Below are 138814 nucleotides of genomic sequence, written 5' to 3'. Positions count from 1 at the left end.
TTGGAGCAGGATGCAGCAGTTGCGGCTGCCTGGCACTGCCCTGGGGCTGGGGGCCACCTCTGTGGCACAGGGGCCATGCAGGGTGACAGCGCTTCCTTCCTCCCTACACTGCCAGCTCCTCCCTGGGGATGGCTGATGTCTTTCTTCCCCTTTGGTTGGGTTTGAAATGACCAGTGTGGCTGATCTTGGAAGGCACGAGTTCCTCTCAGAGCTCCTCATTGCTTGTCATGTCTGGGGCAGGGCCAAGCATTGCTGCTGTCCTGGCATCGGTGAGGCTGCGGTGACCACAGCACAGGGGTCGTGTGTGCCCCTTGGGATGCTCCAGAGCTGGAACAGGGCATCAGGTCACCAGATCTTCCTTGCCCTCTGTATTTGCCCACAGGGCAGTCCCCTGGGGGACGCCTGCAGTCCCTCAGTGTTTTAATGTTGGACCAAAGTCTGACATGGGAGGAAGTTTTCGTATTGGTGCAAACAGAAGCTTGGCTCTGCAAGCTCTGGTCACGGGACCCGTGGTGGCATTGGGTCTGGGGTCAGCAGGACATCCCTGCCCTGAGTGCTCACAGGTGAAGCGTGAATCTGCTTGATGCCAGACCCAAAAAGGCATCAAAGGGCTGGCAGCATGCGGGCAACGGGGCTCAGTGCCGCCCAGGTGAATAAACTGGTGGGCAAATATCCCCTGGGTGCAGTGTTTGGGGGTGGTCCCCCTCGTTCCCAGCCACCGTGCAGTGTGGCCCCACCTTGGCTGGTCTCACCACTGATTGAGCCAGCTGCCAGGCTCAGCCCTGCCCTGACCACATCAGTGCTGTGCTTTGGGCAGGGACCGTGGCTGGAGAGCAGGGCTGGACCTGTCCTCGGCATGGCCAGACCCGCCTCCTGCCTGTCCGTGCCGGCGCAGACTCCCAAACCTCTTCCCTGTGCCCAGCCAGTGTTCCCATGCTGGCACAAGTCTCCGGATGCAGGCGGTGGGGTTTGGTCTTGTGCCGGGGCTGGGGAGAATATTGCCCTTTGGCTGTTTTCAGGGAGCACTTGGAGCTGAGGTAAGTGACCCCTTTGATCCAGGGGTTTCCCTATGATGCAGGAGCCCTCCTTTTCATCCCAATCCAAGGTTGTTTCTCTGTTTGGTTCCTCATTTCCTGAGAAAGGGCAATTCCTCATCTTCTTATCCTTGGTCCTCCTAGTATCCCTAGCCCCTAGATTGCCACTAATTCCCTATCCTCTGCCCTGTGGTCCCTTGGGGGACACAGTACCGCCTGGGATGGCAATGAGAGGGTCCTGGGCTGGCAGCACTTTATAGACGAGGAGAACCCCACCACCCACCCGACTCAGCTCTCATCCTGGCTACGCAAGTGCCATATCCCTCCCTTTCCTCTTCCCTTCCATCCTGTCATCTGCTGGGCTCCGTCCATGTGGTTTAGACCCATGCTGAGTATTGATTACTATGGCCTTTCTTCTCCTCTCACATGGATCATTACCAAATTCTTGACAGGATTCTGCCTTAACGACGCCGTGATACCTCTACTAATAGAAACATAATTGTCAGGGCTTGCCTTATTAAATCATTCAGCTGATTGTTGCGGGTGCTATTTTTACACGGTGAAATAATTAACTCTGTCTCAGTGCAGGAGCCAGGGCCAGAGGGGTGGGTACCAACAGTGCTGCGCCCATGGTGCCACCCAGCAGCCCGTGGTGGCCGTCCTGGCCGTGGTGGCCACGCTGGGACAGAGCTGCAGGTCCGCTTGCCTTTTTCTAGTAGGTGCTGGAGAGGTTCATGTGGTGCTTTTGGGAGGGCTTGTGGTGGGATTTCTGTTTGGCGCAGAAAGATGGCCTGGATATATGCAAGGAGAGGGGCAGGGAGCAGAGGAGGTGGCCAGTCCAGACGAGGACCCTGGCATCGTCCTCATCCCAGCAGCAGAGGTGCCCATGGGGCTGTCAGCCCTCGCAGCACAAAGGACCAGGGAGGTGTTGGAACACGCAGCTTCTTCTGGTTCTCATCACCAAGACCTGCCTTTCCAGTCTCAGGGGATGGCAGAAAAATCACTGCCAGGCAGAGGAGCTCCCCAAAGGCATCCGCTCGCTGCCACTGCCTCCTCCTCCGCCACGTGCACGGGCACATCTGCCAGTGTTATCAGCAACACGTGCTCAGCGGGGAGGTGACCGGGGCACAGCCACCTGAGCATCCCTCATCCCAGCAGGACGGGGGGAGCCCAACTGGCTGGTGCCCAGGATCCCTGGCATCTCCGTGCCGGTGGCATTGGGGTCAACCCTGCCCCATCCCTGCAGAGTGATGGGGCTCCAGCCTCACCTCTGTACTCTTCTAATAGATTGCTAAAGGCTGGGGAAAGACGGGTCTAAAAATAGCTCCTAAAGTTTCTTGCGCTGCTGGCAGGTGGCTGGGATGGGCGGCAGCTGTGGGGCTTGGCAGCAGTGCCTGCCCACAGGGTAACCCCAGCAGAGGGGTCCCGGGGGTGCTGGCCCCCACTGCCCACTGGGGCTGCCTGGGGGGCTGGGTGCCCTCTGGCAGCCAAATTGGGCAGAGGTTGGAGGTGCTGGGTTCCTCTTGGGAGAAAGGCAGGGAGGAGGTCGGAATCAGCAAGCTTGGCTCAACCCCTTATTAGACACTGGAGAATCCAGCAGTGGCATGTGGCTGGGAATGCTGAGCTCTGCTCACACTGAGCCATTACGGCAGGTCCTGCCGGGCGTTTTGCAGCTCCTCTGAGGTGCAGACCGAGTTTGGATCCGGATTGAGGCATTGCAGGCGTGCGGCGGGGGCTGAGCTGGACCAGGAGTGGGGTCACCACTGGCACCTTGGAGGCTTTGTGCGTCACCCCTATCAGAGCGATCCTGGCGAGTTCAGTGATGAGCAGCAAAGCTATTCCTGGTTTAACCCATACACTATGAAGGGAAGGTCCCTCCTGGGGCAGGGAGCTCGCACCGTGACTGGAGGTGGCAGAGTAAAATATCCTGAGTGCCCATGGGTGCCCCAAAGCCAGCGAGGCAGGGATGCTGAGAGCTCCTCGTGGGAGTGCAGCCACATCCCAGCAGCTTCCGGCTCTTGGAGCTGGCCCTGCCCAGCAGTGGCGAAGGGAATCCTGGAAAATCATCAGGAAAATAAATGAGATTCAAGTGACCAGGGAAACAGAGCCCGGCTGAGCCTCGCAAAGTGCCTGTGAGGCAGCGACGAGGGGGTGGGCAGTGGCAGGCAAAGGGGCTGCCGGAGCGGAGGGTGACAGCTGGGTGATGGGGGGCTTCCCTCCTGATGAGGTGGAGTTGGGGATGGCGGCAGCGTGACTGTGTTGGATTTTGGGTGCCGGGATGCACGGTGTTGGGAATAGAGGAGAAAACAGCTCGGCATCCTCTGGGAAGGCAAGGGAAGTGGGGGCGCTGGGCTGATAACAGGCACATACTGTGGCCGGGCACCCAGCCCGCGGCCCCAGGGGAGCATGTAGGGGGTGCCAGCATCCTCCCCTCCATCTTCATCCCCTTTTCCACCTGTGCCAATTCCACATGAGTGGCAGAGACCACAAACCGGTTTCGGTCACTGGAGCAGTGTCAGAGCCGTAGTCCCCTCAACCCACAGCCATGCTGAGGGCAAATTTAATCAGGGAAACGGAGGTTGGGTGTCTGATTTCTCTCTTTATCTTCTTTCTTCTTTTTTTAACCTGAAGAGGGGAAAAAAACTCAAACAACTTTGTTTGTGAGTCACTCTTGGCCGAGGGAGCTGGGCTTCGCTCCGGCTGGCACATCCCCGCGTCGCAGGGACGATGCTGCAGGGAGGCTTGGGCTCAGCCACCCTTGGGCACCGGCCCCTTCTCTCACTGCCCACCTCACTGCCGGTACCCTCGCCCCGTGGGCAGCGCTGGAGCCCTGGGCACAGCTTGGCAGAAACTGCTTCCGCTTAGCAGCGCTCTCTGCTGGGTGCTGGGGACCAACCCGTGCCCATCCTGGGGATGTATCCTGCCTGTCCCTCCTTGGGGCAGCTGTGCTGGCTGCTTCCTTGGCCATGGGGCTGTTCCAACGCCAGCGTGGCCAGTCAGTCTCCAGCATGCTGGTGCCATCGTCAGTGCCCATAGCTTGGGCACTAGCTTGGCTCCTTTTGCTCCTGCTCTGGTCGCTGGATCCAACCGAGGGGTGGGAAGCAGGAGGACCACCCAGCTTTGCCAGCAGGGAGGCTCACTGTGCCCCACTCCTGCCCCACCGGGGTGGGCAGCCACATGGCAGAGCGGCAAGGAGAGCAGCCGGGCCCTGCCGGGGCTTTCCCAAAAAAGGTCTGAACTCTTTGGTTGAGTTTGCCACTTCCCTTACCACTCCCTTTCCTGTGAGAGGATGTGTTCGTCCGCTTTTCTTTTCTCTTTCTCTCTTCTTTTCTCTCCCATCTTCCTGCCCTCAGACGCGGTGGTCCTGGCGATGCCACACACCCCCTGAGCTGGCCAGGGTCACCCTGGCCGGCACCCGCCGCTGCCGCCACGCCATGGCCAGGCTGCAGGTACGGATGCGCCACCCTGCACCCTCGGGTCTTCTCGCCAGCCGTGGCACAGGGTCGGGTGGGCACTGGGAGCTTGGCACAGGCTGTGCCGGGGATGCCCCTGCACTGGGATGGACACTGGTTTGAGCCCCACTTTGCAGGGGTGGCCGGAGCAGGATGCCTCGCTGCTCAGGGCATCGTCCCCAGCTGCGGCACTCGGGGAGCATGGAGGGGGGTATTGCCATGGCCAATGTCTGCTGTGATCTTGGGTTTGCCCATATGGGCACCCTGATGCCACAGCCCCCACTGCAGCTGGCAGAGGGTAATTTCAGCAACTGCTTTCCACGGGGTTAGCAGTGCACAGGGCCCTTTGTGCGTGGCTGCAAGGGATGGGGCTGACCCGGTGCCCCGACAAGGAGCAGCCCAATGGAAGGGGATGTTTCCCTTCAAAAGCCATTTGGGGAGCACTCATTTTGTCTGGTTACGTATGTGAAGGGGGTCTCTTTCCATCTGGGGAAAGTACGGAGCGGTGCCAGGCTCAGTGGGGACGTCACAGGCACGTGAGCTGCCATGGCCCAGGGACACCCGGCACACGGGGACTCCCAGGACAGCACTGTGGCCACTGGGCAGTGATAGCAAAGGCTCATGGGGAGCTCAGGGAGCTCACAGGGTTCGGGCAAGGACGGCTTTTGGGGCGTCTCTTCTCTCTGCTGGGGAAACGTCCCCTTTTTGTCAGCCTTCCTCTTTTTGCAGCCTCACATGCGCACCCTCGCTTTCCCTCCAGTGCTCGTAGGCTCTGCTCTCCGCCGAGTCTTCCTTATCCGCTGCTCCCAGCAGCCCCGCAGTGTTGCCCAGCCCTGAACTGGCCCCACGGCGTGTAGCCTTGGCCAGCGTAGCGAAATAGGGTGCACGGGATGGGCAAACCAGCCCTGCAAATCCGGAACACACCAGCATTGCCTTTCGGTGCCAATCCAGAGCACAAGTATTGCCTTTCAAGGTCAATCCGGAGTGCACCAGCATTGCCTTTTGGTGCAAATCCAGAGCGCAGCAGTGTTTCTTTTGATGCCATGGGCTCGGGGGGTGTTTGCAGCTCCACAGCCCCCTTCTCCTTGTCCCCCTCACCGCAGCCCATGAAGCTGAGATGGCCCTGGATGGGTGCCTGAGGTCCTGGGATGGGCAGCGAGCCGATCCTGCCTCCTGGCCGGGTGCTGAGGGCTCCGTGCGTTCATGGCAATGAGATGCTTCTTGCTGAGCAATGCCACTCCATTCCGCTGTCTCTCCGGGGTGCTTCGGCTCAGCCTCTTGCAGCTCTGCTCTGGCTGAGGTCGAGCACCAGCTGTGGAATTGAAGCGCCTGGGAGACCCCCCTGGAGCCGTGCTATGTCCCCATGTCCCCATCCCTTGGCCGCCCCTCATCCACCTACTCCGCATCCCGGATCCATGGCAGAGCCAGGGTTACCATTGCTTTGGCTGGGAGGGAAAAGGGTTTTCCCAGCCTTCAGGTTTTCCTCCTGCTAGCCCCGTTCCCACAACCTCGTTACCGCTTGCTGTAATTAGTGCTGCAGCCCTGCTGGGAGCCGTGCCCAGAGCCCGGCTCCCCTCGCACCGCTGTGGGGCTGCAGCCCCCCAGCACAGCAGTGTGGCCACGGCGCCGTGGGGCGAGTGGGATTGGTGGTGGGATGGCACCAGGGGTGGACGGGGAGGGAGTGGAGCCCGCTGCTGAGCTGGGTGACAAGGTCACAGCCATCCTGCCAGCACTTGGGGCTATAAATAGGGACAATTGGGAGTGAAATGTGGACTCTCTCTCCTTTTTCGTTCTTGCGGGACTGAGGGGAGCCTGCGGGAGGATTTGTGAAGGCCCAGGCAGGGAATTCACTGGAAGCGCTGCTGCGTGGTGGTCATGGTGGGAACGGAGGGCATGTTCATGAGTTCATGGGGGCAGATGTGGGCTCAGGGGGAACAGCCCTATCCCCAGCTGGGACCCACACCCCAGCTCCATCACCCTGATTCAGCCTGTGCGGGACTTAGACTCAAGATGATGAGACCTGGTGCGGCTTGAGACAGGGATGCTGGGGCTGAGGCAGTCGGGGCTCTCCCTGCCTGCTGCCTCCTGCTCCTTCTGGCAGAGGAACGGCCCTGACTGCTGCCCACCACCCTCAGCAGGGCAAAAGGAGGCAGAGCTGGCCATGATAGTGATAGGACAAGGGGGAATGGCTTTAAATTGGAGGGGGAAGATTTAGATTAGACATCAGGAAGAGGACGGGGAGGCCCTGGCCCAGGTTGCCCAGAGCAGTGGTGGCTGCCCCATCCCTGGAGGTGTTCAAGGTCGAGTCGGATGGGGCTTTGAGCAACTGGAGGTGTCCCTGCCCATGGCAGGGGTTGGAGCTGAATGGGCTTTGAGGTCCCTTCCAACCCAAATCATTCTGTGATGTGGGTGCTGAGCCTCGGTACTGCTCCTGTCCAGCAGCGTCCCTGCTCCGGGCTGGGCTGGTGGTGCAGGGGGGCAGGCAGCGGTGGTGCAGAGTGCTGGACTCGGCCAACGCTTGGCACAGGGCGAGTTTAGGTTTAGCACTCGGAGCTGTAAAAACTCCCCCACTACCCTGTTTCCTTCCACTCACATGATGCCATGCAGCAGCTCCGACTTCCCCATCCCAGGCCCAAACAGTCCAGGCAGTGTCCAGCTGTGCTTCCCCCCAGCACAGGGTGCAGCCGGGGTGCACGATGCCGATGCTCAGCCCCACACCCTGCCCGTCCCCACTGCTGCCTGGGAGGCTCAGCAGCACTCCCGAAGCATGCGAGGGGTCCCAGGTGAAGTGTGGGGCTGGCAGAGCATCTGCTGCTGTGTCTCCCCTCCTCCTTTCCTTCTCACTTCCTTTTCTTGCACCCATTCTGTTTGCCTGCGGGCTTTCCCCAGCGTGGAGCTGCACCCCTGGGAGCTGCTCAGTGTCCCTCTGTGGAAGTAACGTGGTGCCATTCCTCTCCCTCCCCTCAGGCTCCATCCAGGAGGCGGCAGGGACGTTAGCCGGGGGGTCTCGGCAGCACGGCTCACCCGCGGGCTGGGGGGAGCGGAGAGCAGCAGAAGAGCCCCTAAAGCACGACCCAACGCCGTCCACCGTGTATGAGGCTGGGACGCAGGTGAGGTGGTGACCATCTCAGGGCTGGCAAGTGGGAACAAAGACTGAATCACAGCAAGTCACTGCATGGGGAGTCCCTCATTTGCCTCCGGGTGCTTGGATATGGGGGGAGGATAATCGTTGGGAGCTCACTTATCCGCTCCCTGCCTTCCAGTACGCAGGACCCGCGTCCACAGAGACACCCCTTCCGATGTCCCGGCATGAGACTTCTCCGACAACGGTGCAACCCACTAGCAACCACCGCCCCAACGCCTGCTGCTTCTGCTGGTGCTGCTGCTGCAGTTGCTCATGGTACGTCCCATCGCCCGGCCTGGCCCGAGGCTCCCGTGGGGCTGGTGAGCATCACCCACCTGCCTTATCCGATACCGAAGGGTCCCATAAGCAGAGGAGATGTGAGGGTTGCCCACGCTGCATCCCTAGCACCGATGTCAGCCCCGTGCAAACCCTGAATGCCTCCCCAGCACCGATGTCAGCCCCATGCCAAACCACGCCACATCCCTAGCGCCGATGTCAGCCCTGTGCAAACCCGTGTTGCGTCCCAGCACCCGTCTTGCCTGATTCCATCTCATTTCCTCATATTTAAAGGCAGCAAAAGGGGGTAAGCAAACCTCTTCCTTCCAGACGCTGCCCTGAGCTTGGTGGCGTTTGGCAATAGGCAGGGTCCCCTTTCCCTGTCTCCCTCCTCTGCCTCAAGAGCCCGTGAGCAGAGACAGGGCAGTAATCCCCCCTGTACCCGCTCCCGGAGAGAGTGGTGAGCAGTTTTCCAGCCGTCCTGGGGCTCAGTGGCATTGGGCAGGGAGCCTCGTGAGTGGTGTGGGCAGGGATGTGCCTGCAGCTTTGCCTACCCCAGCCGCCCACCCCACCGGGGGAGAAGTTTGCACAGTTAATCTTGTGTGAGCGGAGTAGGACCGTGTCGCAAGCAGGAAGCACTGCGGTCAGTGCCGGGCGCCGAAATTCAGGGGCTGAAGGGAACTTGGCTCGAGGCTGCTCCCCCCTTGCACCTCCAGCACCCGCAGGGGTGAGGGACAGGGAAACTGGGGACACCAGCATCACCAGTCCCGGTGCCGCCATCCCACATGGCATCCAGGCTGGAGCAGTGCAGGGGTCATAGAATTGTGGAAGGGACCCTCAAAGTCCATCTACTCCAACCCCCCTGCCATGGGCAGAGACACCTCCCACTGAATCAGGGGGCTCAGAGCCCCATCCAACCTGGCCTGGAACACCTCCAGGGATGGGACAGCCACCACTGCTCTGGGCAGCCTGGGCCAGGGCCTCCCCACCCTCACAGGAAAACATTTCTTCCTAAGATCTCATTTCAACCTCCCCTCCTTCAGCTGAAAACCGTTCCCCTTCATCCTATTCCTGCTCTCCCTGATCAAGAGCCCCTCCCCAGCTTTCCTGGAGCCCCTTTCAGGTACTGGAAGCTGCTCTAAGGTCTCCCCAGAGCCTTCTCTTCTCCAGGCTGAACAACCTCAGCTCTCTCAGCCTGGCCTCCTATGGGAGGTGCTCCAGCGCTCTGTGCATCATGGATGGGGTTCCTGGTCCCTGCAGAGGGAGATTCATTGGCTGAGGCAGTTGGAAGGTCAAGCTGGGGGTCTGCGTGCATCCCCGATGCCCCTGACTACCTTTCCGTCTCCCTGTTAGGAACGAGGACCGGGAGCGAGCATGGAGGGCGTCCCGGGAGACCAAACTGGAGACCATCCCAAACTGTGAAGCATGGTGAGCGCAGGGGCAGCGCTGTAGGGGTGAATGAAGGGAACCGGCTCGGCACAGCACCCACCATCTCCCTTCACAGAACCCAGACCCACATCCTGCCTGCTGGTGCACGTGAGGAGCAAGACCAGGGTGCCAGGACTCAGGAGTCCCTGGTGCTGTTCCCAGTAACACATCCCTGGTTTACACTGAGAAATGGGAAGCCCTGAGCCTCGGGCTGCAGCCCTCTGTGTTTCTAGTCCTTGGACCCTTTGCAAAGGGAAACTAAGGTACAGAAGGACCTCAGCAGCTTCCAGGCAATGTCCCAAGGGCAAAGGCTCATCCTGTAGGCACCCTGCTCCAGGGATGCTCTGCACGGAGCCCACACTCCCTGGGGGACAGGGATGCATGCAGTGCCTGGTGCTCTAGGGTTAAGGGTCAGGTGTGCTAATTAGCTGCTGATAATTACTGATCCTGCCCTGCTTTAGCAGGTAAGGAGTATTTGCTGGGAAGCAGCCCCCCCCTCCCCCAGCTGTGGAGGATGATGGATCCATGGCCATGTCTCTCTGGCCAGGGCTCAGCAAGGGCAGGGCTTTTGTTTCCTTCTGTGTTTGTGCAAAACCAGCACCAAAACACATCTCAGCTTAGGAAATTCAGCTGAAACAAAGCTCATGCTCCAGCCTGGCTGAGTGGAGCTGGGACGGATGCTGTGAGCAAGCTCTGAAAGCCTCTGTAATAACTGGAGCCTGAGCAGGAACAGCCTTTGCGTGAGTGTGGGGGATGCGTTTGGACACCAGGATGTGCCCAACCTGGTGGGATCTTCAGGAGCCTTCCCCGGCTGCCCATAATGCTGTCCTTTTGCCTTCCTTACCGGGCTCTGGCAGTGCCAAACCCACGCCGGAGGAGGTGCGGGGCTGGGCCCAGTCCTTTGACAAGCTGATGAAGAGCCCGGCGGGTCGCAACGTCTTCCGGGAGTTCTTGCGGACTGAATACAGCGAGGAGAACATGCTCTTCTGGCTAGCATGCGAGGAGCTCAAAAACGAGTGCAACACCCACACCATTGACGAGAAGGCCAGGATGATCTACGAGGACTACATCTCCATCCTCTCGCCCAAGGAGGTACAAGCAGAGTCCCTCTCCTGGGGCTCTTAGGGGGTGGCTCAAGCTAAGATGAGGTCGAGGGATTGCAATGAGCACCCTGATCCAGTGGGAGGTGTCCCTGCCCATGGCAGAGAGTTTGGAACTGGATGGACTTTGATGTCCTTTCCAACCCAAACCATTCCATGCTTCTATATCTTGGCAGAGGCAGGACCCTAGGTTTTTTACCACTTACCCACAGCATCTCTGTCTCCAAACTCCTGGAGCATCAGTACAATCTGTCCACTAGTGGATGAACAAATCTTATCTATTGGAACTGGATGAGCTTTAAGGTCCCTTGCAGCCCAAACCATTCCATGATTCTGTGATGCTTTAGGAAAGGGCAGTTTGGGCATGGGTGGTTGGGGATGGGTTTTGGATGGTAACAGGCTTGCTTCATGCTTGTCCATGGCAGCGGGGAGGGCATCCCCAGCTCCCTAAAACCCCCGGGATGCAGCAGAGAGCAGATCCAGAGGCCAGGTTGTGCTGCAGAGCCGAAACCACAGAGGGGCACCAGGCGGGCTGAGGAGAAGCTGCAGCCCAGCTTGCAGCACCCAGAGTGGGAGCACCCCATCCCACCGCCTCTGCCCAGCAAGAGAACACAGGGAGGACTGGAGACCTTCCAGCTCCTCCTTACAACTCCCTCTGATGCAAATATACTCCACTCTGGATCTCACCATGGTTGCCACATGCCGTGTCGATGCCCAGTTGCTCTGCGAAAGCTTGCACAGGATGTGGGGGTGGACGATGGGGATGAGGGCACAGCGCTGAGGGTCCCTCAACCCCCTCATTTCTCTCCCTGCTGCCCAGGTGAGCCTGGACTCGCGGGTGCGGGAGGTCATCAACCGGAAGATGCAGGAGCCGTCCTCGCACACCTTCGACGACGCGCAGCTCCAGATCTACACGCTCATGCACAGAGACTCCTACCCTCGCTTCCTGAACTCTGCCATATACAAATCGCTGCTCCAGAGCGTCTCCCGCTCCTCCTCGGAGTCCTAAGGGTGCCCGCCGGCCGCGGGGATGCTGGTAGGGATGCGGTGGCCGGGGGCGGCTCAGTGCCTCTTCTCCTTGGTCGCCCTCCCTGCCAGGCCCCAGGTTTTTAGCTTTTTACCTATGAACCATCACCACAAGTCCTGGACCACCCTCCAGGACTGTCCCTGGGGCTGGTGCCGCTGCGGCAGCGCGGCTTGGGCCGGCTCATACTACTGAACCCCTGCCCCATCCCTGCCGCCGGCCGAGGAGCTGCGGAAGCTCGTGGGAGCGCCCAGTTCCCAGCTCCCCGTCCCTGGTTCCACCTGCCCCCCTGTTTTGAAGAGGTCACTTTATCCCCTCTCCACCACACCTGGGGACAACAGCACGTCCCCGTTTCCCACCTGAGACCCAGTTGGGCACTGGGTTGGGGTTTTTTGGGGGGAGAGGTCAGATGTTGTTGGTTGTTTTTTTTTTTTTAACTTTTTATTTGAAATGCTTTTTTTGTTGGCTTTTACTGGGGACTCGAGGGGCGGGAGGGGGGTTTGACAAGCGTCTCTGTATATAAAAAAACTTGTCAGGTTTACATCGCTCTGCCTGTTTGAAGCAGCCCACGGGGTGGGAAAGGCAGCGCTCCAGCTCCATTTGTGTTCCTGGAGGTTCCAGGGCTGGATGGAGCAGTGGGCAGCAGCAGCCCCAGGGCTCTTGGTCCCTCCGTCTCCAAAGCTGGATCTCCAGAGGGGTCAGAAGGGACTGTGGGGTCTGGGGGGTGGGCAGGGTGCTTCCTCCACCACTCCCCATCGCAGGTGGAAGCACTGGTCCAGCTCCGGGACATCACACACTTGGTACCGCAAACCCAGAGCATCCTGCATCCTCAGTTCATGGAGCTGGCCGAAGGGGGAAACACACGTGCAGGTCATGCAGTGCAGGAAAGACACTGGGGAGCTGGAGCGTGTCCAGGGGGCAATGAAGCTGGTGAAGGATCTGCACAAGTCTTATGAGGAGCAGCTGGAGGCCTGGGGCTGTTTAGTCTGGAGGAGGATGACGGGAGACCTCATCGCTCTCTGCACCTCCCAGAAAGGACGTTTTAGTGAGGCAGGTGTTGGTCTCTTTTCCCAAGTAACAAGTGATAGGATGACAGGAAATGGCCTCAAGTTGCACCAGGGAAGGATTAAGTTGGATATTAGGAAAAATTTCGCTACTGAAGGAGCGGTGAAGCCCTGGCAGAGGCTGCCCAGGGCAGTGGTGGAGTCTCCGTCCCTGGAGGGGTTAAAATACCATATAGACATGGCACTTTGTGACATCCTTTAGGAGGCACAGAGGGCTTGGGCTGATGGCTGAACTGGATGAGTTTAGAGGTCTTTTCCAACCTCAATGGTTCTATTTGTCCTCCTTCAGACACCCACAGGCATGGGACCCTGAGAGCAAAGGCTGTCACAAACGGGGAGAAGGCCAGGGCTCTGCCCTCAGGCCCAGCTCAGCACTGAGCAGCAGGCAAGGCTCCATGTCGGATGGGAAATGGCCCAGAACATATACAATATCTGAACTTTCGTACAGCAGGAGGAATGGGTTCCTGGAGCCCTGGCACCCCAAATTAAAACATTTCTGCCAGCAGCCCCTGCCTTCTGTGCCAAAACGAAGCCAATGCCGGGGTCCTGCTGCAGAAAACCAACACTGCTCTTTGCTTCTCTTTACCCAGAACAGCCTGTGGTTTCCTATTTATCTCCCCCTTTCCCTCCTTCTCTTTCCATCTCTTTCCAAGGAAAAAGGAGTGCTGGTTCTTTTTATTGAAGATATTTTTTAAACAAACAAAAACAATTCTCTTAGCTTTTTTTGTTTGTTTTCTTCCTCGTGGCACAACCATGTGGAAATTCATGTCAGGAGCTTGAGTTTTGGTTGCCAAGCTGGAAATACAGTTCAAGAAAATGTATTTTTGAGAGAAACCAGAGGTAGTTTGTTTGCTCTGGAATGTTGGTATTATTATTTGGTTGTTCCTGGCAGGTTTTCCCCTATAAGCACTGAGTCTGTGCCACTGCAGCCCCGCAGCGTCCACACCCAGTACTGGGGAGTTTTGAGCTCTGGGTGCTCCATTTGTTCTGGGAGTATAGGAGAGCTTGGCAAAATGGGGCCTCAGTTTGGAGGTTGAGTTTAGAATCATGGAATGATCTAGGTCGGAAGGGACCTCAAAGCCCATCCAGTTCCAACCCCCTGCTACGGTCAGGAACACCTCCCACTGGATCACAGTGCTCAAAGCCCAATCCAACCTGGCCTTGAACACTTCCAGGGATGAGGCTTCCACGACTTCTCTGAAGCCGCTGAAGAGCACAGCAGGGGAGTGGAGCATCCTCCCATGCTATGGATTTCTCAGCCTATCTAGTCTGTCTTTTGTACCATGGCTGAGCCAAGCCAGGTTGCTGGTGGCCTTCTTGGCCACCTGGGCCACTGGTGGCTCATGTTCAGCCACTGCTGACCAACACCCCCAGGTCCTTTTCTGCCAGACAGCTTTCCAGCCACTCTTCCCCAAACCTGGAGCACTGCACAGAGTTGTTGTGACCCAAGTGCAAGATGCGTCACTTGGCCCTGTTAAACCTCATACAGCCAGGCGAGGGCGACCTGTACTGCCCACCCAGCCTCCTCGGAAGTTGGTGCAGCATTTTCTTTCCCCGAGTTGACTAGGAACAAGCCTCGATGCACTCAAGGTGTACCTACAGAAAGCTTCTTGCTTTCTGGTGGTCCAGGCAGTGTTCAGTCCCCATCACCGGGACAATGACCCTCTGTCCCACTCCCCAGCAGTTCCATGCCACAAAAGCAGAAGCACTGCACACACATGGCTCAAATAAAAGTCAGAAACTGACAAAAATGTTTAATATTAGTTTTGAAGAAAAAGTTACCATACTTGAAGATGAGAAAATAACAACGAAGTATGTGCGGTGAGCTCTCCTGCCAACCTGTCAGCCCACAACCGTGGCTCTCCACCCAATTCCCAAGCGGAGAGGCAGACCTCCCCACCGCTGCTCTCTTCAGCGCGTGATGATGCGAACTGACGTGGGACACAATACACAATTGCCGTGGGAGCTGGCAGATGGCGGCTGCACTCTGATCTGTGTTGGGATGCTGCTCTCGAGCCATGGCACGTATCAGCAGAACTGCAAGAGAAGGGAGTGTAAACTTCGATTAGAAAAATTCACTGCCAAGGGGAGCTGCAGGGCATACATGGGCTGCCTAGAAGATAGGGATACAGGTGCTGATCTTGTTTCTGAAGCTGGCAGGGACTTGGGGATTCCACAGAGGCAGGGCTCAGCCCCTGGAGCAGGGGCTGAACAGAGCTCCCCTTTGAATCTCTCAGCTGTGGCCCTTTTGCACTCAGGAGTGATGCAATTTCTGCTCGCCACTGACTGGAAGAATCATAGAATCATGGAATGGTTTTGGTTGGAAGGGACCTCAAAGCCCATCCAATTCCCACACCCTGCCATGGGCAGAGACACCTCCCACTGGATCAGGGGGCTCAGAGCCCCATCCAACCTGGCCTTGAACACCTCCAGGGATGGGGCAACCACCACTGCTCTGGGCAACCTGGGCCAGGGCCTCCCCACCCTCACAGGAAAACATTTCTCCCTAAGAACTCATCTCAATCTTCCCTCTGTCAGCTGAAAACCGTTCCCCCTCACCCCATCCCTGCACTCCCTGATGAAGATTTCTGTTCATCCCAAGCTCTCCGCACAACATAAAAGAGCAGTTTTAAAATCATGAACGTCATCCGTAGGTGCAGCTACCCCACCCCTCAGTGCCAGGGATAGCCTTGGTGCACTACCTTCCAGCGATTCCCACACTCGTTGCACACGACGAAGGTGGTCATGGGCTCATCAGAGCTGCGGGTCTGCACCTGTGGAAGGATACGAGAGATATGAGAGCCAAGCATCACGCGTGGCCCCGTGGTCCCTGTCCCTCCGGCAACCAGGGATTCGTGCTGGGGTTATGCTGTGAGAAATCAATGACAGATCGAGGCCTGGGAGGAGGGTAAAAGGAGCTTCCTTATAAAATGAGTCTGGTTTTTGTTTCACGCACAGCCATACAGCCCCTATATGCACCTCCTGATCCCTCTGGCAGCCTGACATGACCTGGAGTGATGTGTTTTGGGGCAACAGGTTTCCCTCCTCTTCCCTCTCTGCTGCCCATTCCCTGCAGGTGGCTCCGGAGTGGGCGTACTCATAGCCAACCATCCCAAGGCTGGGATGCAGCCAGAGGTGAGACTACAAACCCCTCAGCCCATCAAACACGAGCTCCGCAGTGACACATAAAAAAGCACTCAAGCCATTCTCTTTTACAGACCAGTCCCATCTCCTGGCCTCACAGGAACACACTCTGGGTTACCAGGTTCTGTATATTTCCAATCTGGTTTCTATTTGAGCCATTAAGGAGCTCTGATATTTAACCCAGATGTGACTGCTGCCTCTGACTGGCTCCTGCCAGAAACACATACTTTGCTAAAAATCAGATTTTCAAGGCATTTGAATACAAGGCAGTTCTGCACTGAAAATACCAGCACTCCCTGTGCAAGTCAGACAGCAGAACTATGTCAAGGAGCAATTATAGTGATCTACATGCGTAATTACTCAATACGCAAGAGTCACATTATTTGCATGATGCAAATTAAGCGTGTTTTGCAAGCATGCTGGATAGCTAAATTCTGTCATTCTCACCCGACGGTACTGCCTGGTTTCAAACGGTTTCATAAATGCCAGTTCATCTACTTGGCACTTATAACATCTCAGTCACCGAATAGTGATTTCACTGGAAAACTAATAAAAACACAGAAAACTTTCTGATATTTCCGTTTAGGAGACGCTGTCGTCACCTGCCCCATTCCAGGCAGCCAGGCTCCAGCCCACTTACAGGTGGAGACAGAGCCCCTCGAGCTGCCGAGGCACGCAGACGGCTCAGGCAGTGTTTACAGCTGGATGCGCCAGCCGGCGGGATGCAAGGCTGCTGCTGAGCCAAAGGAAAACCCCTGCTCAGCCGCCTGGCTCTCATCTGCGTTTGCACGTCACGTCCAAGCATACAGAGGAGTTTCACTCAGCATTTGCACACGCAGTTTGTGCGCAGCCACTCAGTAGCAATCGCGTGGTTGCTGGTGCATTTTTGGGTCTCTGCACATTCTGAACCACTGACTCACAGCAAAGGCACATTTATCTCCAGATGCCTGGCGCGACCATGGGAACTAAAAAGCACTGGTAACGCACACAGCTTCCAGCAGCTGTCCATTGTGGAGAAAACGCCCTCCATCTGCTCATATCACTGCTTTATTCATTCTTTATGTTTCACCTGTCTGATGTTGTTTGATTTTAAGCAAATTGGGATTCATCCAGCTTACCTACACTCTTAATTTGCATTTTTAATACCATCAACGTGCCTGTCTTGGTTTCTGAAGTCTCTCTCCTACACTTCCCACTCCTTTCTGGTCCGAATGCCACATTCCCAGCACCTGCATTCAACATGCAGCTCTCCCGAGCTGCGCAGCCAGCAGTGCCGCTGTACTTTTGAAAGCTTCCTTGCTGCTGCACAACCCCTGCTCTTGCAAAAAAGAGCCAAAAAAGCTTACACAAGCTGCAAGGAAAGATGTGGGCAACATCATTGTGCAAAAGCAGTGCATTTTAGAGAGCCTCAAGCACACAAAAAAGGTTCTCTCCATCAGTGGCAAAATTTGTGCTGCACTGCAGGGCCTGTCACAAAACACTAAGAACTCATGATCACAATGGATCGTGTCCTGTGAGAAGGCTGGAGGAGCAGGAAGACTCACCTGGGTGTAGGTGCAGTTCTTCTTCTTGCACTTTCCACAGGTGAAGAGGTCAGTCTGCGTCCCTCCTGTCTTGGCCATCTGATGCTCCCGGATTGCTTCTTTCGTCATCGCTTTTCTGATCTCTTTCAGCTCATTACTGGCCATTTCCTTGCGAAGAAAAACAGCAATAAAATCACATCTTTCCAGTTTTACCACCACACCCACTGCAGTGGAAAGAGTCAACAGGACAGGGTGGTCTAACAGATGGGTATTAAGGCAGAAAGTCCTTTCACTCCTGGTTTCTGGTTCATACCTAGGCCCCTGTGATGGTTTGAAGCCCCAACAGACCGCTCTCCACATTGCAAACGCCACTGCCAGCTCGCTCCCCATGCACTCTGGCAGCAGCAGCTGAGAAACCTGCAACTCTTGCAGCAACTCAGCCATTTGCTTCAAGCTAAAGCGCAAGACACATCTCCAGTACGAAGCAAACCTTGCCCCTCAGGCTTCCTCACCTCCGAGGTCATCACCGCAATCTGTTCAGGAGTGATCACCCCACACAGCACATTCTTTTTCAGCTCAGGATTTTTGGAGTCCTTCAGATTGGAGATGCGGCTCCTCACTCGGTTTTTGTATTTCATGTCGGTGTTCTTGACATCCTGGTATATGCGTACAAGGGCAGTCAAGGAGCCTGCAGTCAATCCAGAGGCCTCCAAGCATTTCCTACACCACTCATGAATAGCAGGGAGTGTTGCTCACTGCCAGGACACTGGGAAGCTGCATGTATTTGGAAGCAGAATTGAGAAGAGAAGGCTCTGGGGAGACCTTAAAGCAGCTTCCAGTATTGAAAGGGGCTCCAGAAACGCTGGAATGGGGCTTTTGATCAGGGAGGGCAGAGATAAGACAAGAGGGAATGGTTTTAGGCTGAAAGAGGGAGATTGAGATGAGATCTTAAGGAGAAATGTCTCCCTGTGAGGGTGGGGAGGCCCTGGCCCAGGTTGCCCAGAGCAGTGGTGGCTGCCCCATCCCTGGAGGTGTTCAAGGCCAGGTTGGATGGGGCTTGGAACAACCTGATGCAGTGGGAGGTGTCCCTGCCCATGGCAGGGTGTGGGACTGGATGGGCTTTGAGGTCCCTTCCAACCCAAACCATTCTATGAAATAGCATTTTGATGGGAAGGACAAACTGGGGATTCCAGTCCACTATGGTGTGAGCAGGAAGGAAATAATCGTGCCCATCACACCAGCACTGGGTATGCCCTGTGCTCTCAGCGCCACTCGGGAGGTTCATTAGTGATCCAGGACTCAGCCAAGCACAGCTGGAAGTAGAGCCAGAGCCCTGATAAGCAGAGCTGCAGCAGGACATTTATGCAAAAAAATACTGTCCCATTTTACTTCTGAGCACCTTAATTTCATGGTCTGAAAGCATGTAGACCCTTGAGGAAGCCCCATACAGAAGGATATATTCTTCAATCTGGGCTGCTATGTGCTCACAGTCAGCGCCGATGGCAACGTAGTCATCTGTAAGACAAAAGAAACATGAGGTCAGCCACTTCCAACCACGCAAGGCGTTCCCAGGCTCAATACTTCCAATACACAAATCTATGATCTATGTGCTTTGTCCATCAAACGGCATTTTGGCCAGCGCTTACCATCCGCCTGAAGAGCTGCTGTCAGCATTTCTCTGCATTTGTTGCGGACAGCATCGCATGTGATGGGCGCTGGAGGGAAGGTGGTGATTTTGGGGGTTGTCGGAGTCTTCGGAGGCTCCTGCCTTTTGTTGGAGCTAAAAGAGAAACTTTATCAGTCAGAACGTCTCAGTTGGGGTCACTGAGAGCAGAGAAGGGATCAGCAGGTCTGTGGCCAAGCATCCTGTTTACCATGAGACAAAACCAGTCAGAGGAACACAGTGCAAAGACAGATGCCTTGAACCAGCATACAGTGCAGCGACCAATACTGTCACCCTGACATGAGTTCTCCTGCATAAATGGAGGGTTTAATCCACAAGGCAGGCCTGCCAACCAACTTACTGAACACCTACCACAACTGCTGCACCACCAGGCAGGGACCCTGTAAAAACATCACAAAGTATTGGACACCATCAAGAACTCAGAGATACTCAAGGCTTCCCAAGACCATCAGCGCTCTCTCTGTCTGGTAGCACAGAGACCATGCACTGTACTTTATTCCTCTGTTATGGACACAGAGACCATAACTGTTCTCAGCAGAGAGGAAGCAGAAAGCACCACTAAGGTTGATCTCAGCGGGCACTCATCTTGTTTCTCATCTCATATCCTTTACTACCAAGATAGCAGCAGCAGGAAAAAGGACAGCTTAACAAAAGCATGCTCCAGCTCTCTGTAGCTGACAAGGAGCACAGCACACTGCCTTCTTGGGCAGAAAGGAAAGAAGCCTACAGCGGCCCCTTCAGAAGGAGCTGCTGTGCCAAGGAAAAGCAAGAAAATGGCTCCTTCAGCTCAGATATTTAAAAAAGCAGCAAAGAGTAACACATAAAAGGATCTTCCTTTTTCCTGTAATCTGGACAAGACTCTGATTACTCATCTCAGAGTAATCACACAACCACACACAGCTTGCACAGCTGCCAGGACTAATAAATACAGCTTCACTCACACAAATAACTTCATTTCCACCTGCAAGCAATCACAGGCACCAGCAAAGGGATGCCAACTCCAGCCTGCAGTGGCTGACTCAGCCAGGTCACTTCTTGGGGCAGCCGAAGGCACAGAATCACTGCCTGATGTGGGCAGACTGAATCACCACACAGGCTGGGCTTGCACACAACTGCAAGGTTTCTACACCGGAGAGATAGCTTCCCCAACACCCAGGGTGTTGAGACGTCTTGTTCATAAAGCCTAACATCTGTACGGAGAGTTAGTTAGCCCTGCAAATGCTGCTGGGAAAAGATTCAGGCTGTTATGATTCCCAGATGATTTTATAGAGCTTCCCCCACCACCACTTTAAACCTAGGCAGCAGAACAGCATTTTTTTCAGCAGAGATTGCTCTGACTTTGGTGTTTGGGCCATAAAATGGACTGTATTTATAGCCAATGCCTGCTAACATGACTGCAGTAAGAGACAGAGGGAAAAAAAAGAACAGAAACCCTGATATTTCACTCTTGCCATCCTTGAAGATCCAAGTAGCTCAACAATTGCTGTTCCGGTGGGTCAATCCTGCCAGTTCTTTGCTATCAAAAATAGATCTGTTCTGAACAGGCACTTCCACTGTGCTGTCCTGGAAGGGATCAGTCAGCTTACAGGAAAACAGCGCTAAGCTGGAAACCTGAATCTACTGCAGTATAAATGGAGCCAGGCAACCTCAGGGACTTATCCTGGGAGACCCTGATGCTGCTGCCGAGTTCGGATCCAGTCTGGCTCTGCAGTGGCTCAAAGCCCATAGGTCATCATTAGAGCTACTGGATTTCTGCAGTTCCAGACCTCACCAGGATCTTTCAGAAGCATCCACCAGTGCACCTTCAGCATATTGTTCAGGCCCAACCATAGCCGGAAGATTAATTTCTTGCTCAGATGCAATAGGTGCACTCTATGAGGGAGGTTAGATTATGAGCTCAGTGTTTCTCTTTGAGCTGTAGCTGAACAAAACCACCTTTACCACCTAGTTTTACTGGTCAGCACTGCAGGAGGCTATTAAGAAACAGAACAGATGATCCTAGGACTGGAGCACCACCCATATAAGAACAGGCTGTGACAGTTGGGGTTGTTGAGCCTGGAGAAGAGAAGACTCCAGAGAGACCTTAGAGCAGCTTCCAGTACTGAAAGGGGCTGCAGGAAAACTGGAGAGGGGCTCTTGATCAGGGAGGGCAGGGATAGGACAAGAGGAATGGTTTTAGGCTGAAAGAGGGAGATTGAGATGAGAACTTAAGGAGAAATGTCTCCCTGTGAGGGTGAGGAGGCCCTGGCCCAGGTTGCCCAGAGCAGTGGTGGCTGTCTCATCCCTGGAGGTGTTCAAGGCCAGGTTGGATGGGGCTTGGAACAACCTGACGCAGTGGGAGGTGTCCCTGCCCATGGCAGGGGTTGGGCCTGGATGGGCTTTGAGGTTCCTTCCAGCCCAAACCATTCCACAACTCTATGATATTTGTGTCGTAATGGCTGAAAATTTACACTGCACATATTACAAGGAGAAGAGACAGCTTAACTTGTAAATAAACAATTGGATGATGATCCTTCTCCTACCTGGGATGTACAAATTGCCATTAGATGCTTTTGTGCAGAAGCTGTGCGCACACCCCAGGCAGCAGACACGGGGTGTGCAGAGCAAAGCACACAGCTCAGGAATAACTCATCTAAAAATCACAGCTGATCATGTTGCATAAAGAAGTTTGGAAAAATGAGAACTCCAAAAGAACAAAGGCAACAAGCCTAGAAAACATAACCACAGTAAAAGGAAAGGCTGAAGGAATCGTAGCAGTTTGAAGAGGGGAAGACTTAGAGGAGACAAGGCCTGAAATACTGGAAAACTTGTTATAAAGGAGGCCAGGAGGAAAAATTATCCATAATTGCTAAGAGAAATGATCTTAGCAAGACAGGCTTCAATTGAGAGCAAGTTTCAAAGTGTAAAGGTGAGCTATGAATTAGAAGAGGCTGCCAAGGACAGCTGTGGAAATGTCTTACCCTGCAGGGTTTTAGGGCTGTCAGAGAAGGGTTTGGAGAAAGGCCTGTCAGGGGCAGCCTGGGCAGAGGTCATGCTCCCCTGGCAAGGGGTGGCTGGAGAAGCTTTCCCAAGAGCTTTTCTAGCTTTAGCTTTTGTCTTGCTTTGCAAGCAGCAGCAACACTAAGGTCTCCCAGAGCAACACACTGCATGTGAACCCTCAACACCAACCTTCACCACGTTCAGTACTTAAAGTCAGGTCTTTAAACTAATATTTGCACAGGTAATACTTGTTTTTTGGGAAGATTCCACCTACAAATGCTACTGACTTAAGTATTTGGATATTTATTTCCTGCAGGTGTAAGAAAAGCTAGACAAGATGTAGTTATCCCACTTCTGTTAGCTCATGAGTAAAGACACCTTCGCCTACATAAACGTACACGTCATACGTGCCCTGAGGTCACAAACAATCACCCACAAATTAGAGGAAAGAGACTTCTCAGCCATTCCAGGACTGCACAGAAAGTTATTTATTAAGATTTAGAAGTTAGTTTATAATTAGAATAATTGGGAAATAGACCCTCAAACACATCTAGAAGACTTATTTCAGGAAAACAAGTCTTATTTCAGGAAAATAACTGTTCCTGTTAAACGGGAGGAAGAGCTGGTAAATCTATCCAGGAACAAAAGTTCATGGATAAAAAAGGTTACACTGGAACAAAAAAGACTACAAGCAGAACTCAGCACTGCAGTGGAAGAAAGGCACACGGAAGAGCTGAATTCAGGCCCTGGATCCAAAACCTTCTCATAAAGACAGTTTGGAGAATCCTGGAAAAGAAAAAAACTCAGGCTGCCAGAGCCAGAGCCAGAGCCAGAGCCAGAGAAATATTAGAAGCAGCCCATTAAAATGTACTACACTTGTGGTCTAAAACACCCCAGTCCAACAGAACACGCTCTGGATTCCGGCGCTGCAGCGGGACCTGCCCAGGCGTCAGCTGCACGCCTTTGGCTCAGAGCCCACAGGTCTCAGCACAAGCTCTCCAGCCACTGCAGAGGGGCTTCTGCAGCTGCGTTCCAGAAAGCAAGACGAGTTTCAGGCCAAGAGCTATTCAAGTGTTGCTCCCTGACAGAAGAGGAAGGCCCAGCCAAAACCTATCAGAGTCAGTGGTTGAAATCTCTGAACACGAGCTGGTCTCCCTGGTGTCTCAACAGCTGCATCTGAACCAGCTATCACACACTGAGCAGCCATCAGCCTCCCCTCATCACAGCCTGGACTTCAAAGAACAAAAGATTTTCCCTGCTAATAATTTCCTCTTTGCCAAGGCTGATTAGTAGTTTATTTCACAGCACTGGAGAATAAGAATTCCTGTCTCTGTAAAGACAGCCTGGCTCTACAGACTGACACAGGAGCCAGACACTGAGAATCACAGAATCGTTAAGGTTAAAAAAGACCTCTAAGCTCATCCAGTCCAACTGTCAGTGCCTGCTAAACCATGTCCTCAATTGCCACAGCTACACGGTTTTTTAACCCCTCCAGGGAAGGAGACTCACCAGAAAACATTTCTTCCTAGTGTCTCATCTCAATCTCTCCTCTTTCAGCTTAAAACCATTCCCCCTTTTCTTATCCCTGCACTCCCTGATAAAGATTATCTTCATTCTAAGGAGTTCAAAGTTAGAAATAAGCAAATATAGAAAAACGCAACAGAAAAAAGAACAGAGGAATGTTTTACTAACAGAAAAGCCAACATAACCAAGAGTAGAAAAACATGAAATAAGAGGTGAATAAAACAAAAAAAACTCACTAAAGCCACTGTGTTTTGTAGATGTTTATTCCTGTGTTACAGTTTATTAAAAACACCACACAGATCAGCTCAGAAGAAATCTACATTGACTACGCAAAATGCCCAACACTGACACTTAAAAATAAAAATTAACATAAGGTGCCACGAGAAAATTCAAATTCTGTACAGGACCACCTTTGGTTAAAGGGAAGCATTACCTTTGGTCTCGTGAGTTACCAGTCTCCTTTGAGGATGATGTTGGCAAGGACTGGCTTTTCTTTTTCTCCTCGTTTTTTTCCTCTGAAGCATCTGTATTCGAAAGAAGAGAAATGGACGCTGGAAGGTTCAGAACTGGTCTTTATGCCACAACCCTGCATACACTTATCATTAACAAAGCCTCAACACTACAGAGCTGTTCGCCTAAGAAAAGTTACTATTCTCCAACAAGAATCGGGACATACAATCCCTTTTAGCCTTCCACGCTTTCCAACAAAGCTTGTAGTTGTCTCTAAGTAGAACCTAATTCAAACAAAAGCTTTCCTCACCAAACCAAAGAGCAATCACCCCCCTTGCCTAGGAGATAAGCTTCCTCATAAGACAAGCCTCATCACTGAAGTTTCTTTAAGAGACACCCTGGCTGCTGAGTCCAGATGAGATCAAGTTCTCTAAAGCACCGCTAAAAGCAGCATTTCCAGCCAACTCCACCTGAAGGGCCAGTACGGGCCAGTCCTTCCGGCAATACAGATTCTCCTGTTTCCCCAAGTGCTGCAGAAAGCCAGCAGCACAACCCTGGAGAGGACTGACATTACCCTGTAGAATAAGTTTGACCCAGTGGTTACCTGTCTCAGCCTAGCCCATACACACCAGCCCTAAGAAGGAAAGGACATCCCAGGCAGGACAGACCATTTGGGCCACTGCTGGCTCATATTCAGCCAGCTACCAACCAACATCCCCAGGTCCATCTCTGCCAGGCAGCTTTCCAGCCACTCATCCCCCAGACTTTGACAGGACAGTCTGTCCTGTATCAACATTAAGATTTCTTAGACAGAATTACAAGCTCCTGCTTATCAGCATCCATCACCATGCAAGCATCCCCAGCAGGAAACAAGTGAATTGATCTACAAGGTTTTAAATCAAGGCCCTCCTATAACTCATCCCTCAAAACGCATTCCCGCGTTTCTCTTTCCAAGTCATTGCACAAGGCTGACAGCACACGCTGTATTAATGCCACAGAGCACACAAGTCGGGATGGGAGCTTCAGAGGACAGATACTGCTTCTACAAATAATGTTGCTAATTATTACATGGAGAGGTACACATTAGGAAGATTCCTTTCAATGCTCTTTTAAGGAGGAGCTAGCTAAACAGGAGCTAGAAGTAGGGGAATGCATGATAGAAGACAAAACTTGAAAGATGGAGGGTGCATCTGTAAAGGCTGATTTGCTAGAATGTTCTGTTCAGATCAACAGACAAGCTCTGCTCAGAAACTCAGCCTTCCACTGAAGGCAGCTCCTCCACAAGTTCAGTCTGACAGGAATACGCTGATTTTCTTACCTAGAAGCTTTTTCCAGGACTTGATGAGGGATTTGGCAAGCGATATCACTTCTTCATCTGTGCTCTGCTTTCTCAGTGCATTTACTGACATCCCAATGCGGGTGGACTGCAAGTGAACACACAAATTAATCAGTCAGGAACAGATTTGCTATCTGTTAGTAACTGAAATCAGAATTAAGCACGACAAGGACAAAGCAATGACCACAATATGAAGTATCCAAGGAGTTGCAGCATGATTATCTCCTTATACAACTTTGGAAGAGCAAGATGACACTCTACAGCTTCTCAAATCAACCAGAGGGTAGACCCACTCAGGCAGCCACCCCCAAATACCTTCCATACACACTCTGCCACCCCCAAACACCTCCTCTACACAACTGTAAGTGACCTTCAATTTTAGAGTGAAAACATCCCAGACCTGCATCTTAATCTCTGAACTGTAATCCTGTTCACACTTCCCCAGCGTCCTGAACATTACCATTACCAAGACTTAAAGAACCTCTTTGCCCTGCTTTAATCTGCTTTTTCCACTTTTTGAAGCCTAAGAAAGGGTTTAAGCAGTTCCCCAGTTACCTGCGTTACCACCCCTGCCCAGGTTTCAGGCAGCACATGGTGGTCCAGAGCTATTGAACTGCCAGTCCAAAACATGGGTTCTGTACTATTTTCTGGATGTAATGTTTATTTCAATGCTCTGAGTTAGGCAAGAAGTGAGAGGAAATCTATTAAGTTTACTTAAACAACATTTTGAACTTACCCAGATGTAGACTTCAATTTTTCACCCTAGCTGTGTGACTCACCTGCAGTAAATCCAAAGTCATAGGCATACTTTTCAGTTCTTTCAGTAAATCCATTGCTCCGTCCTGGAGAGAAGAGAAACGGGATGAGTGCCTCAGCTTTTATTAAATAAAATGCAACAGTTCAGGAATAAATATAGAAAGTTGAGTTCTAAGGGCAAAACACCAACAAGCCTTCAGTAAAACATCAGCAAGATTGATGCTGGGATTGCTGGTCCGGAGAGACAGTTGATCCTACGAAATAGAGGCACCTGAGATATTGGAATGGGTGAAACAGAAGAGCACTGGAGTGCTATGGATCTTTGCTGGTGTTTGGTACAACTGCTGCATTAGCTTGTTATCCTTACCTGGCAAGCTTAACCTTCTTAACACCTGACAAATACACTCAGAATCACAACTGTCCCCTCAGCACTCTGCTGGGTTGCAGATGATCTTATCAAAGTCACTATTTTGGGGGCCCTATCACAGAATTGTTAAGGGTGGAAAAGACCTCAAAGATCATCAAGTCCAACCATCAGCCCAACCCCTCCGTGCCTACTAAATCATGTCACGAAGTGCCACATCTCCATAGTTTTTTAACCCCTCCAGGGATAGAGATTCCACCAGTGCCCTGGGCAGCCTCTGCCAGTGCTTTACCACTCTGTCAGTAAAGAAGCTTTTCCTGATATCCAATCTGAACATCCCGTGGTGCAACTTCAGGCCATTTCCTCTCATCCTGTTACTTGGTTGAAGCGACCAACACCCACCACACTACAACCTCCTTTTAGGTAGTTGTAGGAAGCAATAATATGATATTAGCTCACAAGAACAATTTACCATAGATAGCTTCAAGAACTTCAGTCATCCACCTAAAGCTCAGAATCAGAGCCAGAGCTAGGGGTGTCCTCGTTCTACATCACTAAACTTAACATAGCTGTTTCCCAGTTTTCTGTGCAAAACAAGAGCTGACACCAGGAGCAAAACCATCAAAGCAGCAAAGCTGATGAGCTGGTACCTTGAAACTCATTATATGAGCCAAGACCCAGGAAAAACATCTGATGAGGCAACCTGTAGCCACCTAAAACTGGCAGCCACTCAGACGAACAGCAGGGATAGAAGCACCAGGCTCCCTTCAGCAGCACTCAGCAGACCACAGCCTAGAGTACGCCTGCCTCCACCGTGCTGGCTCTTTCCTCCCATCCCCCTTCCACCAAACAAGGCCTTTCAGTGTGCACATTTACAGCTCATTTAAAACACCAACCACTCCAAGCCCATCTGCAGCATGAGACCTACAGATCCTCCAGCTGTAGAGAAGGGAAGCAGCCTGCACTGACAAACCCTTTCCTCAGATCCCTCCTCCTTATGCAGAAGGGCTGTTTCCCATTCATTGCAGGAAGCAATCCAGCTGCAAGTGCCACCCTAGAGATGCTAAGAAGCCAAATTAAAGCAGAGTCAAAGCTTTCAGCGTGCACACAAGCAGCACACACCAGCACAAACTACACACTACCATACCCAGAACAAACGACTTCTCGCTCAGGCAGCTTCACACCTCTCCGTTCCTCCCACAGCCAAAGGACTCCGTTAAATCCAGCCCTTAACATACGAAATGACCAGGTGATTCCTGTCTCCGTTATCAGAAATGGTGCAATGGCAGCAAGTGAGGATCCACGCAAAAACTAGAGCACCAACCAGGTACTCCAGGCAACCATCCTGCAGGAAGAGTTCGCAAATTAGCTGAAAACAATAAAATTTGCTTGGAAGCAAATTCTGCAAAGTTGCTCCTTTCTTATTTCAAAAATGGCACAGAAAACCTGCTATCAACAGAAATTGACACCACAACCTGAGGTTTACTCAAGCACACCTCCCTAGGTTGTTATAACAGCTACACAGCTACTTCAGGGAGCAACCCCATGAGCCAGCAATGTGCGCTCACAGCCCAGAAGGCCAACAGTGTCCTGGGCTGCATCCAAAGAAACGTGGCCAGCAGGGCAAGGGCCAGCAGCCCCTCTATTCCACTCTCGTGAGACCCCCACCTGGAGTCCTGTGTCCAGTTCTGGAATCCCCAATACAAGAAGGATATGGAACTGTTGGAAAGGGTCCAGAGGAGGCCATGAAGATGATCTGAGGGCTGGAGCAGCTCCCATACGAGAACAGGATGAGAGAGTTGGGGTTATTCAGCCTGGGGAAGAGAAGGCTCCGGGGAGAACTTAAGGCAGCTTCCAGTACTGAAAGGGGCTACAGGAAAGCTGGGGAGGGGCTTTCTTACAAGGGTATGGAGTGATAGGATGAGGGGGAACAGCTTTAAATTGGAAGGGTGAAAATTTAGATTAGACATTGGAAGAAATTCTTCACGATGAGGGTGGGGAGGCCCTGGCCCGGGGTGCCCAGAGCAGTGGTGGCTGCCCCATCCCTGGAGATGTTCACGGCCAGGCTGGACGGGGCTTGGAGGAACCGGATCCAGTGGGAGGTGTCCGTGCCCATGGCAGGGGGTGGAACTGGGTGGGCTTTAAGGTTCCTTCCAACCCAAACCATTCCATGATCCTACGACTCTGCTCCACCACGGGAAGGCAAGGGAAGGGGCTGGGGAAGGGGGAGGCCCCTCACAACGGGCATGGAGGGAGAAGCGAGAGGGCCGAGGAGGGGCGCCTCCTCCCCGAACCCACCGGGGCTGCGGAGCCGCCACTCACCGCGCTCTTCTTGGCCACCATCTTGTCCAGCCGCCTGGCGATGCGCACGATCTCCTCCTCCCCGCCCATCGCGCGCTCCCCACGGCTGCTAGTCCCGGGGGAGCGGGGAAGGATGGGGAGGAAGAGGGGGCGATGCTGGTAGCGGCTGCCCGGGACCCACCGCCACAGCCCCCGGTACCGCAGCCCGGGCGGGTGGTGCCGTGCCGGGTACGATGGGAGTTGTAGTCCTGCAGGCGCGGCACCACCCGCCTCTACGCAGAGTGGTGCCGTGCGGCAGGACTACAACTCCCAGAGTGCATCGCGCTCGCAGCCGCCCCCGCCGCGGTGCACTGTGGGGGGTGTAGTCCTTCCCCTAGGGAGCCGCAGGCCTGAAATAATGGCTAAACGGGGCTAAACCTCGATAAACGGGGCTAAACCTGGGTAAACCACGACAAACGTGGCTAAACCTGGTTAGACGTGGCTGAATGTGGCTAAGCCTGGTTAAACCTGGCTAAGCCCGGCTGAACCTGTCTAAACATGGCTAAATGTGGCCAAACCTGGCTAAATCTGACTAAACCTGGCTAAATGTGGCCAAACCTGGCCAAAACTGGCTAAATATGGCTGAACCTGCCTAACCTGGCCAAACCTGGCTAAACCTAGCGAAACCTGGTTAAACCTGGCCAGCCCAGGTTAAACCTAGTTAAACCTGGCCAAACCTAGTTAAACCTGGCCAAACCTAGTTAAACCTAGCCAAACCTGGCCAACCTAGCTCAGCCTGGCTAAACCTGGTTAAACCTGGCTAAACCTGCCAAACCTGGCTAAACGTGGCTGAACCTGGCCGAACCTGGCTGAAGCAGACCAAACCTGGCTAAACCTACCTAAACCTGGCCAAACGTGGCAAAATGTGGCCAAACCTGGGTAAACGTCATGAGAACTGGTTAAATGTGGCTAAACATGATTAAAATGGGCTAATCGTCGCTAAACCTGGCTAAATTTCACTAAATGTGGCTAAACATGGCTAAGTGTGCCTAAACCCGACTAAACCTGGCTAAACTTCCAGCACAGCTTTAGGGACGTGAGAGTAATTAAAAGGACCGTGGGGACGGGAGGTTTGGGGGTGTCCGGGGCGTGGAGCCCCCCTGTAGGTGGCACTCGTAGCCTGTGCGAGGCGACACGGCCTCAGGAGCTGCCATGTCTGCTCCCACTGCTGGATGTCATTGCTCCCTCCAGCTGGTTCTTGGCAGCGGGAGAACTTCGAAGCCTCTTCTTGCACAGCTGGCTTCGCAATCCTCGCCAAGCGCGGATGTTTTGGAGAGGGCCCTGACTGTGCTGGTAAAGAGCGGCCGTGTCCTGCCCCGGCAAGGCTACAGATCAAGCATGAAGATGTGCTACATGTGGCCTCGGGCTGCAGAATTTGGTGTTGGGAACCAGAGATCCCTGAGCCCAGCTCCAACCCTGCTCTGTCCTGTGGCAACTGAGTCACTGAGGGCAGAGTTTAGCCTTACCAGCACACAAAGGTGGGGGGAATTGAACAGATCTGCTAGGTTAAGGGTTGGACTCTATGATCATAGACGTCTTTTCCAGCCTAAATGATTTTATGATTGTATAAACCTCTGCCGTTCTCCAAAATTGTTCATCAGGTACCTAAAGCTGCCAGCTTGCTACTTTTCATAGAATCATAGAATCACAGAATGCTTTGGATTGGAAGAAGCCTTTATAGATTATCCACCCCCCCCGCCCCCGCAGGAGCAGGGACATCTTTAACTCGATCAGGTTGCTCAGAGCCCCATCCAAACTGACCTTGGATGTTTCCAGGGATGGGGCATCTGCCACCTTTCTGAACAGCCTGTGCCAGTGCCTCCCCACCTTTGGCTTAAATAATTTCTTCCTTATACCCAGTCTAAATTTGCCCTCCCTTGATTTAAAACCATTACTCCTTGTCCTGTCATAACAGGCCTTGCTTCATGGCAGTTCTCATGGAGTTGGACAGACCTCTGGGAACCCCTCAAGCAAGAGCTGCTCCCCAGATGCGTGAGACACATTTTGATCCATCCCTACAACAGCAGAAGCTGCCCTAGACCACACCTGAGCTCCAGACCCTCTTCTCCATGGCATGTTGCTTGGAGCTACCTTGAAAATTCTTGGCTTGGCCCCATGTTTGCAAGCTTGTGTTCCCTCCAACCCACTATCCAGAGCCTCTGCAGTATCTGGAAAGCCTCCATCCCTTGGCAGGGTCTGGCCATGAAATGAGAGGGTGCCGTTTCTGAGAGGCCCACCTCTGCAAGGGAGCAGGAGGCAAATCCCAGCAAGGGGACCTTCTGGAGGTCCTCGGAAGCAGGCAGCTGCCTGTCCCGTGTGTGGGGTCGGGTCACACCGGTCCTTGGCGTCAGAGACGCGCTCGAGCGGCACTGCTGCCACTGTGAATGTGGTTTGGATCACTGCAACGCAAAGATGGTTCCTGACCACAAGTATGGCCGGGGACATGTCTCAGATTCCAGAGCGCACAGTCAGCAATGCTGAGCGCTGTTACCCCCGTCGCTCCCTGCCTCCAAGCGAGAAACCCGGCACCCCACCAACGCCGGCCTCCCGCCGCGGCACACCGTCCTCGCCCAGGCCCCGCGACTGCCTGGTTGGCAGCAGGACCTGAGGAACATAACGGCATGGAAACCTCACGCCTGCAGCCCCATCCTGCTGGGTGGGAGAGGAAAATGCCCCCTGGCCCTGGATGCCTGCAGGGCACAGGCCAGCTCTGCAGCCTAACCCTGCCAGCCCACTGCTCCGCTCTTCCCAAGGGTTAACGGGACAGGCGTTTGCGGAGCTAAGAGGTTTTCTGGCTGACCTTGGCTGGGAAGCAGCATTGGCGTCGCTCAGCCCAGCCCCCCTGAGCGTGGAGCTGGTGGCCAGAGTGCTCCCCAAGCCTGGGTGGAGGTAGATCCAGAGGAAACTCCACCTCCGCGGGAGCCAACCTGCTATTGCAGGAATTCCCAGCGAAATTCCCGCTTGGGCTGATCTGTCAACGGATCCATGAACTTTGTTTTACCTCTTGTGAAAGCAGCTACTTGAATGTGCTAAAAACAGAGCAGGGGCGAGGCTGTTGCTGGAGCTGAGCTGGGGGGAGTTTGGGAGGGGGCTTTAGCTGATTCTCACACACCGAGAAGCACAGTGAAAGTCTGTGGACGTGGTTCCTTGCTGGCAGCTCCTTGGCAGAGCTAGTGGAGTGAGGAAAAGAGTTTGCTTCAAAATAAACCCCCTACAAAATCTCACCTGGTTTTCCCACTGGGCTATGGTGTTTCCCAAGTGACTCTCAGCTGATTTGGATCCAGTGGATGGGCTGGATCAAGTCAAATGAGCTTCCCTTGCTTCCAGTATCCCCAGGAGATTCCGGTCACCATTTATTTGGAAATCAGTCGCCAAACCCCGTCCTTTCTCTTGCTCCCAGCTACTGGAGTCTCAATCTGGTCTGCTTTTGGAGAAGGCAGAGATGAGAGGCCCACCTGGGCCCAGCCTTGCCCACCTCCCCACCATCACAAGACCCCAGTGAAACTCTGTCCTGAGATCCTCCCTAACTTCAGGTGTGCCCAGGTCTCCAGATTCTCAGCGTCAGGGTCCTGGCTTGCAGTGACAGGAAGGTTGGCTGTCCCTGGGTGACATGAGGGGCTCAGAGCTGGTAGCAAGAGATCACATCCAGGGGATGGTGGACAGCAAGTAGCTGGTAGACCCCGAGCCCTCATCCAGTACTGTGAACACCAGTCAGGAGGTGGGTGCAGCTGCCATAGGCAGAGCACTGATTTTAGGAAGGGATTTTGATGCATCTCCCCTCATTTTCACCCTCCTGAGCCTACCTTGGTAGCAGCAGAGGGCTTCTGGCTCTGCTGGGTGGTTTGCTTTTGGCTCTTAGTTGTCTCCACCTGGCTTGGCAGCCGCTGCAGCCAGGCTCCTGCTGCCTACACACATCGCTTACGAGGATGCCCACAGCCAGCCACCCTCCTGCACTGATGGTGAAGTTTTTCCCTGCACTGACCTCCCTGGGCATGGTTGTTCCGCTCCCTGAGCCCAGGGCAGCTCAAATGTGGGAGAGGAGGAAGAGGGAGACAGTGATCCCTTAGGTGTGAGCTGGTGCCAGCCCCAGAACAGAGGCAAGGATCTGCCTTTTGTCCCCCTCCTTGCTGCAACTGCCTGATGTCCTTAGTCCCCTACCGTGGCATCAGAGACATTTGACCCTGGAGGCCCAAATCCTCCATCCAAACTCTTAAAAACCTGGAGAATTTGGTGCAAATGATGATATGCATTTCAGTCTTGCATGTCCTGTTTTCTCCTCTGAGGAGCCAAGGGACTTCTCCACATTTGTCTTGAGGAACAGGCTTTCCTAACGCAGCAGAAACCAACAGAGCCCAGGAGATATAACAGGCTCCATCCATACTGCTCTAGCAGAACAGCCCACAGAGGCTCTGTGTCTTCTGCTCCCCACAAACTTACACTACATCAGTCCCAGAGCTGCTGGTGCACAGCCCATGCCTAGGGACACTGCCATCTGAACCTCCTGGGACAAGTCCTGCACCAGGAAGGGCTGCAGGATTCAGCTGCAGCAGGCAGCAACTGTGGAGGGGAATGTGGCCAGGACCACCTTGAGTGGTAGCCCAGCCTCTGCCACCCTGTGAAATGGGGAGCATGGAAGGGAGGATGCAGAGAAGGCGCCATGCTCCCTGGGTCCTGCTCATTGCAAGCACAAGGGTGGAGTTTGGACCTCCAGCTTTGCAGATGCTCTTCCGAGTCCCTTTGGATGTTCTTTAAACCCCCTCCTTCTAATGATTTTAATTATACTGGCTGCTGTTCAAAATAATAATGATGAGGAGAGGAAGAAGTGCTAAGCAGGAGCCTGTCACGCTTTGTGGTTGTTCTTCGGGGCCACTGGGCCAGAGGAGCAACTAGCCCAGAGCCATGCCAGCCAAGTGGGTGCAGGCTGCCATGCCGCACCGGCCACCAACAGGCTCTGGGGTCTGGACTGATCCCTGCATGCGTGAGAGTGTGTACAAGCCCTCAGGTCTCCTTTCTCTCCCCCTGTCTGTCGCCTTTTAACCCCCCCCTCGTCTCCTTCATAAAACATAGGAAGTTCAAGCCATTCGTTTTGCTATTTGTGTCTCCCTCCCCACGCCCCGGTCCCCTCCCTTGCCCCCTGCAGCCTCTCAGCTCACTGCTTGCCCAGCATCCTTGACCCTGAGCAGTCTGGTGTGTATGCACTTCCCTTTTGGCCCATGGAAAGCGCCACTCTGAACTGGTGCCTTGATAAGTCTGCTGTGGGAAGGCAGGGGCTCCTGGGCTCTCACACAGGGCTTTCTCATGTAGCATTTCCTATGCTGTCCCTGCTCACCAGCGCGATCTCCAGACCAGGGCGATGGGGAAGCTCTCCGGATGGCAGTGTCCCCTCTGTGGCAACAGATCTGTCCACCTCAGGCTCTCGTGACTTGCTCTGTGTCAAAAGCCATGGTGTGTGAAGGGAAGCATCCTCCCAAGGAGGACAGGAGGATGGTGAGCTTCTCATGGGCTTACATGGCACCTCTCAGTTCCCCCCCCCAGCAAAGGATTGCAAAGGGCTTTGACCCCACCTCTGTTGAGAACAAAGTTTTGATATTGTCTCCCACAGAGTTTGAGATCGACGGGACCGAGCAAGCACAAGGCAGGGCAACCAGGGCTGGGACCGAGACCTCAGAGGGCCTGGAGACAGGGATTTGCTAGCAGAGATGGAGAAAGGAGAGGCTCAGCCAGGAGGGCTGGAGTAGCACAGACGGTATTTCTCAGGAATACCTTCCCTGAGCTGCCCTGCAAAAGCACAATGGCCTCAGTGTTCCAGCTGTGCGCTGGGGACTGCAGCGGTCCCTCAATCTCCACCACCACGGGGACATAAGGTAGATGCCCGTGCAGTGGCTGTATGGACACACACCTCCTGCTTCCCAACAGTGAGGCAGAGGGTGAAATCCAGGCAGCAAACAGACAGTGATTGTCCTCCTCCATCCATGGCTGGAGCGAAAGCTGCTTAGGCACAACTGCAGGAAGCCCTACAGGGCAGGTTCTCCCCACTCAAGGGCACCCATGAACTAAAAGCTTTTGGCTTCCCAAACCTGGGCTGGATTCATGTGTCTGAGAGGCTGCTGGGTGAACTGGGAAGAAGAGTCTGCATGGCCGAAGTCAGCAGGACGGGTGGCTGCACCGCTGGAGAGTGAAGGCAGCATGTTCCCTGCCTTGCTGCCTTCATCACTCCCTGTGAAATCCTCTGGATGCCCCCTTGCCCCAGCAAGGCTGAGCTGAGCCAGGTCACTGAGGTTTTGCCATGCCCTCTGCTCTCCAGCTCGTGCCTCAGTGATGGGACCACAGATAACAGCCTTCTCCCCCTTATCTCCCCATCAGCGGCGCTGCAGACGGTTCAGCTGCCCCACCACTGAGCACCGAGCCCTGATCTCATCAGCGCGCCGCACACTTGCAGCTCGAACAATAACCTCCTTCCCTGTTCGACACAATTCCCAGAAATGCACAGCCTCCTGCTAAAGCCTCCCTGGGGGAAAACATGCCAGCCAGCTTGTCGGCACCAGCACGGACATCGCTGCCAGCCCCTGGAAAACGCAGCCTGCTGCGTCCCCAGCACGGAGGCACCTCTGCGAAAACAAGGGTGTGCTGGGTGGGGTGGAGGGAGAGGCCGAGCTGGAGTCCTTGGGGCCATCCTTTAGTTGGTTGTGTTCAGGAAGTCCTTCTCTCTCTGGGCATTTGTGCCCAGGCGCCTTGCCCTGTCCCAGCTGCCCTGTTCGCTGCTGTCACCCTGCTTGGCTGCTGTCACCCTGCCTGCTCCGAATGCCTGGTGATGGGGCCAGGAGGCAAAACCAAGATCCAGCTGCATGGAGTGGGAAGTGGAGACAGGGCTTGTGGCTCCCCTCACCCTGGGAGAACCCAAATTTGAAGAGGCTCTTATGCATCTCTCAGCATCACTGAGCATCTCAGTCTGCTGGAGCTTTCCCTCACAACATTTGAGTGATCACCATTGCCATTTCCAGATGGAATGTCTGGACACCCAGACAGGCATGGCTTGAGCTGAGCTGGGGGTGGGAGAGGGTCAGGACACCAGCTGGCATGGCCATCCTTTCTCCACGGACCACTTTTGGGGCTTGCCAGCCTGTCTGCCCCACACACACATCCTGCAAAGGACAGATGTGCCACCCAGGGAGGTGCGGTGGCACGGGCACAGCAGCACAGCCATGCCGGAGAGATGCCGGCTGTGGCCAATGCACAGTGGGGTTTTCCTCTCTCCAGACCTTACAGAGATGCAGCAGTCGGGCCAAATCCCCACACAAAAGGTGAAATGCCAGCACCATCCTGCAGCCCATATAGATGGGGAGCAACACCAGCTTGAGCAGTGGCTGGGAAGACTAATGTGCCTGCAAGGCAGTCACAGAGGGCTGCTGGCGGCATGGGAGAGCCAGCCTTGTGATGTCCCCAACACGGAAGGGTCAGCCTCACAACATCCCTGACATGGGAGGACCAATCTCATGATGTCCCTGACATAGAATATTCAGCCTTGCAATGTCCCCGACATAGGGAGGCCAGCCTTATGATGTCCCCAGCACAGGAGGACAGTCTTGTGATGTCCTCAACATGGCAGGACCAGCTTCGTGATGTCCCCAACACAGGAGGACCAGCATCACAATGTCCCCGACACCAAGAAAGTCAGCTTCGCAATGTCCCTGGCACAGGAGGACCAACCTCACAAAGTCCCCAACATGGCAGGACTAGCCTATGATGTCCCTAACATGGGATGACCAGCCTCATGATGTCCTCAACACAGGAGGACCAGCCTCACGATGTCCTCGACACACGAGGCGTCCCTGCTGCAGGGTGCATTGTTCATGAAAACACATAGGGAATCTGGCCATGTAGGACAGACTCCCTGGCTGCGTTGGGCTTCCTGCCTCCTGGCCACGATCGCTGCGTGACATCATTGCTCCTGGTGAGAATGGCCACCCCAGCCCCACTCAGACCCTGACAGCAGCCAATGAGTTCCTGCCCTCCTGCCTGGCTTTCCAGCTTCCCCCAGCCCTCCATGGTGCAGGAGCATTTGTGCCCCTGTCCTCCTGCCACAACAGCTGGCAAATCTGCATCCTCTTCCTCACCATCATGGGCACGTCCCTCTGTCCCGATGCCCTGACTGCTTTTTCCCTGCCCTCTGTGAGCTGGGTGGCTGGAGACTCTCCATCTTCTTGTGCTTGGAGGTGTTCAAGACCAGGCTGGATGGGGCTTTGAGCAACTTGATCCAGTGGGAGATGTCCCTGCCCATGGCAGGGGGTGGAACTGGATGGGCTATAAGGTCCCTTCCAACCCAAACCATTACATGATTCTATATTGGTTTTCCCCTCTGTGAGACTCATGGCTGTGACATGGCCCTGCACATCAGCCGTGGCACCAACCTTCTCCCCACCACCCCTGTATGTGCCCAAACAAGAGCAGAGGGTGTGTGCAGAGTGTGCTGAATCGCTCATCCACACCGCACACACCACTCCGGGCTTTACTAAATATAAAGCCTTCATGGTGAGAGGATGTTGAGGGATCCTGCAAGCTTTGAGTGGTCACTGCGGTGCCCCCCTTGCCCTGCAGCCCCCTCAGCCATGCACAGCCACCAGTTTTTATCCTGGGCGACTTCTCATGAGCCAGCAAAGCAAAGCTTCCTCCTTCCCTTGCCCAACCTCGCTGCTCTCAGCATTTCACTGCAGCTGCTTCCAGCGCTGCTTTAAGAGCTTTTCATTGCAGCCTAAACCCCCCTGCCTGGCTCCAGCCTCCTGGCTCCAGCCCACTGGGGATGGAAGGTTTCTCCTTCCCGAATACAAATAGAACTGTAATCTGCTAAACCCTGCTGTTGATCCCAACTGCATCCTCCTGTCCTCCTACAGCGCGCCTTTTACACCGGTAATAGCACCAGGCTCCTTCTCCCATCATTGTTGACTCGACAATGCAAATTGTTTGTATTATTGTGTCCCCGAAGCTTTGCCAATAGCACATGTGTCTCGAGCTGATAGCAACAGGCTTTGGCAAGGCTGCGGCTCCATCAGATAAGAGCCTTTAACCTTATTTCTCCATGCCACAAAGGGCTGATCCGTCGTGAGCCCTTTGCTTATCCTTCCCGAGCACTTTCAGATCAGAGCAAGGTTGAAGGGGCCAAGCGAGAGGGGCCATTTAGGAGGGCAGAGGTGGAGGTGTTTGGGCCGAGCAGCCTGGGAAAGAGAGAAGAACACTGGAGAGAGATGGAAAGATAGAACCGCTTTCCCAAGCAATTTAAGGGCTAAATCCGTGGCCGTCCCCTGCCTTCCTCAGGGACCTGCTCCACCCCGCCGTGCTCCACCTTGGCCCAGCTCCCACGCACAGCAGGAGTGAAGTGGAGGAGAGATGCTGGAACCCAGAGCCCTAGCACGCTCCCGGCTGGCCTGTGAACAAAGCCTTTCCTTTGGAGCCCTTCCCCACCGCCTGCCTCTGGCTCGCTGTGCCCCGCCAGCCATAGGGATCCCCAGCATTGGTGCAGCCTTCGTCCCTGGGGATCCACACCATCCTCCCCCTCCCACCCTGCATCCCTGCACCAAACTCATTCACGGCCACTTGCAGCAATCCTGAGCCCCAGCTCAGGGGATGCTGGGGATTTCAGAGCCATCCCCACTGCCATTTGCCCTGAGATGCTGCAAGAAGGATGCTCAGCAATCAGAAAGCAATGAAAAAGATGCTACCTATGGCAAGCTTTTAAATCTTATTTTTAGGCCAGTTTCTGGGGCAGAGGTTGTCACAATTCTTGGGATTTGGAGCTGCCAGTGTAGCATGTTCATGCTCTAATTTCACTTCCCCAAGCAGCACCTACCAGAGAAAGCTGTTCCTCAGCTTGCAAGAAGAGAAAGCGCTCAGGCCCTTTTCTTTATCCTTAGTTTTGTTATCATCATAATAATTCTTATTATTGTTCTCTCTCAGGAAAGAAGCACTCTGTCAAAATTACCTGTCAAAATTACATTGATGCATCCTGCCCTTTGCTGGGGAGATGCTGTCTCTACAGGGCCTGAGGACAGGCTGGGGCGGCCCGTGCTCTGCATAGCATATGGGGAAACTGAGGCACGGAATCACAGCAGCATCTACCCCCTTTGAGCCAAAATTCCTCTGTTCCACTTGGTTTTGGCACTGAGAGCTTCCCTGTCAATGTGAAGATGAGGTTGCTCTCAGCCACATCTTCATCCTTTCTGCTAGGCGGTGAAAGCCCTGGTGGAGCAGAGAGGTGGCCACAAGACCCTGTGTGAAGGGAGATGGGCTGCAAGCTTCAGTGAAAGTTGTCACTTCCAGAGATGCTGCAAAGGGCTCCTCTTCCTCCAGGGAAGATGCTAAGGACTCCTCTTCCTCCAGGGATGCTGTAAAGGGCTCCCCTTCCTCCAGGTGTGTTGCAAAGTGTTCCCCTTCCTCCAAGGATGATGCTCCCCTTCCTCCAGATCTATCTAGTGTGATGCTCAGAAACCTGGCAATTGCCTCCCCAGGATCCTGTTAGCAAACCAGCCAGCACATGGAAAAGCCAAGCGGAAAGCACTGGGCTCAGAGGCTGCAGATGAAGCAGGGAGAGGGGTGAGGGGAGAGAGGAGCGCGGCGCAGGCAGCAGCCATCTGCAGCGGGACGGTGAGGTAATGCCTCACGCTAAGTTAAACCATGTCGGGAGTCACAGCAAACCTTTCCCAGATGGAGACGTCCCGCACTGCTGCACCAGCCCTCCTGATGAGGAAGACGATGGGTGATTCTGCTGCTGCCAGCCGTGGGGCTCAGTCGGTGCAGGGATGCAGCCAGATCCCAGATCCCTGCCTGCCTGATGCTGGAGTTTCATTTTTGGGAGCAGAGAGGCAATAACTGGCTCAGCCCTTGCTGACAAGCTCCTGAGGAGTGAGAGATAAAGCAGTGAAGGTGTGATTGTTGTATTGCCTTCCTTAATTCCTCTCCCCCCTGCTTGAAAGTAGCGTCCACATCCATGATGCAGCACAAGCCTATTTATTCGTGGTACTTTCAGTCAAATGATGCTCAAAGAGCAAGGGATGAGCAAACACCCAGCAGGGTGCAGATGTCAGGAACATGGAAAGCAGAACCCTGGTGAGAAAGGTTTCTCTAAAAGGGGAGCTGCACTTTTCCTGAGGGAACATCATCTCCTGGTAGTCCCCAAAGTGGCAGAGCCACTGCTTTGGAGGAAAGCACAGGACGTGGTCACTGAGGCCAAAACAACTCCCCAAAAACACCAGGCTCAAAAATCCTCCTAACTGCAGTTTTCTTTTCTTTCCCCAGCACCCAGGAGGAGGTCAGACAGCCCAGAGCAGCAAGCCGGGGCACTTAGAAAGCGCAGGATCATGGTTCTTGGCTGCAACTCCTGCACAGACACCAGCATGCAGCATTTTCTGCCAAGTTGAGTGATGGAAGCAGCGAATAACCTGGTGTGCCCAGGCTCTATGCAGCCCAACTGTCGGCCAGCTGCCTGTTCCTGCGAGGACACAGTGCCACAGGCAGAGCACATTTTCTTCCTATAATCAAGAAAAGAAGTTATGCCGATCGGAGCAGCTGAACGGCAGCCAAATCTGCTTCTCAGCGGCTTTTCTACACTCTGTATTCATGTATTTGGCATGAGTAGCTCTGCATTGAGGTAATTCATTAATGCTCAACCAAAAATGTGTTTATGGGAGTCTTGAAATAGTTGGTAGAAGTGTAAGACTTTCCTTCCTAAAAGCCTGGGCTTTCTCTGTGATGGGAACCGAGTATTAAAGCAGCAACTGCTGCCGCAATCAGCTGCTGGGGAAGCGGCTCCAGCCAGCATGCACACGCATGCCTCGAGCACACCCACCGTGCACGCCCCGGCACACCCAGCCCTCCTTGTGCACCGCACACGGTGCTGAAATCCTTCCTCGATGTTAGCCCAGCCTTAAGTACCGCAGGTTGGATTTGCAGCAACTTCACTTGCACTGGGAGTATGGAGGATGCACCTCTGGGTTTCAGGGCCAGGGAGCGAATGTGGGGTGCTGCACTTCCAGTTGCATCAAACTGGTAAGACCACCACTGGAGAGCTGGAGATGTACAAGGAGAGGCCGTGGCATGGAAAAACCAGGGCAAGGGGAAGTAGGATGGCTCCGGTGAGGACCAAGGGCTCTGGCTGCCACACAGGAGGCTGCGGCGGCTGCAGCTGCACCGAGCAGCAGCTTTTTCGGGTTAGCTGTGGGTTTCGCTGCTCGCACCACGGGTTTTGCTGTTGTCGTTCCAGTTATAATCCTGTATAAACAAGGCTGACCTCTGGTTATTGAAAAGAGCTGAAAAAGGAAGATGACTTGCTCTGCTTCCTCGGATGCGGTGCCTGGTTGATGGGCTTGGCTGGCATGGTTCACATCGTGCTGCCAGCTCAGCGCCGGAGCCTCGGGGACCTGCTGGCATGGGTGACAGTAGGGCAAGGTGGCAGCGAGCAAGCAGGCTGGCAGGCTCTGGGGCAGAGAGCCACTGCAACTCGGGGCACCTTTCCACTGTCCCTGGTGCCCTTCTCTTGTCAGATGGAGCTCCAAGTGAAGAAAAAGAGCAAATGAGCAGAAAACAACTGAGCTGACCGTTCCTAGGGCTGGGGCTGACTGTAATTCTCCACCCACTACCGTGACTCAGGTGGGAAAGGGTCTGACATGGAATATGAAACACCGTGTCATGGGACGTACAGCTGCTGCCGGGATGCTGCTTACACAGATTCTGCGCTGCGTCTGCCGGCGCCCAGCTGCCTGTGACCGGCTTGCTCAGCGCTTGCCAGCTCTGCCTGACCCACTGAACTATTTGTTCAGGAGGAAACTGGGTGCTGAGCTGGGCCTTGAAAAAAGGGAGGCTCCAGCAAAACGTGGAGCATTTCCCAGCAGATGACTTCAGCCTCCCGGCAGGGCTCACATATCCTTTGCTCTCCAGGAAGCGCCTTTCTTAAGAAAGCCTTTGTTCCAGCAAGGATGCTGCAGACCCAGCTCTGAGGGACCCCGTGGGACCTGTTGGTGTGGGGGCACCTCTTGGGGTGTTGGGCAGCCACCAGCCTGGGCAGCCCTGCACGGGTCCCCCCATCACGTGAGGAATGTCCTCGCTCCCATCTGTCAACCCTGGTAAAGGACACCTCCTTCAGGAAGTAGAAGTGGATGTGGATGCAGGTCACATCCATCCCACCACTGTGGGTACCTGTGCACTGTGGCCTAAAGATAATTATTAGCTGTAATGAATAAGAAATCTTTTCCTCCGAAAAATCTTATTCATTCAACTAGACACACCACGCCACCAGTAATTGCATAGTGATTAATTCATTACCGGCATGAACACATCTAGAAGTGATACTGGTCCATGTGAGTAAGTGAAGGAAGCTCTGGCTGCTGCAGGAGGGTGCAGAGCCCGCACCCACGCCCAAGGATGGATCCTGTTCCTGCCCCTTTGACTCCCCTTGTCCCTTGCACACTCAGCAAAATGAGAATAAAAAGCTGTTTTCCAATACAGTGTGAGGCTTTGCTGCTGTGCCCCAGGGACTCTGCCAGCATCCACTGCCACCTCTGGAACCTGGATAAAAATTTAGAGGTTAAATCCTTTGGATTTGGTTGCACAGCCCAGCCTGGGGCTCCTGCACTCACCCAAAGCCAGCAGCAGCAGAAACAACCATCAGGCTGAGCCAGCAACCCTCACTCTTCTCACCATCCTCACAACCTCTACGTGAGCCCCCAAATCCCCATGACCCCTTGGGATAGTCAGGTGGTGCCACTTCTATTTTTAGGCACATGAGAGATCGGCGTCAGACCTGTCTGGGAGGAAAAACCGACAGCGAGAGGCACAGGCTGGGAGCAGGGAGGGAAAATGCCTTTGTGCTGGGGAGGGGAGGCTGCCATCCCCACCACGCTTCCTCTGCTAGGTGTGGTGCTGGGCTGCGTGGGATGCTAGGAAGGGAAACAAGAGGCCAAGAGGCCGGGGTGGGGGCAGCAAGCTGCCAGCTCAATAAAACTGGGGGGTGAGGGGAAGAAAAAATATAAAAAAAAGAATATATACAACTCCCAAGGCTGTGTGCCAGGCTGGGGTCCAGCTCACCCAACACCAGGCCCAGCAAGGAGGATGCGGGGAGAGGTCACGAAGCTGGTGCGTGCACTGATCTGATCTCTGCCCAGCAATGTCCAATGCTTCCTCCCTGCACACCGGGACTGGGGGTCACCAGCACCCCATGCTGCACCCCCATGCTTCCAAGGAGGGGATTTGCTGTGCGATTTTGTGTCCCCACTCCAAGAAAGCTGAGCCAGGCATAGAGCCCGTGGACTTCACCCTGCACCCCAGCTGGGTGAGGGTGATTTCCCTCTCCAGGACAGATATTGGCTGTGGGGAGGAGGAGTGAGGCAGTATGGCATTGCCTTCACATCTCCCTCCTGGGATGGTGCAGGCATTTTTGGGTGATTTGCACTTAGTCATTTTTGCACCCAGACATATTTGGATGCTTTGCACCCAGATGTATTTGGATAGTTTGCACTCAGGCATTTTTGGATGATTTGCATGCTGCTCCATCCCCCTTTGTGGCTCTCCTTCCCCTCTCTCCCTGCTTCAGAGCTCTCATCTCTCCTCCTCCAGCAGCCATGCCTTTCTTTTCCCCCTCTGCCACCCTCCCCAGCTCTTTGCCCAATCCCTGCACCAGGATGTGGCACCAAAAGCAAATGCACTGCAAAGCAGAGTTTGCAAACACACTGCAAGGCAGGGCTTGCACCTCATGCACGCTCTGGGGTAGAAGTGCTTGGCTTTTCTCCGTCGGCAGAGGAGATCCCAAACTGCCCCGGTGCAACAAGGACAGCACCACCACTCTGATCCCTTGCCCCGTGCTGTCCATACATAAGGAAAGCATCGCGAGCCCCCTGCCATTCCATACAGAGAAGGCCTCAGCTCGGAGCAAGTGTGGCAGCCACAAGTCTCTGCCTCCCCTGGGAGCATTTGCCCTGTTTCTTAGCATTATTTCCAGGGCTGGAAAAATCTAAGCTGCCCCCACTCCCACGCCTCTGCAGCTCATCTCCAGCACGTCCCAGATGCCAGCTGGTGCCTCCAGGGCAGCTCTGAGCCCACCCGGAGGCCACGGGGTGTATGCAGTGTGGTGGACTGAAGCCTGGGAGAAAGACCAGGATCCACAGTGAGGGGATGCATCTGGGATGTCCCCGGCAGCTGCCCAGACTGACTGCCCCAAAGGCTGCTCCCAGGTCCCCACAGCACCCACCTTGCTGCTCCCAGGACAGGGGCAAAGAGCCAAAGCCTCCAGCAGCAACTCCTCCAGTTGGTGATGCTCCAGTTTCCTCCTCAGCTATATGGCCGGGGCAGGACAGGGGAGAGCAGGAAGGAGGCTCCTTGCAGTTATATGGGCTCTCTTGTGGACTGGTGTGGATTTACTCTTGCAAAATATTAATAAGAAGCTCCAGGAACGTGAAAGAAATCTAGCCTGAAACCTCCGCAGCTCCTGGCTAGCAAGGTCTTTGTTTTGTTTAGGGTTAACAGCAGACTGGCTTTTTCAAATCACTTCCAGACACACAGAACCCATGGCATGCAATACCCCACCGCTGTGAGGAGGCTGGGAGCTGGGCTCTTGCGCAAGCTGATGCCCCAAGTCTTCCTAAAACTGAGATTCGAGTTTCAGGCTGGGATCCTGGGGATGTTCACAGCTGGAGTGGGCTCAGAGACAGGTACCCAGAGCCGGAGCATCTGTCACACATCAACTCCATAGCCTTGGGAGTGTAGGGACGCAGGGACAGCATGCAAACAGATCTCCTTGCTTGCAAACAGATCCCAGAGTTCATAACTCCTCCATGCCAAGGGCAGGAAGGACCTTCAGACCACCTAGCCTGATGCTTGGCACTGCAAATCTCAGCTGGATGGCGGCCAAGCGAGCGGAACAGTGACCTGGCAGCAGGGGGATGCGCTGCTGCTCCATGGCAGGCGATGGCAGCGCGCTGTGGGTGCGCTGCCGTGCCCACGGCGCGTGCGGCAGTGCCAGCCCCAGCAGCACAGGTTTTAGCCACCATCACCCAGCTCCCACTGAATCCATCATTCCATAGGCTTGACAGGCTGCAAACATGTTTCTTTTAACAGCAAGGAGACATTTCTCCCCCAAGAACTGAAATTCCCACTAGAAGATTGCCAGGGCAAGAGGGCTTGCCCTTGCCTTCACCCCAAGGCTGCTCCCGATCCGGGATGGGGAACGCTGGCCAAAACACACACACAAAGTAAGTCATAAGGAAAATAAACGCAAAGCCCCAAGCATCCTCGTGCGCCTGCAATCAGGCAGCAGGGCAGGCAAATCTAAACACTTCCCTGCCTCAGCTCGGCACCGGCAGATTGCAAGTAGCCAGAAAAGGGGCTTGCAAAGAAAGAGAGAAAGAAAAGATAAAGAGAGAAAGCAGGGAGAAAGAGAGAGAGAAGGAGAGAGAGAGAGGAGAGAGAGAGAAGGAGAAAGAGAAAGAGAGAAAGAAAGATAAGGAAAGAAGTAAAGAAAGAAAGAAAAGAAAATAAGAAGGAAAGAAAAAAAGGAAAAGAAGGCAGAGAAAAAACTAATAACCCTCCTCCTTGGAAGGAAGAGATCTGGGCAGCAGCATCGACCCCGGTCCCAGTCCCGGGTGGCTCTTCCTGCTGGTGCCTGGGGACGCCCCCTTTCCTCCTCCTCCTCCCCCTCATCCCCTCCTCCTTCTCCACCTCCCCGTCACCTCCTCCTCTCCCTCTCCTCCTCCTCCTCCTCCCTGATTGGTCCATCCCGGCTATATTTTCTCCCTTCCAGTCCAGCATCATCCCAAAAGTTTTTTTTGGGGGGGAAAGGGGGGAAAAAAAAATAAAAGAGGACCAAAAAAAAAAAAAAAAGGAAAGAAAAGAACCCAAAACACACCAAGCCGAGCCCAAATCCCCCCGAAAGGAAGGCGAGAGCGGCGGGGCTGCTGCTCGGCGGCTGCTGGACCCGGTGGGACGCGGCGGGACCCGTGTTTTTTCTCTCTCCGGCACCCGGTCGGGTCGGACACAAAGTGCTGTCCAGCTGGAATGAATATATCTGAGTCTAGCTACTGCCGAGAGGAGATATCGCAACCCCGGGGCGACTGTTCATGGGGCACGGGCGCCGCTGAGCCCGGGCTCGCCTTCCCTCGCCCCCCGGGCGCCGCCTCCCCCGCCAGCCGCTCGCCCAGCCCCGAGCCCGGCTTCGCCTTCGGCCCCGCCGGAGCCGCCCCCGCCGCGGCCCCCGGCGCGGCCCCCAGCCGCTCGCCCAGCCCCGAGCCCGGCTATGGATACAGCCCCCCGGCGGGCCGAGCCGAGGGCAAGGCTGGCGAGGACTCGCGGATCCGCCGGCCCATGAACGCCTTCATGGTCTGGGCGAAGGATGAGCGCAAGAGGCTGGCGCAGCAGAACCCCGACCTGCACAACGCCGTGCTCAGCAAGATGCTGGGTGAGCGGGGAGGGGGTACGGGGCTGGGGGAGCGGGGACTGGGGACTGCGGGGCTGGGGGTACAGGGGTACGGGGCTGGGGATGTGGGGGTACAGGGTACGGGGCTGGGGATATAGGGATACAGGGGTACGGGGCTGGGGATGTAGGGGTACAGGGGTACGGGTCTGGGGATGTAGAGATACAGGGTTACGGGGCTGAGGATGTAGGAGTACAAGGTACGGGGCTGGGGATGTAGGGATTTAGGAGAACAGAGCTGGGGATGTGGGGATTTGGGAGTACAGAGCTGGGGATGTAGAGATACAGGGTTACGGGGCTGAGAATGTAGGGATTTGGGAGTACAGAGCTGGAGATGTAGAGATACAGCTGAGGCTGTGGGGTTGCGTCACTGGGGATACAGGGGTACAGGGTTGGGGATGCAGAGATGCAGGAGTGGGGATGCAGGGATGCGAGGTTATGGGGTGGGGATGTAGAGATACAGGGGTACAGGGCTGGGGATGCAGGAATTTGGCTTACGGGGCTAAGGATACAGGGTACAGGGATATGGGGCTGGGGATGCAGGAGTGCAGGAGTGGAGATGCAGGGATTTGGGGTTACGGGGCTGATGGTATAGAGGTACAGGGGTGTGGGGCTGGGGATGCAGGGATTTGGCAGTAGGGGTTGGGGCTGCAGGAGTGCAGGGCTGGAGATGCGAGATGCAAGAGTACAGGGCTGAGGGATTCAGGGATATAGAGCTGAGGAGGCAGGGATATGAGGTGCAGAGCTGGGGATGCAGGGATGTGGGGCTATGGGGCTGGGGATGTGAGGCTACAGGGCTTGGGGATGCCTGAGTACAGAGTTGGGGATGTGAGCTACAGCAGTATAGGGCTGCGGGATGCATGGAGCTGAGGATGCAGGGATGCCAGGTTGCAGAGCTGAGGATGCAGGGGTAGGAGACTGAGAATGCTGGGGTACAGAGCTGGGTATGCGGGCTGCAAGATACAGCGATATGGAGCTATGGGTGCTGGCTGCGGGAGTCCAGGGCAGTAGGATACAGGGGTACAGGTCTGAGGATGTGGGTTTCAGGGATGTGGGACAACAAGATGCAGGGTTACAGGGCTGGAGATGTGGGCTGCGAAGGGTACAGGGCTGGCAATGTGAGTTGCAGGAATACAGGGCAGCAGAATGCTGGGATATGGTGCTGGGGATAGGGATTGTGGGAGCGTGGGGTGTTGGGATGCAGAGATACAGGACTGGGAGTGTGGGGTGAAGGTGTACAGCATATTGGGATGTGCACTGCAAGGACGCGGGACTGTGGTAGCCAGGCTGCAAAGGTACAGGACTGAGGGAAGCAGGCTGCAAATGTGCAGGGCTGCAGGAGGCAGAGTGTGAGGATACGGGGCTGAAGGAGCTGGTTTACAAAGATGGGGCACTGCAGGATGCAGGGTGGCAGTGGCAGGGTGCTGCGGGATGTGAGCTGTAGGGATGCGGGATGAAGGGATGCAGGCTGCAAGGATGCAGGGCCATGGGATCAGAGGCTGTGAGGTGCAGCACTAGAAAGGTGTGGGATATAGTGTTAGGGGATGTGGGAATGTGGGGATGTGGGTTGTGGGATGTGAGGAAACAGAGCTGCATGTTTGCAAGATGCAGGGAAGCAGGGCTGTGAGGTGCAGAGATCCAGGGCCACGGGCTACACAGCTGCAGGGCTGCAGGATATGGGAATACAGGGCTGCAGGATGCGGGATACATGACTGTAGGATGCGGGATGTGGGAACACGGGAAGCAGGATATGGGTAGTTGGAGCTGCAGGATGCGGGACTACGGGAAGCAGGATATGGCCGGACAAGCAGCAGGATGCGGAGACATGGAGCTGTGGGGTGCGGGGACGTGGGATTCAGGATACGGGGCTGCAGGGTGCAGGGTTTGAGGATGGGTAAATGGGACTGCAGAAGAGCAGGCAGTGGATGTGGGAGGCAGGGATTCAGTCACCCCAGGGACCAGGCTGTGCTGAAGGGCAGCAGGAGACAGAATCCCCTGTCCTGGAAGAGAGGTTCCTGCAGCCTCCCGCAAGGCTTTGCATGCCCACTCTCCCAAAGTGCTGGGCACAGCCTGAGCCTGGCACTGGCACAGCCCTGCTTGGGCTCCCATTTCCCAGCCTGTCTGTGCACCAGCACGACTCTGCTCAGGTGCCAAACCACCGAGAGAGTCCTTCCCACCCGAAGGGTTGCCTCTCCCTGGGTGTCCCCACTCCCCGGCCAGCACCAGGTGGCCAAACCGGTGTCACAGAGCTTTGTTTTTCTCTTCCAGGTCAGTCATGGAAAGCACTGAGCGCTAGCGACAAGCGTCCCTTTGTGGAAGAGGCAGAGCGGCTGCGAATCCAGCATCTCCAGGATCACCCCAACTACAAGTACCGCCCAAGGAGAAAGAAGCAAGCCAAGAAAATCAAGAGGATGGAACCCAATATCCTCCTGCATAACCTTTCCCAGCCTTGCAGTGACAACTTCAGCATGAGTCACCATGGCGGCAGCCAGCCGGGCCACCCCCAGCCTCCCCCACTTAACCACTTCAGAGAACTCCACTCCATGGGGTCGGATATTGAAAACTATGGCTTGCCAACTCCTGAGATGTCTCCCTTGGATGTCTTGGAACAGACCGAGCCGGCATTTTTCCCTCCACACATGCAGGATGACTGCAACATGATGCCCTTTCGTGGCTACCACCACCATCACCAGATGGAGTTTCCCCAGGAGAAGTGCATGGGGCGGGACGTGGCGGTGCCCTACGCGCAGACCCCCTCGCACTTGGCCGATGCTATGAGGACTCCCCATCCTTCCAGCATATACTACAACCAGATGTGCTCAGGAACTCAGAATGGGCTTTCCGCCCACCTGGGCCAGCTCTCGCCCCCACCTGAAGCCCACCACATGGAGAGTATGGATCACTTGAACCAAACCGAGCTGTGGACAGACGTTGACCGCAATGAGTTTGACCAGTATTTGAACATGAGCAGGACTCGTCCCGAAGCCTCGGGACTCCCTTACCATGTTTCCCTGTCCAAAGTGACTCCTAGAAGCATCTCCTGCGAGGAGAGCAGCTTGATATCTGCCTTGTCCGATGCCAGCAGCGCTGTCTACTATAGCCCCTGCATCACCGGTTAGGTTGGCCCCATCATTCGATGCTCTCAGCGGGAGAGCCCCAGCTCTCTGTTAGAAACAAAAAAAGCCATCCTCCTTTAACCACGAGCTCCATAATATTTAGAATATCTCATTAAATGCATTGCTTTCTTTTATTTGTTTCTTTTTTTTGGGTTTTTTTTTTAGAGCAAAAAACCATGCTGAACTCACTGATATACCATATCACTATATAACACAGATAGACGCCTTTCCCAAGCGCTAGCCTGCCTGCCGCGCTCCCCGCTCCAGCCCTCGGCAGGGCGTAGCTGTAGCTCCCATCAGCTCAGAGAGGGCATTTTTTTAAGCCAACTCCAGTAAATCCTGCCCAAAACAACCACCACCAGGATGAGCCGAAACGACCTGCCCTCAGTATTTAATCCAGGAGAATTTGAGAGCTGGGGGGAAGCTTTTAGGAAGACTTTGTTGGGGCCATTAAAGAGTCGGCACCTCTCTGGGGTGGCCTTTAGGGCAGGTTTTACTGTATTCTCAGCAATATATTTTAATTGGGCAACAAAACTATATTTTTACTAAGCATTTTTATATATAAAATGGTATTTAATGTCTTTGGGGTGTTTTGGGTTTTTTTTATTAGACTTTTTTAAAAGAAATCGAGGGGTATCCATGAGATCTAAAGCATTTATGTAGCAAAGCTGGATTTGGGGGAAAAAAGGGGGGGAGGGGGAATAAGGAGATATTTTGTGAAAAGGGAATGACAATGTAAATATTGTGGAACAATTGACTGGAATTTTGTACAAAAGAAAAATACGACTGCAAACACTTTTATTGTCTAGAACTGTATGGAGAGCAAACTGTTTTATACTGGTTAATTATTAAAACATCTTCATATAATTGTTCCCATCTTGTGTGCTTGTTGTGTGAACACATTTTTTCCGCAAATACATGTTGTCCCAACCGTTTCCAGATTTTCAGATCCGTTGATTAATGTTTTGACAACCTGGCAAATGTATTAATTTCCAGGCTGCCGCCTGCCCGCCCCATCAGCCGCCTTGGGCTCCATAAGCAAGGCTCGTCTCGGGACAGGACGGCGGCTCCGGCAGTGGGATGGGATGCTGGTGGCCACCCCACAATGTGATCTGCAGGAAAAGCAGCTGTTCGATTAAAGCATAATAAACCATGAGATAACCTTCTCGGAAACCAGCCTTGGTGTGGTTATTCTGCCAGCGCATCGGTGCGCGGTCCCCACGGCTCACCCCGTTTTCCTGTGAAACCCTCCAAAAATACAGCCCAGGTGCTCCAATGCCTTCGCTCCAGTGCTCAGAGCTGGAAGAACCCCCTCCCTATGCCGGACCCCTTTCACCTCCTGGCCCTCATGGGCTCTTTCCCAGCTCCGGCAGCCGGCAGGTCTTGCCGAGCCATCACCATGCCTGGAGCCGCCGGTGTTTTGCCAGAGCTTCATCCCCTTCCCCATGAATCACATTATGATTTACAGTCTTTTTTTTTGCTCAATTTATAAGGAGAAGCGACAATCTGTTGCATAAAACCCCGGTGGCATCCGTTCCTTGAGCGCCGAGTGATTTAAACCAGGCTGATATCGCCAAAAAAGGCTATTTAAATAAAAAATAATTGAACAGAGGAAGAGTTTTTTTGTTGTTGTTGTTGGCAAAGAATTGCCTTTTAGGGGAAATGGAGATTTAACAAATGACATTAATTTTCAAGCTTCTCCCAAATTAAATTCACATTAGTGTTAACAGGACTAAATCTTGACTCACTTTTTATTTGTTGTTTAATGTGGAGCGCTAATAAACGGGAACACTTTGGGGGCTGGCGACGTGTTCCCATTCGGTGCCAAAAAGGCGCTTCATTGTCTTTCCATATACAGTATGTAAAAAGGGGGAATACATGGAAAAATGACCTCACTACCTACACGGGAGGGCTGGCGGGCGCCCGGTGGGTGCCAGAACCCGCGCCGCAGCAAACAAACACAACACCAAATGAGAAGCATCCTGTGCCGCCGATGACTATGAAAGGAAGCAGCCGACTGTAGGCTCCATCCCGCTCCCCAAAGCGGCCTGGGAGGAAGGAGACGAGGCGAGGGGGAAGAAAGTCCTGACTTCTTTTCCAGCCCCCAGCTTCCAGGTACCTTCCAGGCAAGGATGCGATCACATCCTGCGCTTCAAAGGAGCGATGCGCATGCCGGCCCTCGCCCAGCTGCCCTGCAGTGCCGGGGGAAGCCGGCAGCACAGCACATCACGGAGGAAGCGTTAAGTCATTTTTTTTGCAGCAGAAATTCCCTTCTTTCCCTGCGGCTCAGGCTGTGCCAGCTCGCCTCTGATCTCAGAGGACGGCTAGAAATCCTTGGGGGGGTTCTTGGCTGCGGTTCCTTACTCTGGAGCAATTTGGGTCCGGCGTGCCCCAGTGCTCGCCGGCACCGGCAGCATCCTGGGAACAGCGGGAGCTTGCACAAAACTGTTGAAAATGTAGCTTTGCTGTGGGGAGTGAGGGGTCTCTTTGCTTCGTACCCAAGGATGCTGCCATGGGGCAGGAACGGGTACCACACTGCAAACCGCAGGGTGATGGATGGTCGCTCCCATCCATGAATGCATCAGAGATGCTTCATCATGTTGAAACCATGGCTGATGCATCGCTGAGAAAGCGCCGAGTGGGGCCAGGGTGATTTTCAGGGTCCTGCTGTGCCCACCCAGCCCTGGGACCAGATCACTGAGACCTGGGGCCAGATTTCAGCTGCCTGGATCTGCATCAACACCACCAGTAAAGCCCTGGCTTGCTTCGACACAAAAGCAGGCAGGGCCCTGCCAACCCTCCTGCCTAACTCAGCCCAGGGTGTTTTTATTAATAATAAAGCCTAATTGCAATCGAGGCCGTGAACAATGCACGGCTGCCTCGTCTCACTGGCCAGCCCTACCCCAGGTCATGGGGAAATGGGAAAGAAGGAAAAGGAGAGAGGAAGAAAACAGGACTGTGAGTTTGTGTCAGATAACGGGAGGCAGGACTCACGCCAGACCTTGGGATCTGGCCAAGCCCTGCGGGTTGCTGCCTCCTCCCATCGCTCAGCGTTGTGCACAACCTTTTTCACCTAAACTCCCTGTTTTGATGTTAAATGAATCAAGAAGTGTCCCAAACCAGGGCTTGTCCTCCAGGTTCTCCTCCGGGCAGGCAGTGTGGGGATGGTACCCAGCCGGCAGCGGTTTGGGCAGGCGCCTTTCCATGGCATTGCAGCTGCAGAGCCACATTTAGCCCCGACCAGGGAGGGTTTGGACCTCCCCAAAGCCAGGGTTTGGCTGGGCTGGCCGGCACCGGGGCTGGTCCAGCTCCATCGGGAGAGCAGAGGGCTAGGCAGACCCTGGGAGGGGTGCTGGCTCCTTGACGAGCTTTAACCACCCTGCTAATGAGCTGCATTCAATTTGATGCTAAATCTGCTGTCTCCCAGTTTCACTTGGCCTTGGCTGTTTGTCTGTGTGGGTTTGCTCCGCTCGAGGTCAGTGAATGCAAACCACAGGTCAGAAAAGCCAGCTGGGGATGGGATGGGATGGGATGGGATGGGATGGGATGGGATGGGATGGGATGGGATGGGATGGGATTGGATGGATGGGCTGGGATGGAATGGAATGGGATGGGATGAGATGGGATGGGACAGGATTGGGTGGATGGGATGGCTGCTCCAGGCATGCTCACTGGAGCTCAGCGGTCCCTCCACCCAGCTGGGACACATCCTGCTCCACTTGGACACTGGGGCCAGGCAAAGACATTCAGCCCTTTGTACTGGGAGAGCCTTTATATTTGTAACACTCCCTCCCTTCCCTGCCCCCAGCTCCGTATGGCCGAGCTGGGGCCAGGAAATCATCCACCAGCATTTTATTTCACTGCCTGCCGGTGGCTCAGGTGTGACGTGGGAATGGAAATGGACGGGGCTGAAATAGTTTGCGGATGATTTCACCGCTGTTATGGCTCAGGCCGGGGCTGTTACCATACAGCCCCTTCCGATTTTATGACTTAATCTCTCCAAAGCTCGAGGCCTGATGGTTTTGGACGGGGGAGGAGGAGCGAGGGGCTCTTAGCAGGTCGTTACAGCAGAAATATGGAAAAGGTATTTGACAGGTATATGTAAAATTTGACAGCCCCATCCTGCCGGCTTTCCTGGGATGGCTGGGGGGCATGGAGAGGGGGAGGCACCACTAGATCCACTGGGGCTTTATGGGCAGGTGCTCTGTGTTCCCCTGGGATGTGGGGCAGTCGATTCCCCCAGGTTCCCTCTGCTGTGACACGTGTGAGTGCCACCTGGGCAGTGTGTGCACCGTGCACACCTGCTCTGTCCTTCCTGCACCGAGGCTTTCACTGCGCTGCACACTGGGGAGAGGGTCAGGCTGGCATGAAAATACGTGTGTGTGCATCCATGCCTGTGTGCACATCTGTGTGTGCATGCATTTGTGTGTATGCATCTGCGAGCATGCGTGTATCCATGCGTCTTATCCATCACTGTGTATATCCATGCATTTCTCTGTGTGTGTGTGTGTGTTCCTGGGTATCCGTGTGCATGCATCTGAGTGTGTGTGCGTGCGTGGAGCCACGTGTGGGCATCTCTGCATGAGTCTGCCTGTGCGTGTGTCCCTTTTTATGTATCTGCATGTGCACGAGTCTGCTTGTGTATCCATGTGTGCATCCATGAGCATCCACATGTGCATATACACATGCATCCATGTCTGTGTGTATGCACCCATGGGGGTGCACGTGTGTGCATCCATGCACATGTGCAGCTATATCCGTGCACGCGTGCGCATATTCATGCATGTTCATTGCTCAGGGTTTAGTGGTGGACAGGTATGGTTGGACTTGATGATCTCTAAGATCTTTTCCAACCTAGGGATTCTATGGTTCTCTAGGTGTGTGCATGTCCATGAGCACGTACGTGCGCATGTATCCGTGTCTGTGTTTATCCGTGTGTATCCATGTGCTCACCCCTGCGTGTGTGTGTTCTTCTGGAGGTTCACTGGCCAGGTTTATAGGCGTTCTGGTTTCTTTACGGCGTTATGGAGCACTCAATGACATCACCCAAAGATTAAAACAGCATGTGCCAGCCCGGCCCTGCTGTACGCAGCTCCCGAGGCCAAAGCTGCAGCAGAGCCAGGGGCGAGCAGGACACACCAGCGACAGCTCCAGGACAGCCTGAGCCGTCCTCACCCGGAGCTCACCGGAGCAGAGGGAACATCGCCACGTGCCCGAGAACACACAGCCTCGATGAAGTCATCTCCGCTGGGATGTTAAGTGGGAATTAGAGCTTCTCGGTTGGTGTATTTTGGGTGCTCACCACCATATATCCCTGCGGTGGGAAGATCGGTGGGAATGGGAAGATGCTACCAGTGCTGGCAGCACCCACAGCACCAGGCAGCTGCTCTTCAGGTTTTTTTTCCTCCCCTTCCACCAAAAAAATATAATGCAGATTTATCAAAACCAAACCTGTTGGTGGGAAACGGCTCCAAAACATTTCCTGACTCGAGAAAAAGAGCACTGAGAGAAAAAAAAGTTTCCAGTTTTTTTTAGATGGGAGGCAAACCCTTTTGAGATGTGGCTGCATTATGTGTTGTAGAGGTTAACCAAAGGGAAAAGGTTGAAATGCAAAGCTGTGTTCCCAGAACAACCTTTCCTGACTGAGCTGAAGAAAAGTTCCCAAACTTTCCCCAACTTTCTGTTTTCCAGACCAGTTTGGGAAAGGAAATATGTGAAAATCTCAACGCTCCTTGCAGGACAGGAAAGGCACCATTTCCTCCATGGCCGTGCCCGGAGCAGCCAGCCGGGCAGCGGAGGAGCGCAGGGTGATGATGGATGTTCTCCCAGCTCTGCTCCCGAGCTGTTTCCCAGCAGCAGAGCGGTGGGGCTGCCAGGGCTGAAAGGCAAAGCCAAGCAGAGGAGGGCAGCTGCCTGCAGGGAGCTGGGGCCAGGCGGGGTATCGTAAACATTACAGGTTTTGCAAAAGAAAGAGAAAATAAGCCAGCGAGGAGCCCTTAATATGCCCTAGAAAGTCTGCGCAGCCTGAAACTCTCTTTTCTTTTGTATTTCCCTTGTTGCAAAGTTCAGAGGAGCTCTGGCTGTGGTTCCCAGCTCCCAGCATCGCCCCACGAGCCATGACATCCCTTCCTCTGCCCTGGGGCCACCACCAGCCCCTGGCCCCACAGCCCCTAGCCCCTTGCCATCCATCCACTCATGCAACACCATGCCAGGGTTCCGTCTGGACCATAAGGGGGACAGGTTTTGTCCTCGTTGCGTGGATCATGAAGGGCTTTTGGGGGCTTGGTCTCCCTGCTGGCTCTCAGTTGAGCTGAGCCTCACAGACATCCATCAGAGCCACTTTGTTCTCCTCTTCTGACTGAGCCAGCAATGCTGCACTGCACCCAGAGGATAAAGGATCATGGAAGGATTGGGAGTACTCTTCAGAGGTCACCTAACCCAACCCAACCCAAACCAATTCAATTCAACACAATCCAATGCAACCAACACAACAAATAGAATGCAATTTAGCCAAGCCCAGTACAACCCAATAAAACCCAACCCAGTCAAAGGCAACCCAACCCCACCGAAGGCAATCCAACCGAGCCTAACCAACCCAACCCAACTCATACTTACCTAACACAACCCAACCAAACCATCCCAAACCTAACCCAGCACAGCACAACTAACTCAACCTAGCATACTCAACCCAAACCCAACCCAACCAACCTAGCCCAACCTTTTGTGCAAAGCAAGTCTTCCCATCACCTCACATACAGCCAAGCAGCCCTTCTGGGACATCATAGGGGTCCCAGCGGAAAACTCTCCCTCCTCCTGTGCTCAGTAGCCCCAAGGGGATGATCCCAGTAGGGAGTTGAATTACATTCCCCTCCACCAGTGCAGGAGCGTCATAGACTGTCTGATGCTCGTCAGGAGAGCCAGGCCAGGCCGCGCGGGGCCATTCTGGGAAGCTGTCCAGCCATCCGCTGGAGAGAGGAGTCTGCCTAAAAATGACTCTCCTGGCTCCTCTCCACGCTCCGACCATCCCATATGGAACAAATGTACATTTTCCATCAATTGTTTGTATTTTTCATTTAAAGAAAGAAGTGGGGAGGGGGGGAACCAGACAGAAAGCAAGAGGGCTATACATATACGCGAAGTGTCGGTGACAGCAGATAGGCCCCATTGCGGAGAGAGAGAAACACTGGCCGGCGTTCAAGAGACTCAAATGTATGGTATGAAACAATAAATTTTAAGTGTGTTTTGACATATTTGGTGGTCTCTGCCTCACGCTTAATGAGTGTTGGTCCACGTTACGGGGGAACCGCACAGCTTGGGGTGGTTGGCAGGCTGTGCTGGGAGTGGGGTCGATGGCCAGCGAGGCTGGAGGTAGACGTCGAGGTGGTCCCACCATGTGTGCCCTGAGGGGATGGACCATAGGGAGGTGGCATGGGGAGCTTCACCAGCACGCTCAGAGGAAGGGATAGTGTGGACACCTCAGGGAAGAAACTGCGACAGCAGCGGTGCCAACTTGCAGGAAGAAGCATCAGGAGGGGGAGTTGAGTTGAAGTCATTGTGGGGGGAACACGATGTGGTGGTGATGTCCCAGGGTAGCATCCCTCACCACTGCAGGGCTTGGGCAACCTCTGCTCACATCTCCAGGCTAGGTCCCAGCCAGGCTGTGCCGCTTTGGTTGCAGGATGGGCTCCCACATCCCCATCACCATGGGGAGAAGCAGCAGGAGAAGTGAGCACAGCCCTTCTGCATCCCCCGCGTCCCCCGTCACTGTGCCAGGCTGCCCAGCTCCCCCTGTCTGACAGGGTTTGATCAGAAAGATGGACATGAAAGTGGAGCTTGGCTCTGGTTTCTCTCTCATTCAGAACATTCAAAAACTATTAACTGTGGTGGGGGTAAGCAAGCAGCTGGTTTTAATATCATGCTCTTCCAATTGTGTTGGGTTTTTTTTCTTCCCCCTGCTTTTCGCGAGCACTTTAAGTGACATGGTTACATGTATTTGATTAAAAAGCTGTAATTCAACGAGTGCGTTTTCTTGTACTGTACAAAATGGCTTAAAGACACAGGATTTATTTACGGTGGTCTCCTGCTTTTCCAGCTCTGCCGAAAGACAAGATGACAGGGAAATCGCAGAAGGGGGGCATGGATAGTGGCAGAGGGGGGGATGCGCTGGTTTCACAGTTCAGAGACCATGACCCGAGCCTTTCCGCTGCTATAACACTCAGCCTGCTGCCACCAGCCTGGTCCTTGGGGCCATCCACCAGTCTCAAAGGCACAAGCTCCTTTTTGGTGTCCTCAAGGTCCGGTTTCAGCTCATGGGAGCTGGTGGAAAAGGGACAGTGAGGAGAGGATGCCTAGGTTTGTCCAAACTGGTCCCCATCTCGCCCACAGCGTGAATGCTGCAGGACCTGGCAAGCAGGCTAGATGTTTTCTGCCCATGCCCACCCCCTGCCCGCGCAAGGATGCTGCCAGCACCGAGGAGCCTGTCCCAAGACAGCAGCTCCTCTTCCTAAGGAGGAAAAAGCCTTTACGAGATCCCAGCAAGGAGCCATGGCCCAATGCCACTGAGAGCCCTAGATCATCTCCTGTTAACCCCAGCATCTCCTGCAGCATGGCCACAGCTTGCAGCCACACACCCACACAGCCCATTGGCTCAACTGTTTCAAAAGTGATGCACTTCACCCCAAAATGCAGAGTAGCTGCAGAGAAGGTAATGAGAAAGCTGGGAGGCTGGTCTGCACGCCCTCAAGCACCCCGATAACCCCATCTCTCCACTCAGCTGGTTCCAAGGAGCTGTAGCACGGCTGCAGCATGGACTCCACACCCCATCCCTAGCCAGGCTGCATTCCTGTGTGTTCCCCTGGCCTGGGAGGCAGAAGTCAGAGGTGTGCGTGTGTGTGTGCGTGCAGCTCCAGCCCTGCCATAGAAAGCAGCTTCGCCCAGCACAACTTCCCCCCTCTCACACAGATTTGCTTATATATAATAAAAAAATACATATAATAGAAGATACCAAGCAATGCCTCCACCTCACCTTCTCCAAAGCCCCTGATGTGCAACCCTGGGGACAAGAACACCAACCCCAGCATCACCCAAACCACCCCAACGCATCCTCACTGTGCCCTCCAATCCCTGCCCGCGGGGCTGAGATCTGCCCGGCTGCCGGCCGTGCCGAGCAGTGTCTTTTCCTCAGCTCGCTCCTGCCCAGGGATCACCTGCAGTTCAGTTGATTTATGAACGGAGAATTTTTCGAGCTCCGTTTCCTTTTCATTGTTGTTTCAGTTGCTGCGCTCGCTTCCGCCCGCCTTTGAATAACTCCTGCCACGCTGCGAGCGGTGAGAAAGGCAGCGAGTAAACACTCACACTCAGCCTGGGAGCTGGGGAGCAAGAGCCTTCTCCCCTCCCCATAACCAGGGGGATGCAGAGCTGCCCACCAGCTGGTTCCACCTGTGGTAGGAGGATGCTGGGCTCTGTCAACAAAGCCCGAAAACAGATCCCTCTTCTGCTGCGGCTGCAGTTTGGGATGGGGGAGCAGCATCCCAGCCCCCCGCCCCGTGGCACGGATCCTGGGAGGTGGCAGCGCCGTGGGGATGCTGCTCTCCCACGCTGCAACTGGGGGGGTTGTGGTGGGTGGTTTTACTGGAGGGACCCTAAAATGTGCCTCTGGTTGGGGGTTCATCTCTCCAGGGAGAGCAGGGTCCCCCCCCCCACTCAGGGTTTTGCTCTGCTGCATCTGGGCTGAGCACTGGTACCCAGCTCCATCCCTGTTCTCATGCCAGGATGATTCCCAGATGGAGGGGGCTGCTCCTCCAGCCCGTGTCACCCACCGTGCTGCAGAAAGGATGCTCCGGAGGGAGCTTGGATTGATTTACAACAAAACCCTCAAAGAAATAACAAAAGGAAAGGAAAGAAACCCCATCCACAATCTCAGCTCAGCCCAGGACCCGCATCCTCACCGCTGCCACCTGCCAGCCCTGCTGCCACCATCCCACCCCCATCCTCCCGGCCCCATCTCACGCCACCGAGGAAACCCACCACCACCACAGCCCCCATCCTGGGGGGCAGGCAGCCTGTCCCTGCCTGCGCCCATTGTCCTGCCCTTCCTCCCCGCACCCCGCAGCCCCCCACCGCCGCCCCAGGACTAAGGGGGAAAACAGGAACTCTCCCCAGCACGCTGCTGCGGAAATGAGACAAGCGGGCTGGAGCGGCGGCGAGGACGGCGGGAGGAAGCGGACGGGATATTTGGAACCGACGGCAAATTCTTGGGCTTATCTCTGTGCCGCAGAGGGCCAGGAGTCCTTACAAAACAGCGTCCAGCTGGAGCGAGGCCCACGGCCTAGGACGCGTCCTCGTCCCCAACCACCGCCCCTGGTACCCGGCACGATGGTGGGATGCTGGTGGCAGGGAGGGGACAGCTGCCAGGCGCCGTGGGTGGCACCTGCATCCCTTTGGTGGTCACAAGAAGGGATGGGGATCGGCAACCCCTCGGCTGGGTAATCTCGAAGTTGCACATCCCATCCTTCATCACTGACTTGGGGACCAAGGCACCCCCCAGCATCCCTAAAACTGGGCAAAAATCCCATTGGTTCATAAGTCCCCAGGTCACGAGTCCCTCCCTTGCCCACAGGGAATCATTCCCCATCCTGCCCAGTCTGCCCCAGTCCTGCCCATAGTCTGTGCTGGGATGCCTCAAGCCCACCACCTCCTCTTTCACACCTACAGGCAGAGCTGGGATGCAGGATGCTGGTCTCCTGCCTTCTCCACTTGCCCCACAGCCCCACTCGGCACACGCCTGCCCACAAAGGGTTACAGCCAGCCCGGCTCCCTCTGCTTCAGCCCTTCCAGCTGCTGCTTGCCTTTTTGTTGGCTTTTAATTATTTTTCATAACAATGCCATGTTACTTTATATCCAGAACATTGGGCCTGGTTGGGGAATAGAAAGCAGGTCCTGGCTGGAAGCGCCCAACCCGAAGGCGAAGGTTTCTGCAGCGCTTCCTAAAAGCTGGGCTGGGATGGTGGCATCATCCCTGGGGAGCTGGGGCTGCCACCAGTGCCCGGGGATCCGCAGCTGGTGGGGTCAGCCCCTCGTTTGTTAATTAGTCGTGAAAATTAGGCAGGAGCCCTGGAGCGGGAAGCAGAAGCAGCCAAGGCACCCTGGGATCAGCACCTGGAGCTGCTTGAGATGGGCATCACCTTCATGGAGCGTCTCCTAACCTAGTAGGGACCTCCCAGCTGAGGGCACCCAATGTGGTGGCAGCAAGGGGGCACCTTTGGAGCCGGAGAGTGCTTGCAGTGCGGGCAATGCCCACGGCCAGGACCAGCCAGAGAGGGCTGCTGCGGCCAGCGGAGCCAAATTTGGTGGCTGGGGGGGGCCCAGGGTGTGACGGGTCACCCTGGCAGAGGTTGAGACTCCTCCTCTGCGGGGAGGAGGACAAAGGATGGAAGCGGCTGCCCCGTTGCAACACATCCCCGGCGAGCACAATGGAAATGCCATCCTCCGTCTTGTGAAACAGGAACCTCATATGATCTCGCTGAAGGCTGGGGACACTCTTGTAGGTCTGAGCGTGACGCTCCCCAGGCTCCTTTCTCCATCCGTGGAGGGACAGGGACAGCAAGGACTCCCCCAGTCCTGCCTCGGTGAGGGCTGAGCTGCCACCAGGAGGAGCGGACGAGGGGTGACCTTGAGCCCCCTGATCCAGTGGGAGACGTCCCTGCCTATGGCAGGGGGTGGAACTCGATGGGTTTTGAGGTCCCTTCCAACCCAAACCATTCTGTGATTCTATGATAATGGGAGGAAAGCAAACCCTGCAACCCACTCTGGGGCTGAAATACATCCAGGTCCCCCCCAGCCCTGCTGAAACATAATCCTATGGATTATGCACCCGCAGCCCCTTTGAGCATCCATCTTCCATCCCTCCAGCCCCATTCAAGGCCTCCTAAATAAACTTCATTCTCCCTTTATGCTCTTGACCCCAGATTTAATTAGACCCCAGCTTCCTGCCTGTATGAAAAATCACTTCCCCGAGCAGGTGGCTGCGATACCGCCCGGGCTGTTGTTGTTTTCTTCAGAGTGGGGGGAAGGTGGTAAATGGGGGGGAGGGGGGAAAGAGTTTGTTGTTTATTTTTATATTTACAAAGTGCAGCTTTTTCCTGGTGCCGGGCATCGGAAGAGTGGCAGGATGTGACCTTCATCCATCTCCTCCTCGCTCACACAATACGGCCGCGAGCGCTGCGGGCCATCACGGCATTGTCCCCCCACGGCCGACGGGCACCTCCCGCGCCGTCCCGCCGGCACCTGGCGCCTGCCGGCACCCAGCATCGCCGCCGCTGCCCCCCAGCTGGGCCCGCTGCTCCACACAGGCACAGGGAATGAAAAAGCAAAAAGAAATATGAGAAAAAATAGAGCAAGGTTGCTGGTTTCCTCTCTAGAAAACAAGAGATTGGGGCAGTAGTGTGGGAAGGAGGGACTGGAGTCCCATGGGAGTCTCCCCATCTTAAGGGGTGGCCAGAATACGCTGCCCCGTCCTTCGCCCAATGCATGGGGCAAACGAGCCCTTTCCTCCCAGTGAATGGGACAAATGAGCCCTTCCACCTTGTGCGTGGGGCAAACAAGTCCTTTTCCGCTGCACATGGGCCCAGTGAGCCCTTTTCCCACCGTGTGCAAATGAGCCTTTTTCTCCTATGTGTGGCACAAACAAGCCCTTTTAATGTGTGTATGGAGTAAAGGAGCTCTTTTCCCCCACGCATGGGGCCAAATGAGTTCTTTCATCCTATGTGTGGGGCAAATGAGTCCTTTCTCCCAAAGTATGGGGCAAATGAGCCCTTTTCCCCCGTGCATGGGCCAGAATGAATCCTTTCACTTCATGTGTGGGGCAAATGAGCCCTTTTTGCCTATTCATGGACCAAATGAGCCCTTTTCCCACCATACATGGAGCAAACATGTCCTTTCCCCCTATGCATGGAGCAAACGGGCCATTTTTCCCCATGCGTGGGCCAAATGACTTCTTTCACCTCATGTGTCGGGCAAACAAGTCCTTTTCCCCCCATGCACAGGGCAAACATCACAGCAGGTGGGGAAAGGGGTGCAGACGACATCTGTTCCCCCATCGCACCACGCTGGGGAGCACTCAGCAGGCAAGAGCCAACCCAAAGCCCAGCAGAGACTTGCAGAGCGAGCGCTGCTCCTCATTCCCATCCCATGCAGCCCCTCCAGCTCTCCAGAGCATCCCAGCCTGAGTTTTCCTGCTCTGGCTGCTCAGCAGAGCTGGTCCCAGCGTTGCTGGCGCTGCCTGGCCTCCCCGCACCCAGTGTGGGGCGGGTGAAGACGCAGTGAAGCGAAATCTGCTTTCTTTCATTCTTCTCAGGGAGCGCTGCGCTACAGAGGGCTGCACAGTCGCCTAGTCCTGGGATAAACGCGCTCCAACACCAACTCCACTTGTTTTTGCAAATTAGCATCCACAGCGATGAAGCTGGGGGGGTCAACATCAGATATGAACACACACACCACCACTAAATCAGCGCCAGCACTTACAGGCTACTTGCTGGTGGCATCACTGCCCCACAGAAAAAGGACATTACTACAGTATTTTATGGGGATACAGGGTCCTTGAGCATCTTCCCCAACTGGTCCCCATCTCAGCCAAGCTCTGCTCCAAAGCAGCCTGAGGTCCAGCCCTGCCCAGGGGGCTCACAAAGGGGTTGGCATGGCTGGTGAGAGCCCCTGGTACTCTCTGGCACCACAATGTGCCACGGCCCAGAGCCCAGCTGTGTGAGCTGGCACAGGGCTGGCACATCCCGGTGTCCTGCTCAAAACATGGCCCCGCGGCAGCGAAACACGGCTGCTTCTGGAGCAGAGAGTGGTGGCAGCATGGGCACAGCATGGGCATGGCATAGCAGGGCGCAGCATGGCATGGCTCTGCATGGTAAAGCATGGCATGGCTCTGCATGATATGGCACAGCATGGCACGGCATGACATGGCACGGCATGGCACCATGCCGAATGGCACCACACAGCACGGCACAGCATGGCACGGCACAACGCAGTCTGGCACCACACAGAATGACTTGGCACAGCACCAGGGCGAGCCTTGCGCTTGCGGCAATGCCACTCAGCAATGCTTCATGACCACTTTGGTCTCAAGCCAGCTGAAATCAGATCAGGGTGCTTTATTCCTTATTTATTCCTTATCTCACCAGCATCCCCCCACACTTTGTGACCCCGCTGGGCCCCATCCTGCTCAGGAGCATGGGTGGGAGCAGGTGCAGCCCTACCAGGACACAGCACCCCTGCTCCACAGGACCCCCCCATGGTTCCGTCGGGCTGTGGGTGCCCACCTGTGCTCAGGGCAGGCTTTGAGGCTCATGCCCGCACTGCTCAGCACAGTTGGTTATCGTTCCATTTGGCATCAGTCGCTTCCATTGGGCTCAATAGGGGAGGGAGAGAGAAAAAGGAAAACTCAGCTCAGGGTGATTTAATAAGTTCAGTGTTATGAGCTGGGGAAAAGCTGTGGAACACACAAGTGGTAACGCAGGATTAATCTTTCCTTTAGTCTTGGGAATTATGTTTTCATTAATCCTAATTTTTCCAGATGTTTCACTCCTTATACCATGCTCTTCAAAGCCTCTGTGGCTGCATATTCTAATGAAGCCATGAGAACATTTTAAAGAGAAAGATTCAAAGCTTAAATTGCTTCCTTTTTTTTTTTTTTTCTTTCTCTTTTTCTTCTTCTTTCTCCCCCCTCTCCTTCTTTTCCCCCTGGTTGGGCTGTCGGGGAGTGCATGCGTGTGCGGTCTCAGCGCCTCCACATGTTGTGTTACACAATGTGCTAACAAGATGGAGAAGGCCACTCGGACCGCGTGATGCTGGGGTGACATCTGTTGGGCTTTGTCGTCCCCCTCCCTCTCAGGACCTGGTTGCAAGGGGCTGGGGTTGGGGTTGGCCCCCCCCGTCTGCCACCTCACAGCCCCTGGTCCGGGGTCGGAACAGGACCGGGGCTTTCAAAACACTCGTGGTCCTCTTTCCCGGCTCACTTAGACACCATCCAGGTGTTTGTGTTGGACCTACAGAGGCAGGATCTTCAGGGAATGGGGATTTTTGAGGTGCTCTGGTCTCAGAAGAGCAGCTGGAAGGGGTGGTGGGCAGAAGAGCGATGCGAGGTGTCATCTGCAGTCCCTCTGCACAGAGCCTTGGCTGGGCATCCACTTGGAGCTCTGTAGGGATGAAACCAGAGCTCCTGCTCCCTCCTGCAATGCAGCGGGTGCCCAGTGCCCATCCCTGGGTGCCAGCACATCGCCATGGGGTGGGGGTACCAAACCTTCTCCATCCGACCCCAACCCAGCATGGCCACAAGATCCATCCCCGGCTGGGCTGAGCATCCCCTCCTCTCCAGAAGCGCTCGGCTGACACAGGAAGGTCAAAGAAGACGATCAGAACAATCCTCCCGGTCTCCAGCGCCTGGGATTCAGATCCATGTACTTATATGGCCTGCAAAACACGGTGGGAGCACGACCAACGTCTGGAAATCCAGATATGACTAGATCTCTTCATTAGTAATTTCTTCTACATGACTTTCTAGACCATAGGGATTTGTTAAATTTGCAGGAGTGTTTTCTCACAGTGCCACGGACTGGCTGTTGCCAGCGTATATTGGCTTGGATCTGTCAGATCCTGTTGCCTTATATGACCCTCGGTTAATTCAGCTTTTCTTTGTATCCAGCCCTCAGCAGGGAACTCCTCGAGCAGTCTCAGCGAGGATCATGCTAAAATGGTTCCCCAGCCCTTCTGTCATAAAACAACTGCCCACACAGTGAAAGGGGGACGTGGGGGGTGGAATTCAATGGTCCCCTCCCCATCACTCGAGCTCTCACCAGATGCTTCCTCCATCCCAGCTCTTTCACTGCCGAAAGAAAATTCTCCATGCTTGGAAAACCTTCTTGAAGGGGTTGAATCTCCACCCCAACACCAGGTCTCCATTGCCAGGATGGACCCCGCATCCCACCAACGCACCCTGCACCATGAGGTTAATCATTCGTTGCTCCAGGGGTGCTCCAGGGCTGGGGGACTTTCACCTTCCTGGAGACCTCTTTAAACTTCAGCCTTCATTTATGGGTGCCATAAAGGTTATTTTTTAATCCACGCCCCGACAGGGCTCCCCCCTCTCTGCACCAGGGTTTTTAGCATGGGGAGCACTTGGACATCACTGATCTTTGCACCTCTTCCGGTTTGGGAAGTGGAGGCTAAACAGGGTGGTCTTTTTCCCAAAGGAAGAGGATGGAGGTACCCAATGGCTCAGCAGAGGAGCGTGGTGGTTGGTCCCTGTCTCTATTCGTGCTGACGTGCCAGCACAGCTCAGCCCTGCGGTGGATGCGGCAGAGCAGGGGATGTTGGCAAGAGGGATGCGAGGGGCTGGGGGTCACGAGGGAACCCCTGCATTGGTTTCTGCCCCTCTGGGATCTCAGATAAGGAACCCAAATCCTTGAGTGCTGCCAGAGAAAGATTTCCAGGTGGAGAAGGGCACATGCCCAAGGATGCCCCGCTGAGCCTGCAACTCCTTATCACCTGCAGATGGAGATAAGGAACTGTGTCACCTCCGGAAACACCCCTTTTCCCTGAGCACCAAGCCTGGTAGCCCAGCTCCACGCTGCAACTTCCCCGTGTGCTCCTTTTGCTTCTATTGACCTTCCAAGCTGAGCTTGCACCCCGGGCCCCTTGCCAGAGGTGATGTTCAGATCCAGGATGGCTTTTACATCCCAAACCTCCCAACACAATGCTTGTCCTCTCCAGCAGATCCAGCACCACTGAGAAGCTCCGGAACACACCTCCTCTGGCATCCTCCTCTTCCTCGCAGGAGGCCCTTTGACATAACTTTGCAATCTTTAAACTGCTCTGCTTTAAAGATCTATTCAAAAGCTTTTTCTTTGAGTGTTTTATTTAAGTTGTGCCTTCAAGAAGTCCTGAACTGCAGCGGGAAGGGCAGAAGGGGAGTGCTGAGCTGGTGCAGGGCAGCAGGAGAGGAGTGAGCGTGCAGCAGCGAGCACCTCAGTGTCTGCCACAGCAGGGTGAGCCCTACCCTTGCTCACACGCAGCTCCTTTCTTCAGCCGGGGCCAAAACGCTTCCCCCAAGTCTTTAAGAGCAGCCCAACTCCTCCATGTCAGGAGTGCTGCCTGCTCAGAGCATCACTGTGGTGTTTTATCTCACCCACCATCAACCAGAGAGGTTTTACCGTGTCCGGCTGCCCCCTTGGAAGTCCCTTTAGTAGCTGGCGTAGCATGCAGAGGGTTCCGGGTGAGGGTTTGGAAGTTCAAATCACCTTTCTTTGCCTTTTTTTTATAGCAGCAAGAGGTGGGGAGGCTCTGCCTGCACCCATCCCTGCTGCCCCAGTGGAGGAGGGAGCCGGCAGCAGCTGTGGGCGGTGGGGTCGGGCTGTGCTCCTTGTGAAGGCACAGACAGGAGCAATGGGAGCATCCTGCCTGCTCATCCCACTCCAGCCCTCGTCAGCCTGGGGATACAAAAAAGAGATGTACGGCACCATGGGGACCCCAGTCCCACATTTCCTTGGGCAAGGAATCCCTGTAGGAGCATCCGCTGCCACTAGCATCACCAGCCGTGCGGCAGGGACATGTTACGAGCGGACAAAGCATCCCAGGTCCCATCCCGCAAACCCCCACAGCTCTCACCACCCCTCCACTGCCCTTGGCCATGGCTTGGCCACTACACAACTCCTCCTCAACCCCCAGAGGCGCTGCCTTCAAAGCACCACCTCCTCCTGTACGTTGCCCTCATTTCCAGCATCTTTGGGTTGAAAAATGGCCGGAGAGGGTTTGGCAGAGGAGCCTCGTGCAGATTATTCAACAATTGTTTCCCATTTTGCGCCCTCGCCTGCCTCATCCTCCAGTAACAATGACGAAGAGCGGCGCGGAGCCAGCGCCCGCGGCAGGGGTGTTGAGATCAGGGACAGCACAAAAATATCTTCTCTCTGGAACAAATATTTACCAACCCTTCTGCCTTTTGTTCTTGTGGTTCTCATATATTATTTTTTTTTATTCCCAGACATTCACTGGCAAAATGTCACACTAAGCAGCAACCCAGAAACTTCGGGGTAGCTGCTTGGCTCCTCTGGGCTTTGTTTTTCTCGCGCACTAATTGTTAATGAATTTCCAGCCATTCAAGCCAACGCAAACCTGTGAGAAAATGATCTTTTCGGCCCTGATTTTGGAGTTTTGCAAAATCCGGGCAGTTGTGGCGCAAAACATGCATCATCCAACAGCATGGAGTGGTGGCGGTGCTGCAGCCGTCGCCGGATGGGATACAGCAAAGCCAGAGTGGGATCTAGGGCGGCGGTCTGAGCTCCCAGCATCGCTCTTGGGGCTTCAACAGCATGGTCCCTGCTCCTGGGAGGGTTTAAATGGGGGTGCATGACATTGTACGCTCATCCTTGGCCGGCTTCTTGCAGATCATCCTTCTTCCCTTCTGCCCCATGGCTGGATTTTCTTCTTTTCCTTCGAAACCATAAAATCCCTCATGTCCCCTTTTTATGGTGGCCAAACAAGAGCACGTGGGCAATTTATGGGTGTTATGTTTAAAGAAGGGAGGGGGAAAAAACCTCCTCTTCTGGCACATAAACTTGCATATTTGGTTAAAAATTAACTGTGGCCATAAAACCCTGATGTAGGAGTGAGTGGAGCTCACCCTGTGGGTGCTCCAGGACTGTCAGCCCGTGCCTAGCCACCCCACCGGTCACCATCCCCTCCTCTTCACCACAGGATGGCTGTGCTACCCTCCACCAGTCCCCGCCGTCTCCTGCCTCTCTCCCTGGGGATTTTCCAGGGTGCTCTGCTCCTCTTCTTCACGTTCTTCGTCACATACGATGAGCCCTCAGTGGAGGCGGAAGATGCCAACTTGCTGGCCAACCGTCATGACAGCATCTATCCCCTCTTCCAGGACATCCAGGTGATGCTGGTGGTGGGACTGGGGCTCCTGTTATCATTCCTGCCCCGCTACGGCCTCAGTGCCCTCACCCACAATTTCCTTCTGCTCAACTTCTCCTTGCAATGGGCTCTGGTGCTGCAGGGCTTGATCCATCACTTCCAACACGGCCAGGTCCACCTGGATCTCCACAGCTTCCTTATTGCTGAGTTTGCTGCCGTGACAGTACTGATCTCTGTAGGAGCCATCCTGGGGAGGACCAGCCCCTGCCAGCTCCTCGTTGTGGCTGCTTGCGAAGTCCCCGTCTACCTCGCCAGTGAGTGGGCCATCATCACCCATCTGGGTGTCCTCGACGTGGGGGGAACCATCACAATCCACATCTTCTCCTGCTATTTCGGCCTTGGCTTGTCCAAGGGTCTGTTTGGGGGGACACGGCAGCCGATACACCCCAAGGAGACCCCAACACGCCGCTCTGACCTGCTGTCCCTCGTGGGGACACTCATCCTCTGGGTTTTCTGGCCCAGCTTTGTGGCCGTCCTCTGCCAACCAGGAGATGCCCAGCACCGTGCCATCCTGAACACCCTCCTGGCCATGAGCGCCAGTTCTGTGACCACCATGGTGGTCTCCAGCCTGCTGGACAAGGATGGCAAGCTCAGCCCTGGCCACCTGCAGAACGGCAGCCTGGCTGGCGGGGTGGCCATCGGTGTGGTGGCTGACATGGCTATGCCGCCGGTAGCCGCTCTTGCCCTGGGCAGCCTCTCAGCTGTGGTGTGCATCCTCGGCTTCAGGTTCTTCACCCCATTCCTAGCAAAGAAGCTTGTGCTCCAGGACCAGGGTGGCATCCACAACCTCCATGGCTTGCCTGGCATCATCGGCGCTGCGGCCAGCGTCGTGGTCATCCTGGTGACATCCAAGGACACAGCTGGGTTCCACTTCTCCGAGGGGTCTCTTGTCAAAGGCAATGCCAGCGAGGTAGCGGGGAGACTGTGGGGGGACCGTGGGGCAGGCAGGCAGGCGCTGTGCCAGGGAGCGGGGCTGGCGGTGGCCATCGGTGTCTCGCTGCTCGGCGGGCTGCTCACCGGCACCGCGCTGCGACTGCCCTGCCTGGCCCGGCCGCCCGAGCAGCTCTGCTTCGATGACTTGCTGTATTTTAAGATCCAGGATGGGGCTGAGAGCCCAGAGCCAGCCAGCACTACCGAGGAGGGAGCCCTGGCTGTGATGGAGCAGGTTTAGGCACTGGGGTGGGGCGAGGGCTGGGGCAAATGGCTCGGGGCTTGTCCTGCCCTTGGCGAGGAGCAGTGGGTAGGAGACACTGCCCATACTCATTCCCTGCCCCACATCCAGCTCCAGCCACCAAGGATGCTGGCAAGGCTGTGGCAGCACGGTGGTGTTTGTTCCTCCTCCATCCTCCCAACTTGCAGCTGTGAACCCCCTCATCTGCCTGAGCCGCTCCCGGGATCCTCCATCCCTTGCAAAAAAACCCCAGAAACAGCCTGCACAGGGTGTCTCATCCAGGATGCCTCGTACCCCCTGGCTAACCCGAACAGCCACAGGGCACTGGCATCAGGGGCAGCATCCACAGCCAGCAGCACCCAGCAAGGGCCGCTGGCTCACTGCAGCACCGGCCACGGCACCAGGCTGGGGATTCGGCATCCGCTGCCCGGAGGGTGGAAATGCAGGAGCGGAGTGAGGCGAGATGGACTGATCTGGCCCCAAGCAAGGGATGTCACAGGGATTTGATAGCCGGCACTAGGCGATATACTCTCCAGGATACACTGCAAAACGAGATGCTGGCTTCTCCTGCCACCGGTGCAGCAGGCGATGATGAGGACTCAACCCAACCACAGCAAAGACTCTTGGAGAGAGCTGGGATGCAGGAGGCACCCACACCCCACAGCAGCTTCAACCCACCCTGCAGCTGGGTCCAGGAAAGCTCTGCCAGCCTCCCAGGATGCTGGCGGGAACCGAGGGAGAGCAGTGGCCCCATCCCATCGCAGCGAGCCTGCAGAAGACAAAGCCTGTGGTCCATCACTTGCATGCGGCAAACTGCGAGCGCGGGGCCGCATCCTGCCCAGGGAGCGAGGGCTGTGATTCACATCCCCCCCTCCATGAGTCACTGCTGCCCCTGCACCATCGCGGATCCCGCTGCTGCGGAGACAATGTCACGATGCTCGCCGGCTCCCAAGGGGGTCGAGGCAACTGAACCCCCAGTGCTGGCTACAGAATTGGGAGCGCTCAGCATGGTTGGGGGTCCCCAACCTCGATCTGGAGGGAGTGGGGCTGGATCTCCTCCACCCGGCGCAGCCCCAGGCACAGCCACACCAAGAGGGAACGAGGCTGGGGAATTTGCCCTCCAATAATCACAAACAGGCTCGGGAGCCCGGGCGTGTTTGGTTAATTGTTAGAATAAAATATTGCTGAGCTCTGACAAAGGAATCCTGCCCCGCAGCCCCGCACGGCCGAACAATGGGCCCCGGTGCTGGATGCCATGGGCTGAGCAGTGGGGCTGGGGGCCACGGTGGTGGGGGCAGCCTGATCCCCCCAGACCCCAGCCGAGCCACAGCGGCCCTCCGGCTCCTCAGCAGCTTGGCAGGCATGTGTTGGGAGCCGTCACATGCCCGCTCGCCAGCATGGAGCAGGAATAGGGTCCATCCGGACCCCTCGCTGCTGCCTGGCATGGAGAGCCTCTGGAGCCAGCACCCGCCTGTGGAGCTGTGAGACCATCGGGGCCCGGATCAGCAGAGTGAACTCATGGTCCTGCTGAGCCTGACATCCCCTTCCCGCTGCCTTCCCACCGTGCCGAGGCCTGACGGCTCCAACGCCTGGCTGCAGCTCCAGTTCCAGCTCTGGGAGCAGGGAGGAGGGTGCGCTGGGCTGGTGGTGGCAGTGGGGGCTGCAGCCACCACCTTGAGAGGCAGCCGTGGAGAGGAATCCCACGCACACACCCGTGTGCATGCATGCACACACCCCAAATCACTCATATGCATCCATGCACACACCCATAGACGCATGCACACACCCCAAATCACTCATATGCATCCATGCACACACTCATAGATGCATGCACACACCCCAAATCACTCATATGCACCCATGCACACACCCATAGATGCATGCACACACCCCAAATCACTCACACACACCCATGCACAACCCCCCAAACCACATACATATACCCATGCATACATGCACGCACACACACAATAACGCACATGCACCCATACACACATGCACAGACATACACACAGGCTGTGAACCCCTTGCTGGCAGAAGAAGCGGCAGACCAGGGCAGAGCTGCTTTCCAGCATCACCCAGCGCTTCCCAGAGAGCGCAAAGGCTCCCACCGAGCAGCCTGCAGCACCCAGCAGGGGAGCAGGGAGGGAAAGCACCCAGAGCTGGGCCTGGGTGCACTCTGCTTCTTGTCTGGCGTGTCCTGGCATGGGCATCCTGGCACAATCTGCTTGCCTCCAAAACCAATAACAGTCTCAGAAAACAGAAGGATCAGCGCTTTCCTGCTGCCTAGAGGGGCTCAAGCACCCAGCATCCCATGGCCAGGGATGGCAGAACCCACCTGGGCCACAGCACAGCTCCGTGCAACCTCATTCCTACCCATCCCCACCCCCTGGGACCCTCACCCTCCAGCGTGAGCCAGGCAGCGATGCCGCCGGGTGTGCAGCCCCGCGCCCAGCTCTCTCCTACTCCTCCAAACCAGCCGCTCTCCAAAGGACAGAGCTGTAAAATATTCGGCAGAGCCCCTAGAGTTTATCACACTGTAAATCTGGGCTTTCAACAGCTTTACGATGCTGCAGGGAGATGGGAGAGAACAAAAACGCTGCTCTGCTTCGTCAGACACCGCCTGTGTGTGCCAGTGCCCCCAGCGCTGGGGCTGCCAGGGGAGCGGCCCCCAGCCCAGCTTGTGGGGGGATGAGGACCAAAGCAGGGGGGTTGTGTGTGCAAGGGACCCCCACCACCACCGACCAGGGGGGCTGCTGGCTCCCCGAGATGGTAATGGCTCTGCGACAGCTGTCTTTCAGTGAGATGGTGATAGTGCAAAGGGGCAAAACTTGCCTCTGGCAGCGGCTCCGCGGGTATTTGGCAGCCACGGTCCTCAGGCACGGTCCCTCAGCACCACCATGCTGGGATCTGCTGCTTCCGAGCTCAGCCCACAGCCGGGTTGGGATGCAGCATGCTGGTCCTGGTAAGGAGCACCAATCCCCATCCCCACCACCCCTTACCACCAGCCCCCGTCTGCCGTGATTGCAAAACAAGCGGTGAGGGGAGGAAGCCGTGATTGCGCTGTTTGCACAGCGCCCAGATGCATCTGGCAAGGCGATGGGCCGGCAGCACACGGCGCGGTGTGGGGCTGAGGGCACGGCGAGCGAGCCCCCCACCCCGTGACGCCCTTCGTGCTCTAACACAGACGTGGGCAGCCTTTGCACCCCGTCCTGTGCCCAGGCGTGCCCAGGGCATCCCAGCACCGGCCTCGCCCGCGCTCCTTGCGCAAGCGAGGTGGGGGCTGGCAGGGTGCCGGGCGGCTGCCAAGCAGCTGGCACGGGGCAGGGGGGGGCGCCAGGGCAGCAGCGGCTGCTGGAGCCACATCAGAGTGGCCCCCCCGGAGCAGCCGGGAGCGTGCGGTGCTGCCCTCGAAGGAAATGCGCTCACTCCCATGTGCTGCACACTTGGGTTCGCCTCGCTTCTATTTTTATTTGACTTTTCAGGGCCTGTTTCCTTTTTCCGGCTGTTTTTGCTGTGATTCCACCGTCACTTCGACCTCGCTTTTCCCCTCCCTCCCTTTAGCCTCTTCCTTCACTCTTTCCTTCCTTTCCATGCACTCATTCCTGCCACCTCACCAGGCTCCCTCTCCCCCTTTTCCCGCAGCCGGTGCTCACAACAAGCTCGCAGTGAGCTTGCGGTGAGTGTACCAAGCCCGTAACCCTCCCGAACACCAGCTCATGCCTCCCACCATGACTCAGATGCCGAATCCATAGCACCGGGCACAACCACCCCTTTCTCTGCCTGCTGAGGCAGCCGGGGTGAGATGTCGGGGTGATGCATACAGCAATTGCCTAGATGTTGGGGTGATGCATGAGGCAGTTGCTCAGATGTTGGGGTGATGCACAAAGCGATGGCTCAGATGCTGATGTTATGCACACGGCGGTTGCCCAGATGCTGGGGTGATGCACACAGCGATTGCCCAGCTCGGCAGCAGTTGCAGCCGTTGTCCTCCCCCGTTGCTGCTTGCAAGCGATGGGTAATGAACAGGGCTGTTATTGCTCTCTTTTGTCCGCATCAGCAGAGAAGGGGAGCGACCTTGACGCAGAAGGCGGCACCGAGTCACCCTGTCCCAAGCCACCGTCCCGCTCATGCTGGGCACGAGCCATCACATCCCACCAGGGCGTCGCGGTTGTTCCGACCGTGCCATGGTGCGGGAATCACGGCACAGCATAGCCGGGACAACCACAATGCCCCGGCGGGACCCTCAGCCGGGGGATGTCAAGCATCAATAGGGCTATTTTGGGATGCTGGCAGGATGTGGGGGTGGTGGTTGGGATAAGGCGGGGAATAAGAAAGAAAACCCAAATCCAAACCAGTGCAAAAACCCCCTGGAAGCAGCAGAAAGGGCAGGAGGGAACGAAGGCAGTGTTCGAGCCTGAGGAGGAGGATGGAGCTGGGAGGAAGGAGCCCAGGCGTGGTGGGGTTGGCCAGGGACGAGCGTGGCAGAGCGCAGCTCCGGGAGGGCTCTGGCATCAGGCTGTGCCGAACCGCGGCTCCCCACATGAGCTGCGCTGCTGGCGCCAGCCTGCCCCATGGCACGCAGACAGCGTCTCCGGGGGCCGCTGGCCTGATCCTGCGAAACACTCAGGACCCGACAAGAGCAGCAGCCCCAGCCTGCATCCCTGTGCTCTCACACCCAAACCCGGGGTCTCTGCCCCATCAAATCAGGAGGCCCATCCTGCACCCAGCTAAACCCATGGGGGGGCTTCTCCTACCCCTCCTGGCAATGCACCCCCCCAGGCTCCTCTCGCAGCCCAGATCCCAGCCTAGGCGGGGGCAAGGACCCCCGAGCATCCCCTGCCCTCTCCCCCCTGCATCCCTCCTACCCCAGCCGGCTGTGTGAACCCCCAGAGAAACCCCCCGGGAAAGGTGTCCCCATCCCCTCCAAGGCTCATGGCTTGCCAGCAGCCCCCACTGCTCCCCACCAGTGGGACCTGGGGGGTGGGTGAGGTCCTGGTGGGGAGGGGACAAGGGCCTGCTGGTGGGGCTGTGGTCCAGGCAGCTGCATGTCCCAGGCCACGGGGACCCAGGGCTGCGCTCAGCGCACACAGCCCACTGCTGCCATCTCGTGTCCTCCCCAGCCGTCCCCACAGCCACCCAGCAGAGAGATCCACCCAGCTGGAGAGAGGCTGGGGAAACTGAGGCACGGATGCAACGCCAGCCCTCCCCCCCCCCAGTCACTGCTCCAGCCTTGCCCGCGGCTCCAGGAGAGGGAACGGCATCCCAGAGAAGCAGCTTTTGCAGCAAAGCCCTGTCCTGTCCCACACATGCACCAGCAGAAGCGGGCGGGATAGGGCCCCTTGGCCCACGCATTCAGGCACAGCGGACACAGAGATGTCACCGTGCCCACAGTTGCTGGGAGCTCCTTCCCAGGCTTGCACGGCCCCTGTACCATGACCAGCATCATCAGCAAGATGAGACCTCCTGGGTCACCAGATGAAGCATCCAAAGGGTTCCCAGGGAAGGAGAGGTTTTATTTCTGGCTTCCCAGAGACTTTGCCACCCCTTGGCGGAGCCGGGGTACCGGCCAGGGCTCTGGCAGAGCGTGGTGACAAGGGAGGCTGCTCCCCAGCTCACCCAACACTGCATCCCTCTGGGCTGAGTACTCCATGGGGGTGCTGGGGCACCCACAGATCTGGGTCCACAGTGCTGACCACCGCAGAGGCCAAGCTTTGACCCTGAGCCCCGCAGCTGCCTGGGGTTTTGTTGTTTTTCAGCAGCTCCCCAGGTGCCCAGGGATGCACCCAGGTTTTCCTGTCTGCCACGGCTGCCCAGCTGCTCCGTCTGTCCCAGCAGAACAAGAAGGACGCATGTTGCTCTCCACAGCCCGGCCACCCTCAGAGCCTTGTGAGTGTGCAGTTGTCCCACTTCCAGCGGAGCCCTCAGAGCCATGGCCCCACATATCCTCTTTCTGCCCCAAAAAACAACCGTTGTTCCCAGGGAAGCAGCAGGTAACGTGGGGCCAGGAGAATCATAGAAAGCCCTCACCTCATCTCCTTTTTTCTTCTCTTCCCCATTTTCTCCCAATGTTTCTGGTGCTCCAGCTTCCCACTGCCGCCATCCCACCAACCTGTCATCCCCATCACAGGCAATGGGGCTGGGAGATGGGTTCCACCTTGGAACAGGAAGGTGAGTCCAACTCGGCCACCCACCGGTAGCCACTCTGCTGCCTTCAGGGTTGAATTTGCCCCAGGTTTCCAAATCAGATGCCAGCAGCCGCGATGCCGGTGCAGCACATCCCTTTGGCACGTGGTGAGGACATCCCTATGAGTCCTGCAAGCCATGGTGGGGTGCATGCAGGGTGTAGAGCTTCTCCCAGCAGGTCGCCAGCCTCTCCACCTTCCTCCTGATCTCCCGCAGCTGCTTTCTCCTGCGGCCGGGTCCCCTCCGCCGGGGCTGCGCTGAGATGTGCAGCGGGGTCTGCACGCCGAGGGAGCAGAAACAACCCACCACCACCACACAGGAATTAGTCAGGGGGACAAAAGCCACCAGCCCAGTACCACCCGGGACATCCCACCCTGCACATATGGGGTTTGTGTGAGCAAATCGTAGAATCATCATAGAATGCAAGACATCTTTGAGATGACCAACTCCAACTATACTTGTCCACTAAATCATATCCCCAAGCACTTAATCTACCCACCTTTTAAACCCCTTCAGCAGTGGTGACTCCACCACCTCCCTGGGGAGCCTCTGCCAGTGCCTGAGAACACTTTCTGTGAAGAAATCTTTCCTAGTATCCAACATAAACTTCTCCTGATGCAGCTTAAGGCCATTCCCTGTTGTCCTATCACCAATCACTTGGGAGAAGACACCAACACCCCCCTCTCTTCAACCTTTTGGGTAGTTGTAGAGAGCAATAAGGTCTCCTCTCAGTCTCCTCTTCACCAGGTTAAGCAACCTCAGTTCCCTCAGCCGCTCCTTATAAAACTTGTTCTCCAGCTCCTTCACCAGCTTTGTCACTCTTCTCTGGACGCGCTCCAGGACCTCAATGTCTTTCTTATAGTGAGAGGCCCAAAACTGAACACACAAAGCTGCAGCCTGGGGTGGTCAAACCGCCCACAGCCACACCAAGGATGGCTCTTGGGTCCCCAGAGCTGACAGCACATCCACGGGCAGGGCAGATGGCCAAGGTCAGTCTGCAGGCATCGCTGCAGAGCAGCAGCTCCTCCATCCCACACCAGCAAAGCCCAGGCAGGATCAGCGCCAGCCGATTTCCACGGCAGTGGTGGGGAGGATGAGCCCAGCGCCGTGCCAGAGCCAGGCAGAGCTGGGGAGCCAGCGCTTCACTGCCCTGGGGTTTCCCCTCTTGTTAGTGAGTTGCTGGTGGCTGCGGTAGGGATCCTCCAGGCTGGATTTCCCCACCAGAGCCCCAGGGATGCGGGAGAGCCCAGACTAGTATGGGAAGAAATGTCTATTCCTATCTACAAGCACCCAGGTGCAAGAGCAGGACTGGGTGCACCCACTCCCAGGCGAGCATCCCACTGGGATGAGGGTGTGTGTTCCCATCAGCCATGGCATCACAGCACCGGGGAACAAACTTGGGAGCTGGTTGGGACATCAGCCTGTCCCTCACTGCTGGACTTCCCTTCCTGGCCAGTTTAAAGCTCACTGGGCCACCAGAGTCCCCCGGCCACAGCCCCAGCACAGACTTTCAGCCCCTGGGATGCTGCGGGCAGAGCCTGGGGACTCCTCATGGGCAGCCAGGAGAGCGTGCAGGAGGGCAGGCTCTGCCCTCAGCCCTGCTGCTGTGGAACTGGGAGCCACTGGGGTAACTGGGAAGGGGCAGGGCTCCCACCTTGCTGATTTTCCTGCAGTTCTCCCTGAGCACGAAGTCGGTGTTTCTGGCCACCTTTGACACCGCCAGCTCCTCGGGGCCGCGCAGGGTGCCGGCCGCCACCTCCCGCAGGGACATGCTGATGTTGTAGATAGAGAGCAGGATCTTCTGGCCCTGGAGAGAAGCATGTGGCCCAGGGTGGGAAGAGGGGTTTGACAGGTCTGCCAGAGGCTCAGCCCACACGATGCCCAAGCCCTGCATCCCTTGATGCTCACCTTGTTCGAACGACAAGCCAGTCCACTCCTGTCTGCCAACCCGCTCAGGTTTTTCTGGAGAAATAAAGCAAGATCAGGCCCCAAAGCATCAGTGCTTCCCATGTGAGGCAGGAATTTAACCCCCCTGTTCTCCCCAGTAATGCCGGCAAGTAAAGCAGCCAGCCCCGTGCTAAGCTTTCCAGCCCCATCCCACAGAGCAGCTGCATCCCCAAAGTGGAGTCCAGGGCCCCAGGCAGATCTCCCTCCCCACTCACCAGGTTCTGGATCTCGTGGAAGATGACAGCTCGGTACTGCCGGAGGATTTTGGCTATGCTGCACCTCTTGCCTCTGCTCAGCACAGCGACAAGCAGGAGGAGCAGAACAGCGCAGGAAAGCACCCGCGGGAGAATCTGTGCAGGAAAGGGCTCAGTGTCAGCCAGAGGGAAGACAAGGATGAAGGGATGCTTCTGGCTCTGCCTTCAGCCCCTCACCTCTAACCTCCATCAGACCTGTTCCCTCCTCTGCAGGTGCAGCATGCACGGGATGGAGAGCCACTGCCTCCTCTCCCACAGGACAATCCCCCAGCCCGACTGCCTTCTCTTGGAGCAAAGCTCTTGAGAAACTGCTCCAGCTTCAGCCCAGTCCAGGCAGTGCTGCCCACACCAAGCTCTCCGCAGTACCAGCAGCCGCGTACACGGCACAGAGATGCAGCAGGGAACTTTGTGGGTCTACAGGGTCTGTCCCCAAGCTCTCTGCCCCAACAGCCCTCAGCAGCTCCCCAGCTTGTCGTATTTCAACTCATCAACTATCCAGAGGAGCAGAAAGGGACATGCTCTGCTCTTTAGAGAGGAGCTGGAGGCAGGGAGCCGCCTGGTTCCCTGCCAGCAAACCTTCATGCCTTGACATGAGTGTTTTCAAGCCCCCTCGGAAGGATGCTCTCTGCACCTTCACAAACCCCACAACATGGACACAGTTACGCAGCATTTTTCCAGCTCCCACGCAGCATTTTTCCTGCTCATCCCAGGCTCAGGTGCCCTCACGCAAGAGCCAAAAAAGTAGCAGAAGCACCCACTCTTGCCAGTGCGCTCCTATCCTCACAGCTCCAAGCCTTCCCGGCAGCCCCACGCTGGCCCCAGCAGAGCAGGGAAACCCAAGCGCTGACATCTGAGCTGGCGGGAAGCAGATGGAGAGGGTGGTGGGACCCTCTGAGGGATGAGTCTCAGGGTTTTGAAGAAAAGCCAGCACAACCTCAGGTGACCGGAGATATTCGAGCAGTCCCACAGCAGCAGGGCGAGAATGGGAAGCCTGATGCATGCACAGCATCTGCCAGGAAAGGAGCCTGACGCTCTCATCTCCGCATCGCTGAGCAATGGCACAGCGTTGGGGCACCGCAGTGCTTCTGTCATCTCCTGTTTGCAGGAAAAGCCCCCTCAGATTCCCCCAATTTCCCTCCCCTCTCCACAGGTGTCAGGTCTGGGCAGGCAGAAAGCGGCTCAGCTCCTTCCAAATATGCAACCTGTGCACAGCGGCCAAAAGGCGAATGAGGAGGAGGGGGCAGGCAGCTCCTCCTGCTGCCAGCATCTGCCTGCCCCAAGCCCCAGCTCACATCTCAGAACATTCTCTGAGAGCCAGACAGAAGGAAAAAGTTCCCTTGCTGAAGTCTGAGCTCAAGCAGACACCATCCATCCTGCCCTTTGGTGGGAAACTGGAGGGTTTGCTGGCAAAACCTACATCCATGCTGTTCACTCAGTCACAGGCTAGTCTCAGCTCCAAAGGGTGAGGAAAAATTTCCCCACCCTCCTGCAGCCCAGCAGGAGCAACAGGGGCTTAACGCAAGGTGAAACCCAACACTCCGTTAGTCCCAGAAGCCACAAACACAGGTGTCATCTTGGAGCAGAAGCACTTCATGAGGAGATGAGCAAATCCACGTGCAACCGGTAACAATCCCACTGGGCTCTTCAGCTTCCTTGATTGCCACGTGCTTTCCAGTAGAGCCGTGCTGGGCCCCATCCGGGGGTTGGGAAGGGCAAGGAAGAGCCTCCCTGTGCTGCTGCTTTTGCTCTCTGCAAACCTACAGGGAGGTCTCACCCTGGAGGGGATTCAGCAGAGCCAAGGAGAAAATCCTCACGGACAGCAAAGGAAAGCGCTGCTTCCATGAGGACACCCTGTCCAAAGTCTAAGGGTTGCTCTTGGGAAGCCTCCTCCGCCGGGAAGACAAGACCATGCAATTTTACTATTAAACTGGGAATGACTTCCCTGAAGCGCCTTATTAAACAACTGGGACCAAATTCCAGGAGAACGCACACTATCTACAGCATTTCCAGGCAGCCGAGCACGGCACGGGACTCTCAGTCCTTAGCAGGGGAGGAAGCACAGCCTGGAATTCAAAAAGCTCTGGGAGCAGTGGGGAACGGAGCTTGGATGGTGCAGTAGGTGCTTCCCAGCACGCCCAAAGAGAGCAGGGAAGAAGCAGTGCCGAGAGAGGGATGCAGAGCAGAGAAGCCGACAGCAAATCCCAGGTCTGACCGTTGCTTCCTACTCTTCAGGGTGCAGGAAGAGAAGCTCAGCAGCTGATTTGGGGCGATTCCTTCTCCTCCTGCCCCATCCCCGCAGCAGGCAGGGCAGCTCTGGGATCATCCCTTCCCACAGGAGGGCTGGCAGGGAAGGAGCAGCCAAGGGAGCGAGAGTGCAGGACCTGGCAGGGGAGCTAATCTCTTCCTCAGCTCTAATCCTCCAGCAAATACGCAGAGATAAGGGAAATCACCATTATTGATAGAGCAGCTCCTGGTGGCACTCGTGCAAGCCTTGGCTGCCCAAGCAGCGTAGGGCAAAGCTGGCCACCTGCCTGGGAGCCCCACTGGGGTCTCCAGCTCCTTCCAGATGAATGGACCCTGCCTCTGACACCCTCGTATCCATAGGAACCTTGCCAGCACCCACAGCCGCAGCACCTGCTGCAGCCGCACGCATGGACAGACCAGACCCTGTGTTCTCCCCTACACGACCAGCCCAGGTCCAAACCCCATCCAGCCACAGCAGCCTGATCCCACCTAGATCAGCCCTCCCAACAAGAACCAGAAACCTTTCCCCACTGGCTCCCATCTTCAATCCACATCCAAGCCCCTTGTTGACCCAGCCCAGCCCTGTTTTCTTGATCCAAGTCCTTTTCCGAACCCAAGTGGCTCCATCCCAACCAGCCTGAGCTCCTTCCCGGCCCGTCTAAGCCCCATCCCAGGAGAACCAGCCACGTCCTGATGGGTCCCAAGCCCCATCCTGGGCACTGCAAATCCCATCCAGGTGGAGCTGACCCCACCCTGGCAGTGGGGGGTTGGTGGGAGTGGGAGCCCCCAGCACAGGGAATGGACCGGGAGAAAAGACAAAAGGGAGAGGGAGGGGAAAAAAGGGGGAAAGGGAAAGGGAGGGGGGAAAAGAGAAAAGGGAGAGTGAGGGGGAAAAGGGGAAGGGGGGAAGGGAAAAGGGGAAGGGAGGGAAAAAAGGGGAGAGGGAGGGGGAAAAGGAGAAAATGGGCAGGAAAAAGGAGAATGGGCAGGGGCAAGAGGAGAGGGAAGGGGCAAGAGGAAAGGAAGAGAAACGGGGAGAAGGGGCAGAAGCAGAGGCAGGAGGTAGGGAAGAGGAGAGGGAAGGGGGAGGGAAAAGGGAGAGGGGCTAAGCAGAGGCAGAAGGGGAAAGGGCAGAGGAGCGAGCAGGGGCAGCAGTGCCGTGCACTCACCATGGAGCCCCGCGGCGGCTCCCGGGGAGCCCGGCCCCTCCGCTCCGCCGGGGCCCGCGGTTTGAACTTGGCTCCACGGTGGGAGGGGACGGGACACGGCAGCCACACCGCCAGCCCGGCCCCGGCATCGCCCCCGGGAGGCGCGGGAGGCACCGTCCTGAGCCGGGGAACCGGTCCTGGTCCTGTCCTGCTCCAGGGAGTGAGTCCTGGAAACCAGTCTTTGTCCTGTCTTGCTCCGGGGAATGGGTCCTGGTCCTGGAAAGCAGTCTTGGTCCCAGTTCTGCTCCAGGGAATGGGTCCTGGAACCCAGTCCTGGTTCCAGCTGCAAGGAGTCCTGATCTTGCTCCAGGGAACGGGACCTGGTCCATTAAACCAGCTCTGATCCTGCTCCAGGGAACATGTCCTGGTCCCAACTGCAGGGAATGGATCCTGATCCTGCTCGAGGGAACTGAGTCCTGGCCCTGGGAACGCTCCCACTCCTGGCTGCGGGGGACAGGGTCCTGGGCTCAGCTGCGAGGACCAGTCTGGGCCACAGGAGACAGACAGGGTCCTGCACTCAGTGAGCAGCGGTGGCCAAAGGTTCAGGGTAGGAGAGGGTCCCTCTGCCCTGAAGAGCCTGAATTATCAGCACTCCACGACCTCACCCACCAGAGATCCAAGCGGATGCCCATCCCCACACTGGAGCAGAGCACAAGGAGTCAGAGCAGGGATTCCATGCTGTAAAGGTGTGCTGGAGCCTGGGAACACAGACCACTCGGGTTTCGATTTCTGTCAGCATTTGGATTCTGGTTTCAGTCAGCAGCTGCCACCAAACCCCAGCCAGCACTTACAACTGCATCCCACGCATAGAAGTGACTGCCCAGCCCGGGACCCCCAAAATATCTACATGCACATCCATGATCTACACCTTCCTTAGTGAAAAGGCAGCTTCACAGACCATCACCAGCTACTCAAGAGAAAGCACATGAGTTCCTGTTACAAACCGCAAGCAAAACAGGCTTTGCTTCAGGACCAACCACTTGTATTTCAGTGCTAAAAGTCGGGTTTCTCATCTTGTCTGGCAAGAGGCCGGAGCACAACTTTGTGCAACCTCTGGCAGAGACCTCCCCAGAGTGGTGGGAGTCTGATAAGCTCAAAGCTTTTTGGCATCAGACTCACTCTTCCCAGTCAAAGGGCAAGACCGCATTCAAAGAGAATGTAAGGAGACAACAAAACAAGCTGTATTTTATACATATTGTCCAAACAAGCGGTAAGAGAGGTTCTCCCCCAGCTAAATTCATTGTATAATGCACGAACACACCAACCGGGACACCCCCGCTATGTCCTAACGTAAAACATTACAGATTTTCATCCTCTGATCACAAGAAATTCAGGTTTTGGGGTCAAAACAATACAGATCATAAGCATAGAAAATTGAATACAGCTTAAAAAGGGTCCCAAACACAATGCTTTTCCTCTCATCAATTTGCTGTTTTCCATCTGTACTTGGAGAGAGCCTCCTCAACCTTCCCAACAGAAAGCAGTTGCCACCGTGAAAGCACACGACCTCTCAGCGGCTCCAAGTAAAGGTTATTCCTTCAGCCTTCAGGGACTGCTGGATTTTGCATCATTACTTTAAAATACCACTGTGCTTAACGAAATCAGACACCTAAAAGAATAAGGTTATACTATATACACATCTAAAAAATAAAGGAAAAGGTCCCTAAAAAACGCTCTTGGATTCCACACAACACTCCATCTGCTCAGGTTTGAGGAACACTTCTGAGCTGTGCTGCAGCTTCCCAGCAGGGAAGACCAAGTTAAACCAAGCTTGCACCAAAGGTAACTGAAAAAAGAGGGGTGAGGACAGCCCTTCCCCTCAGCTGCCGGCCTCTCCCCGACAGAACCTCCCCTTGTCTCCATCAGGGATGTTCAAACAGCAATGAACCAGATCTGCAGAGAGGGAATCAGCACTGGGTGGGCTGAACACTAAAGACACCGTACAAAGAGGGACAGGTCAGGCCGGGAATGCAAGCAAGTGAAAAAAACTAGAGGAACTGCTAAACATCAGAATCCGTATCAGCAAGTAAAGCTTGTATTTATAGCGGGGATTCAGGCATCCCGATGAAAGCGTTAACGGAGCCTCAGAAGGGGGCACAAGGGCTTATCTCTCCTACACGACATCAGCAACAATGCTCAGAAGTGCTACAGGAGCCGATGGCCACGTTGTGCAAGCCAAGAGCACCGGGATGAGAAGGAAGCTGCTCTTCTGTTTTGAAGAGGAGCTTTCATATAGCCACCCATCTCCTGTCCTCTAAATTCTGCGCCACCATAAGGGCGAGTGCACCAAAAGCAGGTAAGCAGGCAAGTCCTACGGAGATGACTAAGACAGCTGAAGTCAGCATGCTCTAGAAGGTGTTTCTAAGCTTGGCCGCCACGAGCACAAGAATCTCTCCGATCTTTTTCTGCCAATTCTCGATGTCCTTGGAGACATCACACCAGAGCTCTCCGTGGCGAGGTTCAGCATTCTCACAGCGCTTCCTCACCTCTTCTTGTTGTTCCTACGAGGAAGAGAAACAACAGTTTGCAAGTCTGTTAATGCCCTGGTTTGTTCCAGCAAGTGTCCTTCCAAACTTATGGTGGCGCTTTCACTTTGTGCTTTTAAAAGTATGGAAGCCTGAGTCAAAATCCAGTGGCAGGAACTCTCCTGCCTTGCTAAACACGCTGGCTGAATTAGACTGGAGCAAGTTCTGGCTACACCAGAGAAATTGGAACCTCCTTTGCATTACCACCTGCATGAGATCTGTCAAGCGCGAGGTCTCTCTGAAGTCAGAAGATAAACACTCCCATCATTTCAGTAATATCAGGCAGTAAAAACGGCCATAAGAGATTAGAACAGCCTGTTCTTCCAGCTGTATTCACGTGCAAACCTGTGCTCAACATTTGTGAAGAAATGGGACTAGCTACACAAACCCAGCATCGCAATTACAGGGAAACTTCCCACCAGAAAGCTTTCACTTTACAGAATAAAGATTCATTTCATAGAATTTTGCACAAACTAGCATGACTGCGGCCAGCAAAGCAGCCTGAAAAACAGCTCAGCTAACGACAGAGCCTCCTAAAAACCACCATGCAGGCCTGTTCATGCTCATTCATGACCAGGCGTGACAGCTGCAGCCTCATCCAAGAGCCACACAGACAGCAGCAGCAGCAGCGAGCTCAGCCCAGCACCACAGCAGCACTGGGTGACCACCACCAGCAAAGGATTCCTTCTGCCTTGCCCAGCTCCCTGTTCCCAGCCACGCTCACCTCTGTGCCGTGCTGGAGCTCAAATTTGTAAAAGAAAGCCCAGGCATCCCCCAGGTCAGAGTCAATCTTCACTGTTCGGTGGAACCACTCTCGGGCCTTGGTTATTTTACGCTCGCTCCAGAACAACCTGTTAAGAAAATCAAGAGTGAGTCAACAAAAACCCTCTCTTTGGAGGAATGTGGCAATCCACAAGCACTCTAACTTGAAGGCTCTACAGATACTTCAGTTTTTTTGCTCTCCCAAGAAGGAAACAGCAGAACAGGAAAGCTGGGGAGTGACATTTTACAAGGGCCTATAGTGACAGGACAAAGGAGAATGGCTTTAAATTGGAGGGGGGAAGATTTAGATTAGACATTAGGAAGAAATTCTTCAATGACGGTGGGGAGTCCCTGGCCCAGGTTGCCCAGAGCAGTGGTGGCTGCCACATCCCTGGAGGTGTTAAAGGCCAAGTTGGATGGGGCTTGGAGCAACCGGATCCAGTGGGAGGTGTTCCTGACAATGACAGTGCGGTGAAACAAGATAGGCTTTAAGGTTCCTTCCAACTCTGATTCTATGATCCTGTAGGCATCTGCTGACTGTCCTTCCTCTGGAAAGGGAAGAGACATGAGAAGACTGCAAAGAACGTCCACCACTGCTCACAGTGAAGCAGGTTAAGGTATCCCCAGGAAGAGACAGGGGCCTGAGAAGGGAAGTATCACTCTCTGAGCTCAATCTTTGCTAAACTCAATTGTTTAACTTTGCTGTTCCAGATTTCATGTAGAAAAAGACAGGATCATATGCCTACACCTATTTCCTCTCCTCCCATTTCTTATTATTTCAAGTGGATTTTAGCTTCTAACAATTAAAATCTAAATGTAAATTGAGATTAAAAAGCCCATCAAAATCTAGCATCTAAAAGCTGAAAACTGCAGACAAATTCCTGGAGCTGCAGCTGTGTGTGGTCACACGTTTACATCCACGAAGCATGCTCTACAGCAGAGCAGATCAATCATGTCAGCTCCACATTATAAGAAAAGGTGAGCACATAAACATCCATGCTCACATCCCAGCCATTTCCCAAAGGTACTCGTGAATTCTGAAGTTTCTCCCTAGTAATTATCCAGCTGAGTCAATAATCTCTTGGTTTCACTCCTCTGCATTAAGTTCATCTGAGCTAGCAAGGTCTTTATCAAATCAGACAGCCATCTCTCATAAAGAGCTTAGCCAGTCATAAAATTATACAGCTTATGTGATTGTCTTTAAGCCCTATAATACACTTGATTGTTCCACGTTAAATAAACTATGATTTAAAAGAGCATGAACAATGATAGAGGCTCAACACCTGTAGATAGAGGCAGTTTTCAGCAACATATTTGACAGCAGTTTTTCACAGATGTGTGACATGATGCCATTAGTGCACCTACATGAAGTCACAATGAGAGGTGGAAGCTGTTTGTGTTGGGATTAGCTGCTAAACTGTCTGAGGTTGCACCAGAAGGGGCCTGGAAGCAGTTTCCATAAAGCAAAAGTTAACATTTTTCTCACTTGCTGCTAAAGCTGAACAAGCCAGCTGTCGTTATCTGGCAGTGTCGCAGTCACTGGAGTGTATCCTACAGTTTTCTTTGGCTTATAAAAAAGAGTTGTGAAAGAATTGGGCAACTGTTTGGGCAAAATGCTTCCGGCATTAACCTCTTCTGGTATTCCCAAAGGAAGAAAAGTTTGTTCCAACTGCAACAGCTGTAGAGCCATTTGCACATCAGAACAGAAAAGATACGGCGTGAGTCAATTCTGATTGCAGGTGTTCATCACTGGAAGCCTTACAACTCAATCTACACAGGAAGACAATTCCTAGGAGATTATCTTCCCATCTCAGAGAAGCAAACTGCAGTATGACGGTAGCCTGCATTCCTGAAGGGGCCACAACAGAAAAAAAGTGACAGAGCCGAAACTCAGGAGGGGAGAAGACTACAACAGCATGGAATCTAACTCAGGATTAAATAAATCTGACAGAATCTAGGATAGAAGGAAAAGATGAGGAATACAGAGTCAGATGCATCACAACTGAAAGATAACTAGCAAAAAGTATAGAATTATAGAATGGTTTGGGTTGGAAGGGATCTTAAAGCCCATCCAGTTCCAACCCTCCGCCATGGGCAGGGACACCTCCCACTGGATCAGGCTGCTCAAAGCCCCAACCAACCTGGCCTTCAACACCTTCAGGGAGGTGGCAAATACTTAAAACATATCCTATAAAACTTAATTAAGCCTAGTTTTCATTTGAAAGCATACCAAAATCCCTTTCCAGGGTCAGAAAGGTGGTAGTTTTCAGAGTGTCAATGCCCAGCCCTGGAAAAGGACTCCGTGTGAACGCACTGCTGTCTGTGCCACAGTCCCAGACCCACCAAAACAGCTCGAGGGCAGGCTGACATCCCCTGCTTCGGATCAAGGAACAGTTACTAGGAGACAGCTTGAGAGCTGCTACTTGCTTTAAGGCTCATTAGAGCCGCTGCAGCAGCAGAATCACGTGGCCGTGCTCAAGTGCACTGTTTCATTAGGGATGCAATCACACACAGAAATCGGTATTTTTACTACATCAAGCGCAGGAACTCACTTGGCCACAGCCAACAAGACATGTGGGTCATGTTCACACTTCTTGAGAGCATCCACACTCTTGGTCTTTCGTTGCGGTCGTGCTTCAAGGAAAATTGCCTCTGACCACAGGATTCCTTAATCAAGTCAAGTAAGAAGACTGTTTAGTGTTATTTCCAAGATTCACCCTCCCCATCCTGTCACGAGGCCAGTGCTCTCTAACACAAGCAACCTTGGTGGTTATCCATGCTCCAGCCTCGCCCTAGATCACTCTTTTTGCACATACTTCATTCCAGTACACTGAGTTTTTAGCTACTGCCTGCCCCATATTGGACCTTCAGTTCTGAATGCCTCTGAACCATAACCCTTCTTGGTGTGCACTAAGGCAAAGCTCACGCCTTTCAGATAAGACATCACAAATAGGGGAGGGCAAACCAGCATTTAAAAGTGAGAGAAGGCCATGTGTCTGAAGAGGAAACTGCAGTGGCAGCAGCTGTCCCTGAAGGTGCAAAGTACACCCTCTGGAAGCAGTTTCAAGGGTGCCAGAGCACCACGGTCTTGTAGATGCTGGCTCTCCACCCATATGATGAAGGACAACAGAGGTCCAGGAAATCTGGGTTTAATCCCTCCTTCCTTTCCCTGCCAAAAGTCAGAAAGGAAATATGCTCAGAGGAGCATGAAATCTCCAGTTTCTCATTTCAGCCAACCATACCTGCTGATCTCTTCAAAGCAAAGCCTGAAAGCTCTTGTCTGCCAGGACTATCAAAGGGCTCTTGCTTCCCATAAACTGTCCCATGGGAATACACACAGGCTTTGACAGCTGCGGTGACAGACTGGAACACAACTCTTCTCACTCCTTATATACAGGGTCAACCTCATTTTTCAGGCCCCTATTTTCAGGCCAGCTGAAGACAAACACCATTACATATCAGCTCTACTTTGTGCAGCCTGCCTACAACAGCTGTAAGCAACCAGGTATCAATTCAGCAATCAACGGACATAAGACTCTAGTTTACATGACTGTAGGTGTCCAACGAGCTAACTCCTGCAGGCTTTTATTCCAGTTTGTAGCGTTTTAAGACAGAGCTGGAAGCAATTTTATTGAAATAGAAACTGAGATCCTGCTGCCCATTTCCATAGCAACAGGCAGATTCTGCTAAAAAGCCTGTGATGGCAAACACTCATTAAGCATTAGGTCAGTCACAAAATGAAGTGGGACTTGGATGGTATTGCTTTGTTGACCCACTCACACGGTGAGCAGCTTGCAATGAGTCTACTGTGTCATAAAAGTCACTTGACTCCCAATTATTTCACTGGGACTTCAGCAACCGCCAATTAAACACCTTGCAAAACGAAGCCTGAAGGCAAGCTAAAGCGGCTTGTCCCACAGTAGATTACTGCATTTTATAGTTATGTGACATCTTCTCTCCAAAGATGTCAACATGTTTAAACAATTAAGTCTTCCTGCAATTTTGCTGAAGAACAGGGACACATTATGACTTTCTCCTCCCATGCCAACAGGCAAACGTTTCCACTGCTGGTTAGAACCAACTGAGTTACATTATATGACCTACGAGTCAATGAGTTAAAACAATCAGAAACCAGAACTTTATGGTCCATTATCCCCTCATCATGACCGTGACTACAGTTAGCAAGCACACAGTCAGCAGCGCAACCAGCAACAGGAAGTCTCCTATGGCCGGCTGTACTCCAACGAGCCAGGGAAAACCCAGTCTTCTTCCACTGAACTTCCTGACTACAAACGCTTCAGGATCTTTCCTCAATCCTACACCTCCGCAGACTTCTACCAGCTTCAGAGAAAAGTCACCCGTATCCAAGATGCTTTTCTAGGAAACCTAGGAACAAACTGGACCACAGACCCAATACATTGGACACTGCAGAGAAATGGAACAACCACCAATCCATGAGCTCTCTGGTGCGAGATGGCACAAAACAACTGGGATTATTCATGAAGAGCCTTGTTGTTTCATTTGCAGAAGGATGACTGACACCTCTCCAAAACACAGTCCTTTAAAACCCAGACAGAAATGACACCTTGGAAGAGATGGGCCTTTCTCAATGCGGCAAAACAACTGTGTTTAAGGCAGGAATGAGGCACAGCTCACCTGAATTGGGGCATTCCTGCAGTGCCTTGGCCATTAGGGTATTTGCAATATTCTTTAACCCAGCTCTGTACTCTAGTCGCACCGACTCCAGCCTGGAAAGGAAGAGACTCAGTGATGATATCTATGACAACACATCCAGTATGCAGAAACAAGCAACAAGCCACAGGAAGGTCACTGGAAACTGCAAACACCTGTCCACATGCTGAATGTGTGACAGCAACTCACACCCTCCCACTCCTCTCTGTCTAAAAATAAATATGAACTTTATTTGATAATGGCCTAGATCAAAAACAATCTCAAAACCAGACTATGACAGAACTGAAAAATCCCTGGGTTTTCATGCTCTGTGCAAAACAACTATGAGTAAAGAAATAACCAGCCGTCAGCTCCTTAGAGCGGCTACGTACTAGCCAAGATCACCATAGGGAAAAGCTGTTAGTTCAGGAGAAACTCTAGGATGGGCATGGTCATAAGTCCCAGGTTCAAATGGCTGAGATGTGCAATAGCAGGCCTGAAAAATGCATGGGCTTTGTAGTCCAAATCCAGTTAATCCCCACACAACTCACCAGAGATCAGGATTCTTTGGATTCTTTAGGCGAGACTTTTCCAAGATGGCTCTTGCTCGAGTCAATTGCCCAACTTTCTCCTCCAGCCTGGACAGTAAAAGCCACAGCGGGATGGAATGGGGACACTTTTTCAACTGTTTAAAAGAACAAAGAAGAGCGTGGCAATATGTGGATTAGAAAAAAAAAAATAAGATCCTATAACCCCTATAGAAAAGAACTTTCCTGCCTATATCCTCCTGGTGACTTTACAAGAAGAGAGACAAAGTTGATTATACCACTCCAGTTTCTCCTAGATGGTCTTACAGCACAGAACTCTGGTTTCTCGTACCTCCAAAGCAACTGACTGAGCTATCCCAGTAGCAAGAGAAAGAATACACCTCCATAAACATCCGCAGTCTGTGCTCCCTCTGGAAATGGAGGGCTCTTCTACACAACCAGCCCACAGCAACAGCGTGGGCAGAAAACAGAGCCTCTGGAGCCCTGAAAGTCACGAGGATACCGGCACCAGCAGAAACCTACTTCCATGCTATCTTCATGGCTGTTTCAGAAGTGCTCATACCCAGGACACAGATTGCCACTGAAAAGAGGATGTGCTCTGTAGGCCACATTCAGTTACTGTGTGTATCTAAGAGCTTGTTAGGAGGCTCTTCTTTTAAGAGTTCTGCTTTTACTCCTTACAGGTCCTGGAGAATTACTGTGCAGTGACTTTTTTTCCTACCAGTGAGGAGTCAAGCATTCAGCAAACTCTCTCAAGCAAGAGAACGAATTTTGCACACAGGTACTGGGTAAGAGAAATTCCTGCTGCTTATTTCAAAGTCCTGCTTTGTTTTGTTATTGGTTTAACTAATGACCAAGAGAACAGAAATCACCACTGGTTAGTCTGGGACAGAGCCCTCTCTGCTCTGATTCACAAACACTCTCCACACCAGAAGGAAAAGCCACCTCGCAATAACACACAACTTACCCCTTGGTTATATGCCTCCCGTGCTTTCTCTACCAGCTCCTTTTGTTCCTCAATTTGTCCCTTCATCATCCACAGTTTGGGGAAGTCCTCGTAGTGCCTCAGGGCTTCCTCACAAAGCTCCTGCGCTGCAGCAATATTCCCAAGCACCCATTCCAGCTTCACAGACTTCATGAAGACCTGAGAAAGAACCAGAGCTGTTTGTCACCAGCAGCCCTTGAAAACCCATTACTCCGTCGATGCAGTGGTTTCTCGCTTTCATACATTCATTAGAATGTTATTGATTAGCTACAGCTTCAAGTGAAACAATAAATACCAGTAACAGACAACAATGAAAAGAGTAAATGCAAATATTAAAGGAGCTGGGACAGCCTGATCAGTCTCTCACCCGTTAACACCGAGTTGACACTTGTACTATATTTGTAAAAAAAGCACAGCTTTAAGAGCACAACCAACTAACAAATGTGAGCCTGCTTCATCAGCACAACCTGATCTCCTTAGATTTGAGCTAGCACAGCCACCTATTCAAACGTAAGGCTTCAAGTTGCAATCCTGCTAATTACAAACTGGTATGTATGCTTTTCTGCCCCAAATGCATTTCTGGTAGCTACACATAGAAGTTATAGCTGTGAGAAACACAGCCCAAAGGCACTTTCACCACTGTCTGATCCTTGTCCTCCCCTTCCTCAAACTTCCCAAACTGCGACTTCACAAGTCAAGCCTGAGACCAGCCCTAGCTGCCAGGAGAGAAGCTTCCTGACTGACCAGAGAGGAAGAGGACAGTGTAGGAGATCAAGGATGAAGCACAAATTTTCAGGAGAAGGAGGAAAGGGGGAAATCAAACTCCTTTTTCTTTTACTTGGGCAAATTAAAATGGTTCTGCATGAACAGCTGAAAATCAACAAAGTTTACCATACCAGAAGCAACTGCGGAGACAAACTCAGAGTGTAACTTTAAAAGCAAACTCGGCCAGAGCTGCCTTGAGCACTGCAGACATAAGTGAGTCTTCTGTGAAAGTATTTTCTCTCTCATTTTTTCCAAGCTGTGCTTCTATGCAACACGAACATTATACAAACAGCTGCAAACTGGGAATTTCCTGACTTTTGCTATTTGTGTCAAAAAAACCCCAAAACCCTTCGCTTGATCCTAGCCTCTTTTTCCCATCATGCCGTGACTTTGTGTCGCAATTCACTGGAGAAGCGCTGCAGCAAAGCGGCCACATGCCTGCAAAAGGCAATGGCAGGAAGCCATCTGGTCAATCCCTCGGGCCACAGAACTGAAGGAACTCCTTCCGTCCCAACTCCCCCATGGCCAAGAGAGGTCTCAGCCTCCCACTCTTCACACATCCTTACCCTTGCAGTGGGGGCACTGCTGCGAGCTTTTGCCAGCAGCCTTCTCGCTCTTTCATATTCATTGTTTTCTGACTCGAGCTTCACGGCAGCCAGCCAGATCTCCTCGCTGTTGGGGTTGGCCTGCAGGAACATAAAATGACAGACAAATGCATACAGTGAATCAACAGCAGATTTAATCCTCCGTTTGATCCAGATTAAAATTGAAATCAGAACTTTGTCAATCCACACGAGGATTTTTTTCAGCTCAAGCTCCTCCCAATCTTCTCTGACCTTTGAAGTTTATATAGAAATTCTCCAAAACAGATGCACAAAGATATATGCCAGTGTAGAAGTTGGATGCTTCTCAATTGTTGAAAAGCATTAATGCTTGATCTTCTGAACTTCCAGTTTAAATACTAAAAAGATCATAGGCTCTGCCACAATGAGACCCTCATTTTATTACCCTCGAGCAAAAACACTGAAGCTTGAATTCCCAGCTGAGGTCTGTGAACACTCCTCCAATAAAAGTCACTTCAGTGGCAACCATGTCAAGAAGTCTTCAGGGTGGTTACAAAAAGCACCGAGAACAAATTTAGGAAGCACATCTCTTACCTTCCATTTCAGGACCTGTCATCTGGGTTTGCTATCAATTAGCTTTTAAGCCGTGTTCCCAGTGTTAGAACTGTACTGCTCTGCCCATCTTTCAGCACCCAGCAGACAATTCCCTTCATTTCACTGTGGGTTAGTGGGTTTGGCCCAAGCCACAAGCAATGCAGCAACCTCATTTGTCAGGGCAGACCACTACCCTTTTTGCTGCAGAGACAGATGCCCAACACAAGGGGATTCTGATCCATGACTGGGGCTGGTGGGACCCGCAGCAGTAAAATTATGGCTTGCAAACTCAGAACCTGGTGTGATACAACTAAATGACCTGTAACGCACTCTTGTTTCCATCTTGCCATTATTCTACAGAACATTTTGCTGCACATACAATCAAAGCACAGCTGAAGCTCCCATCACTTTGAAAGACAGCAGGAATCAGGTGCTGACAGAAGCAGCCTACTCTGTATTCTTTACCTGTTGTATTTAACACCACCACACAAGTCTAACACACCCACCTGGAAAGCCAAGGCCAAAATGCTTCTGGCTGCTGGCACATCTCCTGCCAGCCACTTGGATTTGGCTCCCATGAGCCAGAGCACTTCTGCTTTGGGACAGTGAGCAACAGCTCTCTGCAAAAGAGCCTCCAAGGATTCTCTGAGACAAGAAAGAGCAAGTTACAATCGAAACACTGCCAAAGGCGAGCTCTCACACACCATTTCCACTATCACTCAGTGTTATAACTATTGTTGCAAAGTCCAACAGTTGTAAACCTTGATAAGTTGTTTCATAACAAGGAAAGGGTGGGGTCTTTTTTTCACAAGGGTTCTGAAATCAGCACTCCACAAACGGCTCATTGTTCAAACGACACCTTTGTTTGATAGCCTCTGCGGAAAGACCCTACACACAAACAGCTCGTTTGTCTTGGAAAGAGCCATTCTTCTGTACAAACCTCAGTGGAAACTGAGACAGGAAGGTTTTGAGAATTATGAGTTGAAGCTGGATGGACCTTATTGAATTTTTTTTTTCTTCCCCTGGAAAATATACTTTTTGGGTAGAACGAGGGGCTTAAAAGCCAGCCACCACTGGGAAACATGGGAGAATAACATCAAAAGGCTTGAATAAGGCAGAACTCGGCATCTTCAGTCACTTACACACCACGGCCTGGTTGGCTTTAATCGGGCTGATTCCCCAAGCACAAGGGGTCTGCAGCACAGATTGTTTGCCTTATTCTAAACATAAAGTTTCAGATGTGTAAAACTTAATGAATAAACTTCAAAATAAGAGGTCTGAACCGTGACAGCATAACACAGATCTCAACACAGCACATGGTACATGCTTACAGTCTGCTTAACCTGAAAATGCCAGAGATGCTTAGACAACTTCAGCTATGAAGCTGTTTATCAATGAAACGTCAATGAAAACATGCTGTATTTCTAGGTGACTTGTATTCCAAATGTTTTCCAGAGATGCCTTCTCAGACAGAGATGGCTGTCCCACCCGTGCTGCTCATAGTTTCTTTAATCAAGTAATTCCTACTGCCTGAACTTTTTATGACTTCATAAAACCCAGAGATGTTTGCACGTCTGACCTTCTTTGTTATTGTTGTTAAACCCTTGAGTTTCCATCAGCTGAACTAATTCTGCAACAATACTTTCGGGCTCACTCTTTTTAAGGCCTTGTAAGAAGGCTGAACCTCTCCACACAAGGAATGTGGAGCACACATACCTCGTTCCGTGGTTCTTTTCAAAGTATGCTGCCCGCAGCCACACACTCTTCTTGCTCGGGAAGACTTGCAAGGCATAAGCATAAATGGCTCGGGCACACTCCAGAGCGTTATGAGCGACACACTATGAAGGAACAGATAAGAGCTAAGTCAGTTTGGGGCTGCACTGAAATCAAGTGTAAGAAGCAATGACACATGCATAATCCAACACAGAACTCAATAACTCACAGTAATACATGAATCTGAGCATTATAGAGAACAAAACAGTTATCATCAGCTTTTAGAAAGGAAGCAGGGAGGAAGTTTTCAAGCATCCTTCTATTAGAGCACAGGTATCCCTGGCCTTTACTGGGGCTGACAAGCACAAGCCAGCTTGAAAAATTAGCTAAGAATTGTATTGCACTAGATCTGGGTTTTTAATAGCGAAAATTATAAGCTCCTCAGCATGTGCCCTCCTGCTGCTGTTAGCCCAACTCAAGGCCAGGGGAGTGGGCATTTCTCATGCTGAAACGCCTTTCAGTTTTTAGTGTGTCCAAATTACTCCCCTAGAGCAAAGAAAGCCTGGTAAAACTTTTACCCACTCCCCTCTCCAGTCTCACATTAACTCTTGAGCTGCAATGTTTATGCCTTGAAACTCAACTTGCATTCCTTTAACCAGATCTCAATCTCTGTTGATGTTGCGTACACACAAAGATCCTACAAAACACAAAACCTCACCAAACAATCTACCACAAACACCAATTTTTCACCTAGTTAAAATTCAAATCAGAAAAACACTTAAAACACAACCTCCTGACAGATAGATCAGTCAAACGTGATTATGGGAATCACATTTTATCACGTTCGCTGATAGAAAATGCCATTTCCCAGGCCCAGTCAGTTAAAAATGAAAACAACTCAGCATCACAGCTGGACATACACTGTCAGCGTCTTCCATCCAGGTATGTTTCCGATCTTCTTCCTCAATCCCAATGCCAATCACAGCTCGCATGATTGCCTGGCATGTGGCCACACTTCCAGCTTTATCACATTCCTCAGCATCCTAGAAATAAAAGTAGAACTCTGCTGATTTTGAGAAATCAGCACAAGAAGTTAAGAGTCCGCAACAGCAGCCCTGTATACGCAAACACTAAGACATTGCACGTCACTGCATTGTTAGAAACGTCTTATTACTTAAACATATCTTGTCACTAAGAGGTGAGCCCACACCCACAAAGAAGATGCTGTAGATATACACAGAATCAATCAGAAGTTGGTTAAGAAACAGAGCCCATCAACTGCACACCCTGAAAAGGAGCAAGTGTGACAACATGCGATCTTTCCATGCTGAAAAGTCTCCTGTTACAGCTCCGCTGACCTGCCCTGAGCTGAGCCACACAGGGTCCTGGCCAATAATAAAACACAAGAATTTGAGAAAGGTAACAAAGCTGGTGAACTCCCTTCAGCTTTGAGTTAATTACTAAGTCTCAATAAGGGCTAAGCAATAACTAAATGTAAACGAATACACCCTGAACCACTCTTAAAGCAAAGGAGCAAAGGCTCCCTCACCAGAGCATGTCCACAAAAGTGGGCTTTCTGACACCCAAAGCTTTTGAAAAGCCAAGCGTGTCTTGCTTAAACTTGTTAAAACAACCTCTGATTGGGTAACAGGAATGGTTCTAGTACTGAAAAGGAACTCGAGAAGACAATGATGTAGAGGCTGTGGTGTTGTTTTCTTTCAATCAGAAGTCGAAATTAACCTTTAATTGTTTTACTGCTGTAAAGAAAGTTATAATTCTTTTAGGTGCTAACAAGAATATCTTTAACATTAACTACTTTGTCTTTTATCAATACTCTTAACCAGTGTGCCATCTACATTCTGCTGCCTTGACCCACTGGAAGTGATTTTAGCAGTAACCTGGTTTAAAGATCTATGCTTAAACAAAGCACAGTACACATTAAGGCAGAAAGGGGTCCTTTTAAGCTGAACATCAAGCCATTTAAATGGCAACAGTCCTTGAAGAATCTCGCTAAATCAGGAAACTCAAGCACCGCAGCTTTCAAATGTAACCAAAACACTGGAAACCCCTACAACTTCTTCAAACAGGATGAACCTGTGCAGAGGTTGTGTTTTGTGAATGTTGCTGTACAACAGCATTCCACACGTCAGCCGTGACCACTTCGCACAGCCCTCAAGACTACAAGCCATAAAGGACTAACAGACTACTTCCTGCCTGCTGCATGTGCAATGTTTGTATTGACTTCTTAGAACACTGACAAAGGCTTCTTTAGCAAACAGAAACCTATAAAGCCAAGAGTGACATATGCAAAAAATACATAAATCCTTCACTGGGGGCTTAAAGCCTCTGTCCTACTTAAGGCACAGTAGCTGCTTCAACTTGAAGCTGGTTCTCTTCCAAGACAGAAGTAAACCAGCTGTCCCTCAGCTCAACACACACAATGCCACCCTGGTGTAACACTTAATCACAGCCATGGCCCTGCTCAGCTGTTCAGTCTCACCTCTCACATCTTCACAAGGGTAAGCCTAGTGCAAAACTACTCAACATTACAACATCAGGCATCAGTAGCCGTCAAAAGAGAACCTGAGGAGCTCCTCTAGGTCTCTAACCCACACCAAGCAAATACCTGTATCCACTGCTCTCTGTTGATTTCCACACCATTAGCCCTAAGAGATGTGATGGCTCTGTCAATGATTTTCTCCACCATCTGGGTGTTTCCATTGGCTTCCTCCAGTTTGGCAGCAGTAATCCAGATGTGACGATCAGTTGGAATGTTCTCGCGGGCTTTGTTAAGGACTTTACGAGCATTCTCGTATGTCTCCAGCCTTGCCAGCGCAAGCCACAGCTGCAGAGCAACAAGAAATGTATTTTAGATTAGAACAAGGAGATGACAACGCCGCCGTATGGCGGTGTCGGCCCAGAGAGATAAGCAGCTTTATGCTGTTTGCTAGTGGTTGGCAATTGCCCTCAAATAGTAGAAGCAGGTTGCAGAACAGCAATGGAGAAATATCAGAAACAGAGACTGCTGCTGCCCTTAAAGCTCGGTCCTAATCACCTGAACATGTCACCTTCACACCATCACATCAGAAGCACAGAAAGGACATGGATCTGTTGCAGCAAGTTCAGAGGAGGCCATGGAGGTGATCTGAGGGCTGGAGCACCTCCCATACAAGGACAGAGTTGGGGTTGTTCAGCCTAGAGAAAAGAAGGCTCCAAGGAGACCTCGGAGCAGCTTCCAGCACTGAAAGAGGCTTCAGGAAAGCTGGGGAGGAGCTCATCAGGGAGGGCAGGAATAGGACAAGGGGGAAAGGTTTTGAGCTGAAAGAGGGGAGATTGAGATGAGATCTTAGAGAGAAATGTTTTGCTGTGAGAGAGGGGAAGCCCTGCCCAGGTTGCCCAAGGAAGTCGTGGCTGTCCTATCCCTGAAGGTGTTCAGGGCCAGGTTGGATGGGGCTTGGAGCAACCACATCCAGTGGGAGGCGTCCCTACCCGTGGCAAGGGGTGGAACTGGATGAGTTTTGAGGTCCCTTCCAACCCAAACTATTCCATGATTTTATGAACTCCATTTGCTAGGCTGCTGCACTCATATTTTCTACCTTTCACACAGCTGAATACACTCTGGTTCAGCATTTCAGAAAGACGCCACTTTGGTTCAGACTCCCCAGGCCATATGTACGCTTGTTTCCACAACTGCTGAGGCACTAACCATGCAGACGCACAGGGCTAATTGGCTGCAGCAGGCACAGCAGTAACACTGCCATAACTAACGTAATGATTACACAGGAAAATGAGGCATGTAATGACCACCAGACAGTTAACTCCAGAGAAAAAAAAGCACAGTCCACTACTCATCACATCCTTCTCACTGTGGCATGAAGCGCATTGTAGAAAACTCAGACTCCACTCACCCTGCTTTTTGTTTTCAAAGCTCTACAGTGGGCCTAAGGTGGTGTGGAGGGGGTTGCTTTATTTTACTTTAGAACTTACTTCAACACTCGTTGGACAGCACTCCACAGCCCGACTCAGCATGATCCTGGCATCCTCAGGTTCTTCTAACTCCACAGCCGCTTTCCACAAACGCACCGAATTTGGAACATGCTCGAGGGCTGAAGAGGTAAAACAGTTAGGTCAATCATGACAAAGTAGTTTATCAAAGAGAAACTGAAAGCTTTCTCCTATTGCAGATGAAATTCCCTTAAAGATAGAAGGAAGGAAGAGTACTTACATCAGCTCTTGCCTCAACTATGAGAACTTAAAATCGGAGAAGGAAAAAAAACTTACTTAATCATTTTAATTGGAAACAAGTTTTGGAGAGCCAAGGGCTTTTTCCCTGTACAAGCTGTAACTGCAGCCTCTTCAGTGAAACACCAAGCAGAACAACACCTCCAGTCTCAGCAAATAAGCGCGTGCAGGATTGGGTAGCATCATCGTCAGGGTCTGCCCTTATAAAAAGGAGCATCTTCAATACTAACAAAGAACACAAACTTGTTCCTTCAATGCCAAAGCTGTCCATTCACCATTTAGTTTTCCCATAGGGATCTTCTGACAGTTTAACAGATCCCAAAAAGCTATCGGCTCACCATGCACAAAGGAAACAGGAGGATGTATAAAAGCTTAAAGGTATCACTGACACTAACACCCTAAGCTGCTGAATCCAAAGCATTCGTTCAGCAATCCAATGAGCTCTATCTAATTATGTCTTTGTGGCTTTCTTAATCTCATCCAAGAATTAGCGACTGCTGGCAGAAACCATGTTCTCTGCAGACTGTCCTACATGTGCTGTTTGAAACATTAAAGCCTAAACAACAACTTTTCTCAGCCTTGTCTTCATAACCTCTTATCGTAAAGATACACTGAGAAACTGAAAGTGTTTTTCAGTCTTCTGTCACTACAGCTGACACCGTGGATTACAAGTATTAGCTGCATTGCAGTAGGAGTTCCACTGCTCCCATGGTAATCATACACAAACGTGCTATAACAGAGCACCGAGCACCTCCTTCTTCAGTAAAGCAGGCACAATTGCAGCACCACAGAAATGAGCAGAAAGAGGCATCTAAACTCACTTTGAAACTAGCCAGGCTTCCAGGTGAGGCTGCTCTTTTAAGCATTCCGGTAAAGGCGGAGCCAGACTGCTAGGCCTGAACCTCTGAGACATCCCTTTAGAAGCAGCACTGAGGGTTTGGGCATTAACCGTTTCTCCTCAAATCTGCAGCAACAGCAGGAGGACATTTTTCTGAAGCATTCCGAAGTGAACAATATCAGCCTGCAAGAGCTTAAAGCATCCCTGGTCCAGACAGAACATGTTTTCATAGAGTATTTGATTTTTACACCTCAAGACGAATTTTAAACACTCAGCTTCCTGGCTCTCCAGTCAGAGAGGCTTTAAAAACTCCCAAGGTGCTGCTGGATGGCAGGAATGCACACAGCCAGCAGACGGGAGAAACACCTGATGAAAGGTCACACTTCAGTGGCATCACCTAGCAGTCAGTCGGCTTTATTTTAGGAGAAATAATGGCTAAAACTGTCCCTTGTCTTAAAGCTGTACAGACAAACAGCTCCAAGCATTATGTTACTGATGTCTCCTAGGCAGCAGAGGAGCTCTGTGAAGCTGTTAACAGGCAACAACTGCGAAGAGAATGATAAATTGTGTTCCATTCCGTTAACAGCTTTGTATCAGAGATCAAGGAGGTGGTTCCAAGATGTTTTTCTCTTTGCAAATACAGCATAAAAGCAACACTCAGTGCTTAATGGATAAGTCACTGCTTTCACACAAGAGCTCACAATGCGACACAAGCAGTAGGAGACTCAGCCTTTGTCTCCTGACCCTGCAGAAGCTCTCACCTTTCCTAAGAACGCGTTTCTTTGCACGGATATCTGTCTCCAGCTCTGCTGCTCGTATATAGATTCGGACAGACTGTGGAAGGTGGCGGACAGCTTGGGCCACAACAGCCTTGGCCGTATCTCCTGGCTGAAGCCGAGCAGCCTCTAACCAAACATCTTCACTCTGTCAGGAAAAAGAAACAATATAGTACTAGAGCTTCCCGCCAAATGTCTTCTTTCAATACTGCAGATGGTGAAGTGGTATCAGATATAGCCAACAGAAGCTTAACAGAGAGACAGTGCTGGTCATAACCACAACCTTTTCCTACTGTCTTGCAAGGATCAGCAGGGAGGCAAAGCATTTCTTACCTTGGGGCACATCTCCGTCCCTTTCATGATAAGGTTTCGAGCCACTTGGAGTTTGCCAGTGACCTCCTCCAGTCGGGCTGATGCTATCCAGGCTGGTGGATGGTGAGGATTGGTCTCTCGTACAGACTTCAGGAGCAAACGAGCCTTCTTGATATCACTAAAGGAGGAGGAAAGACAGGCAGGAAGTTTTAGCATGCCAGCAAACAATCCTCTGAAATTAGTAAGCACTTCACAGTCAGTCCTCCACAGCCAAGCTGGGATGCACACTAATTTTGACCTCAAGCATTTCATACTGGTGACACAAATTACAGACTACCAAAACAAGCTTACAAATATACACTAAAACAGCAAGATCACAGCGAAAACTGGTTAAGTATTTAGGTAAGATTTATAGGAATTAGAGCTGAGCACTTGCAGTTGGAGGCTGGAAAGCACAAGCATTGCTTTAAGTCACATATTAACATCAATATTTGTGCATATTGCTTTGACTTAAATGGCAATTCTTTATGAAACAGGTGTCAGCCTTCAGGTTAAAGAGGGTTTCAGAGGTCACCAATCAAGCCTACATTAGCAGTACACAGGTACAATTAACCAGGTTATTTCCTGGCTGGCAGGCAGCCACACACTGCCATCGCCCTGGCATGTTAGTCTAGGGATAGAGCCGAAACAATCCCTGCAAGTGATGCGTCCAGGTCAGACATTAAATACATCCCTTGAAAGACTACACCAGACCTCATGTGAAAAGAATTCCTCCTCAAAAACTCACCGAGCATCTTTCACAGATTAAATGCCAGCCGAGAGCCACCCACTCAGGCATATTTCCATTTATACACAGGAGCATAGCCGTTACTACAAGGATGAAACATTTAATCCTTCTTAAACTTACTTGATGTCTCCTCCATGTGTAGGAATCATGGAATTCAAGTCTGTCAAATATCCTTTCGGGTCCACTACAGTCTGGCCGCTCACAGAATCGGACACCTGGGAAAGTTAAGTCCGCACTATTGAAATGACTGCTCATAGCTCCATAGTCTGCCTGACAGCCTGCCTGGAAAAAGGCACTGCAGATACAGAAGAAATCTCGCCATTCCTCTGTTACCAAATCAGGGAAGCAGGGAAACACAAAACCTTCCTTATCAGTTTTTTATCACTTCTAAAATACACAACTTTAACAATAAAAATTTAGCACCACTCTGAAAGCAAGTAGTTTGGCTTTCAGTCGCCAAAAGGTCCTGAGGCCCTGCAAGCTGAAGCCCATCGTTTAAGTTTAAACCAGATTTAGGTGGGAAAATCAACGAAAAAGAATGGAAGACAACAGCAATTTAAAGGTTTGGGTTTTTTCAGCATTTTGCCCTGCATCCCTACACAGGATACAAGATGCCAGTGCTGTTTGTCTGAAGCGCATCTCTGGTGTGACAGGGCAGCTGCTTTCCCACAATCACCACAACTTCCAGGGACAAACTTATTTCTCAGGAAATTCCATGAGTGTAGAGGGCGGGAGAATTGGGGAGGAAGAGCACAAAATCATTTCAGAGCTGAGTTGTCTCTTCTAACACCCAAAAGAATGACAGACTCTTCTAAAACCAGGTCTTAAATAGTGGCACACCACCAGCCCTAGGTATAAGTGTGACAGGTTCTGTCTTCTAACATCCTTACCTGGCTTAGCCTCATGTCCATCAAGGTGTTTCTGGCCTGGCCAATCTTCCTCATATCCAATTCACCTGTCCCAGGTGTCATTAAGCCTGGTGTCATTCCTCCTGGGTATGGAGTATTCAAGCCCCCCGGATATGGAGTATTCAATCCACCAAATTGCTAAAAACAAGAGTGAGAGAGACATTGCTAAAACCTCTTCCAAGATTTCAAAAATTGAGGCTGTTGCCCAATCTGCTCTTCTCCATCTATAGCACAGAGATGCCAAAATCCCACCAGCACTTCTGAAACAGCAGCTTCCCTGAACCACAAGACGTTTCTCACACAGGTTTTGTAAATCTGTAAGGAACCGTACAGGTTTAGTCAAGTCAGTGAATTATATAAGAAGAAAGTGAGAAACCTGAGCACAAGAACCTAAACCCAGTACATTTAAACAAGGACATCTGCAAAGTCATCCCATGGACATCTGGTGCCAATTCAGGGCCAGTCTGCTTCTCCTGCGACTGTGACCACTGCAGCCTGTGGCCATGTAGCAACAAGCTAAATGACTTAATTCTCAGTCGAAAATAAGGCAAACAATTTTAACACGATTGTTCCAGAGTTCAGCAAACCATTAGGTGAAGCTGAACTTTATTTTCTGAGCCATTTTTGCAAAACATAACAGAAACGGATGTTGGTTATGCTCACCAAACCTCTTCATCACCATTTGACAGCCAGAGAAAAGGAAAAGAAACACTTCCTTCCAATTTTCACACAGGAAGCAGGGTCTCCCTGCCTGTCCTCAAGGTTTCTCTGGTAATGGGTATGCACAGAAAGATTCTGGCATGCACAGGACTTAGCATCCATCAATTCTGCTGACGGACTCCCAAACTACAAGCTTTTTGGTTAAGTATCTTTATTTTAAATGCCCCTAAGACTGCACAGTTTAACCCTCATCTCTAATTATAAAACATCAGGTTTGCTCCGCACTTACCGTCTGGCGCGGGTCCACAGAAGTGTGGTTCTCCCCCGACTGCAAGTGTTTCGCAAAGAAGCTGTCAGGTACCGGAGTCAGCTTCTCGTAACGAGGGTTCCTCTGACGCTTGTTCCTGGCATCACCAACTTCTGGAATACTCAGCCACTCTTCTTCTGTCACCTCTGCCAGCTTCCGCTATTCACACAGGAACAGTCATTGTTATTTGTTGAAGAATTTTCCTTCTAATTGCTTATTCCTTAATACATTTTTTTTCTTGCAAGAATTCAGATGAATTAAGACTGGAAGGGCAAAGATCAGATTTTTTCTAAGCCAATGAACAAAAGAATGAGATGTGTTTAATTAGAATTTGGTTTTAGTCCAGACTGAGATTTCAAATCAATTCTGTTATTCAACTCAGTGCTACAAATATTCAAATTAATCCCAGTGCCTGCAGCATTGAGCGTTTTATCACTCATTATTAAACAATAGCTTAAATGATACATTATATTAAAAGAAGATTTAGAGTCAGATTCTGCTCAATTATTATTTCAGTGCCAAGTCCCTCAAAGAGAGAAGTGTAGCACTTTCTCCAGTACTGACGTGAAGTTGCAACAAAGCATAGAACAAAAGCCTGGTATCAAAATTCACAGAAATTTCACTTTCTTGTGTATCTACAAGAAAAGTGCTCAATGGGCAGAATCACTGTATCCTTCTATGTCCCTACATAAACACCCAATTCCATCAAGCTGGAGCAGCTCGGAATGCTGCCGTCTGCAGAGAGCACATTGCTTTAATCCTTCCTGCAGATTCCATTGCCACTGTGATTTACACCAGCGCTACGAGTTCTGCTGCCCAAGCCTGGGCAGCTGCAACGGACTGGAAATTACCCTGCAGAACCTGAGAAAGCTTCACACTAAGAGGAACTTCCACACTATCAGCTGCCAGCTTTGGATTCATTTTCTTATTTTTCCAACAGAAAGTAATTCTAACACACAAAATCCAAACAGAGAAATGCACAACAGACACCACTGCTCACATGTCAAAGTACAAGTCACATTTTAGGCAACATTTTGCTTCCTTACTTTCAAGTCTGAGAACTGCTGCTGAATTTTGGGTCGCTCCATACGGTACTTTTCTATTTCTTCTTTCTCTCGTTGTTCCCTTAGGAAAAGGAGCACTGAGTAAGTAACACTGGGCAAGTCTTTTACATAAAGTGTTATTACAGAAAAATGCATTTCAGCAGAGCTAAGGCATAAAAGAATGCATTTTTTCCAAGTTCTGACTATCAACATTATGAGAGGCATTAGAAATTCAAAAATATTATAGCATAAAACCAGAAATCTCCAACCCACTCAACATCAGTCTTTAACATCCTCTTCCCTACAGACCAGGCACTGACCTTAACAAATTAAATAACAGCACTGGTTTACAAGACACCTGCATTACAAGACTTCTCTCACAGTTTCCAGTGTGCTGTGCAGTATGTGATGTGCCAAACCCATCCACTCAGCATCTCACATCATCTTAATGAACTACAGTGAATCTTAATTAGCTACAGTGAAGCAATTCAACCGCATCAACTCTCAGAGCGAGTTGTGCAAAACACCCATTGTCCTTAAAACTTGAAGCCGCAGGGTCAAAGGTACAGCACTCAAACAAATAAAACTGCATAGGCTTCTGAAAACATAGCCAGTAGGCAAGGACAAAATCCGAACTGGGAAATGGAAGAGGGAGAAGAAAGCTCTAGAACATAAATCAATGGGAGAACACTCCATGCCAGGCTTGTAATGTATCCTACCTTCTTTCTTTCCTGCGTTCATCCATCCTCTTATCCAAAGCTGCATAAATAGCATCTGCTTCCTCATCATCTTTCTCATAGGGACCGCTTGAGAACAGGCTGCCAGCGTAGCCATTGAACTATGGATGCCAGCAGAAAGGGAGGAAAAAAAGAGAAAAGCAAAGCAGTATCCTCAGTTTCAAGCTCTGTTATGTCCCTGTTACAGCTAACAGTCACCCACAAAAAGGAAAATGCATGAGCAAGGCTGTTTCTAACACTGCATCTGATGAACACGTCCCTAAATGAAAGCAGCTTTCTTCTGCCACCCCTTGTGCTTATTCTCCCACACTATTTCAAAAGCAAAACTACTTCAAAATTGCTTCTATTGAGCAATAAATGAAGTCCCAGTATAGAAAGGCCATTTTCTTCCATTAACCCCCTACTGAAAGCAAACAAAAGACCGACATAACATTTAACCAACCAGACTGGGATTTAAACACAAGAGACTATAGGGGCCACATAAAGACCAATATACGTCAAAACACTACATCTTTGATTTCGTTTGTGCAGAAGAATACAAAATACACCCCCAGAGCACTTAAACTAATATTTTATTTATGGAACTCTTCCCAAGACTCTCAGGGCACTGTATAATTAAACCACAATACATGGCCCAATGCCACAACAAAAATCTGCAAGCACTGTGCCATTCCATATAACGAGGTCTCAATTAAAAAACAAAGGCGAAAAGGAAGCACTGCTAGCAAACTACAGGAAGTTGTGGCCTTGAAACCTCAGCTAATGGGGGGTTCATGGCAAGAGAGCAGGGGCAAAAGGACTCTTCCACTTGGGGGAAAACATCTCACAGAATCATGGAATGACCTGGGTTGAAAGGGACCTCAAAGCCCTTCCAGTCCCACCCCCTGCCATGGGCAGGGACACCTCCTACTGGATCCGGTTGCTCCTAGCTTCATCCAACCTGGCCTTGAACACCTCCAGGGATGGGGCAGCCACCATTGCTCTGGGCAACCTGGGCCAGGGCCTCCCCACCCTCACAGGAAAACATTTTTTCCCTAAGATCTCATCTCAATCTCCCCTTATTCAGCTTAAGACCATTCTCCCAGGTCCTATCCCTGCCCTCCCTGATTGAGGGGCCCTCCCCAAATTCTCCGTAGGCAAGATATCCAGAAGGATGAAAATCTTGTCACCTCATCGTAATTGGTGTCATTCAAATCCTCATCATCATCATCAGCCGTTTGATTCTTTTTCATCTGATCTCCAACTGTTCTCTTCCCTGGCGGAGCATGACGGTCGTCCACAGGGTCGTTGGCATCGCGTGCAGGGCCGATATCGGAGCGAGTGGTGAAACCTGTCGCTCTGTGGTGATAAACCAGAAGCTGTTTAGCAGGCTGGGACCCCACCACAGGCAGGGGGTCAAAACTATTACTTTGTATCAGACAGTAAAGACATCACTTTCACAAGAACTGCATCAGGCAGTGCTCATCCCTACCATTCATAAACGCCAGGGGAAAAGCTATCCTTTTATAGGGGAACTTTAGCTCATCTCAATCTCCCCTCATTTAGCTTAATGAGGTCCCCTCATCCTGTCCCTGCCCTCCCTGATCAAGCTCCCCCCCCCAGCTTTCCTGGAGCCCCTTCCAGTGCTGAAGGTCTTTCTGGAGCCTTTTCTTCTCCAGGCCAAACAACCCCAACTCTCTCAGCCTGTCTTCATAGCAGAGGTGCTCCAGTCCTCAGGTCATCCCCGTGGTCTCCTCTGGACTCATTCCAACATCTCCACGTCCTTCCTGTGCTGAGGACTCCAGAACTGAACACAGGTCTCCAGGTGAGGTCTCACCAGAGTTCACCCAGCAAAGGGCATCTCCTGGTGTCCACCTGCACAAAACCTGCCTCTTGCTGCTCTAGGTTAATGATTCACACCAGGACCCCACACACAGAGTCACTAAACCCAGAGAGACACAATTCACTTCACAGCCAGCGGCTCTAAAGCACCAAGGAACATATACCAGGTACACGTTTAAATAACAAAGCTCCTATCTGAACAGCAACGTGAACCATCTGGGAAGAAGAACATTGGGAAAGCAAAGCTGGCTGTGCAGGGCTGACAGCCTGTCCTGACGGGGTGGGGACTGGAGTTCCCTGGGAAAAGGAGGGTGGGAGGCTGCGCGGGGCTGGGAAGGGGTGAGGGAAAAGCCGCGGGGGGTGGGACGACGAGGAAAAAGGCGGGGGGGGGGGGGGGGGAGGGAGAGGGAAAATGAGGGCGAGAGGGAAAAGGGTCAGGAAAGGCCGAAGCCGAGGCGGCCGGTCCGGTCCCGCAGGTGCCCGGCGGGCGCTCACCCTCGGCCCAGCCCCGGCACGTAGCCTAGGGGCGCGGGCATGCCCAGAAACGGCTTCTTCTTCTTGTTCATGGCGCTGGGGCCGGTAGCGAGGCGGGAGCGAGACCGGAGCGGGTCAGGAGCGACGGCGGAGACGGCGGAAGCGGAAGCGAGAGCGGGTGGAGGGCGGGGCGAGCATCACTTCCGGTCCCGGCGTGGAGCAGAGCGCCCCCACGCGGCCGGGAGGAGCAGGGGCACCAGCGGCACTGCACGGGAACTGCACACAGCTGCATGGGCATTGCGCGCACATCTATATGCACAAATGCATCGATATTGAACACATATCTACATGGGCATCTGCACACACACCTGCGTGGATATTGCACATACACGTGCATTAAAATTGCACAGACATTGCATAGACATTGCACACACACCTGCATGGATATTGCACAGACATTGCACGAATATCTGCACACGCATCTACTTGGATGTTTGCGCATACATATACACAGATATTGCACATAAACCTGCATGAGAATTGCACACACATCTGCACGGGCATTGCATGGCCATCTACACAAACATCTGCACGCACATCTGTATATGCATTCCCACGCAGTTGCCAGTGCGCACACATACAAACGCACACACACAGGTGCCCCGCTCCTCCCAGCGTGGCACACACCTCGCCCCATGCGTCACACACATCTCGCCCTACCCCTGCAGCTCCCTCCCATGCATGCAAGGAGCCCTCTCCCCACCTGCTGCCCCTGTCACTTCACCCCTCCCTCCATGCCATCCCCCCCGTGTGCCTGCTCACACGCCACCGCACACGTGAACACGCTTGGTTCTGGCTCAGCCAACCCTGCCACATGAACACACGTGTGTGTGAGCACCCTTGGGTGCTCCAGCCCCTGCACCACCCATCTCCCTCCTAATTTCCCTCTAATAATCAAGAAAACCCTCGCCGATGCACACCGTGCCGAGCACGAAGCCTGCGCGGGTGTTCAACAGCTGGGATCTTTTTGCTGGTTAATTATAAACTCCAACCCTTTCCTTCTGCATCTGTAATTAACGGAGCAGATGGTTCTTGTAGAGCCAGCGGGGCCTGGGTCTGGTGGACCTGTGCCTGCAGCGGGGTCTGCTGCGACAGGGGTGGTGGGGATGGGGATGAGATGGATCGGGATGAGATGAGGATGATGGGGATTATGGGGATGGAGATGGTGGGGATGAGGTGGGGATGATGGGGATGGAGATGATGATGAGAAAGATGGAGGATGCTGAAGCTGCACTATCACTACAATTAAAATTTATGGCAATTATTATCAGGAAACAAGCAGCTACTGATGAACGCTTGGAACATCCATGGGAGCCAAGCATCTCTGCTGGGAAGCGAAGATGACATCCCGTATTTAGCAACATCCACCCGGCCTGGGGGCAAAAAAAGAAGGCAAAAGGGGCTGGGAAGGTCCCAACGTGGCCCTGGTGCTGCTGTCCTTGTCCCTCCCTAGCCCTCACTTGCAGGGCTGTGACACTCGAGCCTTGCTTTCCACTGCTCCCCTCCACTTCCCACCCACTGATGATTTCCAAGACAAATTATCTCTGCGAGCACAAGCCAGGTTTTATGCTCATCCCTTTGCCAGCCTGGGAGTCACTCACTGCCAGCTTTGCTGTGTGGCGGCAGCAGGGACAGCCGTGTTGGGGGGCCAAGCATCCCACAGGGATGGGGGGACACAGGTCCAACCCTTTGGGGTGCAGGAATCTGACCTCTCAGGGCTGGGCAGCACCTGGCCCTTCAGGGATCTGGGGCTGGGCAGAGCAGCATCGTTCATCCTTCCAGAGGACCTGAGGGCATCCCAGTGGTCCCTGCCTCAGTTTCCCTAGCTGGCAGCACTGGACGGGTTTCTCTCGCCCACCCACACCGGTGGTGTCAGGATTTGCAGCTGCAAAGCCTCCAGGCAACCCCAAGATCCATGCCCAGCAGTAAAGGAGAACCAAAGGGTCCTTGTCCCTTGGGAGAGGCTTGAAGTCACAGATCACAAGGGCAAGGGGGAGCGAGAGTGGTGCGAAGGGCCTGGGGTTGGTTTGGGGGCTGTCCCCATCCCACAGCCCCCTCCCAGCACCCAGTCCTGCCTTGGGCTCCAGCCCCTGCCTGGTCTCCACACTCCAAACCTTAGAGCAGAACCCAGCTGCGGGAAGACAAACAGCCCCATTTTGCATGCTAATGGCAACCCAGCCCCAGCCGCTTCCCATCAGGCTATTTTTGGGTTTCGCTGGAGAAAAAAAATCATCACTTTTGCCAAATAGATGGGGTGATGGAGTGGGGGAGGGTAGGAGGAAGGGAAGGAGGCTGCTGCATCCACATCTCCTGGCCAGGCACCCTGGAGCGAGGGCAAAGCCCAGGGGAGCATCCCCAGTTCCAGGCAGGGGTGCAGGACCCCTCAAAAATGATGAAACACCCACATAGACCTGCATGTTGGCACTGGGCATCTTATCTCCCTCGACAGCATAAATAATAAGTAAATAAAACCCTGGAGCCACCAACGGCAGTCACTCCTTGCTTCTGGGTGCCTCAAATTCCCCCGTTTCTGCTTTAGGGCTTTTTGAGGTCAGTTCCTGCACACTCTGTTAAGAAAAGCAAAGTTGGGCAGGGGATGCTGCGCACGTCGGCACGTAATGGCTCACAAAGGCTTGAAAGTGGAAAATAATCACTTAAATGGGAGTGTGAGGCCGAGCTCATTTACTGCGGATCCCGCTGGGGGCCAGGCAGCTCCGGATCTGGCCCCAATCCCAGCAAGGAGACGTCCAGCCATGGCTGGGATGGCTGCAGAGGGGTCACTGCAGCCCCATCGCTCGCACAAAGCTGCCTCTGTGTCCCCAGGGAGAGCAGAGGCGGCCACAGCTTCTCCCAGGACTACGGGAAAACAAACTCTGGGGCTGTCCCAGAGCTGGACATTAAGGGTTTTAAACACCCCACAGCCCAGCAAGAACGCAGCTGCGGGGCTGGATCAATACCAGGCTCACTCCTGAGCACCATTCCCTGCTGCCTACCTGCAAAATTCCCACCTTAAGAGCAGAAACCCAACCCCACACCAGCATCATCTGCCTGTGAGCCAGTGCTGTGCGTGGCGCTGGGGCGTAGTGGTGGTCCCCAGGGGTACCCAGAGGTCTGCCAGCTTCTTGGTTGAGCCCCAGGAGGTAAAAGGAACCAGATTTGGTGACTGCAGCCCTGGGTACGTTTGCACCCGGTGCTTGCTGGGCAGAGGTGCCTTTCCTTTGCGCTTCCGAATGGGATGATTACTTGGATTTCAGATGTGGAAGTGTGAGAAAAAACTAAAACGGGGGCTTGGTTTTAATCCCTTTTGGCTCAGATGCTAAATTAACACTTTTGGAGCCTGTTCTCACTTGATTATCACCCCGTGCCGTGAAATCCTCTGAAGACAGGATGTCCTAGTTAGTGAAATCAACTCGGCATTAGGTAAATATACTTCCTGAAATTTTAATTAGTCCCGTGCAACTATGCGGAGGGGCCCCAAGGACGCATCTGCTCCCCTCCGTGCACCGAGCCGAGCACCAATGCGCAGCAGGGAGCTTCACTGGAGCTGCAGCAGGCAGATGCCAAGCTCCCACCGCAGCTGGGAGGGAGCAAGGTGCCTTTGAGTGTCTCTCCCAAAGCTATCTTAGATCTCAGAGACAATTAGCAGAGACTGCTAAAGGGTCTTCTGCACGGAGCTCACACTTTTGGCAATTGAAAGAGCGGAGCTGGCATCAACCAGAGGTTTGCTGAGAATAATCCCCATGCAGGAGAACGCTCAAGGGCGCAGGTTGCCTGCCAGCAGCATGCTAATGATGCTCCCCAAACAGCATTCATTAAAATCGCCTTTTAATACAGGGATGTCTGGAGTGAAGAGCTCTTGGAGGTGGACCAACGCTTTCCAAAGTGCTTGGTGATTTGGGCAGGTGGATGAGGCGGGGGCAGAGGGTCCTTGTGCTGAGGGCAGTGTGGTCCTGCTTACCAGCTCCCAGTGCTGGAGCCTGGTCCTAGTCCATCTCCAAGGGATCAGTAAATCTACTTGAGTTCCTGCTGCCTCTGGTCTCTGTTGCCCTGGAGAAACAGGCTTGGGTTGGTGGGGCTTTTGCTTGTTCCTGCCACCTGAGGCATTGCAAGCTCTGAACACGGGCAGGGTAAGGAGCAAAGGTTAAGGTGATAGTGAAGGTGAAGGTGGTGATAATGGTGATGGTGAAGGTGAAGTTGAAAGTGACAGTGAAGGTGAAGGTGATGGTGATGGTGATCATGAAGGTGAGGGTGAAGGTGAAGGCTTACTAAGCATCCTTCAAAGCACCAGGGCTCCCAGCGGTTTCCCAGTTCTTTTATTTCCCATCACTTCTGCTCTCTCCATCTGCTCTGTGCTCCCACCCACAGCTCTTTCCTAAAAATTGGTGTCACATTGTCCCATCCCCTGGCCCCAGGGAGAGATGCATTCCAACAGCCTGATTTCCCCTGCAGCAATGGGATGACAAGTCTTGACCAGCTAATCCATCCCACTGCCCCACCAGGACCAGCTCTCCCTGCACCCTGAGAGGTGCAACCAAGGGTGACAAGAGAACATAGACCACTGGGATGCATGGGCAGTTTCAAACCTGGCGTTCCCTAACTATTGAATCCCTGATTTTGCAGCCTGGCTGTGTGTGCAACCGGTTCCCACACCCCACACCAGCACACAGTGGCAATCAGAGCACGGCAAATCAATTCAAACCAAGCTGTGCCTTGCGACGTAAATGATAAATCGGATTCTGTAAGCAGCTGAATACAGCAAGCGAGCCCTGAAATCGGGCTTGAAGGAAACGCAGGACTTCAGCTCCTAAGATGTAGCAGAGCTGTGGCACGGTGATTAACTCGCTGATGGTTGCTGCTGGATGCTGGGAAGTTTGGCTTGGATGAAGGGTTTCCATTTGTGCCCATTCTGGGCAGTGAAATAACAACTGCAGCGCTGGGCTGGTAGCAGTGCCTGGCCTGGGGGATATCCATGGTGAGGACAGTGGGATCCGACCTTCTCAGGGCTTCAGATACCTAATGAAGAGCAGATGGAGCTGGGTAAAATTATTTTGGCCCCAAAGAATTACAACACATGTAAGAAAAAGCCCCCAGAATGGCAATTTCATCTATTTTCTGTTGGGAGAGAAAAAACTTGAGAACAGCTTCTGAATGTTCTTCTCCGCCACAGCCCGGGGTTTGAGGGCATCCTCAGCCCTGCTAAGATGATACAGGGGCAGCCCTGCATCTCCGAAGAGTCAGCATCTCTGCACAGGGTGGGAGCACCAAAACCTCCCCGGTTCATTCAGTATCCACAAGCAGCTTCTTAAAACATACATAGAATCATAGAATCATGGAAGGATTTGGGTTGGAAGAGACTTCAGAGCCCATCCAGTTCCAACCCCCTGCCATGGGCAGGGACATCTCCCACTGGATCCGGTTGCTCCAAGCCCCATCCAACCTGGCCTTGAACACCTCCAGAGATAGGGCAGCCACCACTGCTCTGGGCAACCTGGGCCAGGGCCTCCCCATCCTCATTGTGAAGAATTTCTTCCTAATATCCAATCTAAATCTTCCCCCTTCCGATTTAAAGCCATTCCCCCTCTTTCTGTCACTCCAGGCCCTTGACAAAAGGCCCTCCCCAGCTTTCCTGCAGCCCCTTTCAGCACTGGCATCTCTAAGGTCTCCCTGGAACCTTCTCTTCTCCAGGCTGAACAACCCCAACTCTCTCAGCCTGTCTTTATATGGGAGATGCTCCAGTCCTCGGATCATCTTCATGGCCTCCCCTGGACTCACTCCAACAGATCTATGACCTTCTTGTGTTGGGGGTTCCAGAACCAGACACAGCTCCAGGTGGGGTCTCACCAGATGGGAGCAGAGGGGCAGAATTCCTTGCCCTTTTTCCTGGAAGAACCGAAATGTTGCTTTGACTCCTTTATTCCCTCTGTGAATTGATTCGGAAGCTGGGGAATGTGAATCACACCACTTCTCCGTGCCCTTGCAGATGATGGCATCGCACGTGTCCTCTCATTGGATTAAGTTGCAAATTCACAATTTCATTTTTGGAAACAATATTAAAAAACCCTCTGTGCTGAGAGAAAGGAGGCGACCTCGGCAGTGCTTCCAAATAATTACAGCCTGCTTGGAAATAACGGTGATGAGCCAAAATGCAATTAGAAAGAGATCTCTAAAAACCTCCAAATGTAGGAACGTCCACGGTCTGAAGCCTTCTTGGTGTCCTAGGGAGCAGAAAAAAGGGGGTGATGCCTCAGATGTCCTCTGCCAGTAAATCATCATCCTTGGGAAGGTGTGGATCTCACGCTTTGAGCAGCGAAGGGAGAAGGGGGACCACAGGCACCACCCGGGCTTCAGCGCCACCTGACACCACCCCCACCCCGCAGCGGTGAGATTTGGGGCTTTGTTCTGAGCGTGAAAGTAAATTCTTCTCAGGAAAAGATTTCCATAACACTAAATATTTCCAGCCGAGCCGAGCACCATCCATCACCCTGCAGCAGGCAGGAGGCTCCAGGCATGAAGCTGATTTCCATTCTGTCTTCCTGCAAGTGCCTTAACAAACTCATTTTAAGCTATTTGCACAAAAATAATCGGGGGTGGGGTTGTTGGTAAAACCCCTCCGCATTTGACTTGTGAGCACCCAGCCCATGGGGCTGTGGGGAAGGGGAGCTCCCTGACACCCAACCACAGCCCCCAGCTCCGTGCTCGGATGCCACAGGTGGCTTTGGGAAGGTGATGTTCCGATACGGGTGGAGCATCCCAATACCACCTCCCTGACCACCGGGGGATGATATAGTTCCTCCCCCCTCGCTGGGTGCTCCCTTTTCCTGCTGACGAGTGGTTTTCATTAATGAGTAGACAAGCAAAGCAACAGAGAAATTAGCCTCTTCTCTCCTTAGACAAATAACTTCCGCTGGAAAGCTTTTCATCTTCTCCCTCTCATCCTCCCAGGGCTGTGCTGGGAGGAAAGCTGATATTTAATTTCTTCCTTTATTCCCTGTAAAATGAATGTGCTGAATCATCCCATCCTTGCACCCTCTCTGGAGGCTGGCGGAGGGGCAGGATGGGGCCCAAAGTGACGTTGGTGCTTTCCTTACCCAAATCCATATACACGTGGAAAGGAAACCTGTAGGTCTGGGGCTCACTGGAGACAGTGTCCCTGGCTCATCCCCTTCCCACTGCCCCAGTGCATAGGGAAAGGGACCTTGGCTGGAGCTCTGAGCTTCCCAAGCTTTATTCTGGTTTGGGATCAATGCACAGGCTTTTTCCCCCTGTTATTGAATTCCTCTTCACCTGCAGAAGATCCTCTATCTGACATTAAATGACCCAAAACTCAAGACAGAGTCACTTGGTCTGGTTGAGATACTCTGGCTTGAGAGGGATTGAGTTGATAACCCAAGAAATGATGCTGGATGCTGTAACTGGGGAGGATGGTTGGAGCGACGAGCAGGCACAGCGAGGCACAGGGAGGCGTGGAACCACACCATCTCCCCAGCCCTCCTCAGGCAGCCCCGAGGCTCAAGATATTTCTCAAAACCCTTTGGAATTCAGGCTGGATGGGCAGCCTGGGCTTCCCCGGGCACCCAGACCCCACGGCAGCATCACCAGACATGGGCAGGATGCAACGCTGACGCTGGACCTGTTTGCAAACGGTGATGAGGGAACAAACTCCTTCTCCCAGACACGTGAAACCTTTCCTGGAGGAGTGCAATTACTACCAGAAAAATCAGGGAAAGCAAAGGCTGGAAACAGTGCAGCACTTATTTTTAATAACAGCTTGGCATAATCCACACACATTTTTCAAGCGACATTAGCCTTTTCCTGCCAAAGCCCGTCTTTAACCATATTTCTCTTGGAAGATTTCTGCCACGGCTCGAAAGCTCTGTGCGTAGACAGAGACTGAGGGAGAACTGGGAATTTCAGAGTAATAGAAAAAGAAGTTCTTGCTTTATTTGATGGAGTCAGATGCCTGCAGTGAGCAGCGGTGCCCAGACCCGCTCTCTTGCAGCAGAAGGAGGATGAATGCTCATAGAAGGGCTGGGAAGCTATGTTTTAGGAGCAGGCTGAGTGCACGGTTTGTGCCCCACGTCCCTGCTCCCAGCATGGCAGTGTGGTTCACTCACCGAGCACAGCAACTCTGTCTGGGTCACAGTGCGGAGCTGAGCCCGTGCCCTCAATACCAGGCTTGAGCGCGGGCTGGAGCCCCATCCAGAGCAGCTCCTGAGCAAGCATCCAATGTCTTTGAAAGCTCGTATTGATTTGGGGGGATGAATTATTTAATTTTCACAAGTGCTGCACACACACGCAGGGTTGCATAGCCTGAATCCAAGCGGGTTTTATGCCATACCTACCCCAGCGCCATCCACAGCCACTCAGCCCCGACACGGGGCCACTTGGGGTCAAAATCACCCATAGCACCTTCCCAGCCCAGCCCGCTGCGGATGATCACTGCATGATGTGTTTAACCCAGCTGAAGCCATCCTCTAAGAGGGGAATGTGGTTTTGGAAGCAGCATCCCACAAGCCTGAGGTTTTCTCATCTTAAAACAAGAGCTGCTGCTACTGTGGTCAGTCTGTTTGTGATGGGAAACACCTTACAAAGGCGAAGCATTGTGGCACAAGCACCCACTTGTACTCATCCTGGACATCCAGCAGTAGCCCTATGCCTGTCCCAACCCACAGGACAACCACAGGGTGCACAGCCAGCCCCTCCACGGGGTGACAGTGACAATCCCTGGCTGGGAATCAGGTGAGATAGCTGAAGGTAGGTGCCTCCAAAATTACCCATGGTGTTGCTGTCCCAGGGGACTGATGGTTGCTGGTGATGCCGTTTTGCTCCATGCCAGTGTGCACACTCCGTCAAGGTTTGTCAGGTGTCCACTCATCTGTGTCTGCCCACCAGAGCCCAGCTGGCACGTGGGGGTGAGCACCCTCCTTTGCCTGCACCATTGGCACCCACCCGCGGGGCTGCAGGTTGGGAGAGAAGGGAAATTTGGAAAGGAGGGAACAGCCAGGCATTGGTTTCTTCTCTGACCCCACTGCAGACACCTGTGCGTGGTGCCCACTGCATTCTGGTGTCTCCAGGATCTGTGCCTCTGGGTGCAGACAGATCTGGAGGTTATGCTTGACAATCTCTGGGCAGAAAGCTGGGGGGAGATGATGCTCAGCAGCATCTGGGGAGGGTCTGGCAGGGATGATGCCCGGCAGCCTCCAGGCAGGGATGTAGGGGGTGATACCCAGCAGCCTATGGCCAGGGATGCAGGTGGTGATGCCCAGGCAGTCCCTGGGCAGGGATCCAGGGGTGATTAGTGGGCAAGGTCAGCAGGGATGTGAGGGATGATGTCCAGGCAGGGATGCAGGTGATGATGTCCGAGCAGGGATGCGGGGATGCTCGGGGGCGGTGGCGGCAGGCGGGCGGAGCCCCGGGGGTGTCGGCGATCGGCACCGCCCCCAGCGCGGGCACCGGGCGGGGCGGGCCGGGAGCTCCCGGTGCCGGCGGCGGCGCTGCGGGGCGCGGGGCTCCGTGCCCGCCCGAGCGCGGCCCCGCCGAGCCCAGGATGAGCTGCGGGCAGCACAAGGACATGGAAGGTACCGGGCAGGGCGGGGGGGGATCAGGTGCGCGGCGGGACGCGCCGCCCCCTACCTCGAACGCGGCGGCAGCTGCCTCTCCATCCCCTCTCCGGTGCTGTCCCTCCATCCCCTCTCCGGTCCTGCCTCTCCATCCCCTCTCAGGTCCTGCCTCTCCATCCACCCCCAGTGCTGCCCCTCCATCCCCTGGTCTGCCTCTCCATCCTCTCTCCTGTGCTGCCCACTCCATCTCGGTGTCTGCCTCTCCATCCACCCCCAGCGCTGTCCCTCCATCCCCTCTCTTTTGCTGCTCCCTCAATCCCGAGGGTGTTCTCTCCATCCACCCCCAGTGCCGTCTCTCCATCCCTGGGTCTGCCCACCTCACATCTCTCGATGCTGTCTCCTCCACCCCAGGGGTCTTCTCTCCATCCCCTCTCCAGTGCTGCTCCCTCCACCCCGGTGTCTGCCCCTCCTTCCATCCCCCAGTGCTGTCCTCTCTATCCCGGGGATCTTCCCACCATCATCTCTCTGTTGCTTCCCCCTCCATCGTGGGATCTGCCCTTCATCCAGCCCCTGTGTTGCCCCCTCCATCCCGTGCTCTGCCCCTCCTTCCATCCCCCAGTGCTGCCCCGTCCATCCTGGGAGTCTTCTCTCCATCCTGGCCCCGATGCTGCTCTCTCCATCCCTGGGTCTGCACTCCATCTCCCGCAGGTGCTGCTCCCTCCATGCCAAGGATTTATCCTCCATCCCAAGATTCTGCTCCCTCCCTCCATCCCACAGCATTCTCCCTTCTCCCAGCATTCCACCCCTCCATATCTCCCTTGGCTGCCGTCAACATCCCCACATGGGTCTGTCCCCATTCCCTACATCCAGTATGATGGCGTATCAATGAAATGGACTGGGAAAATTGGCTGGAGGAAGGAGGTGTAGGTATGAGGGGAGAGCAGGGCAGACCTGCAGGGGCTGGAGCAGGGCAGGACCTCCAGGAAAAGCGTGTTGAGGTGGAAGGGGGCTCTCTGCAGGCAGGGGGGTCCTTTGTGTGCTCTTGGATAGGGCCTTGAGCAGCCCAGTCTGGTCGGAGGTGTCCCTGTGCATGGCAGGGAGATTGGAATTATGTGATCTTTAAGGTCCCTTCCAACCCAAACCATTCTATGATTCTATGATTCTGTGATTCTGCCCAGCACCAGCCCAAGGTCCTGCCTGCTGCCTTCACCCCACGCTCTTGAGTGTCTGGCCCTTCAGACATCCCCCATCCTAGGGTGCTCGGGGATCTCCTGGCAGTACCACATGGGGCTCGGGAGCACAGACACTCCAGAGGACACACACAGTCAGACTCTGGGCCACCTGTCCCTCCATGCAGGTGGGCACCACCCTTGCACCCTCTCCCAGCGGTGCACCCCAGGCACTGAGCTGCACAGGGAGGATGGAAAGGGCATCTGCCTTTTGTTACCTTCCTCCTCTTTTCCCTGGAGACACCAGTGGCGAGCAGGCACCAGCCTGAGCTCCATCCCTGCACAGGGCTCCCATCTCATGTCCGCAGAGCAGACGGTTCAGAGGGCAACGCTCAGCACAGCCAGGGCATGGGCCACGTACACCCCAGGAGAACCTAGAGAGGCTTGAGGGGGTGTCAGTCGTCTCTGATGAGGTCTCATCCTGCTCGGAGCCAGCAGGTCTTCAGAAATGGCTCGGGACAGGATCTGGTCCATAAGGACCTTCTATCAGTACGGTTTCAATGATTACGTGCATCGGAGGTCCCAGAGAGCATCACTGTCTCCCCAGGGGCTCTGCCCTGCTCCATGGTGAAGCCATGTGGAAGGGACAGAGGGTACCCAGAGAATGGCAATGCCAGCCGGGCTCGTGGCTCATGCAGAAGCCACTGAAATTGAGATGAGTCCCTTGCAAAGCTGCTCCGTGAAAAGAGTGGTTTCCCTGTCCTAGGAGTCCCTGCGGAGGTCTGGTCTCATCCACCCTTCACCTGCCTGGATGAAAACAAGAGGGACAACCTCTGTGAATCCTTCTCCAACTGCAGGCAAATCTTCTGCCCCATTTGGTGCTAAAAGTCTCTTTCCCTCCCAGTCACCAGGAGCCGGGCAAACTGACAAAGGGATTTCGTTCCTTGGGAAGTTTGTTCCTGGCTTCTCCCAGGGCCCGCCGTTAATCCCCGGAAGCCTGGCTGACCCCAGGAAGCTTGGCTGCCCTCCGCAGCAGCTGCCTGCAGACACGTCCCCGGCAGGAATCATAGAATCGTAGAATCATTAGGGTTGGAAAAGCCCTCTAAGCTCATCAAGCCCAACCATCAGCCCAACCCCACCATGCTGACTAAACCATGTCCTGAAGTGCCACCTCTACATGTGTCTTGAAGCCCTTCAAGGGCAAAGAGGGCAGGTCTGTGGGATTCCCAACCGTGTATCGGCATCAAAGGCACAGGGAAGTGCTCGGAAGTGGTGGAAGAGGAGGATGCTGGATGCAGGCAGTGTTGCCTGCCCAGGTGCTGGGCTGTCCTCTCCATGCCCTCTGCCTGCTCCTCCTGTCACCCGGCTGCCTGCTGCCTCTTCCCCGCGGCAGGTCCTGGACACCTGCAAGCAGACAGCACCCTCAGAAAGTCTGGGGAGGTGCTCTTGATCAGGGAGAGCAGGGAAAGGGCAAGGGGAATGGTTTCCAGCTGAAAGAGAGGAGATTGAGATGAGATCTTAAGAAGAAATGTGTTCTTGTGAGGGTGGGGAGGCCCTGGCCCAGGTTGCCCAGAGCAGTGGTGGCTGCCCCATCCCTGGAGGGGTTCCAAGCCAGGTTGGATTGGGCTTGGAGCAACCGGATCCAGTGGGAGGTGTCCCTGCCCATGGCAGGGGGTGGAACTGGATGGCGTTTGAGGTTCCTTCCAACCCAAACCGTTCTGTGATTCTATGAAAGTCAGCCCAAAGCCAGTGTGGTGGTAGCAGTCAGCCGGTGCCCACCTTGCTGCCACGTCCTGCCCCAGCTCTGAGAGCTTTCCTGTCCCTCTCCCCAGCAGTGACTGCTGCTGCTCTGAGCCTCGCCAGCACTCACGTTTTACCAGCCATAAAAGTGTCTGGAGAAGGAAAGGGAGCGACAGCATGCCAGGCGACAGGAGGGAGCTGTGTCTGCCCCTGCTGCTGCTGCAGACCCTGTCCCACCACCCAGGACAGTTGGCTGCCGGCCCCCCTGTCATGACCCAACCTGTCCTGCCTGGCTGGAGAGATGGTTTAAAGAGCCACTGAGACAAAACAAGCCAGTGGCAATTCCCCAGGCATTGGGATGTTTGTCACCCAGGGCTGCCAGACAAGGCACAAGGACCACAGGACCCAGAAAGACAGGAGCACAGTGGCCATTTGGGCACCAGTGCTGAGCTCTTCCCTCTGTGCTCCAGCTCAGGCTCAATGAGCCCGAAGGCTCCTGCATCCTCGTTTGAAGGTGCCATTCTGCACGCTCAGCGCAGCATTTGCTCACTGACCCACGCTGCCGGCTGCAGGACCCCAAACCCAATCTTGCCTGCCGAGGATGCTTGCGCCTGTGCTCCCTCTTTGCTTTATCCGATGCCTTCTGCATTTCGAACGCCCCAAGCCACCGGTGACCCCGGTGCTGCCGCGCACGGGCTTGCGACATCTCCACTCAGCCCCAGGGTGCTTTGATGCTCAGCAGGTCCGGCGTCCCCCACACAGCCCCCCGCGCTTCCCGTGCATCCCAGTGCCAGCTGGCCCTGCTGTGGGATTAAGCGGGAGCACGTGAGGAAAACCCCGAGCATCTCTCCGGCTCAAACGCCCACAGGGCGATGGGGAGGGGGTGTCATTCACCACCCCCACCTTGCGCCAGGCTGGCTGGGAGCTGCCCGGCACTGGAGCTGGGGCGAGCACGCAGCCACCATTCATTGGCAGCAGGAGGGAGGCAATCAGGGGAATCAGTCAGGTGTGGACGAGGTATGAGGGGAGGCAGGGATGGAACCGCGCTCGTGACAGCTGGTGCTGAGTGCTCGCGCGCATCCCTCCTCCCGCCAAGATGCAGCAGGGCTGGCCATCCCTCTGCTGCGTCTCCACCATCCGCAGCTCGCAGGGACCACCCGAGTCAGGTGAGGGGGGCTGCAAGGCATGGCTCGGGGGGCTGCAGAGCAGGATGGGCTGCAGGGCAGGACAGAGGGGCTGTAGGACATGGCTGGGGGGCTGCAGGGCAGGATTCAGGGGCTGCGGGGCCGGTGGCATGGGGGGAAGATGCTGCATGTTCATCCCTAAGTAGTGAGTGCAGCCTTTCGCTCAGCAGAGAAGGTGCAAAGGGGATGGGTGGTGGCTGAGTGCTCATTGCGTTGCTGTGGCTGCTTCTGTGCAGGGCATGGGAAGGAGGGCAGAGCCTGGGTCAGAGGCCAGCTCTGCATGCAGCCAGCCCAGGGGCTGCCCTGCCACAGGTCTCCTTCCCTTGCTCCGTAACGCTCCCGCGTGTCCTGTCTCAGCACCCCTATCTTCACTCACACCGGCTGCTGCCAGGTGATGGGAAACTTGGGAGCTGAGGGCTGGGCTGCAGAGGAGTTGATGCTGGAGCTGCCAGGGACTCTGGGACGGCAGCTGCCTGCCCCAACAGGAGTGGTGCCACCAGCGTTCCCAGCCCTGCCTTTCTTCTTGGCTTCTTTTCCCTGTCTTTCACCTCTCTCTCCCACCTTCTCTTGCTCCGTCTTTCTCGCTTCCAGATGTGTTTCCTCGGGGAGCTGAGGCACCCATGTCCTGCTGCTGGTGGCAGATGCTCTCTAGTGTCCTGTCCTGATGATGGCCAGAGCCCCGTTCCCTGGTGTTCCCTAACGGAGCCTTTCTGCCTCGAGCAGAAAGGGATGGGCAGTTTTCAGCTCCTCCTCCTCCCACAGCAGCTGGGACCCTTCAGCCCACCTTTGCATCGTTATTGCAACCCAAATACCCCCAGCTTGCTAAAATAGGAGTGAGGGACAAAAACCCTCACCGTGGGTAAATGGCTCTTCATGGTCATTGTTGATGGGCTGGTCTGTGTTCAACCATTACTTGGGTGCACAGGTCTATGCACCTGCAGGGCAGCAGCCATCCCAAAGCAGCCAAAGTCTGCACTGAGGAGACCAACCTGTATCTCCTTCTCCATCAGGCTGCCCTTGGTGGGGTTTGTCTCCTCCCCACTCTCAGTGGTGGCAGTTTAATGCCAGCATGGTCTATGGGAAGTGGCTCTTCCCCTTTGCCCCCTCCTGGTGTCTCTCAGGGATGAGCAGGAGGTTACAACCATGCAGTAAAGATCAGCTGCGGGTCCCCACGTCTGCTCGGCAGGCGGGTGTCAAAACAAGCATCGCTCACGAGGGGTTTATGTGGGCAAACATCTTGTCGGCGCCTGCCGGTTCCCAGCACCAGCTGGCGGGTTTGTGGGCTGATGGGTTTTCTCCCTGGCAATGGGAAGGGAAGCAGAAGAGGGGGAGGTTTTGGCAGTGGGGGCTACAGCCAAGCTCAGCGGTTCCTGTAGGGTAGAAGAGGTGATTTTGGGTGGAGGGGGCATCGTAGCCGTCTCTCATCCACCTTTCCTCTGCAGCCACCGCCGCTCACTTCAGCTTCTGCCGCAGCCTCCTGGAGCACACAGTCTCAGCCGAAAACCTCAACTACCGCCTGCAGAGGAACCCGGGCAGCAGCCTCACCTGGCACGACGGCCGGAGCCAGCGGCCCGAAGGCGGCCGGACCGTCAAGCTCCTGCGGCAGCCGGGCACTGAGGGCTCGCAGGTACCTGCCAGGCTCCTCCTTACCCCCCGGCCACCTCAGGGCTGCCCAGGAGAACGTGGCTCCTGATGTCCCCCATCATCCCATTGACTCCCTGCAGGAGCATCTCTGCTTTCTCTGCAGGGTCAAGCCTTCAGATCTCATTTTGCTGAAAGCCTTCATGATTGCTGGGCATTTAATTATAGTAACATATATAAAAATATAATAATTTATTATTATCATCAGGCTGGGGGCTGTGCTGGGGTGAGCTCTGTGCGTCACCTCCGCTCCACACCTATAATGCCTTAAAATCGCTCAGTGTTTGGGGATGTCTCTTAGCCAGGTTTGGGCCATTGTCCTCCTAAAATTCTGAATTTTATTGCATGAAAGAGGCTGTGAGCCAATGGTTTCCAGCCATTCGCCTGCTGCTCTGCCTCTGCACGGCCATGGGAAGGAGCATCTTCCCAGCGTGCGGCTCCTGGCGCTTCCTAACCCTTTCATATCAGCCTGGGAGCAGCATTCAGAGGCAGCACAACCACATCCAGCTGGTGAACGCTGGAAATAAAATAGGAAATGGAACTTCCCAGCTTCCAGCTTCTGACATGGAAGTGGTTTTGCATTTTTAGGGGCTAGTTTGACATCAAAGGGGAGCAGGGTCTCCACAGGGACAGGTACAGTCGTACCATTATGCCATGATACTCACAGAAGCATCAGCCCCAGGGGTGCAGTGTCCCCTGTCCTGGTGGCACTGTCCTCATCACCCCTCTGGGTGCCCCAGTGGCCCTTTAGCTCTCACACCTCTGTGCAAAGCATGGAAGCAGTGCTTTGTGCACCACGCTGCTTGCACAGGGACACGGCAGCTCCTCTCCGGGTGCCAGCTGCGTCCATCATGGCTCTCCCTCACCTACCTCTACATGCCTCCCAGGGGGATTGGAGGGAGTAGAAAGGCTTTAGTTTTGCTGTAAGCAAGGAAAAATGCCCAAGAGAATGGAGGTGATGCGGCTGTGAAGTGATTGCAGCTCCCAGGGGATGGGTCCCACCTCCCCGCTCCCCCCAGCCACCCCCTGCCTCCCCGCAGCAGCAGCCTCCGAGCCCTCCCACCTGCTCTCCTCGACACAGTGCTCGATATTCACGGCTGAGAGTTTTATCAGAGAGACAGCGCAGCTCAACCAGCTGGAAAATGAGCCTGTGTTTCATTATACCTCCCCTTCCCACCCAGGGGGGCTTCGACAACTGCAGGGGACAATGCACCCTAAGCCAGCAGCGCAGGGTTTAGGGATGCTGAGATGGATCCCTGGCACGGGGCTGTGTCTGCTGGGCGAAGCACTTGCAGATGTGAGCGTGCCAGGGGAAACTGCAGGTTGTTTGTCACCTCTGCCCTCGTGCCTTGGAGGGCAGGTTGGATAATAGCTGCAGGAAGCTTGCAGGAAGCTCACCATTATTTCCCCCAGCCCCTTCGCTTATCATTGCTCGTTAGTGAATCCAGAGCAAATTGCCTCCTCCTCCCCACAACACGCTCTCCAGCGCGCTCAGCCGAGTGTGAAGGAGCTGAGTGGCCGGTGCACGCTGATGCTGCTCTTGCGGGCAGGCGGCTCCGAGGCTGGGTCTGGGGGATGGCGGCTGCCGGGGTCCCCCAAAGCTGGGCTTTGGTAGGGAAACCTAATTGTACACATTCTCTATCGCATTTTCCATCTGCTTTGGAGATGGACTCCTTAGTTATTGATTTATATCTTCCAAATTCTGCCTTCTTCCCTCTTGTTTGAATGTCCCCAGGTTCCACAGGTGAGCTCTGCTTTGGGAAAGGCCCCTTTCCAAGCCCAAAAGCTCCCCTGGGCGCAGGATCAGTCCCTGCCAAGCTCCGGGGCTCTGCAGGGTGAGCGATGCTCGGCACGGGGCCAGCAGAGATGTCCCAGACCCCACCGGCCTCTGCTGCTTCCTCTCTGGCATCTCTCAGGGACGTGTCATTAGTTTCTGTAACCATGGGATGTCTGGAGTCCCTGTTACATTAATTATCTCTGCTCCTCTATTAGGCATGCTTAATTAGCCAATGTTCGCACATGGAGGTCGACACTGGCACATGGCAGTCCGAGCGCTGTCAACCTTTCCTATGCTGTCACGTCCCTGTATCACCTGCTGCTTCTGCCCAGCCCCTGCCGTGTCCTGGGCACAGGTGAGGACCGTGCCAGCAGGGACTCTGGCAATGTGATCCCTCCTGTTGTGGGCAGCAAGAACCGCTTTTCCATTCCCACCTGCTTGTGGTCCAGCCCAGGACAGTCTCAGCAGATCAAGAGCAGGGAGCTGCTTTGGAGGAAAGATGTTTGCTGGTGCTGCTCCAGGATGAAGTCTCAGCATCACCAGCAGCAGAGTTGACCCTTCTCCCCGGGGTGCTAAAACCAGGAAACAGTGGAATTCTGCATCCCCCAGCCCCATTTCCCAGCCAGCCTTTGGATGCCCCCAAGAGAAGCGAGCTCATCCCCCTGCTCTATTACAGCTCAAGGTGCTTGATTTGCTCCATACTGAGATAAATCCAGGTAGCAATAACCTCACGAAGCCAGAGTCACTGTGATGTGACGTGAGTGAAGAAATGAAGCTACTGGGTGGCTTGGGGACAAGATCCATCTCCCCATATGCTCCACTTCTCCTCCTCCATCCCCTCTGCTCTGAAGGTCCTGGTCCCATCCGGCCACCAGGCAAGTGCCTCCTGGGCACCAAAGCCAGAAAGGCAGCCAGTGCTGGAGAGAGCAGCTCGTGTTGGGCTCCAGGGCAACATGGGCAAGGAGCAAGGGTGCGTGGAGAGGTCACTGCTGTTTCAGGGTGAGCCCAGAGACCTCAGAGAGTGCAAAGCCAAAGTCTGCTGGCATCGCCGCAGCCCTGTGCCTCCAGCCAGCATCTCCCCCCTCCCCATGGGCTGACCTTCCAGCCGAGGCATTTCATTCCTCACGGGGCCAAATCCTGCTCACCTCTTCTCCTCCCACTCCCTGCAGGGCCGTGCCTGTGACCACTATGGCATCTACCACACCAGCCCCACACTGGGCAGCCTGGCCAAGCCAGTGGTGCTCTGGACCCAGCAGGACGTGTGCAAATGGCTGAAGAAACACTGCCCACATAACTATCTCATCTACGTCGAGGCGTTCTCCCACCATGCCATCACAGGTATGGCAGACACCCCTGCTTCATTCCCAGCACTAATTGCCATCAGGATAGACAATAGCTGTTTGGAAGTTTGTGGTCTGGAGGGCAGATGTACCCCCCATTTCTGTCCCCTCTCCCCACCCCATGGCAGGAGGCATCTGCCACCACGATGGGCTCCAGAGCAGGCTGGAGGTCTTTTGAAATAAACCTGAGTTGCCATGGAGAGATTGCTGTTTATAAGATGGAAAAAGAGTCTTCTCCTCGCCTAGGTTAATATCATAGAGTCAGAAGATCATTAAGGTTGGAAAAGATCTCTAAGCTCATCCAGTCCAACCACCAGCCCAGCCCCGCTGTGCCTGCTGAACCATGTCCTGAAGTGCCATGGTCACGTGTTTTTTGACCCCCCCAGGGATGGAGACTCTAGCACAGCCCTGGGCAGACTTTTCTGGTGCTTCACCACTCTGTCAGTATATTTTTTTCCTGATATCCAATCTAACCTTCCCCTTGCACAACCTGAGGCTGTTTCCTCTCATCCTATCCCTTGTCACTTTGGGAGCAGAGCCCAGCACCCCACTCACCCCAACATCCTTTCCAGGAGCTGCAGAGAGCGATGAGGTCTCCCCTCAGCCTCTTCTTCTCCAGGCTAAACAGCCCCGGGCCCTCAGCCGCTCCCAGAACCCCTGGGCTCCAGCCCCTTCCACAGCTACGTTCCCTTCTCCGGGCTCCAGGCTCTCAATATCCTTCTTGAGGTGAGGAGCACAGAACTGAACCCAGGATTCGAGGTGCAACCTCACCAGCTCCGAGTGCAGGAAATGATCCCTTCCCTGCTCCTGCTGGCCACACCATGGCTGAGCCAAGCTGGGTGCTGGTGGCCTTTTTGGCCACCTGGACCACTACTGGCTCGTGTTCAACCACTGTCAAACAGCACCCCCAGGTCCTTTTCTGCCAGGCAGCTTTCCAGCCGCTCTTTCCCAAGCCTGGAGCGTTGTCTGGGGTTGTCGTGACAGCACCCAGCACTTGAATAAAAAAATAGTAAGAATATAATAAGAATATTTTTATAGTTTTCTAAATGCTGAAAATTTTTGCAGAAGAGGAAAGATCTCTGATCTTTGAAGTTGCAAATGTCTTCATCCAGGTTTCAATCCAACTTCTAGCCACGTCCTTGGAAGGAGAATAACTTCTAGGACCTGCTCCCTCTCCTTTGTCCCCCGGGGACTTTGGCTTTGATCCCTATGTACGAGCATCGTCCCTGTCTGACCACGATGTGTACATGGCCAGACAGAGCTCTTCCAGGGCCAGAAGAAAGCAGAAGGAAGGGAGTGCTGGAGCTGCCCGCAAGGGATGCAAAGCCCTAATGTAAGAGCTCAGCCAGACCTTGCATGGGCAACAAAGGCAGCATTAGCAAATGTACGCTGGGAAACAAGGACAAAAGCTGGTTTTAAATCCCTTGTCTGATAGCCCCCGGACTGGAGGAGAGTGGCACACCAGGGACGGTGGTGGCAACACTAATGCGTTTTGATGGGTACTCCTGTTCCCCCCGATGGCCAGCTCACATGGGGACCATGCGCTCGAAAAAACATCTGATGCAGGAGGTGGAGCGGAGAAATGGAAAGCTCTTGCCTTCAGGGATGGGTTGCGTGATTGCTGGAGTCAGTACCTGTCTCGAGGCTGGGGACCTCAAGCTGCTCTCCAAAAGCACTTGCAAGGCTTCTCCATCCCTATGAATCCAGGTGGTGAAAGAGCATTTTAGGCTGTTTTCCCTTTCCCCCTCCTTATTCTCTGATGAAGATGGGCTCCCATTTGAGCAGCACTTTTACGGTGTCCCCGCCACGCAGTGCCACCAAACTGGGCGCTAAGCAGTGCTACACTTGCAGGTCGGGCGCTGCTGCGACTGAATGGGGAGAAGCTGCAGCGCATGGGGATCATTCACGAGGCACAACGGCAGGAGGTCCTGCAGCAGGTCCTGCAGCTCCAGGTGCGCGAGGAGGTCCGAAACCTGCAGCTGCTCAGCCAAGGTAGGGCCGGCGGGAGGCCGAGAGGGGAAAGAGGCTGTGAAGCTGAACCCCAGGGAGGTTGTGCCCAACCTGCAGCCATCCAGACAAGGAGAGCAGCAGCTGGGTGGCTGCCAAAGCCAGAGGCACCCGCCTGCACGTTGCTGGTGAAAATGCACCCGTGCCGTGGCTGGGATGGGGTGTGGAGCACAGACTGAGGCGCACAGGGATGGGCTGTGGTGCACAGGGATGGGTTGTGATGCACAGGGATGGGTTGTGATGTGCAGGTTGTGGTGTACATGGGTGGGTTGTGATGCACAGGGATGGTTTGTGATTCACGTCCCTGGTGCACAGAGATGAGGTTTGGTGCACAGACTGTGTGGTACAGGGATGGGTCATGGTGCACAGGGAAGGTTTGTGGTGCCCAGGCTGTTGTGCCCAGGGATGGATTGTGGTACACAAGGGTGGGTTGTGGTACACTGCACAAAATCCATTAGTGGCATTTTGCACAGAAAGGACAGGATTCTCTGGGGCTGGCAGCAAGTGAGCTGGAACGTGCCACCCTGCAGGCTGTTTATTCCTTCCTCTCCTGCCTTGTTCCAGCTTCTTTTGGAAATGTCTCCTAGCTGATCCATCTGTTTGGCAGATTGTACCAACACTGTGAACCGAGCACCTCTGGGATGGGCTGTGCATCGCCGATATGAGACCTGAACCTCACGCTTGGAATATGAAGAGACAGCTTCCCAGCCATGCCGGGGCTTCTCTCCTTCCTCTTCTTTCTCTTTCTGTTTTATGAACACATTTCAGTGCAGAGATGAGAGGTTTCCTCCAGCAAATGTGGCTCTGGGCTGGAGCAAAATTAGCAAAACAGACGCTGGGACAGATGAACTTTTGCCCACCTGAGCCTGATGGTTCACAGGGAGAGATGGAAAAAAGGAGATGATGACAGGCAGGGCTCAGCGTTGTGGATAAATCAGGCATGGTTGTTCTCGGGACAGCTCAGAGCCGTGCACAGGACGGTGAAGCCTTGCGCACATGGGCAACATCCCAGCAGCTGGCAGCTCGTGGCTGTACCTTGGAGCTTATTTAGGGAGCTTTAGTTTTTCTCTTTGGACTGGGCTGTCTTCCAGCATCCCAGGAGGTAATGTTATCAGTAGCAAACAAGATGACCCGACCAAAACTGAAAGCGGGGCCAAGCCACCAGCACCCAGCTCCACGTGGTGAATTAAAAAGGAAGCTGAGTCATCGGAGCTGGAAAATCCATGAGGAAGGGCAGAGTGGATGTGCCAGGAGGGTGCTGTGGTCCGGAGGAAGCTGTGCCAGGAGCTCGTTCTTCATCCACCCTCGTTTGCAGGCAGACGGGACAGCTGATGCAGGGGCCGGGTGGGTGCAGCCAGGGATGCTGCTGGGTGGTGCTGGGCGCTGCCCGGGATGAGGCTGGGATTGCTGGGTGGTGCTCCTGCAGCCCAGACGTGCTCCCTCCTTCACCCTCTGTGCTCCCACCAGCTCTTTGCAGAGCTCCACTCCTCTGGGCATTTGCAAATGCTCATCCCGACCTCCTGCCCAGGGGCTGGTGATGGTGCCACTCAACCCAGGCACCATCCCGATGTCCCAGCTCCCCATAAAGGTGAAGCAATGTTTACTGTTACACCTCCATCACCACCAAACTCCCCTGTCCGGAGACACAGACAACTCATGTGGGCAGGTAAGGAAAAACAATGCATCGAACTGATGATTTGGGGGCAGGGTAGATGCTGTCACCTCCCCACATGCACCATCAGGTGTTGAGGGCAGGGCTGGGGAGTATTCTTGAAATGACAGCATCCCAAAGCCCCTGGGGCATTGGAGCTGGCAGGGATACAGGGGGAAGGTCACGGTGGCCCCCTGAGCTGGGTGCCCAGCCACCCGCCTGCTCCTCTGCCAGTAATAAAATAAGAGACTGTTATTTTAATTTGCTGCTCTTCTGACTCTTCGCATGCCTGAACCTGCCGCCACAAGCTTGGTCCCTCCAGGCCTTCTCAAGGATGCTCAGAAGGTGTCTACAGCCTTAAATCCCTTGGGACAAGCATTTCCATGGGTAGCAAGGATCCTTCTGGACAGCCCTGCAGGAACAAGCCTCATCCTGGGGGTTTGTCAGTATTTAAATCCCTCCCCAGCACCACAGAACCGCTGCAGGAATGAGAACAGAAAAGCTGCTCATCTTTGCCTGTGGGTGGTAGACAGGCGGATTTGGGGTTGTAGTTACCACTCCAGCACAGGTAACGCAAAACGAAGGTCTCCAAACCTCATCTGTGAGCAGCATTACCTGGCTAAGGAGCTGTGCCATGTGGGGTGGGACAGTGTGGGGCTGAGGGCAGGGCTGAGGAGCACAGCCTGGCAGCATCCCTGTCCCATCACTCGACACTGCTCCCCGCTAAAGGAGCTGGAAGATGTCCACGGGGATGGGATCAAAGAGGAGCAGAAAGCAAGTTGTTAGCACCCAAAACCAGCTAGAAAAATGGTGATTGCTCCCAAAGGTTTTTTGTCCCCCTCCAAAATCCTCGAGGAAAACTGTCTCCAGGATGTCTTGAGGTGTTGATGAGCAGGAGATACAATGCCCTAGAGATTTGCCTCTAGGACTTGGAGCCACAATCACTGACTGAGGCTGGGTGGGGGTTTCAATCCAGTGCCTCGTTCGGGGCTTGGGGAAGGACATGATAGAGCTGGGGTGGGGACACACGGGGCTGTGGGGTGTCCAGGGAGCAGGCAGCACCCCGAGAGCAGGCAGCAGCTGCTGGGTGTCTGGCTCGGGTGAGGCACATCATTAGAGGGAGATGCTGAGCTTCTCTCCACTGGTTTCTCCAGGCCTCGGCTCCAGGCTGTGCTCAGGCAGCAAGCTGGTGATGGCAAGTTTGAAAGGAAGCTGGGGTGCAGGGAGCAGTGCTGGGGCTGCCCCTGCACCCCCTGCAAAGGCAGGGTCCCCCTTCAGCTCCTGCCCAAAGCCCGGCTGCGCCTTGCCGTGCTCCCAAGGGCATGCGTGGCCGTGGGGTCACCCTGCGTGCCATGCCCAGCCGTGCCCAGCCGCGCTCCAGCTCCCTCCAGTTCCTCATCCCAGTAAGCAGAAACCCCACCAGTGCACTCAGCTGGAGCCTAAAGCACAGCCCTGCTAGGGTGTCCCCCTGGACATGCTGAGCCTGTCAGGAGAGGGCTGGAGAAGCTGGGAGGAATGGTATTGATGGGGCAGGTGGGAAGATGCTGTCCTGCCCCCCAGCTCCCTGCCCTAGCAGGGCATGTGCCAGCTGCACCTTCATCCCGGTGAGGATGGTGATGGTGAGATGGGAGCTTCTTTCCAGCCAGGCTCTGGACCACAGCTCCACTTCTGGACCAGTGTCTGGTGCCATGATCTGAGGGGCACCCAGGGCCAGACTCTGCCCAGGGCAGCAGAGCCATATCTGAAGCAGCTCTGAGCACGTGTTTGCCTTTTGGTGGCTCAAGCACACAGCAAAATCCACCTGCACAGCGTCACTGAGGAAGCACTGTCCACCCCATGGGCTCCCGTGCAAGCACTGGGGCTGGCGGGTGCTGCACTGGAACCCCTGGGTGCCAGAGGGAAAGGGATACTCAGGCTCTTCTCTGGATTGAGGGACAGCTCAGTCACTCCTCAGCTTTTGCCAAGTAAGGAAAATACCTTACATTTGTCTAACACTCATCTGCCAGTGGTATTTCAGGCACTGCCCCAAAACAAACAGCACCAGACAATGAAACGCAGATGAATCGGGTGCAGATTCATGCAATATTAAAACCAGACAACAATTAAACTAAACAGAAAACACCAGCAAGCTTAAGTCAATCCCAAGCAGCGGGCAGGAGGATGCTGGAGGCAGCACTGGGGTGAAGGGGCCGGAGAAGGCAGCTATTGGGGAGGACAGAACTTTGTCGTCTCTAAGCAGCTTTTTCTGCTCATGGTGATTTTTTGCAATAAGCAGGAGAAAGCACTGCTGCATCAGAAATAATTGTGGAATCATAGAATCATGGAATGGTCTGGGCTGGAGGGGACCTCAAAGCCCATCCAGTTCCATCCCCTGCCATGGGCAGGGACACTTCCCACTGGATCTGGTTGCTCCAAGTCCCATCCAACCTGGCCTTGAACACCTCCAGGGATGGGGCAGCCACCATTGCTCTGGGCAACCTGGGTCAGGGCCTCCCCACCCTCACAGCAAAACATTTCTTCATCTCATCTCAATCTCCCCTCTTCCAGCTGGAAACCATTCCCCCTCATCCTATTCCTGCCCTCCCTGATCAATAGCTCCTCCCCAGCTTTTCTGGAGCCCCTTTCAGTACTGGAAGCTGCTGTGAGGTCTCCCTGGATCCTTCTCTTCTCCAGAACAACCCCAACTCTCTCAGCCTTTCCTCGTACAGGAGGTGCTCCAGCCCTCAGATCATCTCCGTGGTCTCCTCCGGACTCGTTCCAACAGCTCCATGTCCTTTCTGTACTGAGGACTCCAGAACCGGACACAGGACTCCAAGTGGGATCTCATGAGAACATAGCAGAGGGACCGAACCCTCTCCCTCACCTTGCTAGTCCCACTGCTTTGGGTGCAGTCTAGGACACGGTTGAATTTCTGGGCTCATGTTGAGCTTCTCATTGTCCACCACCTTCTCCTCGGGGCTGCTCTCCATCCATTCTCTGCCCAGCCTGTAATTGTGCTTGGGATTGCCCTGACCCAGGTGCAGGACCTTGTATTAATGTTCAGCCTCTTCTTGTGTAATAAAGGAAAAATCCAGCAGCACTTTGCTCCGGGAGAGGCCGTTTGCAGATTCTAGCAAGATTTTCAAGCAGGAAAAGAAAAGCCAACAGTTGCACATAGAAAATGTATGCCTAATTTCTCCAAGTAATTACTGAGCCCAGCTTGATGACACAGATACCTCCAGCTCTGAAACGCTGCTGATTGCATCTCTGATTCAGGAAACCATCGCTGCTCTCCCGGTATTGAAATTCTTGCTTGGCTGTGAGCACAGCCTGTGATTTCCCTGGCTGCACCGGCTTCGAGGACACGGTTTGCTGAGCAGAGAGGGACAGCAGTGCCTGCCACCGGCTCTGCTGAACTGAGGCCAGTTTGAATCTGAACACCAGTTCCCAGTAGATTACACGCTTGATCTAATTAGGTGTCTGTCCTTCCATCAGGTGTCTTGGGGCAAGGAGGGGATAACAAACCAACTCTAATCATCGCCGTTCTGGTGCTCTCAGGCAGTTCTTTATGAAGTTTCTAGCACTGGAGAACGTATCACAGCAGGACGGCAGGCAAGCGAGGAGGAATCCTAGTTGCTGGTGGCAGATGCCACATGTTGGGGCCACACAGGCGCAGGAAAGGGGAGCAGGATGTGCATGGTGGCGGGAGGGCAGAGGAGCCTGGTAGGGCTGCATGGGTGCTGGTGTAAATCAGAGCATCTTGGGGAGCCATGGGCTTGGGAAGATACCAGTGCATGGCAGATGCACAGCCTAAGATGCTCCAACAGATGCATCCCAGTGCTGGCAAAGCTCCAGCTGCCTTATCCCAGAGCCGTGGTGCCCATCCTGGCTGCCTGCTGCCAGAGGACAAGACAAGGCTTGGGGACACACAGGGTCTCGTGGTGATCTCCGCAGAAGCGTTCTGCCCCAGCACGTCCTCGCTGCACATCCAGGACTAATCAATCTTGATTCATTGCTAATGAACTTGAGAACAGTGTTGGGAATGGATCAGGTGGCACTCAGGGTGAGATGGATAATATAATTAAGATTTCCTCAAAGGTCCCGTCTTTCTTACCTTGTTAATTAAGCTGATGCAGGGCCCTCCATGCAGAATGCATAATGAGAAGCTGCTGGCGTTGGAACTGGCTGTTAGCGGGAGGTGATGCCAGGGGAAACACCAGCCTTAACCCCAGGCCTGAGGATATTTTGGGGCTTTGGTTCCCCTAGAGCAGCCAAGAGCTGACCCCTGCTGAGAAATCACCATATTCTTTGCACCGCAAACGCATTTAGACCACACAGGGCAAAGCGCAGGATTGCAGGTGGAGATGGATGGGTTCATCCATGCCTGGGACCGGCTGAGCACTACTTGCAGGAAGCTGTGAGTGGCCCCTTGGTCTTGAAGAGCAGCTCTCATGCAGCACTGGAGTTTGCGGCATGAGGAGAAGGGAACGTTGCTCCACTCCTGATGGCCCAGGCACATTTTTGGTATTTGCAGTCTGGTGGTGGCTTATGACAATGAATTAATGGCCTCTTCATAAGGGTGACAGTTCCCTTAATTAAAAATATCAGAGCAAGGATAATTGGTTCATTCCATTTTCCTCCTTGTATTGCTTCCTTTATTTTGGGTGCTCATTCTCAGCTCCTGGATGCCTGCTGGGACCCCTGCCTCGCCAGGGCCAGAAATGCTCCCGGGGCCAGCGGATGCGATGCGGAGCTGGGCAGGATGGAGAGCGGTGAGTGGTGGTACAGCTGCAGAGCGGCTGCGTTTGCCGGGGCAGTGACAGAAGTGCAGCAATGCCGAATGATGGCAGTGCCTGGGAAGGGTTGGAGCAGATCCCTGGCAGGATGGGAAGAAGGGGGAGACGGCAAAGAAGGCTGTTCTAAGGTCTCCGGGTGAAACAACCCCAACTCTCTCAGCCTGCCCTCAGAGCAGAGGTGCTCCACCCCTTGGATCATCTCCGTGGCCTCCTCTGGACCCATCCCAACAGTTCTGTATCCTTCTCGTGTTGGGGATTCCAGAACTGGACACAGGATTCCAGGTCTCACTCCTCGCTACCCTAGGCGAGGCTGTGGGCACCCCAGGGACCTGACCCCTCCAGGCTCGGGGCTGGATCCCTGCAGGAGATGCCCCCCATGCTGAGACAGCCCTGTAAATAATAAATCACACCCTCAGGGCTGCTAGGAGCTTTATTTTTTTTTTATATGCAGCCATCTTGCTTTCTCTCTGTATCTAAAATTCAATCTGTTAGGATTTTCTCTCACTCTTCTCCCCCCTTTTGCTTACATTTGCTGAGTGTGCTCAAGCACAGGGAGGGGAAAAAAATAATAAAAAGCCATTAGCATCATTCACGGCTCGCACGGATCGTCGCATGCTCCAGTTTCCAATCAGAGGCCCGGGCTGCGGAGCCAGCGCGTCGAGGAGGAGGGCTGGGGCTGCTGCACAACCCAGCAGCGAGTCCCTCTTTGTTCGCTTCGCTTCAGCCAAACCAGCCACCATGCAGCCTGTCCTGAGGATGCAGGAGTGCAGAGACAGTTAGAAGAGGGATTTTGCCCCTCCTATTTCCAAGGATAAAGGCGATGGAGCAGCCGCTGAGCGGGTTTGCAGCCTCTGGATCTGGCTGCGATCCTTTGTCCCAGGATAAAGTCCTAGGAGATATGGAAGGGCCAGGATGTTCACCCTGGATCTGAGCATCACAGTCATGCCCTTTCGTTGCCCATCTCTGCGCCTGGTGCATAAGGCTCAGCAGACCTGGGTTGAAGTCTGGGCTCCCAGTCCCTCCCAATCCAATGCACCAAGCATCCCACAACCCTCCCAGCAGAGATGCTGGTGCAGACCTCAGCCAACCCCGTGCACACCACGTCTAGCAGAAGTTTTTGAGGTGTCTCCAAAGCCAGCAGCATGTGGAAGAGGCTCTGCAAACGCAGCATTCATTTTATTCTAACAATGTTAATGATTGGATAGGCGCTGCTGCAGCTGGGTGGGTTAATATGTGTTTTAAAGCCACTCGCCATGTACGTGCCAGCCCTGACCTGCACGAGGGGCACAGTCCTGGGTTCAAGAGTAAGCAACCCTCAGTTCAAAATGGTCTCAACATCCCTGGGAGGGAGGACCTGCAGCAAGAAAATGGGATTATTTGCCTTTACAAGCCATACTCAATGCTGGTTCCTGGGTGGGGGACATCGCACTGCCCGCATCCCAGCCCACACAGGAGCAGCTCTGGGAGACTCAGGGTAGCTCCAGGGAGCCCTGCTGGGCACCAGCACGAGGCCAGGGAAGAAACATCAGGAGCGCACATAGGATGGCAGTGCACCCTGTGCACATGGCCTGGCTGGGGACCACTCTGATGGCAGCAGCTGGTGCTCCAAAGGGGCCAGGGGCCATGCAGGGATGTGGAGCTTGGTTTGTGCCTTCCTGGGGACAGCAGAGAAGCAGGGATCTGGCCCCTCAGTGACACAGCTTGTCCTTGCTGAGGGAGAGGAGGGAAGGCACAGGTGTCTTTGTTCTGCTGGATCATCCCGCTTTGTCCCTGCCCATCAAAAGTGGACGAGGTGGGGGTTATCAGCCCCAGCAAAGGCTGCCTTGGATATACCTGAATATTCCCTGCCCTCTCAAGAAGGCAGAGCCTCCCGCCGCACCCGCACCCCTGCCTGCAGCCCCTGTCCTCTGCTCAGCCTGATGTGGGAGTGGGGCAGAGCGGATGCGAAGGAGCAGCCACACAGGATGTGACACCTGCCACGGGAAGCCCGGTAAGAGGGTCTGCACACCAAGATTTATTTGATTCTGGCTATCTAATTGCTTCCCCACCCCCTTCCCCACCCAGGGGCCGTATCAATTCAATTTACATGCTCAATGGCTTTAGACTCTTTCATCCCTGCTGCCAAGCACCTTCTCAGGCATTTATGGCCACAGCATGTGCCGGGCTGCCCATCCTCTGCCTCCTCCTGCCCTACACAGTGGGAATGGTGGGAATGGTGACCAACTCGGGGGCCAGAGCACCAGGGAATCACTGCTTGGCACATACAGCCCCATCCCCCTCAATGGCATCAAGATGGTCTGCGAGAACGAGCTCTCAGCCACGACCCAGCTGTGCAACGAAGCCACAATGCAAGAGGAGATGCGATGGTTCCCTGTGAGCATGTGGAGAAAGGCAGCACCGCTGTTCCCATCACTTTTCCTCCACCTCTTGCCATCCCCAGAACAGCTCCTCCACACCGATACAACCCTGTGCATGAAACAAAGCGCTCCTCAGCATCTGTTCTACATTTGCTGTTCTTTTTAAGTCCATTCCTTGGCCCCTTCCCCTCCACTCAGCGAGACCTGAAAATAGCAACTGTGGTTGCCTTTATATTGCATTATTCCAGAGTTTCTGTACCTCACCCAGCCCGCGGCTGGCTGCTCTCCAAGCCTCTTTATGATCCCAGGGGTGGTCAGGATCCCCATTATCTCTCTCTCACCCTTGCCTTGCTCCTCAAGATGCAAAACTATGCCTTTGCAGAAAAATAACCCAGTGACACTTCTGCACACACATGTGCATGTGCACACGAATACCCAGCGTGGCTGTCAGGATGAAGGTTGCGGTGAGGTGGGTGTTGATCTCTTCAACCAAGTAAAAAGTGATAGGATGAGAGGAAATGGCCTCAAGTTGCACCAGGGGACATTCAGATTGGGTATTAGGGAAAATTTCTTTACCAAAAGAGTGGTGAAGCGCTGGCAGAGGCTGCATGGGGCAGCAGTGGAGCCTCCAACCCTGGAGGGGCTCAAAATACATGAAGATGTGGCACTTAGGGACACGGTTTATCAGGCACAGGGCTGGTGAGCTGGTGGCTGGACTGGATGGTCTTAAGAGGTCTTTTCAAAACCTTAACAACTCTATGGTTCTACCATGCTGTGGGGATGGGTGAAGGCGCCTGGGCATCATCTGCAACCTGATAGCGAGGAGGAGATTTTGAAGGCGTTGAAGATGCTGCTTGGTCCCAGCTGGCACATGAAAGTCCTACCCGGCAGCTGCCTTCCTGCCCGCTGCAGGTTCGCAGCTCTCCCGGCACGCAGGCAGCTCCTTGGCTGGGAAGCAAAGCTGCCTGGATATGCCTCATTTTATACAAAGAAGGTGGGCTGTGCCCGTCCCTCCCACCCTGCTGATCACCCTCCGCTCCGCCGATAATAATACCTAGCAATTACACAAAGCTTTCCCTGCTCTCTGCAGACATTAATTAAGCTCTTTTTCCCCCGCAACGGAGACAAAGAGGGGAACCGCAGGGAAACTCCCAACTTGGGTTGGTTTTTACACTTTGATTTTGTGTGGCTGTACCACGGGGCCTCCCGATTCCCAGTGGCACCGCACGAGCCATGTGCTAGCGACGGTGCTGCGGAGCAGCCCTGACAGCGATGGTCAATCTGGGTTTTATTTTCACGTGGCATAATTTTCTGGTTTTCCCTAATTTTCTAAGCATCTGCGGCCACTTGGATGGCAACACTGGGTCCTGACACTGGGAACCAAGTCTGGCTCTGCCCTGTGGCACCTTCCCAGGTGCCTCTGGCTCTGTGCGGGTGACACTTTGAGACTGAGAGCTGGGAAACAACCATCCTGCAGGCACCACGCTGGCTTCACACCCAGCCTTGTCCCTTGGACAAGGAGACCTGGAGTCTCCTTGTGGAGATAAGAGGCAGGACAGCCTGGAGGGCAGGATGACAGGCAGGACAACCTGGAAGTGAGGACAGTCTGGAGGGCAGGATGACATGCAGGACAACCTGGAAGTAAGGACAACCTGGAGGGCAGGATGACAGGCAGGACAACCTGGAAGTAAGGACAACCTGGAGGGCAGGATGACAGGCAGGACAACCTGGAAGTGAGGACAGTCTGGAGGGCAGGATGACATGCAGGACAACCTGGAAGTAAGGACAACCTGGAGGGCAGGATGACATGCAGGACAACCTGGAAGTAAGGACAACCTGGAGGGCAGGATGACAGGCAGTACAACCTGGAAGTGAGGACAGTCTGGAGGGCAGGATGACAGGCAGGACATGCTGCCTGCACCCAGAAAGGCAGGATGACACACAGGGCACCTTGGAAAGGAGGTAGGACACCTGCATGCTCCCTCCAGGGCAGGATGACAGGCAGGACACTCAGGAGAGCTGGAGGACAGGCAGGACACCCTGGAGGGAAAGACGACAGGCAGAACACTTTGTTTGCACCCTGGAATGTGGGACAAGAGGCAGGAAGCTCTGGAGGGGAGGATGACAGGTGGGGCAGCCTGGAGAGCAAGAAAACAAGCAGAACACCCTGCTTGCCCCCTGGAGGGCAAGAGGACACACAGGCCACCTCGGAGGGGAGGATGACGGGAAGCGCATCCCGCCTGCACCCTGGAGGGCAGGATTAGGGTCAAACACCCTAGAGGGCAGGATAACACCGAGGACACCTTGGAGGCGAGGAGGGCGGGCAGGGCCCCCCGTCGGCCCCTCCAGGGCAGGAGGACAGGCGGGACG

The 138814-nt window shown here is 53.8% G+C and overlaps 7 protein-coding genes across 11 annotated transcripts; 4 read left to right on the top strand and 3 right to left on the bottom strand.

The window, feature by feature from the left end:
• The first annotated feature begins 7238 nt into the window (after positions 1–7238).
• Positions 7239–14535, top strand: RGS19 (regulator of G protein signaling 19). Its single transcript, XM_009562675.2, has 6 exons — positions 7239–7269; positions 7454–7596; positions 7750–7886; positions 9240–9314; positions 10172–10406; positions 11235–14535. The coding sequence occupies exons 1-6, from the start codon at positions 7254–7256 to the stop codon at positions 11421–11423; spliced, it is 795 nt and encodes a 264-aa protein (XP_009560970.2). The 5' UTR covers positions 7239–7253; the 3' UTR covers positions 11424–14535.
• A 624-nt stretch (positions 14536–15159) lies between these two features.
• TCEA2 (transcription elongation factor A2) lies at positions 15160–28804 on the bottom strand. Its single transcript, XM_054081354.1, has 9 exons — positions 28585–28804; positions 25922–25984; positions 25125–25230; positions 23790–23880; positions 18816–18949; positions 18628–18684; positions 17682–17836; positions 17191–17337; positions 15160–15276 (listed from the first exon to the last, which is right to left on the bottom strand). The coding sequence occupies exons 1-9, from the start codon at positions 28651–28653 to the stop codon at positions 15175–15177; spliced, it is 924 nt and encodes a 307-aa protein (XP_053937329.1). The 5' UTR covers positions 28654–28804; the 3' UTR covers positions 15160–15174.
• A 16654-nt stretch (positions 28805–45458) lies between these two features.
• SOX18 (SRY-box transcription factor 18) lies at positions 45459–50337 on the top strand. Its single transcript, XM_054081919.1, has 2 exons — positions 45459–46033; positions 48317–50337. Exons 1-2 carry the CDS (start codon positions 45634–45636, stop codon positions 49165–49167), a joined length of 1251 nt encoding a protein of 416 aa, XP_053937894.1. The 5' UTR covers positions 45459–45633; the 3' UTR covers positions 49168–50337.
• A 15096-nt stretch (positions 50338–65433) lies between these two features.
• LOC104060893 (ammonium transporter Rh type B-like) lies at positions 65434–72702 on the top strand. Its single transcript, XM_054081897.1, has one exon. The coding sequence runs from the start codon at positions 67919–67921 to the stop codon at positions 69311–69313; it is 1395 nt and encodes a 464-aa protein (XP_053937872.1). The 5' UTR covers positions 65434–67918; the 3' UTR covers positions 69314–72702.
• Positions 72703–74687: 1985 nt separating this feature from the next.
• Positions 74688–81184, bottom strand: LOC128853825 (uncharacterized protein C20orf204 homolog). The gene is made up of 5 exons (XM_054081577.1): positions 81114–81184; positions 77662–77796; positions 77408–77461; positions 77154–77306; positions 74688–75775 (listed from the first exon to the last, which is right to left on the bottom strand). Exons 1-5 carry the CDS (start codon positions 81114–81116, stop codon positions 75620–75622), a joined length of 501 nt encoding a protein of 166 aa, XP_053937552.1. The 5' UTR covers positions 81117–81184; the 3' UTR covers positions 74688–75619.
• A 1108-nt stretch (positions 81185–82292) lies between these two features.
• PRPF6 (pre-mRNA processing factor 6) lies at positions 82293–107364 on the bottom strand. The gene is made up of 21 exons (XM_054081704.1): positions 107205–107364; positions 106058–106226; positions 104871–104989; positions 104155–104233; positions 103091–103267; positions 102124–102279; positions 101354–101448; positions 100468–100624; positions 100120–100282; positions 98266–98384; positions 96905–97123; positions 95199–95321; positions 94282–94403; positions 93072–93210; positions 91975–92094; positions 90626–90802; positions 89662–89795; positions 89096–89187; positions 86992–87106; positions 84402–84528; positions 82293–83653 (listed from the first exon to the last, which is right to left on the bottom strand). The coding sequence occupies exons 1-21, from the start codon at positions 107273–107275 to the stop codon at positions 83501–83503; spliced, it is 2826 nt and encodes a 941-aa protein (XP_053937679.1). The 5' UTR covers positions 107276–107364; the 3' UTR covers positions 82293–83500.
• Positions 107365–116695: 9331 nt separating this feature from the next.
• Positions 116696–130105, top strand: SAMD10 (sterile alpha motif domain containing 10). 5 transcript variants are annotated; one of them, XM_054081102.1, is made up of 5 exons: positions 116696–116821; positions 122339–122523; positions 125484–125652; positions 127506–127646; positions 128269–130101. In XM_054081102.1, exons 1-5 carry the CDS (start codon positions 116791–116793, stop codon positions 128331–128333), a joined length of 591 nt encoding a protein of 196 aa, XP_053937077.1. In that variant the 5' UTR covers positions 116696–116790; the 3' UTR covers positions 128334–130101. The 5 variants fall into 5 exon arrangements, with proteins under 5 accessions (XP_053937077.1, XP_053937080.1, XP_053937079.1 ...); XM_054081105.1 differs by lacking the exon at positions 116696–116821 and adding an exon at positions 118696–120878 and having other exon boundaries at positions 127506–127606; positions 128269–130105; XM_054081104.1 differs by lacking the exon at positions 116696–116821 and adding an exon at positions 118696–120878 and having other exon boundaries at positions 127506–127606; positions 128226–130105.
• Positions 130106–138814: the final 8709 nt, after the last annotated feature.

The sequence above is a fragment of the Cuculus canorus genome, chromosome 16, assembly GCF_017976375.1.
Source record: "Cuculus canorus isolate bCucCan1 chromosome 16, bCucCan1.pri, whole genome shotgun sequence".
Lineage (NCBI taxonomy): Eukaryota > Metazoa > Chordata > Aves > Cuculiformes > Cuculidae > Cuculus > Cuculus canorus.
This window is presented reverse-complemented; position numbering and strand designations above follow the sequence as displayed.

Excerpts from the sequence above, each read along its gene's own strand:
- LOC104060893 (XM_054081897.1), top strand. The coding sequence starts at position 67,919 with ATGGCTGTGCTACCCTCCACCAGTCCCCGCCGTCTCCTGCCTCTCTCC.
- TCEA2 (XM_054081354.1), bottom strand. The coding sequence starts at position 28,653 with ATGGGCGGGGAGGAGGAGATCGTGCGCATCGCCAGGCGGCTGGACAAG. Across the intron at positions 25,231-25,921 it reads TGACTTTGGATTTACTGCAG|TCCACCCGCATTGGGATGTC; the intron begins GTGAGTCACACA and ends GTTCACTTGCAG. Across the intron at positions 17,338-17,681 it reads TTGCGGTGATGACCTCGGAG|GAAATGGCCAGTAATGAGCT; the intron begins GTGAGGAAGCCT and ends TTTCTTCGCAAG.
- PRPF6 (XM_054081704.1), bottom strand. The coding sequence starts at position 107,275 with ATGAACAAGAAGAAGAAGCCGTTTCTGGGCATGCCCGCGCCCCTAGGC. Across the intron at positions 102,280-103,090 it reads CTGTGGACCCGCGCCAGACG|CAATTTGGTGGATTGAATAC; the intron begins GTAAGTGCGGAG and ends TCTTGTTTTTAG. Across the intron at positions 98,385-100,119 it reads GAAACGCGTTCTTAGGAAAG|CCCTCGAGCATGTTCCAAAT; the intron begins GTGAGAGCTTCT and ends TTACCTCTTCAG.
- SOX18 (XM_054081919.1), top strand. The coding sequence starts at position 45,634 with ATGAATATATCTGAGTCTAGCTACTGCCGAGAGGAGATATCGCAACCC. Across the intron at positions 46,034-48,316 it reads CGTGCTCAGCAAGATGCTGG|GTCAGTCATGGAAAGCACTG; the intron begins GTGAGCGGGGAG and ends TTTCTCTTCCAG.
- SAMD10 (XM_054081101.1), top strand. The coding sequence starts at position 120,809 with ATGCAGCAGGGCTGGCCATCCCTCTGCTGCGTCTCCACCATCCGCAGC. Across the intron at positions 120,879-122,338 it reads GCAGGGACCACCCGAGTCAG|CCACCGCCGCTCACTTCAGC; the intron begins GTGAGGGGGGCT and ends TTTCCTCTGCAG. Across the intron at positions 122,524-125,483 it reads CGGGCACTGAGGGCTCGCAG|GGCCGTGCCTGTGACCACTA; the intron begins GTACCTGCCAGG and ends CACTCCCTGCAG.
- LOC128853825 (XM_054081577.1), bottom strand. Across the intron at positions 77,462-77,661 it reads TCCACGAGATCCAGAACCTG|AAAAACCTGAGCGGGTTGGC; the intron begins GTGAGTGGGGAG and ends TTATTTCTCCAG. Across the intron at positions 75,776-77,153 it reads ACTGCAGGAAAATCAGCAAG|ACCCCGCTGCACATCTCAGC; the intron begins GTGGGAGCCCTG and ends CTCGGCGTGCAG.
- RGS19 (XM_009562675.2), top strand. Across the intron at positions 7,597-7,749 it reads TGTATGAGGCTGGGACGCAG|TACGCAGGACCCGCGTCCAC; the intron begins GTGAGGTGGTGA and ends CCTGCCTTCCAG. Across the intron at positions 9,315-10,171 it reads ATCCCAAACTGTGAAGCATG|TGCCAAACCCACGCCGGAGG; the intron begins GTGAGCGCAGGG and ends GGGCTCTGGCAG.